The sequence below is a fragment of the Phascolarctos cinereus genome, unplaced genomic scaffold, assembly GCF_003287225.1.
Source record: "Phascolarctos cinereus isolate Bilbo 61053 unplaced genomic scaffold, phaCin_HiC Scaffold_4;HRSCAF=312, whole genome shotgun sequence".
NCBI classification, from domain to species: Eukaryota; Metazoa; Chordata; class Mammalia; order Diprotodontia; family Phascolarctidae; genus Phascolarctos; species Phascolarctos cinereus.
In genome coordinates, this window is record NW_027555847.1 from 4,502,124 (window position 1) to 4,642,550 (window position 140,427).

The 140,427-nt window shown below is 52.2% G+C and overlaps 2 protein-coding genes, 1 long non-coding RNA gene and 1 pseudogene across 6 annotated transcripts in view; 2 read left to right on the top strand and 2 right to left on the bottom strand.

Moving 5' to 3' along the window:
- Positions 1 to 2,783: 2,783 nt before the first annotated feature.
- On the top strand, positions 2,784 to 5,105 carry LOC110192930 (crooked neck-like protein 1; annotated as a pseudogene).
- A 41,814-nt stretch (positions 5,106 to 46,919) lies between these two features.
- LOC110192933 (uncharacterized) lies at positions 46,920 to 49,213 on the bottom strand. The gene is made up of 2 exons (XR_002320312.2): positions 48,873 to 49,213; positions 46,920 to 48,676 (listed from the first exon to the last, which is right to left on the bottom strand). It is a non-coding gene; the product is annotated as an uncharacterized LOC110192933 (long non-coding RNA).
- Positions 49,214 to 49,341: 128 nt separating this feature from the next.
- Positions 49,342 to 116,728, top strand: EEPD1 (endonuclease/exonuclease/phosphatase family domain containing 1). Of its 3 annotated transcripts, none has more exons than XM_020964391.2 (9): positions 49,342 to 49,636; positions 50,486 to 51,593; positions 81,511 to 81,562; positions 107,073 to 107,183; positions 108,493 to 108,627; positions 109,572 to 109,713; positions 111,884 to 111,985; positions 112,713 to 112,907; positions 113,890 to 116,728. In XM_020964391.2, exons 2-9 carry the CDS (start codon positions 50,719 to 50,721, stop codon positions 114,090 to 114,092), a joined length of 1,815 nt encoding a protein of 604 aa, XP_020820050.1. In that variant the 5' UTR covers positions 49,342 to 49,636; positions 50,486 to 50,718; the 3' UTR covers positions 114,093 to 116,728. The 3 variants fall into 3 exon arrangements, with proteins under 3 accessions (XP_020820050.1, XP_020820047.1, XP_020820048.1); XM_020964388.2 differs by lacking the exon at positions 49,342 to 49,636 and adding an exon at positions 49,912 to 50,401; XM_020964389.2 differs by lacking the exons at positions 49,342 to 49,636; positions 111,884 to 111,985 and adding an exon at positions 49,914 to 50,401.
- A 10,053-nt stretch (positions 116,729 to 126,781) lies between these two features.
- MATCAP2 (microtubule associated tyrosine carboxypeptidase 2) overlaps positions 126,782 to 140,427 on the bottom strand; it is a 32,083-nt gene continuing 18,437 nt past the window's right edge. The window contains exons 4-7 of one of the 2 annotated variants that reach the window (XM_020964398.2): positions 139,613 to 139,745; positions 138,872 to 139,177; positions 137,106 to 137,203; positions 126,782 to 130,489 (exon numbers count right to left, since the gene is read on the bottom strand). In XM_020964398.2, coding sequence (XP_020820057.1) covers positions 130,328 to 130,489; positions 137,106 to 137,203; positions 138,872 to 139,177; positions 139,613 to 139,745 — 699 coding nt within the window. In that variant the 3' untranslated portion in view covers positions 126,782 to 130,327. The remainder of the gene's footprint in view (positions 130,490 to 137,105; positions 137,204 to 138,871; positions 139,178 to 139,612; positions 139,746 to 140,427) is intronic. The other variant, XM_020964401.2, reaches the window with a different exon arrangement.

Below are 140,427 nucleotides of genomic sequence, written 5' to 3' on the forward strand. Positions count from 1 at the left end.
CCTTTCTGGGCAGGCATCTCTGAGAACATCTGCTCTCCTATTTCTCCAGTGTGCTTCTCTGTTACCTCACAGCCCTCCATCATCCTTGGGGGACCTCACAAGCCTAATCTTTGGAGACTGTGGTATTCAACAACTCCGCTACACTCTGTCTCCAGAAGAATACTGTCTCTAAAACAATGACCCCTCTCTTCTGAGAGGAGCTTGGAATCACGAAAAAGGTGGCACATTTGGCCATGGGAGCTCCAGTCTGTTCTCTTCCTATTCAGTCCAGGACCCAGCTCATTGTCCATCCACTGTGTCCAGGTCATGAGAACTGGTCACCCGGATCCAAGGGGTTGTCCACTCAGCAGTACATTGTAATCTAGACAATAGACATTCTTCATCCACATGTAGGGATAGCTAGGTCAAATATTTCCAGGTGATCATGGGCTTCATGGGGGGAGGGGAGATGGGTTTGAGCTCTGCAAATATTCCACAGCTTAATGTAATCAGCACAATGTTATCTGTAAGCAGGAGCATTAGGAGGTCGTCCCCATCTCTTGGTCTAGGCTAGACAGACACATATAAGGCAAACCAGCAGCCCATGCTCATTGTTCACCCAAAGGCAGGATGCAGAGGGGGGTGGTTGCGTATGGCAGGGAGAAAATATTCTTATGCTTATCTTGGCATAAGGAGCCAAATTTCAAATGTTGATGGTCAAGTGCTAATGACCAGTTTGAGGATGTCCAGCCTTTGCTTTCTTCCCTTTTTCGATTCACTTTTTGGGATTTCCTGCCCCATCAGGTGTCCCACCCAGATTATGGAGAAAAGAAAGCTATCGTTGCTGCTCCTTGGTAGCTACCACAGGGGAAAGGCTGGTGAGAGGAGATGGAGACCTAAGTGGCCAAAGCAGGCTTACTGTTATTTCTGCGTGTCAGCGCGTCCTGCCTTCTTCCTGCTTGGCATCACATAGTGGCATGGCTGTGATCCAGGGTCCTCGAAGGCCATGGCGGTGAACCTTGGCTCTGGAAGGTTCCACAAGCCAGAAAGACCTCATGGGTGGGTACAGTAAGGGATGCCGTGTCTGTCACCTCTGAGAGCTTCATGATGCATGGCCACTAGGCCACAGCAACTCCTGAGAGTGTGCAAGGCCCGTTAAGTGGCCCAGGGTGCAGACCACCCCTCAGCACCTAAAACTGTAGCAAGCAGAAGTGTCTCAAGCGACCCTGTGATCCAGAATAATGAAGAGGGATAAGGGAGGCTCCTCATATGCCCCCAAAGAAAGAACAGCCAGAAACACCAAAGAAAACAAATGTCCAAAAAAAAAGCACATGAGAAAACGAAAATCAACAGTTTAGACTGAACAAAGCAAAGCAGAGCGGTGATACAATTAGACATTTTGACAGGGAACTGGAGCAGCTAAAGGATTAGAAGGAAGGGAGAAGGAAATACCTCCAAGGGATGCTTAGAGAAACCTGCAAATAGATGGCTCCTTAAAGGACAGCCTGCCCCGCTACAAATAAGGTGGCTCCTGATGGGTAGAGAGACTTCTAAGAGAGAGACTTCAGAGGGGGAGAAATGGGGAGGACGCGAGAAGGCTCTGACTTCTGAAAGCAGCCACTGCACATGTCCCTTGATTTTCTGTGCCCGCAATCCCCAGAGACTAAGGTAGGACTTCTCCAGCAAGATTGTCTTTGCTTTGGTTGAGCTAAGATTTCATCTCCCTCCCAAGATGCAGGACCCCTCCATTTTGGGTATTCTATCACTTAGCTAAATATATGCATTCACTGACCACCCTTTCATTGCTTGTCCATAACTGTATTTGCTTATGTCTGTAATGGTGGGAAGGGAGTTAAGCCATCTGGGATGGGAATGTCTCCCACCTGGAGCTGCAAGGGAAAGTGGCCTTTATTCTGAAACCTCAAAAGAATCTCACCCTCTCCTTCTATACATCTGCTAGGTGATAGATAGTCATAGGCCTAGTCCGCTATCCCTCTTGAAGGAGGTTCACTGAAGCAGCCAAGGCAGTCCGCCTGCTCTCCATGGGAGCTCCGGGGTGGGGCACTCCAGATCATATCTATTTATGCCATGCTGACATGCTGGTTCAACCTGTGATGAAAATGAAAGAAAAATTTGAAGGTAAAGAATTATACAATGAAATTAAATAATTAAGAGAAACAAAAGCAATAAAAGGAACTGATAAAGAAAATGGTCAGTATAGAGAAAACCATGGAAAATAGTAAAAAAAGAAAAAAACACCCCAGATGGAGTGGTTCAAGGGCACAAAGTCTGTGTGCAGAGCTGCAAGTAGGACAGTGCAGCTGGATTGTGAAGCATGCGGAGCTCAGCCCTCTCTGCTGGAAGGAACTTTGGTTACTGTGGAAATGTGTCCCCTCCAACACGTGGTAGCAAAGGGTGAAGGTTCATGTCTTGGTAATGACAGTTCAGGGAGCTTAGAGGGCGGGGCATGGGGGTTGGAGCTGGCTCTGAAGCAATGGGGCTGTCCAAGCAAACATGGTGGCCTCCAAAGTGGCCAAGGTGAGACACAAACCTCCTTCTGGAGGGCAGATTGCAGCAGACCAGCTCGAGCTTCTTCCACCAAGAATGAAGAAGAATTAAATGATTGAAAACCAAGAAAAAGAAAGACTTTTGAGGACAACATGAGGAAGAACAGACCTGTGATCTGGATAGCATATGCACAGTGGGAAGAGAGGCCAAAAGAAATTCAGAAGGCTCCTTCTGCATGGGAGTGCGCCTTAGATGTCAGTCATGGAAATATCACTCTCTGGCTAAAATATGCAGCAATGGAAATGAAGAATCACCAAGTAAATCATGCCAGAAATATCTGGGATCACCCATCACAACTTTTCTCTGGGTCAACCAGTTTTGGCACAAATCCACTTAGATGGAGGAGATGTTGGGAAATATTGCTGGAGGCGGACAAGTATTTGAAGACTGGATGGAATAGCAGTCTGAGGAGCAAGTCTGGAACTGCTGCATCAACTTTGAAACGAGATAGGAAGAGGTGGATTGGGCATGTTGCAATTATGAAAGATTTGTCCTTGTGTTTCCTAATGTTAAGAGCTGGATCAGATATTCTCACTTTGAAGAAAAACATGGCTACTTAGCTCTTACAAGGAAAGCATAGGAAAGCTGTGAAATTCTTTGGAAGTGAGCATATGGATGAACACCTCCATGTGGCCTTTGTAAAGTTTGAAGAAAATCAGAAAGAATTTGAAAGGGTACAAGTGATCTACAAATATGCCCTGGGCAGGGTTTTAAAACAGGAAACCCAAGAATTCTTTAAAAATTACACAATCTTATTTTTTTCCTTTTTTTTTCCACCTTTTAAAAAATTTTTATTAATTTATTTTGATTTATCAACGACCACTTCTATATGCTTTTGAGTTTAAAATTTTTCTCCCCCTTTCTCCCCATCACCCTCCCCAAGACAGCGCACAATCTGATATAGGCTATACATATACATTCCTATTAAACATATTTTTCACATTAGTGGTGTTGTAAGTAAAAATTAAACCATCAGAAAGGAACCATCAGAAAGAGGAAACAAAACTCAACAGAAGAGGAAAAAAAAATAATAGCGATTCAACTTCCATAGTTCTTTCTTTGGATGTGGATAGCATTTTCCATCGCAACGCCTCTGGAGACGTCTTAGATCCTTGTATTGCTGAGAAGGGTTAAGTTTATCACTATTAGTCACGGCACAACGTGGCTGTTATTGTGTACAACATTCTCTTGGTTCTGCTCACTTCACTCAGCATCAGACCATACAAGTCTTTCCAGGTTTTTCTGAAGTTAGCCTGTTCATCGTTTCTTATAGCACAATAGTCTCCCATCACATTCATATACCACAACTTGCTCAGCCATTCCCCAAGGGATGGGCATCCTCTCAATTTCCAGTTCTTTGCCACCACAAAAAGAGCTGCCATGAATAAAAAAATTACACAATCCTAGAAAAAAATTTGGGGATAGGCAAAGTATTGAAGACATCATTGTGAACAAATGGAGATTCCAGTATGAAGAGGACATGGAGACTACTCCATACGCTTATGATGCCTGGTTTGGATTGCTAGGAATTGATACAGGACCAAGCACTGTGTGAAAGGTGTATGAAAGAGACATTGCCAACGTGCCACCGATCCAAGAAAAGAGGCACTGGTAATGGCACATATACCTCTGGATCGGCTATGCCCTTTATAAAGAGTTGGAGGCAGAGGATCCAGGGAGGAACAGACAGGTATAACAAGCTTATTTAAAACCAATTCCTCACAAAACATTTACATTTGCCAAACTATGGCTACCATGTGCCCAGTTTGAAATAAGATAGAAAAATCTATCATTGGCCAGAAGATCTCTGGAAATTCCCATTGGCAAGCATCCCCAAACCAAGTTGTTTCAAGTCTACATTGAACTAGAGTGGCAGCTTTAAGAATTTGACCTATGCCACAAACTTTATGAAAAATTCCTGGAATTTGCACCAGAAAATTGCACATCGTGGATCAAATTTGCCAAGTTAGACACAATTTTTGGAGAGGCTGAAAGAGGCCAGGCAGTATGTGAGTTGGCTATTGGCCAGCCATGCTTAGACATACCAGGGGTGCTTTGGAAATCACACATTGATTCTGAAATTGAACAAAAAGAATCTGAAAAAATGAGAAATTTGTACTAGAGATTCCTGCAGCAAACACAACATGTTAAGGAATGGATCAGTTTTGTCCAATTTGAGCTGTCTGCAGGAAATGAAAAAATGAAGACAATTTTATGAAGAAGCCAACAAAACTGGGAGAAACTTTGAAGAAAAGGAAGAACGACTCATGTTACTAAAATCCTGGTGAAGCTTTGAAGATGAATTTGGAACAGAATCTCATAAGGAAAGAGCGGACAAACTCATGCCAGGGAAAGCTAAGAAGAGAAGAAAAGTCCAGGCAGAAGATGGAGCTGATGCTGGCTGGGAAGAGGACCATGATTACATCTTCCCAGAAGATGCTGCAAACCCGCTGAATCTCAACCTGCTGGCAGTGGCCAAACTTTGGAAGAAGCAGCAGCAGAAAAAGGATGCTGCAGAGCAACACCTGGCCCACGACACGGAGGAGAGGGAATCTTGACTTCTTCCATGTCGTTGCATTTTTGTTAATTTTATAAATTCCTACCCTGCAATTATTGTGACCCAGGAAACTTTTGTGTAGTATTTTTTTTTAATCAGTGGTGAATCTTATATCTTTGCCTTACTTTGCCTTTAAAATACTGCTGACTAAGCATTAAGGAGATTGCAAATAAAGGACATAAAATTTATTTAAAAATAAAAAAAAACCTCAGGTGTATCCAACAGTGGAACTATTAGCCCACAAAATGAAATTGTGGATGATGCAGAGAAGCTGGAAATACAGCCTGTCCATCTCATCACTGCCCTACCTCCAACCCCTACACTTTCCTCCCCTCCCCTGCCAAATCACTTAATTATCAAATCAGGCCCAAGTGACAGAGCTGCAGGATAGCTCAGGGTGCAGTAATCTCAAAATTAATGAAATTCCAGATTAACAAAAGTAGATTGCAGGAAATAGTGTGTGTATGTATGTGTATATATACTTAGTGAGCACACACACACAATGATCCAAGTAGGATCTACAGGACACTAAAACAGAGCAAGAAAACTACAGACCAATTGCCCTAATGAATATTGATGCAAAAAAATTTAAATACAATACTAGCAAGGAGATGACAGCAGTATATCACAAGGTTCGTACACTGCAATCAGGTGGGATTTATACCAGAAATGTCAGTATTAGGAAAATGATTAGGATAATTGATCATATTAATAACAAAACCAACAGAAATCATATAATTATTCAATTATTATTCTATTATTCAATAGATGCAAAAAAAAGCTTTTGTCAAAAATATAGCACCTATTCCTAGTGAAAACACTAGAGAGCATAGGAATAAATGAAGCTTCCCTTAAAACAATAAATAGTTATCTATCTAAAACCATCAGCAAGCGTTATCTGTGATAGGGATAAGCTAGAAACTTTCCCAATAGGGATTAGAAGTGAAGCAAGGATGTCCATTATCACCACTATTATTTAATATTGTACTAGAAATGTTAGCTATAGCAATAAGAGAAGAAAAAGAAATTGAAGGAATCAGAATAGGCAATGAAGAAACAAAATTACCACTCTTTGCAGATGATATGATGATATACTTGGAGAATCTCAGAGAATTAACTAAAAAACTTCTTGAAATATTTAACAACTAAAGCAAAGTCACAGGATATAAAATAGACTCACATAAACCATCAGTGTTTCTATACATAACTAACAGAGCCCAGCAGCAAAAAATAGAAAGGGAAATTCCATTTAAAATAACTGTAGACACTATAAAATACTTGGGAGTCTACCTGTCAAGACAAATCCAGGAACTATATTAACACAATTACAAAACACTTTTCATACAAACAACATCAGACCTAAATAATCAGAAAAATACCATTTATTCATGGATAGGCTGAGCCAATATAATAAAAATGACAATTCTATCTAAATTAATTTACTTATTCAATGCCATACCAATAAAACTACCAAAGAATTGTCGTATAAAGCTAGAAAAATAATAACAAAATTAATCTAGAAGAACAAAAGGTCAAGAATATCAAGGGAATTAATGAAAAAAAATGTGAAGGAAGGTGGTCTGGTCATACCAGATTTTGAACTATATTATGAAGCAGTAACCATCAAAACGATCTGGTACTGGCTAAGAAACAGAGTGGTGGATCAGTGGAACAGGTTAGGCACACAAGACACAGTAGCCAATGACTATAGTAATCTAGTGTTTGATAAACCCAAAGACTCCAGCTTTTGGGATAAGAACTCACTATTTGACAAAAACTGCTGGGAAAACTGGAAAAGAGTCTGGCAGAAACTAGGCATAGACCAACATCTTACCCTGTATACCAAGATGAAGTCAAAATATTTACATGATTTAGACATAAAGGGTGATACCATAAGCAAATTATGAGAGCAAGGAATAGTTTATCTGTCAGATCTATGAAAAAGGGAAGAATTTATGAACAAACAAGAGGTAGAGAGCATTACAACATGTAAAATGGATAATTTTTATTGTATTAGAAAGTTTTTGCACAAACAAAACCAATGTAACCAAAACTAGAAGGAAAGCAAAAAGGTAGGAAACAATTTCTGCAGCAAATGTTTCTAATAAAGGCCTCGTTTCTCAAATACATAGAGAACTGAGTCAAATTTATAAGAATACAAGTCATTCCCAAGTTGATGATTGGTCAAAGGATATGAATAGGCAATTTTCAGATGAAGAAATCAAAGCTATCTATACTCGTATGTGAAAATGCCCTAAATCACTATTGATTAGGCAAATGCAAATTAAAACAACTCTGAGTTACCACCTCACACCTATCAGATTGGCTAAAATGACAGAGAAAGAAAATGACAAATGTTGGATGGGATATGGGAAAATTGGGATACATGGTTCCCAATTGTCCTCCAGAAGGGTTGGATCAGTTCACAGCTCCATTAGGTCCCAATTTTCCCACATCCCTAAGGGCACTCAAACTTGCATACCCTTTGATCCAGCAATACCACTACTAGGTCTGTATTCCAAAGAGATTTAAAAAAAAAAGGAAAAGGACCTATTTGTACAAAATATCTTTTTGTGGTGGCAAAGAATTGAAAATCGAGGGGATGCCCATCAAGGGGAATGGCTGAACAAGTTGTGGCAGATGCATGTCAGAAACGATGAGCAGACAGATTTCAGAAAAACCTGGACTTACATGAACCGATGCAAAGTGAAGTGAACAATAGAACATTGTACACAGTAACAGCAACATTGTGTGATGATCTGCTTTGATAGACTTAGCTCTTCTCAGCAATGCAATGATCCAAGACAATTCCAAAGGATTCATGGTAGCAAAGGACCAAAGACATGATATGAGGCAGCAAGGGACCTGTGTGTTGTACTCCAGTATTGTGAATTATTCAGGGGATGTGAGTCCAGGGGACAAATATATCCATAGACTCTCTTTTCAAGGTCAGTAGAAAAAAGTCTAAAACAGGCCATCCTCCAACAATGAGAGTCAACTAATTCACCTCTAGGGACAACCTACGTTAGGGAATTCTGCTCCCCCAAAGCTGCCTCTGGGTGTATTCATCCCCTCCATGGGGAGACAGCCATTAAAAGTCTCAGACATCCCTCTTCCCCTCCCCTGTAAGCCTATCAAACTATTGTGGGAGCTACCCTGATCATCCCTCACATACATATGTTTCTAGTAGAAACAATAAGAGTAAGGAAGTCTGCATTTCCTGCCAGTAGAATGACTAAAGAAAAATCTAACAATCCTAATGTTAAATGCAAATGGCATGGACTTTCTAACAAAATGCAAAAATAGAACAGAATGATTGAAAAAGCAGGATCCAGGAATTCATGGTTTAAAGAAAAATCATCCAGTAAAATCTGTGTATTTTAAACTAGTTTAAATTTAAAACTTAAATGCAAATTAAATTTGTAACACTAGTCTAGGATTTATAACACTACTGCCAAATCATTAGAATCAGAATTGGCATTACTGATGCCAGACAAAGCTAAATTCAAACCAAAAGGAATTGCAAATGATAAAGGACATTCTATTATGCTAAAAGGTTTCATACATAGTACATGGCACCCAGTAAGCATTTAATAAATGTTTTATCCATCCATCTTTTTGTCTTAATATATATGCATCTAATAATTCTGCAGCAAAATTCTTAAAGGAAATCCTCACTTCTCTGCAAGAAGAAATAGGTTTTTAAAAAAAGAGAAAATAAGAATCATATTCGTAAAGCTAGTAATATACATTCAAACAGAGCAAAGGTCAAAAGACAAGAGCAGATAATTTTTGTAGGGGGAAATACAAACTCTAAACAATTTACTTACAAGGACTCAAACTTGCTAATAATGAGATAAATGAAAATGAAAATGAAAACCAAATATCATCTTCCATCACTGGAATGACAAAGAGTGCCAAAGTCCAATGTTGGCAGAACTGTGGAAAAGCAGGCACTCTAACACAGTGCTGCTGGTACTGCAGGCAATTACGGAGAATACTGTGGCAGCTTACGGTGACACTATGGATCACACCTTTTGATAATGTGATCTCTCTACTAGAGCTCAATTCACAAAACACACACATACACTCACACACACACACACAGTGACAAGATGACAGGAGGGGCAATCTGTTGGAGGGGAGGACGGAATGGGATCACTTGTATAGGTAGGGGGGTTAGCCTTGATCAGGAGTAAGGCCACTTCATCATGGGAGATAGGGATGAAGGAGGAGAGAGGGGCCAAAGGCACCTGAGTGATGGGAGGTGAGGAGAAGATGAGAAGGCGGAGTTCATGGAGAATGGCCTCCATTTTTTTTTCTGTGAAATATGAGGCAAGATTCTCAGCTGAGAGAGTTGGGGGAGGGAGAGACATGGGAGGTTTGAGGAGGGGTGGGAACATTTTCAAGAGCTGCTGTGGAGAGCAGGAGAGTGAGTTGGTAAGGGTTGCTGTGCAGTAGCGAGGGCCCAGCTGAGGTTGTATAGCATAAGTTTGATGTGGACCTCATCAGAGAAGTTATGTGATTTTCTCCACCTTTGTTCACCAGCATATGTGTAGAAGTGATCCAAAGCTGAGGCTTGGCTAGGCATAATCAGTGATACTATAAAGGGGCTAGAGACTCAAGAGAGGAGGACAGTGGAAAATTGAATTGGTTCAATAGTGGTCAAGATGGGGAAAAGAGCGGGGAGTGGCTGATGTGGGGGAGATGGCCTGGGACAGAACTGAAGGGTCTAGGGATTGATGCAGACAAAAATTAGCATCTTGTGAGGGAGAAGTGAAAAGTCAATAGATTATGGTCAGGATCCTTGCTTCGAGGGGAGGAAGAAGGATGAGATATGTGGGGGAGTCAGTGGATGTCACAGACCGAGGGCCAAGGGAAGCCCGCCCTCAGCTGGGAGGGAGCCCCTTGGGGAGGAAGTAGACCCTGGCTCAGCAACCCAAGATGAAGCCTGGCTGCCCCTGCTAGTCACACGGCGAGGGTCTGCCTGTACAACACAGACTGAAGGTCAGAAAGTTAAAGGTGAAAGAGACTTAAGAGTCCATTCTACAGATGAGGACAAAGCCAAGGGTATGACCCTCTCTGGGTGTGGCTGGGGTGGGGTGGAAGGCCAGCTCTAGGAGGTGATTGGGTTGAGGAATTGAATGGTTAGGGTATTTAAGTGAGAATAAATATGTATGAGGTCCCCTAGGATGAGGGCTGGGGAGGGGGGAGGGAGGGTCAGGTACTGATCTCCTTGAAGAAGGAAGTGGAGTGACCTGGGGGTCTGCAGACAACCACTCCCAGGACTGCAATTGGCTGGTAGACATGAATAGCATGAACCTCAGAGGAGGAGGTTACTGAGTGATGGAGGAAGGGGGAGAACCTGGAAGGAGCAGTGGGGAGGGAGCAGGATCATTCCAACTCCCCCTCCTCGTACAGTGGGCTGAGGAGTGAGCGAGGGCACAGCCAGGACTGCGGGGGAAGGGGGGATGGGGGCAGGGAGGCTGTGTCATCAGGGGAGCCAGTAGGTGGAAGGACCAGGAGAGGAGACGATTTAATATTTAAAGGGAAGTTGACAGGCATTCCAGAGGGCACAGGGGAAGGACTGGATGGAGTTGGGATGAACCTTTGGGGTGGGAGGATTGAGGGGGATGGCAGGTATGACCAAGGTGGAGACGTTCATCAGTGAATGGAGGGCACAGCTGCTCTTCCCAGAGGTGTTTGGAGATTGGGCTGGTGTGAGATGGAGGCGCATGGTCAGATGGGACCGTCACTACTCTTTTTCCCTCCAAAGGCTAGAAATGAGACAGGAAAGGGCACAGCTGGAGGTGAATTCCTCATTCCCCGCCTACTCCCCTTCCTCTTCCTCGGGGGTCAAGTTCAGCAGGGGATGGAAGGCCCGGGGTCAGAGATGGGTCTGGCTCCTCTTCTCACCCCATGATGCTGGAGAAGAGGCACAAGCAGGACGTGGTGGATTCTCTGTGCAGGGGAAAGTCGCCCAGCCCGGACCCTTGACCCCTTCCCTCTGGGGACACACCGCACCCAGCAGGAGAGGGAAGTGGAAAGCACCAGGTGTGTGCCCAGGGGAAGGTTTGGCTCCTCTTCTCACCCGAGGAGACTGGAAATGAAAGTTTAAATCTTAGGTCAGACACACACTAGCTGTGCAGTTCTGAGCAGATCACTTCTCTCTGTTTACCTCTGTTTTCTCATCATGAGATAATAATAACACCTTCATCTCAAGGTTATTGTGAGGATCAAGGGAAATAGTTGTGAAGCATTTTGCAAACCTTATAATGCTGTGTCGGTGTCTGTTTTTCTTATTATTGTTATTGTGGTTGTGAATGGAATATTATAGTACCATAAAATGGAAAATATGAAGTATTCAGGAAATAGGGAAAGCTCTACATGAGGAGAGGTGCCATGCAATAAGCAGGAGGAGGAAGAAAGGAAGGAAGATGAGGGAACACGAGGCGCACTTGGAGGAGCACCTAGAAAAAAGCATTTTCTTTGCTCCTTTTTTGCTGATTCATTTGGGTTTGGCTTATTCAAGGCTGAGCTTTGATTTTACCCCCTTGTTTTTTATGTTTATTTTTATTGATAGGTTATGTTTAGATCTTATGAAATATATTTAAATCAACAAGCATTTATTAAGTGCCTACTGTCTCCCAGGCATTGTGCTGGAGATAAAACAAAATTTTTTTTAAAAGGTAAGCCTGCCCTCCAGGAGCTTACATTTTAATAGAAGGATACAACACATCTTGTCGTTCAGTCATTTCTGACTCTTCGTGACCCCTTTCAGGGTTTTCTTGACAAAGATACTAGAGTGGTTTACCATTTCCTTCTCCAGCTCATTTTACAGACGAGGAAACTGAGGCAAACAGGGTGAAGTGACTTGCCCAAGGTCACACAGCTAGTAAGTGTCTGAAACCGGATTTGAACTCAGGTCTTTCTGACTCCAGCTGGGGCACTTTACCCATTGTACCACCTAGCTGCCCTATAATCCATCTAGAGAAGTGGTAACCAGGAAGGGACATTTTGGTTTAGAAAGTTACAAGGATGGTGAGTCAGTCGAAAGTCAATAAACATTCACAAGTGCCTGCTACATACCAGGCATTGTCTTAAACACTGGAGATCCCTGCCCTCAGGAAGCTCACAGTCTAATGGGGGAGACCACAGCAAAGAGTTGCGCACAAACAAGCTCTCTATAGGATAAACTGGAAATCCTCCACTCACTGGGGAGTTTGCATTAGGAGTGGCAGTGTTCATTTGATTGGGGTTCCAGACCTGGAAAAGGAATAGGAGAACGGAGCCCAATGCACATCCATGTCAGCAGATGGCAGGTCAGACGTGAGGGTGGAGTTAAGTGGGGCAGGCTAGCATCTTCCTGGCCTCCCTTAGAGGGCCGCCACACCCAGGGACTCACCCCAAGACCTCAGGGACCCAGTGTGGATCTTCTAGAGCTGAACTGGCTGAAGAATTTGGGGATATTAGACTGGGTAAGAGAAGGCTCGTGGGAGACAAACCTTTCTTCAGGTTCCACAAAGGCTGTTCCATGGGAGAGGGGTTGACCTTCCTCTGCTTGAGCCCAGAGGGCAGAGTCACTGGCGATGGATGCTAGGAGTGGCCTGATGCCATGGGCTGCCTGAGGAGGCTTCCCCAGAGGTCTTTGGGCAGTGGCTGAAGGAGGACATGTTGGCTCTGCTGTCCACGGGAGGTGGGCAAGAGTTGGCCTGGCCGGTACCTTCTGAGTTTCCTTCCAGCTCGGTGGTGCAGTGATCTCACCAGGCCCCCAGCATGGATGCAGACCACAGTAATTGCCCTTTCAATTTTTCATGGACCCTGTTTCTAAAAATGTAAATGACTAATAGACATCATGAAAGATTCATCATCAATATACAGGCGTGGTGCACCACCTGAGTTACTCAGAAGCCACATCTCCAGAGGCTCTTATGTCTAGCAGTGAGCAGACAACAGAATCTGCCCACCTTGAGCAGGGCTGGGCACAGCTGGGGGAGGGGGGCAGAAGCTGGCTCCCAGGACCCTGCACCACCAGCCTCCTGCCTTCTCAGGGAGCCTCGATCCCACTCAGATCAGACTCCTGGTTTCAGATCCTTTGTGAACACAGGGGTGGGACCCCAGAGGTCCCTCTTCAGCAGGAGCCCACTTGCACGGCCCCTGAAGAATGAGGACAATCACAGAGGAAGGTGGCAGGCTGCCCTCAGCAGAGCCCTCCCCTCCTCCTCCAGTCTGGCCCCACCCTGAGGTGGCCTGTGTGCACAGTGATTCATTTCAAGATTCCCAAAGCCCTTTGTTTGCTGTGTCCAGCCTTGCAGGTCCACATGCCTCGAGTGACCTTTTGCTCTTACCCAGGGTGCCCTGGGTCTTGTCAGGGAGGCTCTGTTTGTTTTCCTGTGAGTAACAGCTGACTTCCCAGGTACCATATTGTCTGCCTATCCCAACAGGGTTTAAAGGTGGAGGTCCCCAGGCTTGGGCGTTGGGAGCTTGGGGCATCCAAAACCACTTGGCTGCTCCCTCCAGGGCTTCTCTCATGGAGGGCATAGCGTGGGTGCAGGGTGCTTGAGCTGTCCCCTGCCAGGAGCTAGCTGGGGGCCTCTGTGTCCTCATCTGTAGAATGGACTCAAGTCTCCTTCACCTTTAACTTTCTGGCCTTCAGTCTGTGTTGTACAGGCAGACCCTCGCCGTGTGACTAGCAGGGGCAGCCAGGCTTCATCTTGGGTTGCTGAGCCAGGATCTACTTCCTCCCCGAGGGGCTCCCTCCCAGCTGAGGGTGGGCTTCCCTTGGCCCTCAGTCTGTGACATCCACTGACTCCCCCACATATCTCATCCTTCTTCCTCCCCTCGAAGCAAGGATCCTTGGTGCCCCCTTCTCTCCACCCACCCAGCTGCCACCTGGTCTGCACCCCACTCACCTTGGGCCAAGGATCTTGCAATAGCCTCCGAATTGGTCTCCTTGCCTCAGTCTCTCCCCATTCCAAGCCCCTCCCTTGCTCAGCAAGCCCAGTGGCTCCAGGACCAAACACAAATGAGTCTGCTTGGCATTTCAGGCCCGTCCTGCCCTTCTCCGTCCCTCTGGCTCTCGCACCTTCTTTCTGAGATCACTCTGGGTCTACTCCGCATGTAACCGTTTGCATGGTGTCCCTTCCATTGTACTGTGAGCTCCTGGAAGGCAGGGACTGGGTTTTTCCCTTCTTTGTATCCCCGGCTCTTTGCCCAGGGCCCAGCACATAGTAGGAGAGTCTTCCTGGATCATTCTTCGTCTCCCCCACCCTGAGCACCGGCAGTCTCTCCCAAGGCTCTGTCCCGGGCACTTGTGCACCCTCTTACTTGGTGGCTTCATCGGATCCTCTGGGTCCCCGGGGACTCCCCTTCCAGTCCTCATCTCTGCTCTGAACTTCACTCAGTCAGAGCACACTTATTAAGCATCCCCTTTGTGCCAGGCACTGAGCTAAGCCCTGAGGCCACAAAGGAAGACGCCCCAGAGAGAAGGCATTTCCCAAGCCTGCTGGGAACCTCCCCACTGGGTTCCCCATTGATGTCTCAGACGTGGTCCCCTACATTTGTCCTCAGAGTCCTCCGGGATGCTTCCCTCTCCCTCATTCCCCATGGCAGACCAGTGACCACATTCTGTGGCTTCCTCCTCCACTTTCTCCCATCTGTCCCTTTCTCTCTGTGATGGATGCGGCCACCTCTCTTACCTGTAACTGTCTCTCATTGTTTAATTTACCCTCCACGTTGGTGCCAAAGCAATCTTCCTACTCCAACGTCTGCCCACGTTGGTACTTGGCTTAAGAATCTTCGTGGCTCCCTATTACCTGATGTGTGTGCACAAAGCCATTTGGAAAACTTGGCACCAATCAATGAGCATTTATGAAGCGCCTGCTGTGTGCCCGGCAGTACTTAAGGCATGCAGCTACAAAGACTACCAGTTATCATGGAGGCGAGTGTGCCTAGAGAAGAAGAAAAACACAGGCTGGCCACACACCCACGCTAAGGGAAAACAGGCAGAGGGCCAAAGGGCTCGAGGACACCTGGGGGTTGGAAAGGGAAGTCAGGGAGGCTATGCAGTGCTAGTGTGGACTGGGAGTCAGGGAGACCTGGGTTTGAATTCTGCCACAGACTGTTATTAGCCGTGTGACTCCAGACACGTCACCAACCTCAGCCTCATCTTACTCACCTGTAAAATGGAGGGCTGGACTCAATGCCCTCCAAGGCCCTTCCAACTCTAAATATATGACCCTATGACCCTTTGAAGGCCTCTAGACCGTTGGGCGGATCCTCCGTCGAGAATCCCACAGGACGGGCAGGCCTCCTGGGCCTTCATCTGGACCCCCTTGGTGAGGTCAAGACCCCTTGAAGCACTGAAGGATGACACTCATCTCTGCCTCCATCCAGGCCACATGAGCAGATCCAGGGCATAGGAGTGGACTAGTCTTGATTTCCTCCATGTTCTTTTTTGGGTCTTACCAGGAGCACCGCCCTCTCTGCGGCCTCACCTTCTGCTTGGCCTTGGCAGGTCCACAGCTCTTGTCTTCTGTCACCCTGTGCGTCTCCATGTCCAGCCAGTTGGAGGGCCTTGTGCAACTCTATGGGCTTCTTCCTCCTCTTTGGAAGCCCACATTGTGCTGCACAAAGAAGCGAGGTCCTCCTGAGGGCAGAGATCCCACCCTGAGAAACCAGGGATGCTGCAGCCATGGAGAAAGGGGAGACACAGCGTCTGAGTCCACAGACACAAAAGGTAAGAGGCGTGTTGGAGGGTGGGCCCATCTCACCCCCTCCCACCTGGCAGAGGTCTGCCTGTGATGATGGACAGAGCAGATTTTGTGGTCAGAGAAGCTGAGTAGAAAAGTGTGAGCTCTGGGCCATCTCCCCAGCATGCTGCAGGAGCAGTGGCCCCATGGGCTGGGTGGCACTCTCTACCCCGTTCCAGAAGACCGAGCCAGAAGGGCTGATGAGCCTTTGAATGATGAGCTAGGGGATCCACTCAGCAGCTTGGGAAGGCAAGCTTTCCCCTCCCAAGAGTGGTGAGGCATCAGGGGAACAGGCGTGCCTGTCGGATGTGACTGTTGTCGGTTGGTTCACCGGGGAATTTTTTAATTAGAAGGAAGGGTCAGTGTGGAGTGGGGGTGCACGAAGGGAAATGATTGCCGGCAAAATGTAATGTCAACAAAGCTTTTTTTTTTTCTTTCTTTCTTTCTTTCTTTCTTTCTTTCTTTCTTTCTTTCTTTCTTTCTTTCTTTCTTTCTTTCTTTCTTTCTTTCTTTCTTTCTTTCTTTCTTTCTTTCTTTCTTTCTTTCTTTCTTTCTTTCTTATTTTTTTAAAGAAAGAAATGCAGTGAAGCCTGTTTCTGGCCGATACTAAAGACCCCATGCTGCCAACTCCTCAAGAGGAATGGGCCGGCTGGGCCATGGAAGTGAGAGCCCTGGACTGGGTCTGCACCCTCGTGGCCTGGGCGCTGTGCAAAGATTGTCTAAGCAATCCGGCCCTGCGCTGCCTGGGGCCGCCCTGGGTTTTCCCTTCACTGTCCGTCACTTGGGGAAATGACTTCTCTAGATTGTAAGAGTTGTTGGTGAGTGGTTTCAGTCCCTTCCGACTCTCTGTGACCCCATCTGGGGTTTTCCTGGCAAAGATACTGGAGCGGTTTGCCATTTCCTTCTCCAGCCCATCTTACAGATGAGGAAACTGAGGTGATCCCCATTATGAGCTCCTCCCCATGGCTACTTTCTGGCCATACAACCAGCCAGGTAGGACGTTGATGTTAAAAAGTTGGGCCTTAGTCTCAAGACGTCTGGGGTCACCACAGATCTTCTCAATGCCCCAGAGCCTGACAGAACCTGCCCCATAGCCCAGACCAGCTCCTAACCCTGCCTTGTGACTCGTGGACACAAAGAAAACGTTTAAAGACTTTGGCCTCTGAGGGCAAGGATCTGCTCATTATAGGAAGAATAGCAGGACTAGCCAGGTCAGGATTGCACTCTAATAATCCCACTCTAATAATAATAATTGTTTTGTTGTGTGTGTGTGTGTGTGTGTGTGTGTGTGTGTGTGTGTGTGTGCACACGTGAGCATGGATGTGTGTTTAAGCCAGTGAGGTCTAGGTAATGGGTTTTCCTTTGACCACCTAAGGCCTGTGGAACGTCAGCTGCAGAGGTGAATTTCTGCATTTGGACAAGAAAGGAAAGGAAAGCCAGAGATGGGAGGTCATTAGCCCACGCTTCCCTGGTGGCCAAAGGGAGGGCTGGCTCCTGCCTGCTCGTGGCCTGGTGAAGGAGCTGCCCTCCTCGCACCCACGTCCACCTCAATCTCTGAGCTCCTCTTGATGCTGGTTATGATGCTTTCCAGAGCTCCCTGCCGAGCCCAGCCACATCACAGTGGTAAGGGAGGCTGGTGCCCTGTGACTGTTCAGGTGCCTCCTACGTGCAGAGTTCTGCCAGCCTCGGGCTTAGGGAAGGCTCTGGCCTGCCTCCATGGAGCTCAGCATCCAGGTGGAGGCTAAGGCACAAACCCACATAAGCTGTAACACCCACTAAGCCGTGAGGGCATCTTACAGATTGGGTGGTTGCCAAGGGAGAAAGGTCGTTACCAACTGGGAGCCCGCCCTAGGAGCCTTCAGGAAGGAGATGGTGTTTGAATTGAGATTTAAAAGATGAGCACAAAGTCAGCAAGTGAGGAGGGGGTGGAAGATGCAGCATGAGGGGAGGAAGGCATGGGAAGTGGGCAGGCGTGCCCAGAAGACAGTGGATGGGGGGAGCCCAGCCTGGAAGGTGCCACATGGTGATGCCACGTTGCAGGAAGGCCTTGAACGCCAGACCGAGGAGCGGAAGCTTGATTTGCTGATTCTTTTGCTGATGGTTTGGGGCAGGGGAGGGACCGCGAGGACCAGAAGTCTGTCTCTTCCAGCTCCCTGGCCATGAAGTCCTCTTTAGGAATGAAGGACAATCACCAGGCAATGACATGCATCTCTGGGTCTTTCTTTACCAGCCCTGGCAGGAAGCCAGCAAGGTCCCTTCTTCCGGAGTCCTCTTCAGAGACCCGGGACCTCTCTGGATCCTCATTGGGAAGCAGGGGGAGCAGAAGAATCAGTGCTCGGGGTCTGAGAGCTAGAGCAGGCAGGGATAGAGGAGCATGAAGTGCAATGTCTGGAGGAACCGGTCCAGGGTCACACAGGGAGGCAGTGTCCGAGGTGGGCTCTTTCAAGATGATGGGGAAACTGTGCTGAGCCGCCCTGGAATCCCCCTTCCTGACCACCCTGGCAGAGTGGACTAGACGGCACTGAGCCCGCGAGGCACCTGCCTGACCTGAGAGGGAGCACAAGGACCCGCTTATCCTGGCTTCTCTCCTACTGTCCTCGCTGGGGTTGGGGTCCTGGCCCCGTGCTGAACTCTTGGCTCTTGGAGGGTCGGGGTCCTGCTTTGCTTCTGGGAAGTCCCAGCAGCCACCACAGAGTGTGCGCACAGGAATAGACAGCTAGGGTCAGAGCTGGAAGGGGTCTCTTTTCCCTGGGAGCCTCGGCCAGTCTCCCACCCCCATTGGGTGTATGTGGGAGGAGGAGAAAGGAGCAAGGCAGTGACCGCAGGGGTGGGGTGGGGAGGACAGTGACCGCCAGGGGAAGCAGAGGCAGTGACCAAGGGGGCGGGGGGAAGAGATTGGAGGCAATGACCTCGGGGGTTGGGCGGAGGCAGTAACCACCACGGGGTGGGGTGGGGAAGACAGTGACAGCCAGGGGAGGCAGGCTCACCCCAGAAGCGCCCTCACTCAGGGTTCTGCTTGTCCCAAGTCGCTGCCCCTGCAGTCTGCCCAAGGCGGGAGCTCCTCATTGTCAGAGGTAACTGAGGGCAGGAAGTCACATCCCAGCTGGGTGCCGCGCTCCCGTGCACCCGACGCCAGCTTCCAGTCCTCCCCTTCCCCAGATGCTTGAAGGACAGATGGTCGCCATCCTCTGACTCCTGATTCCTAGTGAAGTATTCAGAAAGCCTGGATTTCTCATTTCCTTATTGGCATTCCGCTTGGGAAGTGTGTCATAGGGATGTGAGCATACCTTCATGGATTCCAATCGTGTGCTTCTCCTCCCTCCCTTCTGGGGAGGCTAGCGTGCTTTCTGGGTTTGGAGTGAGGAAGGTCTGGGTCCCAGCCCTGCCTCTGACACCCGGTCCTTCAGCCTCGGTTTCTTCCCCTCTAAAATGGGGATAATAATACCTACTTTCCAGGCTTACTCTGAGGTCATGGGTGTAGAGTGCTTCCAGACCTATAAGGACCATGGAAATGTCACCTGTTTGATACAATTCATTTCTATAGAAATGAGTCCCTAGGACTCCCAAACGTCAGAATCTGAATCTGGAGCAGGACAATGAAGACAGATGACACTTCTCTGGTGGCCAGTGTCAAAAGTTGAATCATTGACTTTTAGGTCAGGAGGAGATAGGACCTCGGTCTCTTCGGGAATTGACGCTCAGCTCTCCCCAGGGGGCCTAAAATCCCCTGGTCTGAGATGGTCCTGGCGACTTTAGGCCAAATAAAGAGTCCAGCCAATGAGAGTGCTTGTGGGATGTTCTTTGTTCAACTGGATAAAGGCTGGTTATGTGTAGGACAGGTCCAGGGAACTCGTGTCCTGCCACCACTGCTCAACCCCCCGGAGGCATCTCTCCACATACCTTGGGGCTGAGCTCAGCCCTGCCTTCCATCACACCTCAGACTGAGGCGAAGAGGTCATTCTGTGCATTGGGAAATGCCCACTCCGGGAAGCTCCTAGGCCCTGTGGGCAGGTGGGAGCAGATGGCTCTTGGGGGGAATGTAGGACTGTGGGATGGTAGAAGAGGGGGGATTTATCAAAATCTAATCAACAAAAAAAAGAAATTAAAACATATTTGTATTTTTATGTAAATGCTTTTGACCTTGCAGACCCCTTGTATATAAAGAATTGAATCAAATTTTTAAGAATACAAGTGATTCCCCAATTGATAAATGGTCAAAAAATATGAACAAGAAAAGTTTTCGGAGGAAGAAATTAAAGCTATCTATAGTCACATGAAAAATACTCTAAATCACTATTGATTAGAGAAATGCAAATTAAAACAACTCTGAGGTACCACCTCACGCCCATCACATTAGCTAGTATTACAGAAAAGTAAAATGACAAATGTTGGAGAAGATGTGGGAAAATTGGAATACTAACGCATTGTTGGTGGAGTTGTGAACTGATCCAACCATTGTGGAGAGCAATTTGGAACTATGCCCAAAGGGCTATAAAAATGTGCATACCCTTTGATACAGCAATACCACTATTAGGTCTGTATCCCAAAGAGATCATAAAAATGGGGAAAAGGACCCACATGTACAAAATACTTATAGCAGCTCTTTCTGTGGTGGCAAAGAATTGGAAATTGAGGGGATGCCCATCAACTGGGGAATGGCTGAGAAAGTTGTGATATATGAATGTAACGGAAAACCATTATGCTATAAGAAATGATGATCAGGCAGATTTCAGAAAAACCTGGAAAGACTTGTATGGTCTGATGCTCAGTGAATTGAGCAGAACCAGGAGAAGGTTGTACACAGTAACAGCCACGTGTTCGATGAGTAACTTTGATAGACTTAGCTCTTCTCAACAATACAATGATCCAAACAATTCCAAAAGACTTGTGACAGAAAATGCTATGAGGATGAACTGTGGAGTCTGAATGCAGAGTCAAGCATACTATGTTCACTTTTTTTTTTATTGTTTTTTGTTTTTTCTTTCTTGTGGTTTTCCTCTTTTGTTCTGATTCTTCTTTCGCAACATGACTAATGTGGAAATAAGATTAATGTGATCGTACATGTACAACCTATATCAGATTGCTTGCTGTCTTGGGGGGGTGGGAGGGAAGGGAGGGGGGAAATTTGGAACTTTAAATCTTATAAAAAATGTTGAAAACTATCTTTACACATAATTTAAAAAAACCCCCAAAATACTAAGTAAAAAAGGAAGGAAGGAAGGAAGGAAGGAAGGAAGGAAGGAAGGAAGGAAGGAAGGAAGGAAGGAAGGAAGAAGGAAAGAAAGAAAGAAGGAAAGAAAGAAAGAAAGAAAGAAAGGAAGAAAGAAAGAAAGAAAGAAAGAAAGAAAGAAAGACAGACAGACTGAGGCTAGGCTAGGAGCAGCTCTAGACGCTAATGAGTGTGTAATGTCTCTTGGAGGTGATTGGGAGCCTTTGGAGTCCCGGAGTCATGTGGCAAGAGCTATGCTTAAGGTAGGTCCCTTCAGCTCTGTGGAGGATGGGAGGCAGGGAGACCATGGGAGGCTGTAGGAATAATCCAGGTAAGAGGTGATGAGGGAACTATGATTGACTTATCTCTTCTCAGAAGTACAATGATCCAAGACAATTCCAAAAGGCTCATGATGGAAAATGCTATCCACATCCAGAGAACTATGGAGTCTGAATGCAGATTGAAGCATATTATTTTCATATTTTTTTTGTTTTTGTTTTTTCATTTTTTTCCCTTTTGTTCTGTTTCTTCTTTCACAACATGACTAATGTGGAAATATGTTTTATATGATTGCACATGTAGAAGCTGTATCAGATTGCCTACCGTTTTAGGGAGGGGAGGGGAAGGAGAGAGAGAGAAAAATTTGGGACTCAAAATCTTTCAAAAAAAGAATGTTGAAAATTGTCTTTACATGTAATTGGAAAAATAATAAAATACCATTAAATAAAATAAATAGATAAAAGAGATGACGAGGGCCTGAAGGAGGGTGGTGGCCATGGGAGTGGAGAGAGAAGAGTCAGTACTGTGTAAGAGACATTGTGAATGGTGAAATAGCAAAATCTGGCAAATGAATGGCTGTGTGGGGGAAGAGAGAGGGAGAAGCTGAGGAATGTGAGAAAATGAACCTAGGAGACCAGACGATGGTGGTGCCTTCGATAGAAGGAGGGAAGATAGGGGAGAGGTTAGTGCAAAAAGACAACAAGTTCGGCTTTGGGCATGTTGCCAAATTATCTCCGGGACATCCAGCATGGAATGTCCAGTAGGCAAATGGTGATATGGAAAATAGAGGCCATTTGCACAGAGGTGAAAGTCCAACCTGTTGGAGCTGATGAGGCTAAGAGGCAGAAGAGAAGAGAAGTGAGGCCAGGGCAGAGCCTTGGAGGCCACCCCTGATTGGGTGTGGTGTGGCTGAGGAGCCATCAAATGAGATGGAGAAGGAGTCAATGTCCAAGGTGGCTTAAGACTGGTCAAAATGGCGGCTGGGGCTAATTCAGCAGAAGGGAAGATGTGAGGAGGAAGGAATGGGGGGGGCAAAGGGTTGGGATGCAGGCAAATCAGTGCTGAAGAGTCTTCAAGAGAGTGCTGACCTTCACCCTGTGGACACTGGGGAGGAAGGCCCGGTATGGGGAGGGCTCCCGGCCACTGGGACTGTCCAGACAAGCTGGGACTAGCCCAAAAGCTGCAGTTTATTTCAGGAAGGTCATAGATGGTGTCTAACCGCCTCACGATCTAAATCATTATAATCTAAAAAGGACTTTTCTGGTCTGGACTGGGACTTGCCTGGTGACAAGGGAGTTTCCTGAAGTACCTTTTCTGTAACCTTGCCTCAGGGGGTTTTTAGAGCCCCAAGAATGGAAGGAACTTGTCACCTAGACGTTACTGGTCAGAGACAGGACCTGAACTCAGCTCCTCTTCACTGTGAGGCCGGCTCACTGTCTCCCCACCACCTCTCCAGTAGTTCTCAAAGTGTGGTCCCTGAGACAACTTATAAGGGGTCTGCAAGGTCAAAAGTATTCCATAAAAATACAAAGACGTTTTAATTTCAAATATTGTGAATGACAATGAACAGGACTCTATTGGTGAATACAAACAGCTGGTTCTTTTAAAAAGTTGGACACAGGACACACTTTAATTTTCATCTGAATTATTCACATTTTCTCCACCACTTTCCAAGTCAAGACAATCAACACAAACAACAAATGAACCCCTGATTTGTAGCCCTGGCAATTTCTGGGCTAAAAACATTCACATTGAGGTTTTAACCATCGGCTCTGGGAAGCCAGTAGTAGACAGCTGGCTCCAGACCACCCCTGGCTCCAGCCCACCCCTGGCTCCAGCCCATGCAAACTAGAGCTTTTTGTTGGGGGCTGTGGGGGGGGGGCAGCTTGATAATTTTCAAGTGAGGAAGAGGGTCCAGAGATGAAAATGGCCAAGCCCCGCTGCGCCATCGTCTGCTGCTTTATAGCTTACAAAAAGGCTTCACGTGCCCCTGTAGGCGTCCAAAGCCTATTCAGACCTTGCTTTAACTGACCCTGGGCTTCCTCTAAGCCCCACCCACAATACCCCTCTGCAGGAAGCCTCCCCACCCCCTTCATTCCTGGCCTTTCTGCTGAGCCTCCACTTTATGCTCATTTGTTTGTGACGTCTCTCTGAGAGCGCAGGGACTATCTTGGCCTCTTTTTGTGTCCCCAGCACTTAGCACAGGGCCTGGCACAGAGTAGGTGCTTAATAAACATTTATTGAATGAACCTGTCCTCCTCTGATCTCAGACCAGATCTGGGAGCAAGTGGCTAAATTGAGTGATTTGCACTTCCAAAAGAGTCTGAGGGAAAAGGATCAGAGCCCGTGTGCCTGGTTGAGACCCAGCTGACTATTTAGCTCCTGAGCAGCTTTGCCTGGAATGGTTGTTTCTGGCTGAACAAGTCCTGTATTTCACTTTCCATAGTTTTCCAAAGATACTGCCCCCCCCTGCCCCACCCCATGTGAGATCAGGCCCTGGCTTGCTCCTAACTTCCGGGTCATCCATGGAAGGTAGAGGAAGCCGCTGGGCCCAGTGAAGGGGGCTGGGCTGCTAATGCAGGGTCACCCTGGCCATCAGCCTGTACCCCAGTGGTGGCTGGCTGCCCAGACTGAGATGCCTTCCTGTCCACAAGCTCCTGCCCAGCAGGGCTCCCTGCTGTAGCAGCTCTGTCCATCTGGGCCTGGGGTCTCCACCCTCCCCATCTGTTCTGCTCAGGCTCCTATCGGTGAAAGCAGAATTCAGGGGTAACTCCACTACCTATCCTGATCTCATCCACCTCCCTGTTTCCTGATCCTAGGGAAAGAATATTTCTGTTACAAATATATCAATCAACCAGTCAACATTCATTCAATTGCTGCTGTTCAATCACGAGTGAAGTCTTGACTTGCTGGTGATTGGATTTAAGTGAGGCATCGAAGTCCAGTGGCAGGATGAAAGTCAACTCAGCTGGCGATGGCCAGGAAGACAGTGGATGCCCTTGGTGTCTTTGATGTCTGACCAAGCTCCGAGCTTTCCCCAATGCCTGCTTGTAACTTATTGGAACAAACTGTTCTCATCCACTCATTCTGCCAGAGCTAAGTGTTCACATGCCTGGGGCAGACATCCCCTAACCCGTGGAAAGGTTTGAGGCCCATCAGTTACCCCAACATGGTTTAGCCCACCTGCCAAGATGATTTTACCAGGGTGTGGCCACTGCGTGTGCTATGGCTTCTTGGAGCCAAGGGTAAGGGTTGGGTGGTAGCCAGACACCGAAGGTGAACAAGCAGCCCTGAGGAGGGCTCGGCTCAGCCTGGCCACCCTCACCCTAGAGGTGCTGGTCCTCCTGAACACTCAGGATCTGTGAGTGGTGGAAAGACCCCAAAGGGCTTCTGGAATGGCGGGTGCATCATCCACAGAGGACACGGATGGGTGTCATCCAGGATAGGAGGCTCCGGCTGGGCATCAGCCTGAACCCTGGAGAGGGTCCCTGCATGAGGAGAGCTGGGAGGGACCTCAGAAGCCACGAGTCCAACCCTTCTGTTTTACAGAGAAGGAAACTGAGACAAAGTTCCAGAGGCAAAGTGCCTTGCCCAGGGTCTCACAGAGCTGGGATTTGAACCCAGGTCCTCTGACTCCAAATCCAGAACTCTTTTCCCCTTGTAACATTCCTCTCTAATATATTCTTTCTCTCTATAATAGATGTATGTGTTTACACACACACACACGCACACACACACACACACGCACACACACTCACTCAGTGTAGGTTACTTTATGTGTGTGGACCCCAACGTGTGTCTACAGAGCTTCCACACTCAAAGCTGCCAAGGAGGAATTCAGAGAGGCAGGAACATAGGTCCCAGCCACCTGGCCCTCCTCTTCACCAAGGTAGCAGCAACAGCAAGTCCTGTAATCAAAATCCAATAGCCCCTCTCAGGAGGAGATGACGCTGGTATCACTATCCCTGTCTGCCCGATGAGGAAGCTCTGGAACAGGGGTGCAAATGGAGGCTGGACGTCAGCACAGCCCAAACTCCGAGAATTCTCCCGAACGGAATGAGCACCGTCTGGGGGTTCTCCGCCTAGGAGGCCAGCGGAGATGAGGCTGGAGGGATTCTAATTCTTAGCTGGGTGTATCTGAGATTCTGTGATTCTGGATTGATAACAGAGAGGACATAAGGACTCTGGGGGAAGGTGTCTTTCCCCAGATCCTTGGCAAGGAAGGTGGGATTGCAGGTGGACAAAGGAGGGGCATCAGGAAGGGGCTGCTTTAGGATTGGAGGGACCTTCTTGAACTTGCAGGCAGCTGGACAGGAGTCAGTGGAGGAAGAGTGGGACAAAGTTTAGTCCACGAGGGGGTGCTTTGTGGGGTGAGGTCCCCACAGGTGAGGAGCACTGGGGTCTAGGGCACAGGTGAAGCAATGAATCACAGCAAGGATCCCTCACCCCTTAGGTCCAGAAGATAGAGCAGGCGAGGATGCTGACCAGGTCTGAGGCATGATGAAGGGTGAGATGAGGAAGCTGGCTTCATATGGCATAGGTCTCAGCAAGGAGGGAAGAGACAGGGTCATCTCTGCAGGAAAGCGAAGGGTTCTAAGAGAAAGGAGATGTCCTGGAAACACTGTTGTGGACAGGGAACCAGAGGACAGGCAAGGCTAGTGGAGGGTTGGACAGCAGTGAAAGTCTAGCAGAGGTTTCGCAACATAAATTTGTGTCAGAAGAAATTAGCTCCATCTAAAGCAGACCAGCAGAAACTAAGTTCAGCCCAGTATCTCACATCATACACCTAGACCAGATCCTTAGATGCGAAAGGTCATACCATAAATGAGTTGGAAAAACAAGGTAGAAAATACAGAAAACAAGAAAAATGACAAAGTAAGGAAGTTTTGTAAATTATTTCCTGAAAAAGAAAAACAAGCTATGCACAATAAAGTGAGTGAGTCAGGCAATAAACATTTGTTAAGCACCTGCTATGTTCCAGCCGCTGTTCTAAGCACTGAGAATACAAAAAAGCAAAAGAGAGTCCCTGCCCTCAAGGAGTTTACAATCTAATGGAGGAGAAGACAAGCAAACAAATACACAGAAACAAACTACCGAAGGTAGGCAGGGAATAATGAACAGAGGGTAGGCACTGCATTAAGAGAGGTTGGGGAGGCCTCCTGCAGAAGGTAGGATTTTAGTTGGGACTTAAGGGAAGCCTGGGGGGTTATTAGAGAGGAGGGGGAGTGTACCTGGCACGGGGGACAGCTGGAGATGATGCACAGAGCGGAAGATGAAGGGTTTCATTTATGGAACAGCCAGGAAGCCGGTGTCCCTGGATGGAAGAGCATGTGTGAGCAGTCTGGAAATGTAGGAGTGGGCAGGTGACGGAGGGCTTTGGAGGCCAAACAAAGCTTTTTGTATTAGGTCCTGGTGGTGATAGGGAGCCACTAGCGTTTATTGAGCAGAGTGGTGACCCGGTCTGATCTGTGCTTCAGGAAGATCACTTTGATGGCTGAATGCAGGGTGGATTGGAGTGGGGAGACCCTGGAAGCGGGCAGACACCCCCAGCAACTATTGCCATAGTCCACGCCTGAGGTGATGAGGGGCCTGTACCAGGGTGGAGGCAGTGTCAGAGGAGAGAAGGAGGCATATTGGAGGTTCCAGAGGTGAAATCAATAGGCCTTGGCACCATTTTATATATGGGAGTGAAAGATGGTGAGGAGTCCAGGATGGTTTATAGGCTGTGAGCCTGGGGATGTGGGAGGAGGGCGTTGCCCTTCATAGAAATAGAGAAGGTAGGAGTTGGGGAGGGCTTGGGGAAAAGATATGAGTTCTGTTTTGTACATAATGAGTTTATCTATTGGACATCCGGTTTGAGATGTTGGAAAGAGACGTGAGATTGGAGTCAGCAGAGATTGGGTAATGAAAGGTAGATATGAACACCATCAGATAGTCATTAAATCCATGGGAGCTGATGAGATGACCAAGTGAAGTAGGATAGAGGGAGAAGAGAAAAGGGCCCAGGACAGGGCTGATTCGGTCTCCTGGACCATTCTCAGTTACTGGTCTGCTATGCATATGGAAATGTTTGTTTTATGTGTGGTTTAGGTTTAGAATAAGATTAAAAAAAGAAATCAGTTCTATTTTGTATCTTTCTTGAGCAACACTTGGGAACCTAGGAGCCATAGAAGAGAATGGAGGTGGTGGAGTCTGTCCCAAGATGAGGAACAGCTGAAGGTGAATGGGGTTCGAGGCTGGTGGCTGTTAGCTCACTCAAATGGTCTAGACAGTGCATGGAGGGATGTGGAGCCAGAGATGGAGAGACAGATTGAGGCAGGGGAAGAACAGGGGAATGGAGGTCTTGGTGAGGGAGGAGGGAAGGCTCAGGCTAGGGGAGAGGAGAAGAGAGGGCGTTACCGTTGGACAAGGGAACTTATCAGGTCTAGAGCTTGGAGGAGGCATTGTTCTATGGGGATGACAAAACCCAAGAGGTGAAGAGCCAAGATGGAGCAGGTGGTCAGGTTGAAGAGGATGAAGTAGTATGTTATTAAAGTAACTGTGATATGGATATTGAAGAGCCCAAGGAAGGCACCCAACGAGGGATGGGCCAGAGAAAAGCCTGTGAATCATGTGACCAAATCATTCACTCATTCATTCATTCATTCAGTGCTGATCATGTCCCAGGTGTTGTGTTGGGCTCTAGGAGAGCCTGAATTCTATCTACTAAGAGGTGAGGTGGAGCAACACATACAGATATAAATAAGTACAAAATATATAAAAAAGTACTTTGGGCAGGGAAGGGAGGGGCTGGCAATAAGCCTTGCTTGTGTCCTCCTCCCTCATTCTCCTCTCCCCTTGGCAGAGCACCAAATTCCTCCCAATGCCTTCCTTTATAGATGGCAGAAACAAGATGCCCATGGAGAGGCTGGAGTGGTGCCATTCCATGGAGAGGCAGGAGTGGTGCCATTCCATGGAGAGGAAGGAGTGGTGCCAGCCAACACAGAGGCAGGAAGCTGTGTCCTTGCTAAGCATCCTTTCTAGGCCACAGCTGAATCACCCTCCTTTTGTTAACAGTCAGATGATGCACTCCCACCTGGAGCCTGGAATGTTAGAACCAGTAGATCACAGCTGCCCTACAATAGGAAGCCACTGAAGGTGCTTGAGTAAAAGGATGACCCAGCCACATCTGTGTCTGAAGAATGTCCACCTGGATGTTCTTGTCAAGGAGGGATTGGAGAGGGGAGAGATGGAAGTCAGGGAAACCAATCAGGAGGCTCTATTGTATCAGTGCAGGCTAGAGGTGCTGCAGACCTGAACTACGGTTGGGGTGAATGGAGACTGAGAGATGTTATATAAGTGGTGCCTTAAAAATGTAACACTCAGTGATTCCTTTATGAAGTGTGAACAAATCAAGAGGGAGGGAACAATGGGGTTGGCTGAGCAAACATATTAGCCCCTCTCCATAGGGGGCTTCAAGTAGCTGCTCCCAGAATTAATTTTAGCAGTTTTGAGAATGAGAGAAATCTCAAGCTAGGAGCTGCTTGTGTGGAAGACCCCACTCCTGGACCACTCCGGGACTCCTCCTGGACCAAAGGAAAACACTGCATACAGTGGGGAGCAGAAGACACATACTCCAAACAGACAGGGACACACGGAGAGGAAGCAGCAGAGAAGAGAGTCAGACTCTGTAATAGGGCAGACCATGGGAACCCAGCATGGCCCAGCAGAGATGCTATGCCCTGTAAGGAGCAAGCACAGAAAAAACCATCTCTTACAGGATGCCACCCAATGGGAACTTAGTGAAGACCTTACAAAGAAAGGACATTGAAGCTCAGCAGTTCTGGACATATGAAGTGCTGTGGTTATGTGTGTTTCCTGTACGTATGCCTCATTATTCTAAATTTGTACTTTAAGTTTGAGCTTGGCCATCCTAGGGCCACTGACTAGGAAAGTGCGCCCCAGATTTATGTCAGGGGTAATTACTATTCTTGCCATCTGAGTAAAATGCCTTTGCTAAGAGCTAACTGCATCTTATGGCTGATTGTTAATGATAAGCATATCAATGGGGACCCATGAGCTATAGAGTCAAAAGTGAGGCTCTCAGGGATGTCCCTAGAACCAGAGGTAGTGACCATCTTTTGGTAGCACATGAATGGTAGCACAAGTTAGGGACGTAGCCCAGATGAAGCGCTGTAGTATGGACCAGAATGGATCACAAGTGACCGGATATGGAGTTGAGGGAGAAGGTTGAGAACACGACTGACTAAAACTGATCAATTTTCATCTGTTTTGTATTTACTTTGGATATTTAGCTATATGTGTACATATTGTGTCCCCCAGCTAGATGATAAGCTCCTGGAGGGCAGGAACTGTTTCCACTTTTATTTTTCTAGCCCCGGTGCCTAACACAGTGCCTGGAATGTGGCAGGACTTAAGGGTTCTTACTGATTGAGGCTGATGATTGAAAAGAGGACTGTCGGAAAACTGGGACGTTTAGAGGATGGATGGGTTTGGGTGAAATCTGCTGAGTTTGTCTTTGTACATGAAGAGCTCGGGATGCTTGTGGAACATCTAAGTGGAGCTGTCCAGCCAGCAGTGGGTCTGTAAGCACCTACTGTATAAACACTGAGGATGCAAGAAAGGCAAACAAAGGAAAGAATGAACAGAACACACAAACAAACAAACACAAAGCAAACAAGCCGTCCCGGCGGCTAGCGGTCTGGTGGGCGGGACAGCAGGCAAATGACTCTCCACACTCAGGCTCTAATCAGGATCATGGAGCGTCATCAGCGGAGGGAAGGCGCCAGCCTTAAAGCGGACCTGGAAAGGCTCGCGTGGAAGGTGAGATTTTAATGTGAGGGAAGTTAGGGAAGCCAGGAGACAGAGGTGAGGGAGGAAGGTATTTCAGGCAGGGGGGAACAGCTGGTGAAAATGCCTGGAGTCAGGAGATGGAGTACTGTGTGTGAGAAGCAGTCAGGACTCAGGAGATGTGGGCTGGATATTATTCCATTCTTTGTTTTTGTGTCTCCAGGTATAAGCCTGATAACTGCTGATTGACTGATGCTGTATCGTTTTGGAAATTATATGAATAAAGATGGTAACTGAATCCATGAGACCAACCACATATAGAGAGGGAAGAAAAGAAGCCGCAGGATAGAGTTTTGGGGGACGATCAGGAGGGCAGCAGGAGAAACGCTTCTCCCCGCCCCCTGGCTGTGTCCTCCACTCTGCCCCTGCAGGTGCCCCACCCAGGTTAAGCCCATCACCTCCAACCTCCTCCCTGTGCTGGCTGCCAACTCGAGCTTGGACTGACACTACCTTCCGGGAGCTCCTCTTCCCTCTCCTGGGAGGGCGGAGCCCCAAACTCCTCCCAGAGCCTTCCTTTTGAGAGGGAAAAAACTGGACTTTTGGGCTCGCTCCACTCTGCATCTGTTCCCTTGCCTGATTTCAAATCCAGGGGCATCCCCCTGGTCTTTTCTCTCTGGGGGCTCCCTTCCCCCCCGTTTTCCCAAATCCTTTTGTGGGTTGTTTTCCCCCATTAGATTGTAAGGTCCTTGGGTGGGGTGGGAGGAAGGGAGAAAATTTGGAACCCAAAGTTTTATAAAGACATGTTTAAAAAAATGTTTCCACATGGAACTGGGAAATAAGAAATACAGGAAATGAGGTACAGAAATCTATCCTGCCCTACAGGAACATAGAAGGTGAAGGGGGTAAGAGAAGGGGGCGGGGAGAGATAGAAGGGAGGGCAGACTAGGGGAAGGGGTATTCAGAATGCATGCCATCTTGTGGTGGGGGAGGGGCAAGATAGGGTGAAAATTTGGAATTCAAAATCTTGTGGAAGTAAATGTTGAAAACTAAAAATAAATAAATTTATATAACAAAAATAGATTGTAAGATCCTTGAGGGCAAGGACTTTCTTTTAATTAATTGTATTCCCAGCATTAGCAGGTACAAAGGGATGTGGTCTCCTCAAGGGAGAGCTGAAATTCGTGTAAAGAGAGAAGGTGGAAGAAGTAATGGTTGAAAAGTTGAAGGATGTCAGAGTGTTTTTTGAGAAGAGGGATTTCACACTGCCCAGCAGAAAAAGCTAGGGCACAGGGCAGCAGAGCCCTCAAGGTGGTGAGAGTGGATGGTGAGGAGAGGATGCTTGATCCAGGGTGCGGCAGGTCACGGGGTCTTGAAAGAGTTAGCCTCTCCTCCAGGATGGCTCTGTCCCTTGAAGAGTGGCCCTGTGGCCGTGGGAAAAGGGGCTCTCACTTGCCCAGGTGTCTGTCCTTCCTGCCCTGGAACAGCAGCTGAAGGTGCTGCCCCTCCCCATATACAAGGTCACACATAATTTCTAAGCACTAGTGAGTGAATACTCATGTCTTAAGAGGTGAGCGATGAGAATATTTTCCATTTCACTGTTAAGGAACAACTCCTAATGGGAGGGCTTCAGAGTCCAGAAGAGGATGCCTGCTTCCACTCCTAGGCTTGTCTTCCTAACTGGGGGCTATGGTGTGCACAGGGGCCTTGGGAGTTTTCCCCTCTAAATTCACTTCTTCCTCAGCCTGCAGCATCCTCCCTGAGTCTGTCCATCCTCCTGGGTCCTACAACAGGACCACTGCCCAGTGGCCCCTGGGCTTGGCTGAGAAAAGACCTAAGAGTGTGCTTGTATGGGAAAGCCACGTGGTTTGGGGGCTTCTCTGAGATCCAGAAGCATGGCAGCCTGTCTCTGCTCTAGACACAGCAGTTCCCTCTTCTCAGTGCCCCCCTCTGCCCCTTCTCTAGAATCTTCTATGCTGGAAACTTCCAGTTCCTATGGTCCTCAATAGAATCCTGCCAGGCAGTCCCTGTCATCTGCCTGCCTAGCACCTTAGGGATGAGATCCACCCCCAAATGAACCAGACCCCACCTGTGTCTATGAATTCCTGGCCTTTGCCCTTGAGTCATCAAGGAATTGACCTGTTTGGAGGAGTCCCACACGTGGCTAGGGGGGATGTGATGGGAGCCTGGCATGGCCAAGCCCTCATAGCAGCTTCTCAACAGCCCTTTCCTGTTTCCCTGGGCCCAGAGAACATCAAACCTGGGGCAAGGGTGGGGCGGGGGAGAACCTGTCCCCAAGCCCCAGCCCACCCTCACTGCTCCCTCTGGCCCTGCGTTTAGGGGCTAGCCTTGGGCTTTCTCCACCCCATTGCTCAGAGCCTAGAGGGCAGGCTGCCTTTTTCTCTGTGAAGACCAAGTCCCAAATCAGCCAATAGATTCAAGAACCTGAATGCGGAAGGGGAAAGCGCCCCCAGCTTCTCCTTTTTTGCTGCCTGGATTCCCCAAAGGCAGAGACTCTGAAACTGGCTTGGAGTCAGCAGCATCTCTAGGGACTGCCGTGCAGACCCCAAGGCTTGGGGGTCCCTCCCTGAGGCTTCTCGCCATGCCCTGGATTCATCAACATCCTGGCCTTACTGAGGCAGAAAATGGGGAGACTTCCCTCTCTCCCTTCCTAAATTAGAGCTCATCCAGTGACAGCCATTCTGGTCCAGCCTCATTAGGATCGAGGGCCAGGAGATGTGCAGTGATATGTCCAAGGCCATTGAGGCAGGATTTGAACCCAGGGCTTCTGAATCTAGAGCTGCCCCATTCTGCCCCCTCTTCCACGGGGAGTCCTCTCGGGGGCATCTTGTCCATTTGTACTTTCAAGGCCTTTGTGCACGTAGTGGGGCTTCAGGAATCTTTGCAGAATTGAGCTGAATGTTCACTTTAGCCCAATTTCACCTGCAAGCAGCCAGGGGTTGGTGATATTCACTGAACTCACTTGGGCCCCTCCTCCCTCCTAGAAGTCACCAGTTTGTCTGGAGCTCATGGCAAGGCTTGGTGAGGGTGACCAACTTTCCAGGGAGGTTAGCTGGAATATTGGTGACTTGTTTTCTGGCAGGGATCCTCCTAGGTCCTCCTGGGTCCTGCTGGGTCCTTCTGGGTCCTTCTGAGTCCTCCTGGGTCCTTCTGAGTCCTCCTGGATCCTCCTGGGTCCTTCTGAGTCCTCCTGGGTCTTCTTGGGTCCTGCTGGGTCCTCTTGGGTCCTACTGGGTTCTCCTGGGTCCTGCTGAGTTCTTCTGGGTCCTGCTGGGTCCTCCTGGGTCCTCTTCTCCTCTTGTCAGCTTTTCTACTCCAACTGCCATCCCCCTAATTCAGACCCTTGCCACCTCCCGTCTGAGTGATGACATTAGACTCCTAAGCAGGCTCCCTGCCACAAGCTCGGCCTTTCTCAGATACTCTCTGCATTATCTGGAAGTCATCTTTATCCCATATAGGGCCGTCTCTCACTTGCTTGTCCCTTCTCTTGCTCTGCAAATCCTCCCTTTTGTCTCACTAGAAATACTCAGATGGAGCTGGGATCTCCCTGGTGTGGATATCCCTTCTAAGAATGCAGGTTGCCACCCACCCATGCCTGCCCATCCTCTGACTGAGACTCTCGTCCTTGTCCTCCCATAAGCCAGCCACAGAGGGTCCTCCCAGTGTGCTGGAGATCTTCCTCCATTTGTCCAAGACTACAAGGGCCCCAGGGTAACACAGGCTGTGCCCCATTTGTCACTTGCTCTCACCGCAGGAGGAGCCCACATGCTTTTGTACTCAGACATTTCTTTGATGATGTGTCCTGATTCTTCTCTATGATGCCTTATCTGTACATGTCACAGCCCACTTGTACCCACCATGGCGCCTCTTCATTGACTCTTCAGTGTTAATTCTTCAGAATCTGTGATGTTCCATGAGTTATAGCACCAGGAAATGTTGCTGTGAAAAGGATGGGCCTTTGTTTCTGGAGATGTTAAAGGGGATTTGGAATTCCTATCTATCTATCATCTATCTATCCACATATACGTGTAAGTTTGTTTACATATCTATGTATGTATTGATGAGCAATTTGTACAGAGTGCTCAGCTAACTAGAAATCATAATCTGGACAATAGGTGTTCTCATCCACTTAGTCTGTCCTATGTGGATGGTTAGGGCAGAGCATTGTGAGTGGTCCCAGACAGCCTAGAATCTCACATCCCCCAAAACAGAGCAGATTGAGATGAGAGTCTCTCACACTCTGGCTCCAGGATTCTGTGACTCCAGCAAACATGCCTCTAGGCTGGTTAGTCCCATCCCAAAGGGACCGCAGGGACAACAGAAGAGTCGGATCAAAATGGGTAGAGAGGGTCTCTCTTTCTCTCAGCTGAAGCCAGAGCACTGCCTCCCAGGGCAGAACAATGGGTGGAAATTGCAAGAGGCAAATTCTGAGGATGTCAGGAAAGTTTTCTTAGTAATGGGAGCTGTCCCACATTGGAAGGTGTTGAGACGGAGGCTGGATGGCTCTTCCTCGCCGATCAGGGCCAGTTTGGGGGCCATCCTGGAGAATGGGCCTGGGCTCTGGCACCTTGCAAAAGGACACAGAGGACCAGAGGTACCTACTTCACACCCACGGGCCCCCTTGGCTTCAGTTCTGGATCACAGTTTAAGAAGAATAGGGATAAACTGGAAAGTGTCCAGAGGGGCACCCGGGTTGGGGGAAGGACCTTGAGCTCATGCCATCTACTTGAAGGACTTGTATAGTATGTAGAGCCTGGAGAGGGAGGCCTCAGGAAGGGCCCTGACCTATCCAGTTCGGTCAAAGCCAGAGCAATGAAGGGAAGCCACAGGGAGAGCAGATTGAGCCTGAGGTCAGGAAGAGGGTCCTGATCATCTGAGCTGTCCCAGAGTAGAGGGCACTGCCTTGGCAGGGAGTGAGCTCCCCATCCCTGGGGGTCTTCCAGCAGAGGCTGGACTAGGGCTTGCTGGGGTGCGGTTGCGGGGATTCCTGTTCAGGCCTAGCCTGACCCACATGTTCCCAGGGGCCTCTTCTGACTCCAAAATTCTGGGACTCCTACAAAGTGCTTAGCATGCTTCCTTTACCCGAGAGATGCAGTGAGAATCTGGACAAGGTTTCGAGAAGGAAGAAGTCTGTGGCCTCAGAGGGGAGGGAACATGAGACCCGTGGAGATAGCTGGAGAAAAGCAGGGTCTTCCCCCAGGCTGGTCGTGTACCTGAGAGGAGGAAGAGTCACAGGATCTCGGGGCAAAGGGAAATCCCGATGTGGCTCCCTGGCGCGGCACCCGGTCCAGGCCCTGGCCAAGATGGCGGCCCTGGGAAGCCTCCCTCTGGGGAGGGGCAGCCTGACCTTAGACCTGTGGCAGGATGCACTTTGAAGTCTAATTTGCATTATTCATCTTTTCTCCATCATCTAAGTCTAGAACAGTCAAGAACAATAAATGAGGTCCTGATTTCTTAGGGATAAATATGAGCTGAGGGGAGCCAGCCGCAGAGCCTGAGCAGCTGCTATCAGTGTCCCTTGGAGGGTCCCAGGGAAGGTAAATACTAGGTAAATTCCAGGAAAAGCCTGACGTGGAGGCTTCCTCTAACAGGAACTGACACAGTTCCCAGGCCCATCCTCTCCTTGGTGCCAGGTGCAGGCAAGCATCACCTCTGTTCACAGCCAAGCGCGGAGAGTTGTGGGATTCAGAGGCTCTTGGGGGTACACCCAGGGTGCTCGGGTGCTGTTCAGCCCTTGTTTCCAATACAGACATACTTGGGGGGGTGCCTACCATGCCGAGAAGGGGCACATACCAACCATTTCCTGCCTGATAGGGCTCAGTTTCGTACAGCCACGTTCCTGCCCTATTTCCTTGTGCCATAGGCCTTCCCCAGCCACAGCAGCTCTCTGGACTCTCTTCCTGTGAAGATCTCCAAAATCTGGCCTTGGGTTGATGTCTGGCCCACAGGCCACACCAACATGCTCCAACCCTGGGCAGGGAGAATTGGAGTGTCCAACAGACCACTCAGGGCAGCTCTCTGTGCCCAAGCCAGACTTGTTCTTCTATCCAGAAGAAGGCGAGGGTCACAAGTGAATTCTCCAGCATAGACCCAACCCCTCTGAAAGTCATCAAGGATGAGCGCATTCTCCGCGGTTCCCCAGCCTACACCTGCCCTCAAGAACAGAAAAGGAAACATGCCAGTGACCTTCAGACCAGGCACAAGCTGGCCGGCGGCTTTCCAAAGGGCAAGAGGTGTTGGGGCCTTTATCTGAGAGCTGCCCTAGGCAGGAGGGCATTAACCCATCACTCTACGCAAGCATTGATAAAGCTCCCGTTCAGCACCAGGCAGTGGGGACACAAGGTGTGAGTCACCCCTACCCTCAGGAAGCTTACATTCTAACATGACGAACGCTAAAGAATGTCAGGTGGTGGAGGGAGAGCCAGCAGCTGGGGGTCGTCCCCAGCAAGGACAGCCTCGTGAAGAGGGAGCCCTAGAGCTCAGTGCTGCAGTAAGCAGGAAGTCGGGGGCTATGGAGAAGAGGGGGAAGCCGTTCCAGGCACAGCTGGGATGTTTATCCCAACGTGGCAAGGCTGATGAGGCTGAAGGGCCTGGAAGGCAGGAGGGGCCAGGATGGCGAAGGGCTTGGAAGGCATGCTGGCAGTACCAGGGCCCCAGAAACGCCCTCCTGACCAGCTTGGGGAGCACTGCCAACACTTCCTGTTCTCTTCAGGTTCTGACTCAGGTTGAGTGGGGGAGGCTCTCAGACCTCTGCCCAAAGGGAGCTTTTCAGAAGGGAACACTTCCTTTCACGCTGGCAGGGGGGATTCCCAGGATCACAGATGCCAAGCTGAACTCAAGCCCCTCACTTTACAGGGGAGGAAACTGAGGCCCAGAGAAATGGGGCCATTGTCCCAAGGCCCCAAACCAATGGCAGAGGCATCACTCAGCTGTGGGTCACTGCTCTTCATAAGTCCCTCTTGCCCAAGGCCAGATAGCACTTGGTAGCAGAATTTGAATCCACATCCTCTGCCTCACCCCCTTAGGATGAAGGTGTACCCTGCCCTGAGGCTGGATGGAAGATGGCTCAGTACTGACCAATGCCCTGCTGATGAAGGTGGAAGGAGAGCAGGGCTACCCAGGCCAGGTGCCCCCAACTGACAGTGCGTGAACCCTGGAGCCTGGCTTGTTCCTGGCCCAAGGAGGTGAGCAGGGCTCCCATCCGTCCACCTTTGGCTCTGTTATCCATGGCTTGGTGTTTGTCAAAGGCCCCGAGTCAGACGACTAAGTCCCAAGCCTTATTTGCACTGTACCAGGCTCTGCAGAGGCATCAGTCAGAGCTGCGTGAGGTGGGGTGCCTCCTGACTCCAAGCGAGAAAAGACACAGAGTCCTCAGCCTGCGGGCACATTCCCCTAGCTGGCACTAAGCAAAAGGGTGACTGAGCCGGGTACCATCCTCTGGGCAGGGCCGGTGGGGGGTGTTGTCAGGCAGGGGCTGGCTCCTTGTCTGGGCCATGTGCAGGGGGCAGGAGTGGCCAGCAGCTTGCATGCCTTCCTCCACATGCCTGTGGGGCTGCAGCAGGGTGGGGGATGGGGCCACCAGGAGAAGCAGGGGCAGGGGACAGAAGGAGCCAATTCCTCGTCTGGCTCTGCCTCTGACTAGCCAGGTTGCCTTGGACAGGTCACTTCTCCGGCCTAGCTTTCCACATCTGTAAGATGAGGGTGTCAGGGCTCCTTTTAGTCCCATATCTACCCTCCAAAAGGATGGAGTTTGGGGGTCCTGGCCTGCCCAAACCAGTTCCTGATGGGCATCTCCTGCCCACCTCCCAACAAAGAGAGTGCTCTTCAGGCTGCCCCAGTAGCCTTGCTCAGTTGTTCCTAAAGAGAGGAATGGATGGATGCTGATGGCATAGTGGGCCCGGCTCTAGCTCTGAGCAGAGTCTGGGTGGCCACCCTGCTCTCGGGCCCTGCCCCAGGGCCCTGAATGGAGGAGAGAGAATAGCCCTTGGGATGGGGAGCTCTTCTGATCCCCAACCCCTTCCCTGCTCTCCCTATCCTTTCTGCTCCACTCTGAAAGCTGAGGAAGGGGCCCCCAAAGCCCTCAGGTGGCCAGGAGCCCTGGGCTGGGCACCGGGGAGATGGTGGGGCCAAGAATAAAAAAGCCTCCATGGCCCATCCAAGGCACAGATAGAAAGACCCAGCATCGAGGCACAAGCTTCGGGGGGACCAGGAAAGGCCTGGCCTGCAAACAAGGGCCTGACATATAGGAAGTATTTTTATTCTCAATGAGAAATGAAGGTTAAAATAGGGAATTCTTTGTGCAGCTCAGGCAGTTAGAAACCCTAGCAGGTCACACTGGTCAGCAGTGCTACTATGTGCCACGGCTCACCTGATGGCGCCAGCCTTTGGTGGCAGACCAGGCAGCACCCTGACATGCTCCCTCCCTGTGGCCAGGTGCTCTGAGATGCTTCTCTGTCTCCCTTCCCAGGTTCCCTCTTCATTTCCCACTCCCTGGAATCCGAGCCACAGAACTTTCTGATGGAGAAAACTCCAATAGTGCTAATTCACGCTAAAGGATGATTCGCATTGCCAGAGAGTTCATCTCTGCTCCCTAATAGTCCCCTGAGAACTTCCACAGAGACTGTTTGGAGTGGGGGGCCATTTCACCAGGCTGGCCCAGAGCTGGAGTCCTCAATTTAGGAAGGCCCACAGGAAGTGAGGAAGGTACCTCTAAAGTGGGGGGTGGGGTCTGGCCTCACCCCATTAGTTTTCAGTTTAGTTAGGCTTGGGGCCTGTGGGTTAGGCTCATTCCCATTCCCAAAGGCTCATTTGCCTTTGCTGAGCTCAAGGGGAGATGCTGAGGGGGGTAACAGAGAGTAGGGGTACTATTGTGCTATAAGAAATGACGATGAGGCGGACTTCAGAAAAACCTGGAAAGACGTGTATGGACTGATGCTGAGTGAAGTGAGCAGAACCAGGAGAACACTGTACACAGCAACAGCCACGTTGTGCGATGACTAACGCTGATAGACTTAGCCCTTCCCAGCAATGCAAGGATCTAAGACATCTCCAAAGGCCTCCTGATGGAAAATGTGATCTACATCCAGAGAAAGAACTATGGAGTCTGAATGCAGATCGAAGCAGACTATTTGCTCTTTTTTCCTTCTGTTTTGTTTTGTTTCCTCTTTCTGGTGGTTCCTCCTATTGGGCCTAATTCTTCCCTACAACATGACAAATGTGAAAATATGTTTAGTAGGAATGTATACATAGAGCCGATATCAGGTTGTGCCCCATCCTGGGGAGGGAGGGGGAGAAAAATGTCAAACTCCAAAGCTTATGGAAGTGATTGTTGCTAAATCAAAATAAATTAATTAAATTGAACATTAAACTAAGAAGAGAAATAAAACAAACCTTTAGGTGGCCCAGGTAATGCTCTAAAATGATAAACTATAGAATAGTTACTCTTCTGTATTAAAAGGAGCTTCCTCAGATTTCCCAAACCAATAAAATCACAAGTCCAAACAAAAAAAAAAATACTGTTATATTATATTAGAAAAAAAACAACAGAGGGTGGGGGCAAGGCCGCTAATACATTTGGGAAGAAAGCAGCTGTCTGAGCTGTTGAGAAGCCAGAATTCCTCAGCTCCACCTTCGAGGGGCCTCGGAGGAAGTGACCGACAACGAAGCTTTGTTACAGAAACATATGGCGCCGACACACACATTCCCACCGAGGCCATGCCCCCAAATGTGTGTCTCATTCTGGCCCGAGTCGGTCAGCATCTTCCAGGAGGTGGGCAGCATCCCTTTCATGAGTCTTGGAATCCATGGATTCCATGGAATCCTGGCAGGTCATTGCTTTGATCAGATTCTGAAGTTGAGACAGTATCTTGACCCACCATCATCTGGGTACTGGTGGAGTATCCATCTGGTCCTGGGGGCCATGTTTTTTTTTTCTAATTAAATTTTTTTTTTCACTTTTCATTTTTCATTTATTTATTTTAAATATAAATTTATTTATTTTTAGTTTTCAACATTTACTTCCACAAGATTTTGGGTTCCAAATTTTCTCCCCATCTCATTCCTCCCCCCACCTCAAGATGGCATTCATTCTGAATACCCCCTCCCCTAGTCTGCCCTCTCTTCTATCTCTCCCCACTTCTTTTATCCCCTTCCCCTTGTTTTCCTGTAGGGCGGGATAGACTTCTGTACCCCATTTCCTGTATTTCTTATTTCCCAGTTGCATGTGGAAGCACTTTTTTTTAAACATGTGTTTTTAAAACTTTGGGTTCCAAATTTTCTCCCTTCTTCCCTCCACACCCCACCTCATTGAAAAGGCAAGAGTAGACATGTTGTGACAAACTAACTCTATTTCCCTTCATCCTATCCTGCCCCCCCCATTTATTCTATTCTTTCTTTTGACCCTGTCCCTCCTCAGAAGTACCTGGGGGCCGTGTTTTAGAAGGGACCCCGGGAAGCAGGGATGGCTCCAAGGAGGGCAGAGGCCGGCCTCCCAGTGTGAGCAGGGCTCAGGCAGGAGGGATTTGACCACCAGGCCAGAGACTCCACTGACCCGGCAGGGCCTCACAGAGCCTGGAGGCAGCCGTCAGAGAAGGGTGAAGTCTGGGGGAGAGCCTCTCGCCAGACAGCTCCCCCCAGCGTATGGCCTCCTGATTCAGGACAGGCACCCAGCCTCTCTTGGGCCTGTCCTGTCCTCCCCCTTTCACTGATCTCTATAGCCACCCTTCTGGGGTCAGTACGGAGGCTCCAGGAATATGTGATGGTGCCTTGGCTGGGCCAGCAAACTCCAGTTACTGCTTCCAGGAACAGCAGAAGGCTCAGAAACTGGAAGCTGTCTTTTCCTGGAAAAGCCAGGCCCAGGGAGCTGAGCGTGACTTCCTCCCAGCCCCTCACCCCACCCACTCGGTGACTGGCTTGATGGTATCGGCAGCTGCCTCTGCCCCAGCCCTGTTTTCTATAAGGAAGGACAGGCACTGGTCAGGTCCACCTGGCAGGGAGGGCTCCCCCTTCCCTGGAGGAAAAAAGGCCCCAGTCAGCCCTTAGTATCCCCAAAGGGTCGTAAGACAAATGGAGAGGAGGAGGTGACAAAAAAAAGATTGTTGGAGAAAGCTGTTTCTGTGGAAAGAAAGGACAGAGCTGCCATCTCAACAGTGACCACGCCGTGACCAGAGCTCTCTGGAGTTTGCTTAATGCCTCTGATCTAGAGGACTCGAGGTGGTGCAATGGATGGAGCCAGTCAGGAGGACCTGAGTTCAAATCCCTGGTGTATGACCCTGGGCAAGTCACTTTACTCCATCTGCCTCAGTTTCCTTATCTGTAAAATGGGGATAAGAACAGCACCTACCTCCCAGGGTCGTTGGAACGTCAAATGAGTAACAGGCAGTAAAGCATGTCAAGCCTCGAGTTGCCAGGGGGTATTTATGACTGATCCTGGGCAAATCACTGAAATTGCTCTCCTTCAGTTTCTTCAATAAACATTTACTAAGAGGGGCAGCTAGGTGGAGTAGTAGACAGAGCTCCAGCCTTGGAATCAGGGGGACCTGAGTTCAAATCCAGACTCAGACACTTACCAGCTATATGACCCTGGGCAAGTCACTTAACCCCTCACCAAAAAAAAAAAGAAAGCAAACAAAAGTTTGATAGAACATTTACTAAGTGCCTACTATGTGCTAAGTGCTGGGGATAAAGAAAGACAGTCCCTGCCCTCCAGGAGCTTATACTTCCTCTAGGGGCCAGAAGCTGGGAGGGGTGGGACCATGAACCTTCTAGAGAAGGCATTCTTAATCTCAGGTCCCCCAGTGGGTCAGTGGATAAATTTCAGGGATTCCATGGACTTGGATGGGAGAAAAATTGCATTTCTAATGAATTTAGCATTTCCTTTAATCATTTAAAAACTTTATTTTGAGAAGGGGGTCATGGGCTTCACCAAAGAGGCTTCCATGAGGTCTGGGACATGAAGTCAGGAACCATTGGCTGGGGGGCCGTGAGTCCATAAGCTGTTTGGTGCTGCATTCAGTGCTGATTGGGGAGTTGCAGAGATCTGGTGTGGACATCTGCCTCTGCTATGTGCTGGCTGGGCTAGCCTGGGCGGTCTCAGTGCAAAATAAGGACCAGCTAGGACCTAGTTCAGGAGGTGTGTGTGTGTGTGTGTGTGTGTGTGTGTGTGGTGTGTGGTGTGTGTGTGTGTGTGTGTGTGTGTGGGTATCAGACAAGCTCCATGAAGTGCTTTGCTAACCTCGGAGCCCTATGACAGTTCCTGTGAGCACTTCATTAGAAGGAAGATTCCTGGTTTGATGGAGCCCACTGGCCCAGAAGACCCTGAAGAACTGAGAGAGGGGGAGGCCTGTGACCCAGAGCTAGCCCTGAAGGGCCATGATTCTCCTTAAGTCACTTACAGCTTCAGTGCCAGACTATGCGATCACCATGGGGCTGCCTCCCAGAGACAGGCTCAGTTATGACGCAAGTCATCAAGGGGAACAAATGGTCACGAATCTCAGGGGACATAAAGACCAGAGGGGGGAGGAAGGCAGGTGACCAGGGGCTGACCAGGGGCTGACCTGGACCAGACTGCTAACTCTGCCACAAAGCAAAATCATGTGGTGCTGGGGAAACAAAGTTCATGAGAAGAACAGATTGCATACACCTGACCCAGAAGCAACTGGGCACGGGAGCGCAGTGCTCTGTGAGGACACAAACCACTCACTATGAGACAAAAAGTGCTGGGAAATCAGAAAGCAGTCTGCAAGAAACTGGGTTTAGATCAACATTTAACACCATGTACTAAGACAAGCTCATGACCTAGGGAAAAAAGGCAGCTGTCTAAGTGGCACAGTGGACAGAGTGCTGGACCTGGTATTGGGAAGACCCAAGTTCAAACGCAGCCTCAGATACTCCCCATCTGTGTGACCCTGGACGAGTCACATAACTGCTTTCTGCCTCAGTTTCCTCAACTGTAAAGTGGGGATAAGAACAGCACCTCCCTCCCAGGGTTGTTATGAGGATAAAATAGGATAACATTGGTAAAGCGCTTTGCACAGCATAAAGCAATATGTAAATGTCACCATCATCATTATTGTGGCACGTGCTACTGGGATGAGGCAGAGAAGGGATGGAGTGAAGGGGCAGAATTCAAAACGCATTTTCAGACAGGGTCAGTACAACACCAATTGGCCTTGCCTGACTATGTTTGTTACAAGAGAGATTTGTATTTGGGAGGACGGTTTTGTGGGAAGCAGTAGTGGAGGGAGTGAGAATGAAGCAGAAAAGGGAAGAAAAAAGAGAGTCAATGAACCATTTAAAAACACCCAGAAGAAGCAGCCGATGTTCAGGAGGGGACCCAGATGAGCAGAAGCATGGCCGCGTGCAGTTTGATGTACGCTAGAAAACCTTAAGCAGTCCTTGCGTGATGTTTGGTTTCCTGAGCAATCCTGTTTCTGTCCTCCTTATGAGGAAATGTTCATGTTTCTTGATGACTGTCAAGGTTATAAAAACTTTTTTTTTCCCCTGAGGAAAGAGCCCTGGTTCTGTAGTAGTAGGCCTGAGTGCATTTACTGTGTCCTGTTGGGCAAATCTCTTCTCCTCCCTGGCCTCAGTTTCCTCTTCTGTAAAATGAGGCTTCAGAGGTTGCTGTCAGCCCTCGGTCCAGAAACCGGTGCCAGTATTCTGTCTCTGCATTTAAATTCCTCCTGCCTTTCCCCTTCTCCCCTGCTGTGACATTGCTCAAAAGGAGCCCCAGAACTGCCAAAGATAGATGCTAACAGCAAGATAACAGGAGTGGAAAGGGAGGGGAACCAGTCAGGTAGTGAGGGCAAAGGAAGCTCCAGAGACAGCCTGGGCATCTCACTGGGCTCCAGGCTATGTCCAGAAAACCAAAGACAGCTGCCCCACTCACCCTGAGGTGTGTTGGGCAGATCTCCCCTGATGTCTGAGGTGGGATGTGAACATCAGTGTCCAGGCTGGGCAGGTGTGGAGGGCTGCTATGTGTACCAGTGGAGCGAAGGTCCCTCCTCCAGGAGGTGACGTCTCTGCTGACCTGAGAGGAGTGGGCACATTCCCCAGCTGGAACTCCACCTCCCACCCCAGGGCAAACACCTGTCCTTCATTCAGTCACAAGCCCTGGGAATGGGGGGCCTTGTAACCAGCACACACTGCAGGAGACACTTGGGAGGGATAGAGGACAAAGGAGGCCCAAGCAGGGCCAGGACAGCAGGCCCTAAGCTGAGGTTCGGGAAACACAGTCACTACTCCAGCCCCATGGGACAGCTGTCTGAAGCCTCCAGCTGGGGAGGTAGCATTGACATTGGCCTAGCATGGGTGGAGGGAGAAGGTGGAATCTGGTGCGAGCTGTCTATCCTCCATCACTCACATGATGTAACACATTGCAAGGCTGCGGAGTCAAGACTGAGGAATGGGGAATTCCTGCTTAGGCAAGGCTGGGGACTGCAAGGTCCCTGGCTTGGAATGGCCAGCACAGGCCCTCCAGGAATGCCTCGGGCACGCCATGGGCGCGACCAGTCTGGCCACCCCCAGAGCCTGCTCCATCGAGGTGCACTGGGGCACCAGGCCTGGCACGGTGCTCAGGCAGAAGGGCTCCCTTTCCAGTGTTCATCCTGTGTGGCTATCCTGACCTTTCAGACATAGAATTTGGAAGCTGTGTGAACTTTTGGGTCAGGGTCAAGGCGAGAGGAGGAGCTCAGCATGGGAGTGCTGAGCAGTGTGAGTGGGGAGCTTGCCCTTCCTCCCCCTCCTCCTCCTCCCCTTCTCCCCCTCCTTCCCCTCCCCCTCCTCCTCCCCACTTTCCTCCTTGCCTCACTCCCTCCCCTCCCCTGTTTGCACTTGGATTTGCAACCGAGGTCAGTGGCATCAATGGACCTTGGGGCGCCCTGACCAAGGGGCCAGTTCTTCAGGCTGAGCCATGGCAGAGGTAGTCACTGTCACACTGGGCCGTATCGTGAAGCCACCGCCCAAGGCCACTTCTTCCTGAGTCCTCAGACCTGCAGAGATGGCAAACACCTCCTCTGAACAGCTTCATTTTCCCCTGTGTTCCCCTCTTAGTCTGGTCATTCTGGGCCTCCCTCCTCTTCCCAACAAAGCTCTGCTTTTATGGCTTCGATGGTAAGCTCCCTGAGGGCAGGGAAGGTTTTCTTGAGCACCTAGCACACCTCAGGTGCCTGTTGCCACACTAGATGAGGTGTGTTTGACTTTTGGGAACACAAAGGAAGGTATAGAGCCTTCCCTCAAAGAGAATGCCATCTTATCGGCAAGAATTTGTGCTGCTAGCTCCAAGGTGAGGCCTCCAGGAATCTGAGAAAGGAGGGCAGGCACAGCTGCACTGGGAAGGCTGCCTGGAGGCAGGGCCCCCTGAGCTGGGTACCAAAGGAAGGCATGGAGGGAATTCAGTCTGGTTTAACTCAATTCAACAGATGTATTAAGGTCTCTGTCCCAGGCCCTTGGAATACAGATGCAAAAGAAACCGAATGGGGTCTTTGGGGGCTGGCTACATCTTAGCTACATTTTGAAGGGAACAAGGAATTCCAAAAGGCAGAGGTGAGGCGGGTGGGCATTCTAGAAACAGGACGGTTTGAGCAAAGGTGTGGAGAGAGGAGATAGTGAATTATGTGGGAGGAACAGCAAGGTGGGTTGGGCCAGGTTGTAACTAGTTCTAAATGCCAAACAAGGTCCCTGGGGAGCCAGTGGCCCAAGCTATTCTGGAGGAAAATCACTTTGGCGGCTGTGGGGAGGCCAGACTGGAGAGGGCAGTCATTGGAGGTGAGGAGGCCAGTTAGGAGGCTATTGCCCAGAGAAGTGACCACAAGGCAATTTGAGGAGGGAGATGGATACCTCTAGACTTGCTTGGAGATCTCCGAAGATGAAGATAGTGAGCTAGGGGCAGGTGGTTGGTGCAGTGGATAGAGCACCGGCCCTGGAGTCAGGAGGACCTGAGTTCAAATCGACCTCAGACACATAACACTCACTAGCTGTGTGACTCTGAACAAGTCATTTAACCCCCAACTGCCTCGCAAAAAAAAAAAAAAGATGGTGAGCCAATCAGAAACACTACAGTTGGGCACTGCACACAGCTTTCCAAAGAAACCAGCCACCAGGAATTGAAGAAAGGAAAGCCTTCTGATTACAAGACAAGACTTCTATTCTCCAAGCAATCCTCAAGTGGACTGGGCTATCTCTGGAAGGGAGAGGTGGCTCCATCTCAGCTTCCTGGTACCTTGGGTTAGAAGGCCACCTCTTCCAATCCGGAGGTCTTGATTCTGCCTTGTGGACAGCCCCAACTCACTGCTTTTGTTCACTTTTCTTTCTGCACCAGCCCCACCCCCCAGCCTCTGCCCTTTTAGCAGGGAATAGGGCTGTTCTATACTCCAGGAAGAAGTGACTTTGACATTTGTAATAATTACACAAATCACTTAAAGTTCTGGCAAGTGCTATACCTAGATCATCCCATTTGATGTGCATGTCGAACATCCAGCCTCTTCTGTCCATGATTTGGAAAGAGACACGAGGGAGGCCCGCCCCGAGGGCCTTCCTTCCCTGAAGCCTGGCTTAGGGTTCAGGACTCCTGTCTGGGTTCTGACATCATCACCGGAAGTCCCTGCCAACAGGTACATAGCTGTGACGTCGGTGGCGCTATGAACCGGCCTGACTGTTTGGGAAAGCAGTGGGGAGCCGTGCCCCAAATGTCATTAAACTGTGCGTGTCCTTTGACCCAGCCACATGGCTCCCAAGTCTATATTCCAAAGAGACCAAAGATCTCTTGTCCTCGTCTGTACATAAATATTTATTGTGTGCTATTTTCAATAGAAAAACCTGGAAACTGGATAGCATCTGTAGGGAAATGGCTGGGTGATAGTCAATGAATGGGGTGGGGTGGAATGTTATTGCACTCTGAAAAATGAGGAAATGGCGTTTCCAAAGAGACAGGGAAGGGCCTGCATGAACTGATGCGGAGGGGAGGGAGCAGAACCAGGGAATCAGTCACCGGCAATAACAATGTTGCAAACAACTTGGGAAGACCAGAGAACTCTGAGCCACACAATACCCCGGCCCCCACACGCAATTCCAGAGGCGGTGGGATGACCCATGCCGCCCGACTCCTCAGGGCACATCAGGAGATCTCTCCTGGACATGGCCAATGCAGGAACTGGTCCTGCTTGCCTGTGCTTATCTGGTACAAGGGCTTTGTCTGGCTTTCTTTTTCCTTTGGGTGGGGGGAGGGGAGTGGAAAGTGGCTTTTCATTAATTGAAAAAAAAATTTAAAAAAAAGTAACAAGGCTAGGAGGGGAAGCCCCTGCTACCATATGCATTTGTTGCTAGGTGGTGCCATACTTAGTGCTGTACTTGGGAGCGCAAGGGAGACCCGAGTTCAAATCCTACCTCAGACACTAGCGAGCTGGATGGCCCTGAACCAGCCACTTCATCTTTCTCCTCCTCAGTTTCCTCATCTGTAAAACAGGATAAGAATAGCATCTCCCTAACAGGGTTGTAGTGAGGATTAGATGAGATAATGTATATGGAGCACTTTGCAAGCCTATCAATAAATGCTCATTATTACTGTTGATATTATCTCGATATTATTCTCACCTACATGTGTTACCAGTCTGTTATCTCTAGTCACTCAATAAACGTTTATTAAGCCCCTACCATGGTCCAGGCACGGTACAGCATGGCTCCCTAGCCTCATCCAGGGTCCTAAAGGGACAGGACGGGCTCAGGAGGTGTCTCTGAAGGGTGGGATCACCTCAGGGCGGGGAGATGGGCATCAGCGGTACTTCCCCCTGCCCCCCAAGGACAGTAACCATCCATCCTAGGCTGGGCCCATTCCACTAGACTCCCAGGTTGGACTTGGGGGCAGGGGTTGACTCTATGATTCAGAAGCAAGTGAGCACAGGGTCTTGGCCTCACCCACACAAATACCCCTGCTGGGTGGAGTCTGGCACTCTGCATACCTTCTGGGGGACCAGGCCTCCTTCCCCCAGGGGGTGCCTCCACCCAGCCCCAAGTCTCCCCAGGCACTGGAAGGACACCTTGGACTTTCATTTATTCAGTCAACAAGCATTGTCAGAATGTCTACTACAAGTCAGATGCTATGCTAGGCCTGGATGCTATGAGGCCAAAAAGGAGGCTGGCCCTGCCCTCTTGGAGCTTATCTGCTCCTAGGTTGTTGAGTCATAAAGATTAGATACAAAATAATTTCCTGGCTTGAGGAGAAACAACCTTTGAAAACAGCCAAGGAAATTGAAGTGGAGGTGAAGACGCCTAGGGAGCAGCCCGTGCAAAGGCCCGGAGATGGGAGATGACGTGGGAGATGCAGCTGTTGAGTCTGGGGAACAGGCCCCGATGGCCTGAAAGTAGAACTCGTTTTCCGGAAATGTGCAACTCAAGTCTGTCTTGCTCTGATGTCTCAAGCAGAGGTGGCAGAGTCAGGAAGACTTGGGTTCAGATCCTGCGGGGGACACTGGAGAGTTGTGTGATTTCGCGAGGATGTCGCTGAATGCTGCCAGGCTTCATTTTTCTCCTCTGTAAAATAAGGGGTTCAGACTGGATAGCCTCTGAGGAAGGGGAGGAGGAGGAAGAGGGAGGAGGATGGAGGAAGGGGGAAGAGAGGAGGAGAAGGGGAGGAGACAAAGGGAGGAGGGAAGAGGGGGAAGGACAAGAGAGGGGAGGGGGAGAGAGGGGGAGGGAGGAGGGGGCAGCGGCAAGAGACCCCTCCCACCTCGGGATGTCTCTACTCTGCTGGGTCCGGCCAAGTTGGAAAGGCATGGCTGAGGTCCAGGTGGGGAGGGTGGGATGTCAGAGCGAGGGGTTTGAACACACAACTGGGGGGCGGGGGAGGCTGTGAATGGCTCGTAGGTGCGTTCTATGCCCAGTCCTGGGCCCCTCCTCGCCCCCCGCCCCTCGTCCGGCCCCGGAGCCCGGAACCGAGTGCTCCGGGAGGGAGGGGGACTCGGCAGCTCGCGGGTCTCTCCTGCTCTGCTCCTGGGGGTCCCTCGGCCAGGCGTGGGCGGCCGGGCACGCGCCGCCCGCTCGGGACGTGACCGTGACTGTGACCGTGACCGTGACCCCGCCCTCTGGAGCCCGGAGCCGCGGCGGGGGCGGGGCTGCGGGGCTGGGGGCGGGCCCGGGGGGCGGGGCAGGGGCCGGCTGCAGGGGCCGGGACTGGGCCGGGCTGTGACGCAGGCGGGAGAAGGGCTGGCCGCGGGCTCCCGGCGCCGGACGCCTCTGCGGGGGCTCCGGGGACTCCGGGCTCCCGAGCTAGGAGGAGGAGAAGGAGGAGAAGGAGGAGGGAGAGCAGGGGGAGGAGGGAGAGGCAGGAGCCGGAGGAGGGAGAGGCAGGAGCCCCACCAGCCGCCGGACTTTGCTGCCGCTGCTGCTGGGAGTGGGGCAGGCTCGGCGGCGGGCACGGGGGCACAGAGAGGTGGTTGTACTCGAGCTGCCGGAGTCCGAGCCCAGCGGGGTCAGCCTCGCGGGGCCGGAGCGGTGGGTGTCCGGGGGACACGGGGGTGGGGGGAGGGGGAAGGGGGCGGGGCGGGGCGGCTCGGCTGCTGAGTCCGGCCAGCCCGGCTGGGGGCCCCGGGCGTGGAGGAGGGGAAAGGGGGCCGGCCCAGGACCAAGAATGGAGGCGGGGAGGGGGTGGTGGTGGAAGAGGGCGTGGGGGTGGGGGTATGGACGGGGCGGAGTGAATGCCTGGAAGTGCTGGGGGAGCGGGGAGCTCCGCGTGTCTGTTTGTGAGTGTGTCTATGTGTCTGTGAGGGTTTCTGTGTGTCTCTTAAGAGTGACAGTGTGTGTTTGTGGGTCTGTGCCTGTGTGTTACCGCGTGTGAGTGTGTGTCCTGTGCGTTTGTTTCCATGCGGCAGCGTGTGCTTGTTTGGCTCTGTGTGTGTTTGCATGTTGTCTGCATGCACTGCCCATGTGCACGTCTGCCTGTGTGTGTCCTGGGCATTTGTGGGTCACTCCTGGGGTTTTATATCTTTGTGTGTTGGCACGGAGTGCCTGCGCCTCGGCGTGTATGTGTGTATGTGTGTGCATGTGGGGTGCACGTGTCCCATCCCCTCTCCCTGCAGCAGCTGGGACTGTTGCCGGGGTTGTTGGCCCCCCCCCCTCAGCTGACCCTTCTCTCCCTGTCCTGCTGGGGGACCCCATGGAGGAGAGTGGGGGGGGGCCGGCCAGGGAGAGTGCCTCCCTGGGTCTGCCGCTGCCTCTGCCGGCGGGTGGCCATGAACGGAGCTCAGATTTCTGGCCCAGGTCTGGGAAGTTAGAGGGCCTGGGTGCGATGGGTTGGCAGCCCCTGCCAGGCTCCTAATAAGGGTTTGTTTACTGACTTTTCAGGCAGCCAAGGGCCTGAAGGGAAGCCTCTCCTTACCACCCCAAGGCTGGATGATGGGCACCTGCTCCTTCCCACAGACAGCACTTTCAGCCCTGCCCGGCTTTTTAGTTCCGGAGTCCTTGCTCCTGCCTCAGTGTTTCATTCTGCCCTTCCTAGGGTGTGTGTTCTAGCGTCTGCCCGCCGCACTGGAAGGGATCCTCCTTGGCAGTTCTTGATTCACTTGCCGGGGCCCACCATGGGAGGTAACCTGGGCTGCCACCGCTCCATCCCTAAGGACCCCTCGGACCTTTCTCACAGCCGCAAGTTCAGTGCCGCCTGCAACTTCAGCAACATCCTGGTGAACCAGGAACGGCTCAACATTAACACGGCCACCGAGGAGGAGCTGATGACGCTGCCTGGGGTCACCCGGCCAGTGGCCCACAGCATTGTGGAGTACCGGGAGTACATCGGCGGCTTCAAGAAGGTGGAGGACCTGGCGCTGGTGAGCGGTGTGGGGGCCACCAAGCTGGAGCAGGTCAAGTTCGAGATCTGCGTGAGCAGCAAGGGCAGCTCGGCCCAGCATTCTCCGAGCTCCCTGCGGCGTGACCCGTACTCAGAACCCCAGCAGTACCACTTGGCGACAGCGCCCCCCACTGCAAAGGTTAACATCAACACAGCCACCCCAGCCCAGCTCATGAGCTTGCGAGGGGTGTCAGAGAAGATGGCCCTGAGCCTTGTGGACTACCGCCAGGAGCACGGGCCCTTCAAGAGCATCGAGGACCTCATCAGGTTGGAGGGCATCAGCTCCACTGTCCTGGACAAGATCCGGCCCCAGGTGTTCGCTGAGAGGTCCCGGCCCCCCTCCACACACACCAATGGCGGCTTGAATTTCACTGCCAAGCCCCACCCTAGCCCCACGTCCCTGAGCCTCCAAAGTGAGGACCTTGACTTCCCCCCTGGGGGCCCGACCCAGCTCATCTCCACCCGTCCGTCCATTGAGGCTTTTGGTGGAACCCGAGACGGCTGGCCAGTGTGGAGGCTGGCCACCTGGAACCTGCAGGGCTGTTCCATTGAAAAGGCCAATAACCCAGGTGTGAGGGAAGTGGTATGCATGACCCTGCTGGAGAACAGGTGAGCAGTCGCGGGGGTGGGGGGGGAGGGGGGAAGGTGATGGCTCCTCTGAGGAGGGGGAGGGTTCCTGGGTGCTCAGCCTGACTCCAGGCGTGGCCATCGTCAGATGCAGGGCTCAGGCCTGAGACAGGCTGCAGCCGATGACCTGAGCCCCTGAGAGGGTCAGTGAACTGGCCCCCACCCTCCGGGGCCTTACCATCCCCGAGCACAGGGCCAGGGTGTCAGGGAAAGCACGAGGCGGGTTTTTCCCTTGTTTTACTTTTTTAAAGTCTAACTGCCCGATGTGCTGATGCACCCATGTGTCCACATGTGTTGGGGGAGCTGAAGGGGGGTTTATCTGGCTGGGATGGGGTTGGGGGATGGGCACTGTCTTTAAGTAAGTGAGGGACTCTGTGGGGGGGAGCCTGGGCATCCTCACTCTCTTTGGCCCCAGAGAGAGGGCAGGCCCTGGGGGTGGGGAGGACGGGTGCTGAGGCCGTTGTCACCTGCATGCTGTCCCAGAGTGCAGTGGGCTGCCCAGGAGGGGCTCCCAACAGAGGCTGGTGCCCACCTGTTGAGATGGAACAGTAGGGATGTCTTTGGCCCAGAGGCAGCCGAGGTCCCTCCCCACTTTCAGATTCTGAGCGATCTGGAGAGAGTGACTCATTCCTCTCCTTTATTTAACCTAAAATTGGTTTCCCGCCGCCCACCAGAACCTAGCCAGCAGTGTGGGGAGTCTCTCTGTGTCCCCACAGTCAAACAGGCTGGACTGGCCTGCTTGCAGGTTGAGGTTAGGCCCAAATGGCCCAGACCCCAGGGGCTGAGGGAGGGAGAAGATGCTGCCCACCCTGCTGCCTCTTCCGGTGTTCAGGGGCAGGAAAGTGGGCAGGAGGGGAGACTTTCACTGTTTCCCAGGCCTGGCTGAGCGCCCTCCCCTCTACAGGTCAGTTACTGACTAAAAACCTGCAGACTCCCCTGGGGGCTGCTGTCAAACCACTCTTGGTCAGTCAGTCTTGGGTGCATTTTATCTTGTAGCCAACAAGCCCATGGGGGTGGAAGAAAACCTCTTTGTAAAGACTGCTCCCTGCTGCTGTTCTGTGATTCCAGGCCTGAGAGAGATGAGTCAGGTGCTGGCAGGTCACGGGCCTCAGATGATAAAGTGTCACCCTGAGGGGGCATTGAGCCGGGCCGTGGCCCTGCTCTGGGTGTCCTGCTCTGGGAGCAGAGCCAACTCCCGCCCAGCAAGGACGGCGCAGGTGCAGTGGTCTTCCAGCTGAATGTAGAGGCCGGGCCTAAGCCACAGAGGCTGTGGATGCCTGCCTCGGGCGATGCTTCCGGTCTGTGGGACCTGAGCCTCTGGGCCTCCTCCTTGGGGGGCCTCCTCCTTGTGCGTGCTGTGTGCTGGGCACTATGCTAAACACTGGGCACACGAGGAAAAGCAAGAGCAGGCCCCAGCCTCAAGGAACTTGTTACTCAAAACAGCTAGCATGTGTGTGGTGGCAAAGCCCTTCGCAGACACGATCTCATGCACCAGGCATGGGTGACTTGCCCAGGGTCACATGGCTAGTTCAGTGTCTGAGGCAGGCTTTGAACTCAGGTCTTCCTCATTCCACTTCTAGGGCCCTGTCCATTGGCCATGCTGCCCGGGTTCCTCCTTGTCCATGACCTCTCCCTAATCCCCTTGTGTTGTTGGCTGCCTGGGTCTTTGGTTGATTTTGTTTGGCTGGGGAGCCTGAGAGGGAGGGGGAGGGGGGAGTTCTAATTCTTCTTTTCTCTTCTTTTCTGATGGTCAGGGTGGGCCTTTATCCTTGGGTGATGGGGGAGCTTCTGAGCTGGGGAGGGGCATGGGGGGGCTAATCTCCCAGGCCCAGACTTAGGGTAATGTTAGAAGCTGAGAACGTGAGGAAGGGATGGAGGGATGGATGGAGGGATAGATGGATGAATGGATGGATGGATGGGAAGGAAAGATGGAGGGAGAGAGGGAGGGATAGATGGATGGATAGGATAGATGGGAAGGATGGATGGAGGGATAGATGGATGAAGGGATAGATGGATGGGTGGATGGATGGATGGATGGATGGGAAGGATGGATGGGAAGGACGGATGGAGGGATGGATGGATGGAAGGATGGATGGATGGAGGGATAGATGGATGGTTGGATGGAATGATGGATGGATAGATGGATGGATGAATGGGAAGGATGGATGGATGGATGGATGGATGGATGGATGGATGGATGGATGGATGGATGGATGGATGGATGGGAGGGATCCACCCGTTTGCCAGGAGGCATCTCTGCTCTATAACTGAAGGAAGTGTGGGAGCCCTTGGGAAATCCATTCTAGAAGACTTTCCTGAATGTTCCAGCCTAGATCTGTTGGAAGGAGATCTGATTAGCCTTGGGGAAGGAGAATTAACAGAGAAAGTTTAACTCTGTTTCTCCAGGACAACTTGAACCCCAAATGCTCAGGGCAAGGCTTGACTCAGAATCTCCTGGTGCCTATGAGATAGAAGCAGGTGGAGGCTGCTTGAGGCTCACATGGCCTGGCCCCCCGAAAGTCTCTGGACTGCATATCCCTCCTGCTCCCCTATGGCATGGATGTTCTGGATAACCCCAACACATCACTGGCCCATAAATGGTAAATTTGGCTTAAGGTCTAATGCCTTCAAAGTCTGGATGGTGCTTCTGGCCCTGTGAGTGTCTGAGAGCACTAGAAGAGGCTGGCTACTAAACATGCCCTATACAGCACAGGTGCAAAGTTGTAGCTAGGACAGGCAGATGAGACTTTGGCCCAGACTTTGAATTTAGATGCAGACTGTTAGAGTGTCATTTACCATGAGCCATACAGAGAGTGGGGAAGGTACCATGGCAGCCCTTTACTGCTACCTTTGTTCTCAGGCTGAGAGAAACTCCATCCAGAGGAGTTATCAAGGTAGAGGAAAAACTTAACACTTAACCTTTAATTGGGATTGGAGATATTCTGGTGCTGGAGGGTTTCCCAGGTGGCTCATCTGTATGACTGGACAACTGCATAGCATAACCTCCAATGCAATCTAATAAGCATGAATTAAGCACCTACTGTGTAGAGAGACAAAAATGAAACAGCCCCTGCCCTCAAGGAGCTTATGGTCTGTGGGTGGGGGCAGGAAAGGGGTGGCCTTGGAAGTAAGGAAGTAAAAAGAAAGGAATGCAAAGTAATTTTCCAGGTTCTGGGGGAGGTGCTGAGGATACCAGGCAAAGCATGGAACAATCCCTCCCCTCACAGAGTTTACTCTCTAAGGGGGGAGACAACAGCTAATGTAGGTTCAGTGAAAGATGCCTGGGGAGGGAGGGCAGAAAGGGCTTGGCATAGAACAGAAGGGAGAGGGGGATTCTCTGAGGCACACATGAGGAGGGAATGCAGTCCAGGCACGGGGGCAGCCTGGGCAAAGGCATGGGGACTGGAGGTGGCCAGATTGAAGGGCGAGGTCACTGAGGCTGGAAGGCTAGGCCAGGGCTAGGCTAGGTTTGGGGTTCAGCTTAGACTATCGGCCCCCAAGAGGCCACGCTCCTGGCCATGGTCTGTCCGCCCTCTTTCCTCGGCATCGATCCCCTGCATGGCGTCTTTTGTAAGTACTTAAAGAATAGTTTTATTAGTGCCTTTTGTTTTCACCTCACATTCTTTCCCAAACATATGACCTGCCTCTGAATTTCGTTGTCTGGACAACAGACCTTCTCTGTGTTCTGTGACCGAGAGGCTCTTGCCGTCTCCTGGTGCTCAAAGGGCCACCACGTACAAGAAGGATCCTCTTTTTTTTTTTCCTTTTAGGCAATTGGGGTTAAGTGACTTGCCCAGGGTCACACAGCTAGTAAGTGTCAAGTGTTTGGTCTCAGACTGGATTTGAACTCAGGTCCTCCTGACTTCAGGGTCGGTGCTCTATCCACAAGTATCTGCTTGCTTGGTCCGCTTGGCCCCAGAGAACAGAACCAGGAGCTACAGAGAGGGCGATCTGGGCCTGATCTGAGGAATCACTTCCAGACATTGGAGTTTTCCCGCAGTTTGCTCGAGATCCTAGTCCAGGTTCAGGTGAGACTTTGAGGTCTCTTCCTACTCAGAGACCACGTGCTTCCTTGTTGCCCTTGCCCTTTCCTGGAGGAGCACTCGGGGGCTGCATTATTGGAGCCCAGAAGTGGCGTTTGGTTCTAGAAGCTCGGACAGCTCTGCTGGTCTGTCCTGTCTGTGGTTCTTCTTCTGCTTCGTCCGTAACTGTTCTTGTCGTTCTCTGGCCATCACTGGGCCTCACGTCAACCCTTCTGCGGGCCACTGTTGGCTGGCTTGTGAGGGGGAAGCTCGTTGTAACTTTTCATCTCTTCTATATTATCAGTAGCTTTATGTTCTACCCTGTCCTGCCCTTGGCTACCGTACTCCTCTACTTGGCAAGGAGACACACTGTTTGCCAACTGAGCTCTCTTGTCGTCCCCATCGGGGTGATTATAAATGGCTGTTAAGTTCCTGTAAGCGTTAGCCATAGTCCGTGTGCATGTCTTTTCCTGTGTCCCTTTCCCTTTTTCTGCAGCGGGAAGTTTCTTTGAGCAGGTCGGGTTGGAGCTGTTGTGTCCACCTGGGATCCTCTCTGTTTTATCCTGGCTTCTGCCTTGGTGTTGAGTTTGACCTTTCCTCCTACTAGGCTGTGATGGATGGTAGCTGATTGTGAAATGACTTCCTCATCAATAACCAGTCATTTCCTGTTGGATAATAGTCCGATTCACAAGGCACCTGCCTTGACTTCCTGCCTTTCCAGCCTCATGATGCGTCTCCTGCCTTCTTTTCACCCTCCTGCCTCGTTCCCTTCTTTGTGTGATCCTCCTGAGTATTGAGGTAGACACTGGCTCGACCGGGGGGGGGGGGGGGGGGGGGGGGGGGGGGCTGGGAGCCTTGGGTGGTTCTCCTGATAATGTCTTCACCACTTCATCCTTGACACCAGAGGTCTGTCTACACTAGAGGCTGCTGTGGCCATCACTGTGGTCTTTGAGCCCAGCAGAACAAGGTGACCGAAGTTCCTAAGACTTGATGTTTCTTGTTGCCTTCGGGCACACGTTGAAACCCCTCTGTAAGAACCTGGGAGGCATTCCTCCCTAGAGTGGTTACTCCCTCATGTCATCCTGTTTCACATTGCCCACCTGGTGATAATTCAGCTCCTCCAGTGGGAGGCTTTTAGTGGGAGGTGATTAGTGCCTGGGGCCTGCGTTGGGCAGGACTGACAACTAAGCCAAGGGCCTGGTGGTCTCAAAGCTGTGCTTCTTAGCCCCCTACTTCCCTTTCTCCCACTCCATTACGATCATGGCGGGAGGGGAAAGATGCACACATATGTGTGCCAACCGTGTGCTGCACACGCATGTAACAAAAGAAATCCTCCTGTCTTCACCTTTCCCCACTCATCCTGATGAGGAAAAGAATGGTCTGGGGAGAGAAACCAGACAAAGCCGGCCTGTGCCATCCCACCAGTGGGGTTTCCACTCCCGTTCTTGGTGATTTGTGGAAAGTGTGGCTACATCACATGTTCCCAAAGCCATGTCCGTGTTAAGTGAACTCTGGGAAGCCTTTGTCTGTGGTCTCTGCAGGGAATCCTTCTAGGCTGAGACCGTGGGGGGAGGGCAGAGACCATGTGTTTCCCTTCCTCTCTATCCCCAGTGCCTGGCACACAGTAGGTGCTTAATCAGTGCATGTTGTTAACCCTGCTGTACCTCTGGGGTACAGCTCCGCCTAATGAGCTCAACACTTTCCTCGTGACATCACAATGTTACCCCTCTCTGTTGGCTCAACCCTCACTAGGGAGACAGAGAAAAATGGAAAACCTGTAGGGATGGGGAGCTCACTACCATCTGAATCAGCGTGTCTGGTTTGAGGACAACGAGAGGGTCACTTTCATGGACCCAGCTAGAACATGTTCCAAGCGAGTGCTCATGAAGCTTCTTGGTCATTTCCTTTGATGCCCTGGTGGTGTTTGGGGGGAGGGGCTTCCTGAAAGGTCAGAGGGAGCCTTGCATTGCATCACCCCCTGGGGGAGGCAGTGTGCTGGAAAGCCTTTGAGATTTCTGGAGGACGGGGCTGGCAGCAGGTCCTGGCTGGGGCAGTGAGCCCTGCCCTCTGGGGGCACAGCCACGTATTCATGCGTGGGGGGGACGTTGGAGGAGTCGCATGCGGGGTTCTTGGAGGGCCGCACATACCCGGCACTCACTTCGGCCCTCTCAGCCTTTCCTGCCTGGTGTAGCACTGGACCAGATGAAGGGAAACTTAAGAGGACAGAACAATACGTCCTCAGTGTCGGCCCGATTGCGATGTTCTCTGTATCATGGGGTTAAGGTGCTGGGGCAGTTACCTGATCCAAGAGAGGTGATCCCAGTGGCTGGAGGGCATGACCACAGTCAGTAAACATTGATTAAGCACCTACTGTGTGCCAGGCACATGCTAAGTGCTGAGGATACAGAGAAAAGCAAAAACTTGGTCCCTGCCCCCAGGGGCTCACAGTCTAATGGGGGGAGAGGGCCTGGTAGCCAATGAATGGCTGATACAAGATGCCGATTGGATAGAAGGAAATCTTAGATGGGGATGGCTTCTCTCTGAAGGAAGGATCTGATCTGGGAAGGGCTCAGAGCTGGGCCCAAGCTGGGCAATGATGACCACTGTAGACCCCCTCTGGAAAGATTCAGGCTGGGACCTGGGCTCTCTTGTCAGATGAGTGTGAAGGGTCAAGAGCTTTGGGCAGAGCCCAGTGTGGTCCCTGGGCCCTGGCCTGTTGGTTGGCGTGCTTCCAAGAACCACCCCTGCCACTTATGGGGCTGCCTGCATGACTAACATGCCCTGGGCAGTCAATAAATGTTTAATGATGAGAAAGGAAGGAACCCTGGGCCGGAAGCCAGCAGTCTGGCTTCTCTGCTTCTGCTGGAGGGCCTTGAATGAGGCATTCCATTTCTGAGCCTCAGTAGTGTCATCTGTGGAATAGGGATGCTGATGTGAAGGCATTTCACCAACCAGGAAGCTGGCAGTGTGGCATGGTGGGCAGAGCCCTCGGCTTGGGAGTGAGGGCCACTGACACAAGCGGAGCAGTCCTGGGCCTCAGTTTCCTCTTCTGTAAAATGAATGTGTCAGACTTGATGACCTCTGAGGTTCCTTCTGGCTTTAGATGTGTGGTCCTGTTTGGAGGCTTGGGCTGCTGGTGGGCAGCTTCCCTCCCTTTCCCCCTCCCGTCCCCCTCTCCCTCCTTCCCCTCCCCTTCCCCCCTTCCCCCTCCTTCCTCCCCTTCCCCCTCCTCCCCTTCCCCTCCCCTCCCCTTCTCCCTCCCCTTCCCCTCCCCTCCCCCTCTCCCTCCTCCCCTTCCCCTCCTCCTCCCCTCCTTCCCCATCCCTGTCCCATCCCCCCATCATCTTCCTTCCCTCTCCTCTTCCCCCATCCTCCTTTCCTTCCCTGCCCTCCCCCACTTCCTGATCCCTCCTCCTCCCCTCCCTGCCATGGCTCTTCTGGGGCTTCTTCAGGCTGTCCTTGGGTCCATCTGGGACAAGGTTTCTGATTCCTGAGCCAAGTCTGGGAGCGACACTTCCTGCTTTGTTTTCTGTTGACAAAGACCTTTGAGCTGATGGTACAGCCTCATTTTTCCTGAAGTAGATGCGGCAGATATTAGGAGTCTAGCGGCTCATGCGAGCCGGCTTCAGGAAGTGTCCTTTGTCAGCCTCTCCTCCCCCAGTCCTGCTGGGCCCGCACCCACCTCACCTGCCCTGGCTCTGCTTCTCAGTTTCTCTGTCTGCGGCTCTGGCACGGTGATTTCAGTAGTTGTCCGTCTCACAGGGTCAGGTGAGCCAATGGATGTCAGGGCTTCACCAACCTTACTTAAGAGCTAAGAATTGTGGGTGGCACAAAGACGTGACCTCTGGCGGCTCTGGGGTGCCGGTGAGTGCCTGCTTTCATTTGGTGCTTTGGAGAAAAGAAAAGGAGGTCACTGCATGGGGTCACCTTTACTCCTGGGGGGAGGGGAGCTGCTCCTGCTTCTTTTTTTTTCCCTCTTTTTGGTGAGGCAGTTGGGGTTAAGTGACTTGCCCAGGGTCACACAGCTTGTAAGTGTCAAGCGTCTGAGGTCAGATTTGAACTCGGGTCCTCCTGACTCCAAGGCCGGAGCTCTATCCACCACACACCTAGCTGCCCCGCTTGCTTTTAAAACTGCTGCTGCTCTGGGTAGGTGGCTCAGTCTGTCATGTGCCTACGGTCTGCTTCTCTCTCCAGTCCTGAAGCCCCACATTTGTCGAGGGGTGCAGAGAGCTAGCTGCTGGGGCCCCATTCTTGTGGGCGAGGCTCCCCATCAGGACCGGCCGATTCTCCCCTTGCCCGCCATACCTTTGACATGCTTCTGTCCTTCCGTTCGACTCCCAGCCCTTTTGGCCCAAGGCTGTGACCCCGCTAGAACAGGCTGGGGAAGGGATTCCCTGTCATGGGAGCTTTTTGAGCAAAGAGCAGATGGCTGGGCTTGTCCGAAATGCTGTGCCAGATGGCCAGCCAGGCCCCTCGGCTCTGAAATCTGTGATTCTTCAGTCCCCAGAGGAGCCTTGAGGACTGAAGCCCCCAGAAATGGCCATCTGCAGGACCACACCCAAAGGAGCCTGAGAGATGCTTCTCCTCCCTTGGGCTTGTGATGGTGGCCTGGAGCTTAGGGAGACGGAGCATTGCTGAGGCCCAGGAAGCAGAGACCGGCATAGGCTCTGGCACGAGCCCACCAGGTGACCCAGAGCCGGGGCCAGGCGAACCTTTGTCAGGCACCAGGAGTTGATTAAGCACCTACTGCGTGTCAGGGGCCGCACTAAGCAAACAAGGCAGTTTCTGCCCTCAGGGAGCTCGAAGTCTGTGGGGGAGACAACATGCAGACGACTCTGGCCTCAGTTTCCTTTTCTGCCAAATGCCAGCTTGATCCAGACGGCCTGAAGGCCCTCCCAGTGCCCAGTTTGGGGCCCCTTGGCTGCCCAAGGGCAGTGTGTGGGGGAGGGCTAACGCGTATAAAATTAATTTCCAGTGCACAGACAGCATCTGTCGGTGGCGTGGTGGGAGTTAAGGTTGGGCGGCTTGGAGATGGACGCCTGGGGTTGTGTCTCATGTTCTGAAAATCCTGTGCTGGGTCTTGTTGTCTCACTCTGTTCTCTCCTAAATATGTGACTGTATGTGTGGCCGGGGAACAGGGGGAGACAGCTGGGTACATGCTGACACCCCCCATGACACCTGCATGCATGCATGGAGCACCACGTGTCTGCTGATTCCTCCACTTCCTGGGAGAGCCAAATGGCAAAGGGGGCGGGCGGCCATAGCCTGCTCTTCCTTGGGATACCTACTGAAGACCCCTATGCCCACCACAGTGGAACTGACACATATCTGGAAGTACTTACTTAGAGTGCTGGCTCCTTCAACCGCCCACCCCCAACCCCAACCCCCCTGCCTTTGGAGGGGGGGCCTGGACCTCTCTGCTCTCACCTCTAACTGCCCCCCACCCCCTTTTAGAGGGAGAGCCTGGACCTCCCAGTCTTACCTGTAACTGCCCCTCCCCCACCCCCTTTTAGAGGTGGGGCCTGGACCTCCCAGTCCAACCTGTAACTGCCCCTGCCCCTTTTTAGAGGTGGGGCCTGGACCTCCCAGTCTTACCTCTAACTGTCCCTGCCCCTTTTTAGAGGTGGGGCCTGGACCTCCCAGTCTTACCTGTAACTGCCCCTCCCCCACCCCCTTTTAGAGGGGGGCCTGGACCTCCCTAGTCTCACCTCTAACTGCCCCTCTATGCTCCATACTTCCCCCAACCCCGATGGCTCGGATACTCATGAGCCAGGTTCCGGTCAGTCATTCCGCCAGTACTGAGCACCAGCTGTGTGCCAGGGACTGTCCTTGAGGCTGTGATACAGAGTCAATGAAGACTCCTCACTGGCCAGCCAGGAGCATAGACCATAGTGAGGAAGCCCCTGAGGAGGGTCCCCCAGGCCCATTTCTCCTTGACCCTCAAGTTGCAGAGAAGACGCTGACTGTCTGGGTGGTGATGGGCGTTTTCTCATTGGAAAGCCCCAGCACCAAAGCCACCACAGACTGGACTGCTCCCTAAACCCGAGCTCCTCTACATTGGCTTCCATTTTAGGGTTGTCTAACCTGTTCCTGGGACGTTGGGTTCTTAATTCAGAGCTGGAAGGGATCCCAGAGCCCATCAAGTCTCACTGGCCCATTTTACAGAGAAGGAACGTTGGGTCCAGAGATGGGAAGGGAGCCGCCCCAGGGCGTGTAGGTGGTAAATAACAGAGAGGGCTTGAACCCAGGACTCGGGCTTCCCTAACCGGGCCGAGCTCCACCTTGCTTGGTTTCTTTGTCAGAGCTAAGGTCTTCCTGCCTGTCTGTGGCTTCGGGGGAAGGTGGTCAGGACCTTCTGATTCTTTCTCTTGTTCTTGTCAGGTTTATGAAGGGGAGGGGATGAGGGACAGACAGAACACCAGATGGCACAGCACGTAGAGCGACGGCCTTGGAGTCAGGAAGATCCAAGCTCAAATCTGCTCTGGGGCTCTGTGTGAACCCAGGCAAGTCCCAACCTCTCTGCTCCTCAGGTCTCTCAGATGAGAACAGCAACAATGCCTACCTTCTAGGGGTGTTGTGAAGATAAAGGGAGAATGTTTTTGGCCTGGCTTGTGATTTCGGCCGAGTGGGAACTCCCAGTGTGGAGGCTGTTCACTAGAGCAGATCTGCAGAAGTGTGTAGGATTGGCCAGCTCCCCAGAGGTGAGAGGTAGTGCCCTGGGGGCATGGGGTAGTATGCCAGTGACATTAAGAGGGAGAACCAGTCCTGGGAAGGGTTCTGGATGTGAAGCTACAAGACCTGGGCTGGAATCTCCCAGCTAGCCTTGTTGCTACTGTGTGACCTTGGACTTGTCTCCCCATCTCCTCCTATGTGAATGAGGGTGTTGGAGTCAGTCACTTCCAAAGGTCCCACCACTCCTCTCTCTGTGTGACCCTATAAAGGCGGTGACAGCCGTGTAAAATCCCCCCCCACATCCCACACTTCAACCAGGGCCCCTGACCTGGAGGGTAGAGGGCTGAGAAAGCTTCAGGGACTTCCTGGCTGGGAGGCTGACCTTGGGCCAGTCACTCAGGGTCCTGGGCCACTCTAGCATTGAAGACTGAGTCTTGGGGGAGCAGATCTGCCCCTACCCCCCATCCTGTCCCAAAGCCAGCAATGCTGAGGAAGTGTTTGTATCGGGAGGCTAGATCAGCTGTTAGTTACATTCACAAAAGTTAAAGCCCATGAAAATTTACAGTAAGTGCCATTTGGATTCCAAAGGCCCTGCCCACTTCCCAGATCTCACCTCCCTCTGGAGAGCTTTTAAAACAGCTCACCCTCCTCCCCCCACCCCCCACCCCCCAGCTCTCTTTGTCTGCAGTTTGTAGATCCACTGGCCCGTGGATAATGTGCCCGCCAGCTTTGCCCGGGGCCACCTGCCTGCATCTGCTCGGGGCCTGAGGGCAATGCCAGTGGAAGAGGTGGGGGGCCAGGCATTAGGGGAGGTGGTCAGAGAGACCCCAGGGAAGGGACCCTGCGCCTGATTCCTGTCCAGTGGTGACCTGGAGGTGCCCACCAGCCTGACCCACATCTGTGCTGGCCTGGCCAAACACTCATTTCACATGGCTCTGGACCCAGATTGGGGGAACTCATATAGCTTTTTGTTGTAATTCAGTCATCTCAGTTGTGTCTGGGTCTTCATGACCCCATTTGGGGTTTTCTTGGCAGAGCAATTGGAGGGGTTTGCTTTTTCCTTCTCCAGCTCATTTGACAGATGAGGAAACTGAGGCAAACAGGGTAAAGTGACCTGCCCAGGGCCACAAAATTAGTAAGTGTCTAAGGCCAGACTTGAGCTCAGGAAGATGAGTCTGCCTGACTCTGGGCCTGGCATTCTATTCATTGTGCCACTCAGCTGCCCTGACCTAGCTTAGCCACAAGCAGAGGTATAACCAGGCCAGGGCAACTGGGCCTGTATCCCAGGGCACTGACATCTGGGGGAGTGGGGAAGGGCTGTGCTTTTTCTAGTAGCAGTCTGGAAAGATGGGACCATACTGGGGAGAACCTTGGTAGCAGGCAGTGGGGAGCCACAGACACACCTCTACCATGTGTACATGTCAAGACGCACACAGTGGTGCACTGAAAGGATGGACAATTGGGGCCAGAGAAGGAAGGCCTGGGAGGAGCTGCTGAACTGGCCCCGGGGGTGGGGGATGGGAAGAAGCCAGGGGAGGGGGCGGGTGCTGCAGGAAATGGGGATCTTCAGTCTTCCAGGTTGTTTCTGCTTAATATTACCGTGTGCCTGTCTCTGCATCGGTTCAGATAAGTCTTCCCAGGCTTCTCTGAAATCGTCCGTCGTCCCACCTCCGCCGTCTGTTTGTATCCGATCATGTTCATCTGGCCATTCCCCACCTCGTGGGCACTCTCTCGGATTCCCGTTGTTTACCATCACAGAAAGAGCTGCCGTAAGGATTTCTGTGCATCCGGGCTTTCCCCCCTTTCTTTGATCTCTTTGGGGAAGATCCAGCCTCGGTCGTGGCACTGCTGAGTCAGAGGGGATGCACAGTTGAGTAACTCTCGGGGCAGAATCCCAGACCGCTTTCCAGATGGACAGGCCTCTCCCACTGGTCATTGCCCATTTTTGGGTAAGTCTTGCCGATCAGAGGGCTGGGAGCAGAACCTCTCCCTTTCCATGGAGCAGCTTCTCAGTGACTTGGGGGCATTCTTTTTTTCATGCGGATATTGATTGCTTGGGTTTGGGCCCTGTAGCTCTGGGAGAATGCCGTGTTGAATGCCAAGAAGTTGGGCTGTTGAGGAGGAGAGCCAAGGGTGGGCTTTTCTGGGGCTGGAAGGAAGGAAGCAGTGGAGAGGGAGAGGCCACAGATGGGTGACAGAAAGACAGAGAGGGTGTGGCTCCTGGGCTAAGATGGGTGAGCCAGGAGGGAGGAGTGGGAGCAAGGCCCAGGTGGGGGACAGAGTGGGAGCCCCTCTGGGACTAGAAGAGGGGAGAGTGGAACGCACCCATGGGATGGGTGGGGGTGGGGAGAGCGTTGGACACAAGGAAGGAAGGACCGAATCCTAGATAAAGGATCGCCAGGAGTTTTCAGTCAGAGAGAGGGGGCAGGAGAAGGTCCGAGAGCCCCCTCCACCACGTGGCCTCTGAGCGGGGCTTTGAAGGGGCCGGGGACTTTGAGGCTGATGCGAAGAGGGGGAGTGTGTCTGGAGCAGGCACAGGGTCAAACCTTCCTCTGTCTTGCTAGTTTTTGAACTTGGTTAACAAGAAACTTCTGTTGGCCACGGGGCATTGTTGCTCAGTCATTCAGTGTGTCTGACTCTTTATGACCCCACTTGGGGTTTTCTTGGCAAAGAGACTTGGAGTCGTTTGCCATGTCCTTCTCTGGCTCATTTTACAGATGAGGAAACTGAGGAAAACAGGGTTGAGGGACTTGCCCAGGGTCACAGATAGGAAGTGTCTGAAGCCAGTTTTGAACTCAGGCCTTCCTGCCTCCAGGGCCAATGCTGCGTCCACTGCACCACCTTTGTCTTTGGTTGCTGAGATGGCCGGGAACTGGAGGTGTAGCTCCTATGCCGTCCCAGAAACCACCTGCTTCTCTAAGCTCTGCCATCCTCTGCTTCATGAGAGGATCGTGGCTCCCCCTGAGAATTCTCTCCACAGAGGTGACCGGGCAGCCCTGAGGTTAGTGAGGGTCTCCAAGCTTGGGCAAGATCAGGCTGGAGGCTCTGGGAGCAAGGTGGTATTATCTGTCTGCCTTTTGGCTGGGGTTTGTGGGGTTTGCAGAGGTAGGGATCTCGGCTTCTGTCTCCAGGCTGTAAAGCCGCCTTGTGTCTGGCATAAATCAAGCTCTGCTTTAGGAGCTGATTCCCAGCTCCTCCACCTCCTTTGGCATTGGGCAGAGTAAACAAGAGAAAAGCTTCTAGTGCGCGGAGCCTTCCGCGCTCTGGGCTTGGGTTTCTTGGAGAATGAAGAAGTGTCCCAGCACCCGTAGGCTGATGTGCTAAGCAGGACATGACCTTGGGCCCTCCTCCCCCATCTCTGCTGGCCTGAGCCCCCAGGACCCTTGTTGGACAGCTGTGGGTGGCGTGTGAGGCGGACCGGGCAGGGACCTCATGCCCAGCAGGGCCGCTCTTCCCACAGAGTGGGCCTCCAGACCAGGGACCCTTCCCTTTCTCCTCCCTTGTCAGAGCTTGCCTCCCCTGCAGCCCACTGCCCAGGCCTGGAATCCTGCTGAATCCTCTTAGGAGTGAATCTGGACTGAAGTGTTAATGGAGGCCTTGCGATGCTGCTCTGATTCTCCCCTAGTCCTCCCAAGGCACTCATTTTAACAAGGGCCTTGACCCTTAATGCCTTCGCCAGAAGAAGGGGTCTAATGGTGAAGACCAGGCTGGGGGAGGTGTTTGGGGTACTCAGAGCACTCCCCAAGTACTAAAAATTCTCAGATCTCTGGTACATAAGCACTTTCATCTGAGCAGCATTTTCAACATGAAAGCAGAATGGAGGAGGAATACTTTTGTCTGCCTGAACCCCGGGCCTCCCCAGGACTCTGCCCAAGGGAATCCAAGGAATTCTGCCAGAAATCAGTAAGGAAAAAGGGCATAGTTAGCCACATTTAGTAGAATGGGGGAAAGTTCAGCACCTGCCAAGTGGCCAGCGGCCAAGTCTTTCCTCCTACCTGCCTTCCTTGCCTTCCCTCCTTCCCCCAGTCTGCACTCCTTCTTCTCAGGCAAACTCAAGCTGTTTCATGGGTCTGAGGAAAAGACGGTAGGCATGAAGGCCCCGAACTTCTCTTGATTCAAACTGGCCGCACAGCCAGGATAGCGCAGGCTCGCTGCTCTGGGAGGGGCTGTTCTACCTAGCGTTGGGAGCGGAGTCCATGCGTGCCCCGGAGCAGGTTGGCCACCACATTAAGGAGTCAGATTCTTCGGGCGGTGCCCCTACAGCAGAGGGGTTCCTTGTTTGGTGGGGTAGGAAGCCGGGGTAGGGATCGGCAGAAATGTGGGGGCTTCCTGAAGCAGTGACTTCAGTGCCCACCCTGAAGTGAATGCCCACCCTCGTGCTCCCTGATCGTCGTGGCAGGTTGATGCTGTGTGTGTGGTTTTCCACCAGCATGCCTGCCCTGAGCGCCTCTGTCCTCCAGGGTTGGGGGCTCTGAAGCCTGGGGGTTCGTGAGACAGTATGAGTGGAGGGGCAGGGGAGAGCTTTGGTCTGGAGGGAGAAGGCCTGGCTTCCCAGTCTGCCTCTGGCTGGGTAATCTTGGGCTTGTCCCACCCTTCTGGATCTGTTTCTTTGTCTGTAAAAATAAGGACATTGGGCTAGATGACCTCTGACCTCTGTCCCTTTGAGTTCTGAATCTTGAGACCCAGCCTGGAGGGCTTGTGACCTTGGTGGGAACCTTCTTGCCTCCAGGGCGGGGCCAGGAGCAGGTCAGTGCAGTCAAGGTGGGAGGAGGCCCACCTCACAGGGGGACCTCTCTAGCCAAGGGTCAAAGCGTGTTGGGTTTGGAGAAAGGAGTTTTGGAGGGGAGGTTTAAGGGATGGCAGAGAGAAAGAGGAAGCTGACTTTTTCTGTATGGCCCCAGAGGGCAGTGGGTGTTTCACAGGTGTTGATGTGGGAAGAACTCCACGGTCAGAGCTGGTGAGTTCCCCCTCAGCCAAGGTCTCCAGTCAGCGGAAGGATGGCCGGTTGTTTGTCAGGGATGCTGCTGGGGGGATCCCTTTGTAGGTCTGGGCTGGGCAGGTAGGCTCTCATCCTGAGAGGCTGTGACCTGGGGGCCTCCGTGTCCTCACCTGTCAAGGTGATCTCAAGGTCTGATCATGCCTCTCTCCTCAGTAAGCTTCATTGGCTTCCTTTCCAAGATCAGATATACAGTCCTCTGGCTTCTAAAAGCCTCTGGGGTCCCGTGACCCCGGCCTCCATATCCCAACTGTGCATTTTTCCTCTGGTGGGATGCTTTTCCTCCTCATCTCTGCCTCCTGGCTTCCTTTGAACCCCAGCTGGAGCCCCAGCTGAAATCTTGCCTTCTCCAGGAAGCCTTTCCCAACCCTGCTCAATGCCAGGGCCTTCCCTCTGGGGATTAATCCCTGTTGATCTGTCTAGAGCTGGTTTGTACAAAGTTGCCTGTCGTCCCCCCCCCCCCCCCGTTAGCCGATGAGCTCCTTGAGGCAGGGCCTGTCTTTTGCCTTTCTTTGCATCTGCCTGGCACCTAGTAGGTGGTTAATTAATGACGGATATAGAGCGTGACACCTGATTTCTCTGTGCCTCCGTTCCCCCATTTGTGTGATGAGGGATTGCCAGAGATTTCTAAGGTCTTTTCATCTTGTCTCTCACCCCTCCCCATAGTGGGGATTGCTTGGGAGGTATTTAACCTGTGAACCACCTGTGCCTCAGACTGCTGGGGGGGATTCCAGCCCCTGTGAGTCTGCTTGGGTGGACTGGTTTGGAGCCTGAGGCAGAGATGGAGGGGGATGGGCGCAGAAGGGGCCATGGTGCCTGCCACATCTGTCTCCCTGCCCAAGTTTTTGCATCTTCCTGAGGGCCCCAGCTGAGCTCTTGGGGGGGTGGGTGGGCAGTGTCTACACTTGTATTCCATGGTGGGAGGGGCATCTGGGCACTATCCCTTGATTGTCCAAGAGCCCAGGAGCAGTTGGTACAGGGATCTGGGGCACGGGGAGTCATCGAGAGAGCTTGACTTTCACGCCCTCCCCACCCCCCTAGCACAAGCATTCCCATCACCTGGGCACCAGCTGGGCAGGATGCCAGGCCCTGGCACCGAGGAATGCAGAGGGAGGATTCACCACACTTCTAGGGTCCTGAGCAGGAGCAGGTGGCCAGTGCTGGCCCTGGACAAAGCCGGCTTATAAAAGAGCATTATTTCAGCAGAATCTTTGTGTGCTCTCATTCATCTTTGCTCCAGAGCACCGGGGGTGGAGGACGGGTCCTCAGCAATTCAGACCTTTCCTCACCCAGTGCCATCAGTTCTCCCAAGGGGCTGTGCTCTCACTGAAGTGGACACTCTCTCCAGGGGTTCAGCCTGCCACTCCTGTGCCCTCCCACCCTCCTCACGCTGCTCTGACATCTCTTGCCCCCGGCATGCGGCTGCCCATCTTCTCTTCCTGTCCGACGTTTCCCTGACTTCCTCCTCATCCTTCTGGATTTCTCTGTCGCATGGGACACTGGATGATGCTTTCCTTATCCCTTGGTCAGTCAGTCAGCATTTATGAAACACCCACTGTGTGCTGGGTACTGTGCAGACAGCCGGGATCTCCCCGGTACTTGGCCCTTCCTGACTGCTCGTCAGCCTTTGTAGCTGTTTCCTGGGCCTTCTCCTGCTCTGAATGATTAGGAGGCTCCCAGCTCCCGGCCTTCCCTGACTTATCGCCCAGGGGCGGTGCTTGTTTGTGCCTCCTGCCCTGACGCTGGCCCTGGGCAGGTCCCTAGGCATGTAGCCCGCGGAAGGCCCCATCTAGTAAGTGGTCAGCAAGGCTTTGTGAGAGCCTGACTGCAGCCAAAGGGACCCCTCCACTGGGGCCTTCAGGCCCAGTCCCCACCTGCTGCAGAGGCAGGTGCCCTAGGACCAGGGCACTCCCTACGCTGCCTCCTCTTCCAGAGATGGAATCAGGGGGTGGAAATGGCATTCAAGTGCCTCCTCTGGGCACGCATTGGGAATGCCGGTAGAAGAGCTGGGTGATCCCTGCCCTCTAGGAGCTCACACTCTAATGGGGAGATGCCTTAGGGATGGATGGGGAGCTGAGGTCTAGTGAGGAAGTGACTCACTCAGGGAGACACAGCTGTCCCAGCAGCTTGGTGGCAATGCTGAGTCAGGAGCTGGGTTTCCTGATGCCCAGGGTTCTCCTCACGTGTCTGGAAGGGGGCATGGAGCAGTAGGGTCATGAGAGCAAGTGAGGTGAAGGCGAAGGCTTCTCTGACCCTGACAGCATCGTGGCATAAGTCAGGAGTGGCCACCAGCTCCTCCAGCTGAAGCGTGAAGGACAGCAGTTTGGAAGGAAGCCTCTTGGCAGCCCTGGCATTGGGGGCCCGGCCATGGCCGTGCAATGTTTCATCACTGAGTGAGTCATAAGAAAACATCTGCCAGGCAGGGCTGTGAGGGACCCAAAGTGGGGCCACATCTGCAGTGAGCTGAGAGAAAGTCTGATGTTGAGCATTTGAGAAGCAACACAGGAGGGTGTCCTCACTCTGTGTGTGTGTGGCAGGGGTCAGACATCTCTGCTTCTTCCCGAATAAAATAGGAGACTGTTTCTTTTCCAGAACTTGGAAAGTGTTCTCTGAGCTTTGGATCAAGGGACCAAGGCTTTGGGTTTCTGATGAAGCAGTTGGTCTTTGGGTTAGTTTTAAGCATGGTCATGTCTTGGTGGCTCAGTGGATAGAATGCTAGACGTGGAGTCAAGAAGACCCGAGCTCTGATCCTGCTTCAGATTCGTGCTAGATGTATGACCCTGGACAGGTCACCTTCCATCTCTCAGAAGTCTCAGTTTCCTCATCTGTAAGATGAGGGGATTGGACATGATGCCTCCGAGGTCCTCTGCAGCTCTGGGAGCTTCCATGATGGGCTTCTCCTGACTGCCAATCCAGTGGTTGTAATGCATGTTGTGCCCTGGATGCCATCTTGTCAGCTGACTGTGGCTTCTTGGGTTCGGGGCTCACTGAGCAAGGCAATGCCTCTGTGGGCATGGCAGCCCAGGCTCTGGGTGCTGAAAAGGGAAGTGGGTGGAGATCCTCTTACTTTGAGGGAAGTGCAGCTAGTGAGGCAGCAGCACAACCTCAGGCTCCTATTCCCATTGTCTCACTTAAAGGACCCGAGAGGCTCTTGTGGGGTGTTCAGTGACTCAGCAGTCAGTGCTAAGATTGCACATGTGCTCATGATGTAACATCCTCCCGTGGCATTGTTTCATCAGAAAGGCAAGTTCTTCTTCCTGATCAAAGTCAGTGGCCCCATTGCCCCTTTTGCCACAGGAGAAAAGGTCTCTAGGGATGGCAGAGCCATGGTCCAATTCAGCAAACATCTAGTAAGTCCCTACTGGGAGCTGCAGAGTTCAGGGAAGAACAGCTCCCAGCCCTCATCAGGTTGAGTCCTTCAGGGGCACAGGCACAAGCCTGCTGTCATAAGCTGTCCCACAAGAGACCCCCCCCCCCCATACAGCACCAAGGAGGCACAGACACTGTGGCTCTATGAGACCCAGGTGGGGAAAGCTCATCATTGGCTGCCGGGTCCAAAGATGGCTCATGTCCAGCAGATGTCTTAAACTCGGCATGTCCAAAGCAGAACTCATTATCTTCCCCTCCTCCTACCTTCCCTATGACTGTAAATCACACCACCATTCTCCCAAGCAAGCAATGGGATATCAATTATACATGTGAAATCATGAAAAACATCTTTCCATTAGCCTTGCTGCAAAAAAAAAAAAAATAACCAAGAAAAATAAAAATGTGAAGCAATTATACTTCAGTCTGCACCCAAAGTCCATCAGTTCTCTCTGAAAGTCAGTAGCATTTGTCTTCATGGATTCTTTGGAATTGTCACAGGTCATTGTCTTGATCAGAGTAGTTCATACAAGTCTTCCCAGTTTTCTTTGAAACTGTCTCCTTCATTTTTTTAATTAATTTTATTTTCAGTTTTCAACATTCACTTATATAAGCTTTTGAGTTTTAAATTTTTCTCCCCTTCCCTCCTTCCCTAAAACAGCATGTAATCTGATATAGGCTATACATACATATTCCTATTAAACATATTTTCACATTAGTCATGTTGTAAAGAAGAATTAGAACCAATAGGAGGAACCACAAGAAAGAAGAAACAAAACAAAACAGAACAAAAAAAATGTGTCGATCTGCATTCAAACTCCACAGTTCTTTCTCTGGATGCGGATAGCATTTTCCATCATGAGACTTTTGGAGATATCTAAGATCCTTGCATTGCAGAGAAGGGCTAAGTCTATCAGCATTAGTCATTGCACAACGTGGCTGTTTCTGTGTACAATATTCTCCTGGTTCTGCTCACTTCACTCAGCATCAGACCATATAAGTCTTTCCAGGTTTTTCTGAAGTCTGCCTGCTCATCATTTCTTATAGCACAATAGTATTCCATTACATTCACATACCACAACTTGTTCAGCCATTCCCCCATTGATGGGCATCCTCTCAATTTCCAATTCTTCGCCTCCACAAAAAGAGCTACTATAAATATTTGTGTACATATGTACCCTTTTTCTTTTCTTTGATCTCTTTAGGATACAGATCTCAGTAGTATTGCTGGGTCAAAGGGTATGCACAGTTTTACAGCCTTTTGGACCTAGTTCCAAATTGTTCTCCAGAATGGTTGGACCAGTTCACAACTCCACCGACAGTGTACATACAGTGCATTCTTCGAGGGTGGCACCAGATTATAGAAGACTTTGAATAGCAGACAGAGGAGTTGAGTCTGTTCTAGTGGGGATTCCTTTCACTGTGGGTTGTGCTAGCTAACTGCTGAGGACCGTTCTAACCCTGAGGTTCTCAGATCCTCAGAACTCAACCAGCTAGGCTGAGGGGAGTCACAGAGGAATGACATGGCCAGAGCTGGTAGGAATGAGATGAATCATACTCCTTCCTACCTTCCTACTGGTGAGGTGGTAATGAGGCTCGTCTTGGGTGGGGACCTTGAGAAGAGGAAGAGTGATTTGGATGACAAAGGTATGGAGTGAACGAGGTGTTGGGAGTGAAGGAGACAGAAAGAGCGATGATAATAACCCTGAGGCTTTAGATGTGGAAGATGGGGGAGATGATGTTGATGTCACAGAGTGGTCAGCAGGAAGGGCGGGCCAGCAGGAGAGAGGACGAGCTCGGTTCTGGGCAGGCTGTGTTTGAGGTGCTGGGGGCATCACAGTGCAGGGCACTAGGCAGCCAGGCATCCCGGGCTCCTCAGGATTGGGCCACGTGCACAGCTGACTTGCTCTGTGTCTGATTTTGAGCAGTTGTCTTTATTTTGTGGAGAAGTCCAACCTGGCCCCTGTTGACCTCAGTTCTCAGGAGAATAACATGTTTAGTAAGTCTGTTCCTACACTCTCTCCCAGGACGGGGCCTGCCGTGTCTCTCTCCTCAGGGTCTGTGTTACCCTGAAGGGCTCTTTTCTCTGCAGCCATCAGTTTGAGCCCCCACCAGTGGTGCCAGTCACTTTTAGTCACAAGACTGTGAGGTGATGAGGGGCTCTGCCTCAGAGGAGAGAGGGGGGCCTGGGAAGATGGGGCAGAGGTAGAAACAACAGGTCTTGGCTCCTGATGGGGGATTGGGGACAGGTAAAGTGGGGATAATAATAGTAATAGCAAGGGCACCTACCTCACTGGGTTATTGTGAAGGCTCTGGGGAGATAATGTGTATCACGTTCCAGGGCAGTGCAATGGAGAGGCCTGTCCTAGCTCTCAGTCACTGAATGACTGATACCGTGACTGTTTAGGGAGCTGTGATTTGGGGGGCGGCACCCCCAGGTGGCCCCAGGTTTGCAGGGCTGCTCCCCTCTGCTACCTGGCCTCTCCCGATGGGCTTGTCTAGGCTTGGTGTCTGCCCCTTGCAGTTCTGTCACCTCCCTGCCCACCACTTTCCCTGGTGCTGCTGGGGGATCTCCCGCCTGTTCCCCTGTTTCTGACTGGCTGCCCAGCTTATCAGAAGAGGGTGTAAAGTGGAGGTGGGGTCTGGGTCTGGGGGGCTGCTGCCAAGGAGCTGAGCCCTCAGTAACAGCTGACTGTTTCTCTGTCAGAGATGACTTTTGCTGTTTCCCAATTGCGGCGGTCCGAGGTCAGTGACTCTTCAGGCTTGGTACTTCCTCCCCGTCAGCCTCTGACCCGGGCAGGCCCGGCCTCTGGCTCTCCTGTCCACCCCTCTTTGCTCTCATCTTTAGCCTACTCAGACCTTGCGCCTGGCTTCCTGGTGCCTCCAGGATAAATAGTGTGGCTCCACAGCATGGCTCCAGGTCCCCTCCCTCTCTTTCCCTTTATTCTCCATCACACACTCTGCCTGCACACCTTTCTGGACTAATTGCTGTTCCCAAACTCAGCTTTCCCATCTCTCATCTCTGCACCTTTGCCCAAGCTGTGCCCGGAATGCACTCCCTTGTCACGTCTGCTTCTTGGAGTCCCCTTCCTTCGAGGCCCAGCATCAGGGCCACCTCTGACACAGCTTTTCTGGTCCCCTCAGTTCTTGGTGCTTCTCCTCCTCAAAGTAGCTTCCATTTACTTTTCTGTTTCTGTGTTGTCCCTGTCAAGTAGAATAGAACCTCCCTGAGGGCAGGGGCTGTTTCCTATTTTTGTCTTTCTTTCCTTATTTCCTATCAGCTGAAGATAAGTAGGTCCATCATAAATACTCTTTGAGTTGAGTTGTTGGTATTTATTTATTCAAAAAGTTTTGATTCAATGCCTGGAATGTGCCAAGTGCTGTGCTGGTGTAAACCCTAGCTGGGTGTCCAGATGTGTGTGTCCAAACCTAATTAGGGGTCAAAGACACCTGGCCGTGCGGCATCTGAAACAGATTCGGGGTGCCTGGGGTGGGACACTACCTTGTGTGCCTTCATGTGTGTGTCATGCTCAGGGACAGCTCACACCTTGGCCTCCTCAGCCACCAAGGGTTCATGGCCACCTGGACCCAGCCAGAACTGGCCGGCAGACAAGTCCAGGGTCTTCCAGGCGAGAGAAGGGAGTGTCATGGGATGGTTGGGCCTGTCGGTCCCTTTCCACTGTCCTGGGTCCCAAATCACTGGTGGAGCAGCCAGCAGAATGGCCTTAGGCCCTGACCCCAGTGCTGCCTGGGACTTTTCCAGAGTGGACGCTTTTTTCTTAGGACAGTAAAGCCAACTTTCAGAGACCAAGCGTTCTATTTCCAAATTGGGAGTGGCTTTTCCTCTGTAAGGCAGTATGTGAAGACAGAGCGATAGTGATTTTAGGGGGTCCGTGTCTTGAAGGCCTTGACGTCCTCTCAGAAGAGCCACTGAGGCTGGAGGAGATTGGGGAAGACAGGCCAGTACGCCGAGCTCCTCGGTCTCTGGGGTGCTGGGACCTCTGCCCTACATGAGGCCAGGAATCCCTGAGCACAATGAGTGGGGGCTGCCAGCAGAGGCTGAATTCAGGCCCTGTCCCTCCCATTCGGCTGCCCTGACTGCACCTCTGTTCCGTGCTGGCCAGACTTCCTGGGCCTGTTCCCCACCCACCCCCATGACCCCCGTGGCAGCAGGGCCGTGGCAGCCTCTTGGATGGCTGCCGGCTTATGTTTCAGGACCGGCAGGGAGAAGTCTCTGAGCACCAGGAGAGGCTTGGGCCTGGCTTTGGCCTGGGATTTCCATCCCCAGGGAATGAGTGAAACTCCCTTGGCCCAGGGGCTGTGGGTGAGTGTGGAGGCAGTGAGTCTGGGTGAAGATTTGGAAAGCTGCATCAGTTGGCGCCCTCCTTCCCCCACATCCCAGCAGACAGAGGGCTGAAAGCCCAGCTGGACAAGATCTGGGCCGGGATGGGAGGCACCACATTGGCATGGGCCCTCCCGAGGCCTCCTGTGGAGACATGGAGTGTCTACAGTGGCAGCTTCGGCCGTCTGTGGGACAGCAACAAATGGCCCCAGGCCTCGGTCTTGGCTGTGGACCTGAGACCCAGGAGGGCCCTGGGTGCCCAGGTGGGATGTCTGGGCCTCAGAGCAGTGGGTTTCCTTCACGTGTCCTTTCTAGGAGATATCAGAGCACCTGCAAGCCCTCTTCTTCCAGGGGAGGCCTTGGAAGTCCAGGTCCTGACCCACGTCCAACCACCAGGCCCAGATAAGTCTGGGGGAGAGAGGGGGGCTGGTGACTTTGCACAGCCCTGCCTCACTGAAATCCAAGTCACTTGCAGATCAAGACCTCACCTTCCACAACAACAGCATTGGGGGAGGGGGTCCGAGCTTCTCTGATTCAAGAACCAAGGCGGGCACCCGCCAAGCGGCACAAATGGAGAAACGCGCTGAGCATCACTTCCGCAGAGCGCTCCTTCTTGGTTTTTCCCTCAAACCATGTTTTCTTTCTCTGCTGTTTGTGTGCCTCCTGCATTTCTACCCATTTCTCTCCTGCTCCTCCTCCCAGAGAGCCATGCCTTGTCACCCTCATTCATGGAGGATGGAATCTTTTGGGGGGAATGGTCTGAAGGTTCACCTCCCCTCAACCACATCCTTTGGCTCAGTTCCATCATTTGGAATACGTCCCAAGAGGGTGACCCACAAACTTTGTTCTGAGGGTTGTTTTTGGGAGGGCCCTCTGGTCAAACAATAGGGAATGAGGTCTGTAATGGACAAGTATGGGTGACGGGACCAGGCAGGGGGACGTGATGCGAGGGGCAGGAGGCAGAGCCAGGGAGTGAGAGCAGTGGGACCGCAGGAGGAAAGTCACTGCTTGTGAAGGGACTCAGCCCCCAATGGAGCCTCAGGTGGAGGAACTGGAAAGTGATGGGGGCGTTTTCTAAGCTGCGTTTGTGGAATGTCAATGGGTGCACCCAGGCCTAACTGCTGCATTGAGGTTTGACGTTTGGTTCACAACAGAATATTTAACTTAAGGAGCCTGTAGAAATGACCCAAAGGAGGGTCGGTTCCAGGAAAGTGACCCCCGTAAGAAGCCATCTCCTCTGCTGGGGGGCTGGGATAAAGCCGACCAGCCACCGTGTGAGGACACAGAACTGGGCAGTGGCTGATGGTGTGACCAACAGAGACAGTGTCACTGCCCCACCCAGTGGGCGGGACCCTGGGACAGATCTGAGTGGGGGTCTCTGAGAGGGGCCAGGTGATAGGGCCCCTCAGTGCCAGCAGACTCTGGTGCCTTGTCTTTGGCTGAGTGGGATAGGATTGTCCTTGTTCTTCTGAGCCCTCTGGGGCTGCTGCCTGCCTTACCCCAGCCCCATCCTGCCTGGCTCTCTGGGGGCTTCACGGGGCCATTTTAAAACCAAGGCAGTGGTGCTGAGGAGGTCACTCTGCTCCTGTCTAGGCCCCTCTCCCACTCCTCCTGCCCAGCGTACACAGTGACCTGGAGTAACCCGGCCTCCAGTGCCCTCTGCCAGGAACCCGAGCAGACATCTCCCCCATTACTAGGATTCACACTTTCGAAAGAGGAACGTGTCTGGTCTGATGAAAATAAAACTGCTGAGTGCACAGGGTGTCGCAGCTTCTGGGAGAAACCCACAGATGGAGGGGGAGCAGCTCCCACAAGCCACCGGGGCACTGGTCATTGACCTCCCTCGGGTTAGATGTGGCCATGCCCCCAGATCATGGAGGAGACGCGGCTGGGCTTCCCCTTCGGCATCTTTGACAGACTCAGGCAACGCCTGCTGAGGGCAGAAGGCCGGGACCTCAGCCATGTTCTGTGGCTACATTCTGTGGCCACGTGCTGGCCCAGGGCTAAGTGTTCAGCTGGGCTTGTGCCAGGCTCCCACCTGGGGTGGCTGTGATCTGCCACGAGAAGGGACGTCACTGGCCAACCCAAAGTCAGCCTGCCATAGTGGGCCCACAGATAAGACAGCCCAGCGACCTGCTGGCCCCGGGTGTCCGTGTGTCCGTCCCGACACTGGGTCGCCTTGTCAGGCAGCGGCTTGACGCGTCCCGTGTAGGCTTTCCCAGGAACTGCTGCAGAGCTGGCGGCTGTGCCAACAGAAGGGTCCACACTGCAGGCTGTGCTGGAACACCACCGCCGTAGGGGGCCAGTTTGGGCTGAGTCTGGGCCTCCCACTTCTCTGAGGCTAAATCTTGGAAAGTGCTGTCTGCCAGCTTCCCTTTCCCCGAAGGCGTTCCTGGCACATCCCAGCCCCCTGCCCACGTCTGCCACAGGACCCCCAGGGGATGAGCCCTTGTCTCTGTTGATCACACTCCCTGCCATGAGGCCTGGAGGCCACACTCCCTGCCTCTGGGCCCTTCCACGAGCTGCTCTGCCTTGTCCGATGCTGGCCCTTCAGAGCAACTGAGTTCTGGAACCTTGTCATTGGCTTCCATCCCTGGGCACCCCTGTACCTGCCATCAGAGGGATTGAAGCCAGGCCATTGGGGCCTCCCGGAGTGCCTTGTCTCCGTCTCTATCTCCCCTGGCAACTGTGCCTGTGCCACCGAGAGCCAGGCAGGGAAAGCTGATTAATTCTTGGTGCCAGGCGGGCTGGTGAGACAGCCGCAGCCACGCCCCCCAGGGGCTGATGGCTCTGGGGACTTGTCAGACTGGTTAGGCACTCAGGGCTGATCAGCTAGGAAGGCCTGGCTCCCTCAGGTATGCAGAGACAGTCATTCCTGTCCTAAACAGACAGGTACTGATGAATATCATGACTGCTGGTGCTCCCAGGTGGGTGGGCAGCATGAGTTAGCTGGGGGATTCCCCTGTGGTCATCCACACCTTCTGAGGCATGGAGGAATGACCTTTGCTATGCCTGTTTCTCGGGAGGAAGACGTTCAGGTGCTGAATTTTGAACTCCTCAGGATGGGTTTTCTCTTCGAGCCAGGGACTCCTGGTCTCCTAGGCGACCTGTCTCAAGGGCAGAGGGCTCATGGGTGTCAGCTGCCCTCTCCCCACCCCACCTGGAGCCAGCCCTGCTGGTGGAGGCCCTGGGCCCACTGACGGGCCTTGGGAGACAGAGAAGGCCTGACTGTCAGAACCCACCAAGTATGCAGTGAGCACTGTGAGCACCCAGATTTCTGGGGAAATTTCTCGTTTGATACACAAATGCAAACCCATAGAAGTAGTTTTCATAAATTGAAGACTTCTTCACAGGAACATGGAAACCCAAGCCTTTGGATAAATAGGCTGGAAGCTGATTGGCTCTCCTGGACCCAGATGGTCCAGCCTTGGGCACAGACTGAGCCAGACACATGCAGACACACGCAGACACACGGACATACACACAGACAGATAGACGCAAACAGAAACTCCCCCATTCCCCGACCCCGGCCCTTCCTGGGGGCTGGCACAAGAACCAGGCCCTGGCCGCTTCTTGCAGCTCCTGCCAGGGAAGCCAGGGGAAGGAGAGCCTGGGAGGCCCGGGAGCATCTCCGCCCTCCTCACAGGGCAGTGGCAGGCCGGGTCACCTGCCAGGCACCCTAGGAGTTTGTCCCCCATTCCCCTCAGGGGGCAGGAGCCCCAGGGCCTGTGGATTTTGGAGCTCCTTGCCAGATCAGAAGGAAGGAGGGGACTTTGCCCCTTGATGAGGAGAAGCACATTTTGAGTCATGTCGAGCCTTGTCAAACAGCAGGAAGCAGCTAGGGCAGTCCAGTAGTGGCACAGTCCATTCATGTGATTTGTTGCCACCCACCGTCCTGGACCTCTGGTTCTGGCTGGAGCTGGGTGGGGGAGGGCCAGGTTCCTGGGCCCCCACACCCCAGCCCTAGCAGCTGGAAGGTGATAATTAGGTGTTTGCTGAGGATGATGGCACAGCTGGAGCAACAAAGGAGATGACAGAAATCCTGGATTCGTCTGTGCCCATGTTGTCAGGTGGAAATTGAGAGGGATGCTCTGAGCCACATGCTTAGAGTTAATTATCATTATTAATCGTAATTATTCTTGACAAAAACACAGCAGAAAGACAAAGCCCCAAAGACAGGGCTCAGGCACATTCGAGATGAAATTGCATTCCCACGCTTCCTGGGCTGCTCCAGGGGACTAAGGCAGAGGCTTCATCCCTGCCCCTGCCCCCTTTCTCTTCGGGGGCCCCTCCGGCTTCTTTTCTCAGACCTTAGTGCTCTGGATTCCCTCGGCTTATGAAATAGGGGCCTGATCTCCTGGACCTAACCGCTTCCTTCTCTTGGGCCCCAAACGGCCCCATTAGGGAGATCATTTGGGAAAGCCAAGCCGAGGGTTCTCCCAGAAGAGCCTCTGGGCTCTCCTCCTTCAGCTGTGGTCACCACACCAGCGTGGTCCTTCCAGACTCAGCTCTTCTCCCTTTTGGGTGGAAGTCCTCAACCGATGGATCAGGGGAGTGCTGGGACAAAATCTCTCGGGTTGTCTCCCCTTGTGAGCAAGGATGGAGGTGTGGGGGCCGGTACAGATGCTAGATTGGAATGGAAGTCTCTAGTAGAGGGCCTTAGGGATCTGTCCCAGCCCTGCCCTGGCCAAATCCTTAGCAATTGCCCAGTTGAAATCATTGCTTTAGAAGATGGGCTGGTCACACGGTGAGATTAGGGAGTCACTAATCAGCAGTCCGTGTGTTCTGTTGGGGGTGCTTGTGATGTCAAGAGAAACTGAGGAAGGCCTTGAAGCATGCCGGTGGGCCCCCATAGATCATTTATGGGAAGCCAAGGACATCAGTCGCACCAGACGGTGGATGGTGGACTGAGTCACTGGCAGGGGTGGGGCGGGGATTCCTACACTGATGTGGCACATCCATTGGAATGGTGGAGGACGTGGACAAAGGCATGAGAAACCTCCCAAAGTTTAAAGGAATAGCAGACCCTACAGGCAATGGCAGAAACAGGATTTCAGAAGCCTCCACCAGGCTAGAAAAACGGCCTCTCTGGGACTAGATGGGGTTCTTTATGGGCAGCAGGGTCCTCCGAATGCTTCTGCCCACTGACAGTGTTGTGTTGAGTGGTCCAAGCTCCATTGTGTTACAGAGTGAGGCCTGTGAGTCCTCAAGAGAGGTTGGGCTAACAATCCATACAGGAGACACTAAGTGGATGAAAAGTGCCTGGTGTCCAGACTAGAGCCCGCAGAGGAGGAGGGCAGGCCAAGTCCCCTTAGTGAGTGTATCAGCACATATGAATGGGGCATGCTCTGGAATTGGAGAATTCTCCATTCTGAATTGAGGAGAGGAAAGGAAGAGCCTGGCTTGCATTTGGAATAGTGTGCGGTGTTTTCAGCAAACCTGAGCAGCTCTTTGGTGCAAACATCCGATCGAACGTCAGCTCATTGAAGCCAAGACTTTTGTTTTTGTCTCCATAGTTGCCCCAGTCCTTAGCACTGGGCCTGGCCCACAGTAGGTGCTTAATATTTGTTGAATCATAAGAATATTCAATAAAAATGTTTTCCTGGGTCAGCCTGGGTCCAGAAGGCATCCCAGTTTAGCACCTCTCTGAGCAGTGTGAGCCTTGTCTATGGTGTCACTGATGGCATTCTTCGCCTGGGTTTCCTATGACGCAGTTAGGGGAAGCAGCAGGAAAAGCCCTGTTCTTAGACTCAGAGGACCTGGGTTCAAATCCTGACTCAGATGTCGACCCACTGGGAGAACTTGGGCAGATCCATTTGTCTTTCTTGACCTCAGTTTCCTAAAGGGGCTGCGTTAGAAGGCTTCTAAATCTGAGCTCCTGTGGTCGTCCGCTATGTGCTATTGGACGCAGCCCTGCGTTAATCAGAATCTCACTAGCTCCGAGATGTACAATCCCTGCTCTGTCCCTGTACTGCCCACCATGGTCTCCCAGGACTGTGGCCCTGTTTCTGCCAGGCTACACTCATGATGAGGTTGGGTGGGGGACCTTTGTGGGCACAGATCCTAGTCACTGCCTTGAAACAGAAAGTGTCTTTAGGGAAGAATAGTGAGCAGAGCTTTAACTAGGAATTTGGGGTCTGGGGCAAGCCTACAAGCCAACCTCGGGATAAGCAGAACAAAAAATTCCTTCAACTGAAGGGGGGAAGCAGAGCCCCTTGGACGGTGGCACAAGGCCACCGGTGGGGGATGCCACTGTGGGTAGGTGGGACCAGCAGAGAATTGAGGGAGACTTTTATCTCCCTTACAAAGGATGCCAAGTCCTATCTGAAGCCTCTAAACTTGGTGCCCTGGGGGGCAGTGCCCTGCTCACCCAGCCCTAGTTACAGCTCTGAGAGTACCTTGGGTTTGGCCACAGGAGCAGGAACTCAAGAGAAAAAGAATGGAGCCTGACTTAGCTATTGCTTCATGACCCAAACTGATTGAATTTTGTTGATCTTACAGCATCAAGCTCTTAGCTGTGCAAGATCTGATCGACAAGGAAGCCCTGGAGAAGGTAAGTTTTCTGATGCTGTGCCTGTCAGGGCAGACCTCCTGCAGCAGCCCCAGGGCTTGCTGGAGTCCCTCTGGAGAGCACTCCCGCTCCCACTGCAGCCTGCCGGTGATCACGGCAGTGAATCCTCTGAACATGCACCCTAATCCCCCAGGCCAGAGGGGCCTTCCAGGGACTTCCTGGTCTCAGGGTCTGCCCAGGGTTGCCGGCATCCTCGGGGGCCAGATACTCCATCCTGGCTGTACAACACAGCCTGCTTCCTCCCTTCTTCATGAGAGGCGGTTTGGTGTGAGGGTTGGAGAGCCAGCCTCGGGTTCAGGAAGACCCCTGACCTCTGACCCATCCTGGCTGGGTGCCCTTGGCCCAGTTACTCACCTTTGCCCTGGGCATATCTCTGAGCCCAAAACTTTCTGGACAGAGAGGAGGCACTGACCTGCACTGGCAGAGGGGTTTTGGGAGATCCCAAGACAAGGATGTCAAAGGTATGGCTCCAAGCAAGTAGCGCCCCTTATAGGGACGCTGTGAGGCTTGAGTGTGTGTGGGGGTGTGAAGCATTATGGGAGCTTCATAGGAGGGCTCTGGAAATGCTCGTCATTGTTCCTGCTTTGAAAGTGTGCGGGCCCTTCTCCATAGATCTGAAAGGTAAACTATTCTTTGCTCTCCTAGTTTGCTTATCGTATCAGTCTTTGTATCTAAATCCTGTACCCATTTTAACTTTATCTTGGTTTAGGGTGTAAGATGTTGGTCTATGCCTAGTTTCTGCCATAGTGTTCTCCAGTTTTCTCAGAAATTTTTGTGAAATAATGATTTTTTATCTCAGAAGCTGGAGTCTTTGGGTTTATCAAAAAGCAGATGACTAGTCATTGACCACTGTGTCTTGTGTGCCTAACCTATTCCACTGACCCACCACTCTATTTCTCAGCCAGTACCAAGCAGTTTTGATGATTGCTGCTTTATGATACAGTTTAAGATCTGATTTGGCTAGGCCACCTTCCCCTGCATTTCTTTTCATTAGTTCCCTTGATATTCTGGACCTTTTGTTCTCCAGGATGAATTTTGTTATTGTTCTTTTCTAGCTCTATAAAATAAGTTTTTGGTAGTTTGATGGTTATGGTACCTAAATTAATTTAGGTAGAATTTTCATTTTTATTATGTTAGCTCGACCTACCCATGAGCAACTGATATTTTTCCAGTTGTTTAGATCTGACTTTATTTGTGTGAAAAATGTTTTGTAATTATGTTCATATAGTTCCTGGTTTGTTTTGGTAGGTAGACTTCCAAATATTTTATAATGTCTACAGTAACTTTAAATGGAATTTCTCTTTCTATCTCTTGCTGTTTGGCTTTGTTGCTAATATATAGAAATGCCAGTGATTTGAGTGGGTTTATTTTATATCTTGCAACTTAGCTAAATTTGTTTATTATTTCAGGTAGGTTTTTACTTGATTCTCTAGGATTCTCTGAGTATGCCATCATATCATCTGCAAAGAGTGAAAGCTTTGTTTCTTCTTTGCCTGTTCTAATTCCTTCAGTTTCTTTTTCTTCTCTGATTGCTACAGCTAACATTTCTAGTACAATATGAATACCGGTGGTGATAATGGACATCCTTGTTTTATCTTATTGGGAATGCTTCTGGCTTGTCCCCATTACATATAATGTTTGCTGATGGTTTTAGATAGATGCTACCTATCATTTTAAGGAAGACTCCATTTATTCTTTATGTTCTCCAGTGTTTTTAATAGGAATGGGTGTTATATTTTGTCAAATGCTTTTTTTCTGCATCTATTGAGATAATCATGTGATTTGTTAGTTGTGTTGTTGATATGCTCAATGATGCTGATAGTTTTCCTAATATTGAACCAGCCTTGCATTCCTGGTATAAATGCGACCTGATCACAGTCTATTATCCTCAAGATAAATTGCTGTAATCTCTTCATTGATATTTTATTTAAAATTTTTGCATCCATGTTCATTAGGGAAATTGGTCCATAATTTTCTTTCTCTGTTTTGACTCTTCCCAGTTTAGGTATCAGCACCATATTTGTGTCATAAAAAGAATTTGGTAGGATACCTTCTTCACCTATTTTCCCAAATAGTTTATATAGGATTGGAATTAGTTGTTTTTTAAATATGAAAATATTTTTTTAAAAAGAATGTCACAGGCCCCAGTTAAGGACCTTCTGGGTCTCTGGGGCTCCCCTGAGGCTTCAAGTGTTTATGCAGGTCTGTTGGGCTTTGTGGGAGTAATACAAAGACATCACTTAGAAAATCCCCAGTGACTGTCATCTGTCACCCCCAGCCTCAAGCCAGGAGATGAGAAAATGGATGGAGAGTGCGGATGTGTGTGTGGGTGGGTGTGGGATGTCACTGTCTTTGGGAGCTTAAAGGACCGCCGTGCAAGTGGTGGGCAGAATTAGGAGTGAGGGGCGCAAGGTGTACAGGGGATCTTTCCCCCCGATCTGTCCTGAGTCTTTCTGACACTCAGAGCTGTCTCCAGGTGGGCTCAGCCACTTCCAGAAGGGACGGCTCAGAGCTGTCCCCAGGTGGGCCCAGCCACTTCCAGAAGGGACGGCTCAGAGCTGTCCCCAGGTGGGCCTGGCCGCCTCCAGAAGGGACTGCTCAGAGTTATTCTCAGGTGGGCCTGGCCCATCTAGAGGGGATGGGGCACCCTTTTCCATAGGTCCTCAGTCAGGAGCTGGAGGCCTGCTTGTCAGGTGGGCTCTGGAGGGCTTGCGTGTTCAGGAAGTCCCAGATGGACTTTGGGTCCACAGCTGCTAATATAAGGACATCCTGGTGGCAGGTCTGCCTCTTGACTGTCTCCAGAATCACAAACTGGCGATAGGAAGGCCTCAGGAGGCAAGAGGAGAGGAGGGAGGCCTCCGTCCTCCATCAGTCCAGTTGGTGGTTGCTGCTCTGACCCCAACCCTCGATGGGGTTGGGCCTCCTGGCAGGGGCCCACCCGGCCAGCTAGGTCCTCAGAAGGCCCAGCCCTCACAGTCTGAGCTTGGCTAGGACTGGGCCGCTGTCCGCCCTTCCTCCTCACCTCTGCCCCAGAAGGCCGAGCTCTGTGGCAGGAGATTGGGGCCAAGTCCTAGCTAGCCAGGTCCTCCTCCCCATGCAGGAAGCTGTCCGCCGGGCCCCGCCCCAGAAAACAAGCTCTGGGAAGATTTTTATACCCTTCCCCACGAGTTCAGCATTAAGAGCCTGGGGGGCCGTTCTTCCTGCCCCCAAAGTACAAATGTGTGGAATGCGGGCTGTGCTGGGTGCTAAGGGCTGTCCTTCCCCAGCTGTTCTCAGAAAGCCCAGCATCCCCTGGCCTCATCCCGGCACATGGCTCCTCGCTCACTCTGGGTGAGCCTCGGTGGCTTGGAAGGGAGGTTGGAGGCCAGAGGCCAGCCCCCTTCCCTTATTAGAGATGAGGAAGGTGACCTGCTGGGCTCCCACAGGCAGTCAGTGACGAGGACACGCTTCAGAGGCGGCTCCTCACTTCTCAGGGCTGAGGGTTTTCTGTTTAATTCAGTTCATCACGGAATTATTCTGTGCCTAGTACATGGCAGGCCCGGTGTTAGGAGACGGCAAGGACATATTCCCTGCCCTGCAGGAGCTTCCATTCTGTGGAAGGAAGTAGTACCCAGAGGAGTGTGATAGTGGAAGGAATTGGATGTGGAAGTCAGAGGGCCTGGGTTTGAATCCTGTCTCTGATGCTTCCTGCCTGTGTGACCCTGGGAAGGTGACCTCACCTTCCTGGGCCTCGGCCCTTCCAGCTGCATGACCCCAAGTCAATACAAAGTCTGTGCAGAATAATGTGATGGGAGAGGAAACCCTGACAAACAAGGGGATCTGGAGAGAGGCAGTGTGTATGTGTGTGTGCGTGTGTGTGTGTGTGTGTGTGTGTGTATGTGTGTTGTGTGTGTGTGTTTCAGCTCTGTGATCCCATGTCAATACAAAGTCTGTGCAGAATAATGTGATTTGAGAGGAAACCCTGACAAACGGGGGAATCAGGAGAGGGGCAGTGTGTATGTGTATGTGTACGTGTATGTGTGTGTATGTATGTGTGTGTGTGTGTGTTTTAGCTCTGTGATCCCATGTCAATACAAAGTCTGTGCAGAATAATGTGATGGGAGAGGAGACCCTGAGAAACAAGGGGATCCGGAGAGAGGCAGTGTGTATGTGTGTGTGTGTGTATATGTGTGTGTGCGTTTCAGCTCTGTGATCCCATGTCAATACAAAGTCTGTGCAGAATAATGTGATGGGAGAGGAAACCCTGACAAATGGGGGAATCAGGAGAGAGGCAGTGTGTGTGTGTGTGTGTGTGTGTGTGTGTGTGTTGTGCGTGTGTGTGTACATGTTTCAGCTCTGTGATCCTATGTCAATACAAAGTCTGTGCAGAATAATGTGATGGGAGAGGAGACCCTGACAAATGAGGGGATCTGGAGAGAGGCAGTGTGTATGTGTGTGTGTGTGTGTGTGTGTGTGTATGCGTGTATGTGTGTGTGTGCGCATGTGTATGTTTGTATGAGTGTGTGTGCATGTGTGTGTGTGTGTGTGTGTGTGTGTGTGTGTGTTTCAGCTCTGTGATCCCATGTCAATACAAAGTCTGTGCAGAATAATGTGATGGGAGAGGAGACCCTGAGAAACAAGGGGATCCAGAGAGAGGCAGTGTGTATGTGTGTGTGTGTGTATGTGTGTGTGCGTTTCAGCTCTGTGATCCCATGTCAATACAAAGTCTGTGCAGAATAATGTGATGGGAGAGGAAACCCTGACAAACGGGGGAATCAGGAGAGAGGCAGTGTATATGTGTGTGTGTGTGTGTGTGTGTATGTGTGTGTATGTATGTATGTGTGTGTGTGCGTGTGCGTGTTTGAGCTCTGTGATCCCATGTCAGTACGAAGTCTGTGCAGAATAATGTGATGGGAGAGGAAACCCTGACAAACGAGGGGATCCGGAGAGAGGCAGTGTGTATATGTGTGTGTGTGGGGGGGGACAAAATTGTGAGATGCTTTAAATACCAGAGGAACTTGTCTCCCATCCCAACTGAAGCTTCTGAGTGAGGGACAGCCGGCAGGGCCAAGGGCTCGAGGGTCAGTCTTTGGTCAGCTGTGCAAAGGTTGCATTGAAGAGGGGCCGCGCTGCCCTTTCTAGTCAAGGCGTTTCGGAGCTGGGAGGACGTCACTACAGGCTTGGCTGTGCCGGGGAGGCAGACTCTTTTTAAGGTGGGACCTGCTTGAGAGCTTCTGGTCTCCCCCAGCAGGGCTCTCTGACCTGGGAGCGTGACTTGAGGAAGATCAGGGCAGGCCCCGAGATAGGTCGGGGGGGGGGGGAGACGTCTCGGGGGGTGCCTCTAAGGCTGCCGAGGTGAAGGAGGGTCTGAGACTAGCAGCTGAGGCCCGGTGGGGAACCGTGCTGGCCGAGGGAGCCAGGGGGCTGCTAGAGGGCAGTGCCAAGTGACCGGGCCGGGGCTTAGCCTCTGCCCCTGTCCTCGGCTCCTGACGTTCTGTGTGCCGTTAGAAATGGCTCTGGGTCTTTGGGCATTTTTCCTCCCACGCTGGGCTCTGGGGTTCCGTGGGTGATGGGCCCTGAGCCAGATCAGTGAAGTCCCCTCGCATCACTGTCTCAGCAGGGCAGGGGCTGGTTTGCCGTGAATGGCTGGGCCAGGACAAATAGGGGCTTCAGTGTAGTCCACAAAGCCCCATTGAGGAGGAGGCATCAGGTGGCAGGATGGATGGAGCCCAGGACTCTCAAAGGCCATTTGCCAGGGCACAGACCCTGCCAGGTCCAGCCCAGCTCAAGGAGAGCCCCTGCCCTGGACAATGGAGTCCAAGGATCAGGCAGGCTAAGTCTGCAGGAGATTAGCGCCAGTCTGGCTGCAGGGAGCTGGCTTCCTTTGGATTCTTGTCACAGTAACTCTCCAAGACTGTCCAGTGGGCTATAAGGGGGTGCAGCGTGTGCTGCTGGAGAGGGTACAAAGACCAACGTCACTGGTCTCTGAAGTACTAAAGTATTGTGGCGGCCTCTTGTGCTAGGCATGATGGAGCCCATGAAGATGAATCAATTGTGGTCCTTGCCTCCAGGGGCTTAGGATCTCCTGTGCCAGCGTGAAACAAGCATTTATTAGGCACCTGGGGTATGCCCAGGTAATGACAATACAAAGCAGATTATGCCGTGCACACGGGAGGTATAGCAGGCTTCCTAAGGAGAGAGAACCTTCACAGCTACTTAGAGGAATCTGATAGCACTCTTGAAGAAGGTTGCATTGGAACTGGGTCTTGAAGGATAGCTAAGATTGTTTTTTCCTTTTTTATTTAGTATTTTATTTTCCCCACTTACACATAAAAACAATTTGAACATTTGTTTTTAAAACTTTGAGTTCCAAATTCTCTCCCTTCTTCTCCCTGCTCCCCCCCCATTGAGAAGGCAAGCAGTTCAATATAGGTTATACGTGTATAGTCATGCAAAACACTTCCATAATAGTCATATTCAGACACCATTGGTTCTTTCTCTGGGAGTGGATAGCATTTTTCATCATAAGTCCTTTACAGTTGTCTTGGATCATTGGGTTGCTGAGAATAGCCAAGTCACCCTCAGCTAATCATCTTACAATATTACTGATACTTTGTACGTGGTACTTTGCATCAGTTCGTGTAAGTCTTTCCAGGTTTTTCTGAGAGCATTCTGCTCATCATTTTCTATAGTACAATAGCATTTCATCACAAGCACATGCCATCCTATTCGGCCATTCTCCAATTGATGAACATCCCTTCCATTTCTGATTCTTTGCCCCCAGAAAAGAGCTGCTATAACTGTTTTTGTACATATAAGTCCTTTTCCTTTTTTATATCTTTTATATCTGGTAGTAATATTGCTGGGTCAAAGGGTATGCATGGTTTTATAGCCCTTTGGGCATAGTTCCAGAATGCTCTACAGAATAGTTGGATCATTTCACAACTTCACCAACAGTGCATTAATGTCTCATTTTTCCCACATCCCCTCCTACATTTATCATTTACCTTCTCTGTCCTATTAGCCAATCTAATAGGTATGAGGTAGTACCTCAGAATTATTTTAATTTACTAATAATGAGCTAAGTCACTTTTCGTATGGCTATAGGTAGCTTTGATTACTTCATCTGAAAACTGATCATATCTTTTGATCATTTATCAATTGGAGAATGGCTTTTATTTTTATAAATTTGACTCAGTTCTCTATATGTTTGAGAAATGAGGCTTTTATCAGAGAAGCTTGCTTCAAATTTTTTTTTCGCAGTTACTTTTGTTAACTGAATTTCTCTTATCCCCTTCCCCTCCTACTTTCTTGTAGTAAGATGGATTTCTATACTCAAATGAGTGTATGTGTTATTCCCTTTTTGAGCCAATTCTGATGAGAGTAAGGTTCACTCAGTTCCCCTCATCTCCCCGCCCCACAGTGTAAAAGCTTTTTCTTGCCTCTTTTATTTGAGATAATTTACCCCATTCCACTCTCCCTTTCCCTTTCTCCCAGTACATTCCTCTTTCTCACCCCTTAGTTTTATTTTTTAGATGTCATCCCTTCATATTCAACTCACACCTGTGCCCACTGTCTAAATATGCTCCTTCTAACTACCCTAATAATGAGAAAGGTCTTCTGAGTTACAAGCACTATCTTCCCATGTAGGAATGTCAGCAGTTTAACCTTATGAATTGCTTTATGATTCCCTCTTCCTGTTTACCTTTTAATGCTTCTCATGAGTCTTGTATTTGAAAGTCGATAGCTAAGATTTTGACAGCTATGGGGGAAGGGCATTCTAGGCAGAGGGAATGGTGTGCGTAAAGGTAAGGAGGTGGGACAATATACAGCATGAGCAGATGACATGGGGAAGTTCAATTTGACTGAGCGTAGCGTATAGGTAGGGGAGAGATATTAATGCTGAAAAAAAGGCCACACATAATGGATGGAGGGTAGACAGAATCAGAAATCCCAAGATGAAAATGCTGCCTCACACAGCTGGAAAGCCTAAGCCTTGAGGATATAAAAAGTGGCAAAAGAGTGCCTGCCCTCAAGGAGCTTATAGTCTAATGGGGGAGACAACATGCACACAAATCTATACAAAGCAAGCTAAATACAGGATGAATAGAAGATAGTGAACAGAGGGGAGGCTCTGGAATGAAGAGGGGATGGGGAAGGCTTCCTGGAGAAGGAAGAGTTTTGGGGGGGACTTGAAGAAGGCCAGGGAGGTCAGCGGGCAGAGTGGAGGAGTTCCAGGCATGAGGAACAGCCAGAGGGAATGCCCAGAACCAGGCTATGGGGAGTCTTGTTCATGGAACACCGGGGAGTCCGTTCTTCCTCTATCAAAGAGTACTGAGTGGGAACTAAGGTGGAAGAAGACTGGAAAGGTCAGGGGGGGCCACGGTAGGAGGGGCTTTGAAGGCCAAGCAGAGCATTGGGTATTTGCTCCTGGAGGTGGGGGTGGGTGATCTGGTCAGACGCGTCCTTTAGGAAAATCCCTTTGGCTGCTGAATGGGGGATGGACTGGTGCGTGGGGAGACTGAGGCTGGCGGACCTCAGCAGGCCCGTGAGATTAGGGTCATGGTGCTCTTGATTTCAGAAATATCCATTGGTTCCCAGCTGTGTCCCGGGTGAAGCCCATGCCCCTTTGCCAGGTATTCAGGACTCTCTGAGGCTTGGGTGCTGGGGTCCCTTCCCAGCCCTATCTTTCTCCGGTCACTGGCCCTTTCCCACCTCCGGGCCATGGCTTGTACCATTCCCTGTGCCTGGAATACTGTCCCACCAGCTCTTTCCTGTTGAATTCTTGCGCATTCTTCAAAGGCCTCCACAGATGCCTCCATTGGCCACAACCCTAATTCGCTTGGGGTGTTTGGGCCCCTCTGCTGCTGTGTCTGTGCTGATGCTCCTTGCTCACCCTTGACTCAGCCCTAAGAGGGCAGGGCCAGGCGTTTCCTGGGGAAGAAAAGCCCAGGGCTGTGTCCACAGTTGTCACTTACATGGCGTTGACCAAGTTGACCAGAACAAACCAGGCTTCGCCCCTCATAAATGTCCTCACCTCTCTCTGGCCTTCACCCAGGGTGCTCTGCCTGGAGAGAAGTCAGGAATAGGACTCATTTCTCCATCAGAAAGGAGAGAATGGTGAATCATCATGGCTATAAAAATAGCACTGGAGAGGGAAACCATTTCCAAGAATAGCCCAAAGTGTGGACTTGGACCCCCAGACCTGCTGCTGGGCACTTACTATTGTGGGAGGCTCTGGTCTAGGGTTCAGGGTGAGCTGCCCCAGCCCCAGCCCCTCCCCAGGTGATCTCAAGCTGCTTGGCCCAGTGGAGTGTCCAGTTTGGTGGTGATCTTGGCTCCGTGCTTCCCCTTTCTCTCCAGTGTTTTCAGCCTCCCCCCACCCTGACTCTGGCCATGCTCATGCTTTCTTGGAGGCTTCTGAGGGTAACTTTGAAGCCCACTGGCCCTGGGGGCCCAAGGTGCTCTGCCTATCCCCACCCCCAGTCAGGGGCATAGAACTGGCATGTTTCCAGTGCAGTGAAACCTTTAGTGAACCAGAGCAGGGCAGGGGGGGACCCAGGTGGGCATCCTTCCGCCACAAGCCCAGCCACTCTGGGGCTGCACTGGAATACTTTCACTCTCTGGCACCATCTGCTTGACTCCTAGGAACAAGGCTCCTCGGAGCTGTGGGATTTGGGTGAATTTTGACTGGAAATGATCTAAAATGTAGATTTGAACACAAGCCTGTCACTCCCTACCTGCACAAAAGTCTCCCATGGCTCCCTGTGGTCTCTAAGGTAGGTGCAGGGGCCTCCACTGGGCACTCAAGGCTCTCCATTGTCAGGTTCCCTTTTTAGGTCTTGGATGTCCATGGGAAGATGGAGTTCCAAGGAGAGAGACAGCCCCCTCTGAAATCCCACAGGGAAAGTGGGGTGCAGCCAGGCCTGAGGAATATGGGCCACCTTCCTGGAAGTGGTGGCCAAAGGAGGGGCAGAGGAGGCAGAAGGAAGGTGTTCTGGGGGAAGGGAACAGTTTTGTTTGTAATTGGCAACTGAACAAATCAAATGAGAAAATATTTATAAAGTGCTTAGCATGGAGCAGGGGCTTCATGCACATTTATTTATTCATTCATTTAGCCATCCATCTGTCTGTTTTTTCCCTCCCTCCCTCCCTCCTTCCTTCTGTCCTTCCTCCCTCCCTTCCCTTCCTTCCTTCCCTTCCTCCCTCCCTCCCTCCTTCCTTTTGTCCTTCCTCCCTCCCTCCCTTCCCTTCCCTTTCCTTCCTTCCTTCCTTCCTTCCTTCCTTCCTTCCTTCCTTCCTTCCTTCCTTCCTTCCTTCCTTCCTTCCTTCCTTCCTTCCTTCCTTTCTTCCTCCCTCCCTCCCTCCCTCCCTCCCTCCCTTCCTCCCTTCCTCCCTTCCTTCTTTCCCTCTCTTCCCTCCCCTCCCCTCCCCTCCCCTCTCTTCCTTCCTTCCTTCTCTTCCCCCATGGACATCCATTGCCAGCTGGGATAGGATAAGGACTGATGTGGACTTCTTAATAAAAGTGTAGCAGATGACAGCCCGCTGTCCCCCAACTCCAGCGACTGCTGATCTGCCAGATCTGGCTCCTGGTCCCAATGGGGCTGAGAGGGGGCCCAGGATAGGGGCCTGGTCCCCCCAGATCTCAGTCTCTCTCCATAGGCCCCTCCCCTCCAGGGTCAGGGCTCCACCCATCCTCCCTCCAACAAGTCCCTTGGCTTCTGCCTGTGATCTAGCAGGAGCGTGTCCCACTAGCCCCCAGGTGCCAGCTGTGCCCACCAGGGCAGGAGGGCTGCAGGGGCTCTATCCCTCAGACCTCTCCCCTCATCTGTTTGAAAGTAACTCATTTCCTGCTTTCTCATCTGTCTGAAAGGCTTGTTCTTCAATACTGGGCTGTTCATCGTCCCGGCACTTTAATGTTCCCAGATGGAATCTCCTCTCCTCCTCCTCCTCCTCTCCTCCTCCTCCTCCTCCTCCTCCTCCTCCTCCTCCTCCTCCTCCTCCTTCTCCTCCTCCTCCTTCCCCTCTTCCCCCTCTTCCCTCTTCTCTCTCTCCTCCTGCCCTCCCCCAGGCAGGATTAATTCAATCCTTTCATCTCCAATAACTGGGCCACCTCACTTGTAGATAATCCGATGTGTAAAAAATAGACCTGGGATATTTATAAACGAGGATGATGATGGACAGCATCTGTTAGAGCCTCCTCTGTGTGGGAGTGCTGCTGATAAGAAGGAGCCTGGTGGTTTGGGCTCAGTTTTTTTTTAAACACATTTATTTATACATCAACCATGGGGGCAAGACTAGAGATGATTCAACAAAAACAACAACAAAAAAAGCGTGAGGACAAATGGAAAATGGCATGCGACAGAGAAGGCTGTCCGGGAAAGGAAGAAGACAGGCCCCCAAGGTGATGGGGAAGGGCCTGAGTGCAGCCTGTCAGGCTCCCTGCGGATGCTTTCCAGTGGAGACCCCCATGCCAATAGCCCCTTGCTACTGAGCTGTGGACCCAGGGCCGTTGACATTGGGTTTTCCTGCAGGCTTCAGATGGACTGCAAGGTGGTCCTGATGAGAGGTGACTGTCGGTGGTGCATCTGGGGTTCTGGGGGCTTTCCTGGATCTTTCACAGCTGTGTGGGCACCACTGGAGCCCACAGACTGAGAGTTAGTCACCCCTCAGTCTTGCTCCCCCATCCCTGCAGTCATCCTTTCCGGTGGCCCTGTCCCTGCCTTCTTGTACCTTACCTTCGGTCTTATTCTTCTGAGGCTGAGGCATCCCAGCGCCCATGGCGGGGCAGATGCCCAGAAGCGTAGGGGTGCTGATAAGGAGGCTCTTTGTTTCTTGGCCTCTTCTTCCCTTCCTGTTCAGCGGGGGCGGGTCCAGCTCCACAGCCACACGCAGCGTCTATGCAGGCCTAGTGCACCGAGGGACAGAATTATTACTAAGATGGGGGAAGGACTCATGTCGTCTCCCGGGGTGGAGTGTGAGCCCTTGAGAGCAGGGGTCCTTCTCTGTGCTTGTGCGTGGGATCGTAGCTTAAGACCCAGAAGTCCAAGTCATTCATTCATAAATGAGGAAGCTGGGAAGGGAATAAGCATTGAGAAAGCCCCTATTATGTGCTGGGCACGGCGCTAGGTGCTCTACAGATGTTGTCTCATTTCATAAATCTTAGGGCGCATCTGACTGTGACAAAGTGTCTGAGCTGGGATATGAACCCAGTCCTTCACAAGGGCTCCTTCACAAGGCTTCGCAGGTTCTGAGGCTCCTGGAGGGGCTCGCCAGCTCTCATGTGCGCCCTGCACCAGATGGTCTCCTGGGCAGCGGCAGACACCCTGATGCGTCTTCATGGACGACAGTGAATAGACAGGTCCTCTCAGCCGTTCTGGGAGGAGCTCTGGTGGGATTTTGACTGATCCATGGGGATGCCATATTGGAGGAGAGCCTCACAGGCAGTATTGGCCAGGTTGAGTGCTTTCTTGATAGCCAGAAAACAGTAAATCCAGAGGGCTCCTGACTTCTATTCTCAGAGAGATTTTGTAGAGGTGGGTCAGTAATTAGCGGCATTCTTTTGGTTGTCTTTGCTCAGGACTTACAAATAAAGTCAGCTCTTGGGATCACATTCAAGGAAAAATGTCAAATGGTTGTTCCAGGTCGGGGAGGGGGGCAGAGGGAAAGCTTGGTGTATCCCCTTCCTACCCCACTCTTGAATAAAATGGCTCCCTGAAAGCTTCTGCCCCCAGAGGCTGTGACCCTTCCCTGCAAACCTGGATCTAAGCTCATTGAAAAAGAAAGTCAAAGGTCATCATGGTAGATACTTAAGTAGTAGGAGCTAGGTAGAGGATTTATTAAGTGCTTACTGTATGCCACGCACTGTTCTGGTGGGCATAAGTGCCTTTATGAGAAGTGATATCAGAAGGTGTCCCTGGTCCCCCTGTGGGATGCAGCCTTAGCAGCTGCCTTGGATCCATTTACCTGGAGTAGGAGTACCTTTCCATAGAAAGCTGTAGGAGAGCTGACCGATGAGATGGAAAACCAGCCATTTCTGCGATCTCCCTGAGCTCCCAGACATCTCCTAAGCAGAAATCGTGTGCCAAAGACGAAAGCAACTTGAGATGTCTCCATGGGCTAGGACACCCAGAACCCACAAGAAGGTTAAAGAAAGCAAACATGAATTGATGTTTCACCCTGAGCTCACTCAGCACCTGTCCCCCACCACCCAAGGCTGCATCAGCCCACCCAAGGACCTGCCTTTGGGCTTGCGACCCAACCCAATCCCAGATAGCACAGTCTCCCCAGGGGAGATCCCAGCTGTAGGCCATGGAACTTTACTTGCTCTGACAAGTTCTACACCCCAAAAGATCTCTGCAGGAAAGAGGGGCAGCAGAGAGAAGGGCTTTGAAATAGAACTCAACCTCACCTCCCTCCTCCTGGAACTTGGAGGCCCAAACTCTGAATGATAGAAATTACCCCTGGCTATTGTGGCATCCCTGAGGCATCACTCTGAACTGCCAGGCCAGAGGACTGAGGAATAGAAGAGAGGGAACAGGACACCATGCATGAGTGGAAGAAAGAGCCCAGCATCCAGTGGTGGCCAGTTCTCTGCCCCTCCAAATTCAGATGGGGCAGAGAGCTAGGCTGGTGAAATGTAATTACCTGGCATGGGAGGAGGCTGAGAATCTTTGAGATCAAGTCCCCAGGGAAACCATCATCAGAGGGAAGGGAGTCAGAAAGTGAGCAATAGGGGAAAATAAGGGGGAGGGGGAAAATACTGAAATTGTCAACGATCTTAGAAAGAAGAAAACTCAAAGACTTTGAACATAAGCAAATAAATCAACAGTGAAAACAGTAACAACAGATGGAAATATGGCACAAAAGGGCACAAAAAAGGAAAATTAAATAAAACAAAAACAAAAAATCAAGGAACAGGACTAGTTGAGGGATAGAAGAAGGGGGAAATCTACTTGATTAACTGGGAGGAAAAGAAGAAAAAATTAAATTATCAGATAAAAGCAGGAAAGAAAAAGAAACTAATAAACAGAATTCCAAAGGGAAAGGGTAACAAATGGACTAGAGTCGCAGGGAGATCAAAGGTGAGGAGGGAGGAGGGCCAGCGGGAATAGGGCCATCTAAAGCCAGAGCAACTGAAGAGACACAGTACAGTGTTTACAATGAAGGGGGGCAAACCAACATTAGAGACAAATTGAGGAAACTAGAAACCTACCTCTTAACTTTAAATGTGAAGGGATGAAACAGTAACATGAAAAAGGCGACAGATCAGACAAAAAAAGTATCATCTGTTGCTTACAAGAAAGACATTTAAAAAACAAAGATGTGCAAAATAAAACTAAGGGGATAGAAACAAATTTACTGTGTTAAGTAAATCCAAAAAAACAGGAGTTGTAAACATGCTGTTTGACAAAGCAAAAAGAGACATTCAGAAAATAAAGAGGGAGAAACGAGGAAATCATGTTCTGCCCAAAGGACTCAGAGACACCAGGCCAACATCAGTAACAAACTGAGCCCCAAGTGCCCTGGCCTCCACACGTATCAAGGAAACGTTATCTGAGTCGCGAGCAGACAGAGATGGTGACATGAGAGTAACCAAAGACTTCCACGGCCCTGGCTCCATTTTGGATGAGTCAGAAAGACAAAAGGGGAAACATGGAAGCCACTGGAGGAGTGACAGCTCAGCGGCTTCGGGGGTTTTCTAAATGGGACTGCAAAAGTGTGTGTTGTGTGTGTGTGTGTGTGTGTATATGTGTATGTATATGTGTATGTGTGTATGTATATGTATATATGTGTATATACATGTGTATGTGTGTATATGTGCATATGTATGTGTGTGTATATGTGTGTATATGTGTGCGTATGTGTGTATGTAAATGTGTATGTATGTATATGTGTGTTTATATATACACGCATACATATATCTATACTTTATATATATATAATGTACACACACACACATATTTATTTCTTAGCACCAGATGGAACTTTTTGCAAAAACTGACCATGTTTTAGGGCACAGAGATATTGCAAACTAATGCAAAAAGGCAGAAATTATAAATACATCCTTTACAGAGCATAATGCAATAAAAACATTCATTGGTTCAGGGACCACAAACAAAGGACAGAAGATCCAGAAGGGGGTAGAAGAATGATGTCCTAAATAATGAGCAGGTCAAAGAACGAATCATAGGAACAGGTGATAATTATTATGTGGAAAAAAATAGTAACCGATGAAACAACATACCAGAATTTCTGGGTTGCAGCTAAAGCAGCCTTCAGGGGAAAAATCATATTCCCACCATCATACAGGAACACAGTAGAGAAGAAGAGGATTAATGAATTGAATGTTTAAAAATGAGAAAGCCAACAAAGAAACTGAAAATAAGCACAAAAGAGGAGGTGCTAAATGTCAGCCAGGAAGCAGATAAATTAGAAACAAAAACCATAGAAATGATCAATAAAACTTGAACAGACTAATAAAATTAATAAACCTTAGGCTCATCTGATTAAAAAGGAGAGGGCAGAAATCAAAGCAATAAAATGGCCAATGAGCAAGGTGAAATCGCAGTACGACCAGAAAGCGCTGAGATGCTGCTTTAGAAACAAGGCACTGAAATCCCGGCACTGCCCTTAAAGCCTGTGGCACCTTCTGCAAACCCTTCTCTTGCCTTCAGCCTCCTTGTGGGTCCCTATCAGCTCTGACTCTGGCTCTATGCCCACTGACAGGGCCAGCAGGCTTTGCTAAGAGGTGTGCTGTCCACCAGGCAGTGACATTTGGGATGTCCTGGGGCCCAGGGTCGGGGGCATCTCACAGGGCTCTGCATTCCAGCTCTCCATTGCCTGCATGAATGCCCGTCTGCCACCTTGGCCTTGTGACAGAGGCCTCCGTCCCTGTGGCTTCAGGGCCTGGCGCTGCCCCTGAGGGGAGCGGAACACTGGGCAGCAGACATTTCCTGCCCGGCCTGGTCCCTCCTCCTGATAACCATCATGGGGGCAGAGGGAGCAGGCTGGGCCTCCCTCTTGGGAAGGTGCATTCATTCTTTCACTCAGTGAGGCGTGGCTACCTAGTGGTTATGGGGAGGAAAGGGCAGGGGATGTCACTTTCCGGATGTTTCTAGCCCCCTGTCCTGAGAACCTAGTCATGCTCAGTCTGTCGTTAAGGTGGACTTTGCCAGGAGAGTTTGGAAAATTCTAACCTGTCCATTTGGAATAGATATTTCCCAATGCTGCTGATAATGTTCATTGTTATGGGGCATTTCAGAGGCTTCACATAGCACACTGGTCACTCTGTCCCTGGGCCTCCGTGTTGGGTTGGACTAGGGGACTTCTGAGGAACGCTAGAAAGCATTCCAGGGAGGAATGTTTGAAGAAAGTTTGAGACCTTCCTGCAAAGCCTTCCGAACTTGGCCCGGGCAGCTCCATGCCAGACTCGCTTTTTGTTTGCCCTGGGTCACAGCCTAGGGGTCCTGGGGTCACCACTGGGGCCATCTTTATATGACTGCAAGGAAACAGATGTCCTAGGGAGCCTAGCTCCAGAGCGGGACGTGACCTCAGAGTGCCCTTGTTTTACAGAAGGAGAAACCGAGGCCCAGTGAGGGGAACAGATTTGCCCAGCACCACCCAGATGGTGGCATCCCAGGCACTGTGCTGAGCGCTGTGGCAGAAGACCGTTCCTGCCCTCAAGGAGCTCACAATGTAATTCTCTCATCCATTCCTTAGAAGTCGTTTAAAGGAAATGTTTAATCACTCTTGTGTAGACAAGTAGCAGTGTGGATGGACCCCCCCCCCCATAGAAGAGAATTTTAAAACTAGGCATTTCTTTTTGTTTTGTTTTGGTTTTTGCTGGGCAATGGGGATAAGTGGCTTGCCTGGGGTCACACAGGAGTGTCAAGTGTCTGGGGTGGGATTTGAACTCAGGTCTTCCTGACTGCAGGGCCAGTGTGCCACCTAGCGGCCCCAAGCTAGGTATTTCTTGAGAATCATAATGCTTATCAGAAGAGCTGGCATTCACATAACACTTGAAGGCTTAGTACACATGCTGTCTCTTTGATCCGTACAACACACCTGGGAAGTAGATGCCATTATTGTCCCCACTTTACGGGTGAGGAGACTGAGGCAGGGCAGAAGCTAAAGGAGTTTCTCAGGATCGAGCTGGTGTCTATCAGAGGCTGGATTTGAACTCAGATTTTCCTGACTCTGCAATCCAGCGCTGTCTCCGTTGTGCTACCTAGTAAACACTGCATGAAGCTCTTGGTTTCCTTCCTTAGCTGTTTTTGCCTTTTAAAATTAGCTCACATCTCCCTGCGGAACGTTGTGGAGGTGGGGTGAGAGTGCCTTCATGTCTTCCGCAGCTCTCAAAGTCCCCTGGCTCAGAAAGACACAAACATCCGATGCTAGGGCGCGTTCGGAAGTAGGCAGCAGGGACTTGGCCGGATGACCTGGGGGGGGTGACTGGAGCCTGGGGCGCTGAGCTCTGTGGACCCCAGCAGCCCTGGCTGTGTTTTTGCTTGTTTGTAACAGGCAAAAAAACCAGAGGCAGAAGAAGCAGGAAGCTGGGCCTGTGGGCTTAAGGGAGGCCGGCCTCTGCCTGACCCGGGGAGTCTCTTGGCACCCCTTGACTTCATAGGCTTCCTGACTTGACCCAATTCTCTATAATGGACTTTGCTCCCAAACAGCCTGCTGGAGAGCCAGGTCCTGGAGTCCTGGAGGTCCTGGGGGGTTGTGCCCCATGCTAGAGGACCATGGCTGTAGCGAAGGGCCCTGAAGGAAGGGAAGGAGGATTTTGGTTCTTGGCGCACGAGGCAGCTGGCATCTCATTCATGCCTGCAGTTGGGATGAAAGGGACCCAGGTCAGGGGCTGTGTCAAAGCCGTCAGTCAGGCCATTCTAGTCAGGTGAATTTCCAGGGAGCATAAGCTCCGATGATGTCCCTTTAAGTAGGAGAAGCTTTGTTAAGCCTTGCTACAATCCAGTGATGTGAATTTCACAGCACTCTCTTGAACTTCCAGGCCGGTAGCCCTGTCAAAAAAGGCAACAAGGTTCGTGTGGCACAGTGCTGTCGATGAACCCATGCTGGCTTCTGGTGTTTGCTGCTGCCTGCTCTGAAGGGACCATTCCTTTAACCGTCCCTTTAATATTGTCTCTCAAATGTTGCAGGAACTTGAGCCAGGCTTCTTGGACAGGACTGAAGACTTCACCTACTTCTTCCCCTGCTCCTTTATAAAAAAAATACCAGGAGGTTTGCTCAGCTTGTCCTCTGTCCCTTTCCTCTGCTTCGAGATGTTTTGTTTGTTCCTGAAATGTCTCCATGCTTCAAACAGGTTCCCCTTTCTCCTGACCCCACTCAGATGCCACCTCCTCCACGCTGTCTTCATTGATTTCTTCTCCTGCACCTCGCTAGAGTGGTCCCACCGTCCTCAAATCTCCCCCAGCCACTCCGTGGAGCTTCTCCTACATATATAACTCTCTTGTAATTTCTTAGAGTTTTGTGTCTGTGTCTTATCCTTCTGTAGATTGTAAGCTCCCTGTGGGCAGGCAAAGAGTCACGTTTCATGGTGCCCTTTCAGTGTCCAGTCAGCCTTTGGCCATCTTCCTCTCTCCAGCCATGGAGAGGGCCGGGATGAAGTGGAAGTGACCTCAGCCAACTTGTCTACCCCTGACCACGTCAGCTACCAACAATCTTGGGAAGGAGACTCGGCCCATGTCAGAAGGGGCTCTCACCTCTCCCCATGGGTAGAGAGTGTTGTAAGGCTTGCCATGAACATTCTCTTTTGTGGACTGTCTCACCAGGTTTGTGGGGCAGGAGAAAGGTGGGAGGGAGCAGTTGCCAGGCCCTTCTACCTTGGATGCCCAGGCACAAAGAACAATCTGATCTCTGTGGTTTGCCCTGAAAGAAAAAGGAAATAGCATAGGCCAGAGGTGGAGACTGGGCTTTGTGAGTCCCTGCTGGGGCAGAAGTGGGGAGTAAAGGGGAGGGTCTCTCTGCCATGCAAGCCATCCTGCCTTGGGGCTGCAGCGGGGAAAGTAGCCCTCCCTTCTTTTCCATATCTACCCTCCTAGATCAGCTGAAGTGGGTGGGGAGGTAATAAAAAGTTCCCCCAATCCCAGGACCTCCCCAGGACTCCCCCCCCTCCAGCCATGGCCCCTGGTTACATGATGGCTGCCTGCCTGCCTCTGCCTCAGCTGTCAGAGAAGGGCCGAGGAGCCGTAGCTCCCACTCCCCACCTGGGAGATGGATCTTTGTGGCTTTCTGAAGAGTGTAGGAGGATGGGGTGGGGGTGGGGGGAGCCAGCTGCAGGGGTGGTTTTTTGGATTCCATTCAGAATCTAATTTCTTTTGCATTTGAAACACACCAAGCCTTCATTTCCTTCTCTCATTTCCCGGCACGACCTTGACTCCCCCATGCCAAGACGGTGCCTGCATCCTCAACACTGGTCCTTGATCAGTCGCAGGCCACATGTGTGGAGGAGGCCGGGGGTTGCCCATCCAGAGACACAGGAGGCTAGAGAAATGGGGAGCACAGGACAGAGACTTTCTGAAAATGAAGGGGGGCAATCCTTGGGAAGAGGGTGGGGGGCCTCTGACTGCGTTTTATCTGTATGATGAGGGGGTCGGACCAGATGGCTTTGAAGGCCCCTTCCAGCCTCCACTCCCTGGCAGGATCCACTGTGGGCCAGGTCTGGGGGGCCCCGACCCAAAGGAGGCCGCCCCCCTTTGTCCCTGAGCCTGGACGTCCAGCCCTGGTCCCATCCACCCCCAAGGAGGCTCAGGAATGGTGAGGTCCTTGGCTTTGCCAGGGGAGGGGCCTCTCCAAGCCTTGCTCGCTGTGGCTTCTGCCCTTACGCATCCTTTTCATGATGCTTGGAGGGAGTTGTTTTCATCACCTGCTTGTATCTTTACCTGTTTTGGAAACGTGCCCCTGAGAAGCTCTTGCCAGAAAGTGGTGCCCAGTGTGCGCCAGCCTACAGAGTGCATTGTGTGGTGTTCAGGACTTGGCTCCTTGGGAACTGCAGCTATTAATTAACTTGCATGGGGGCTAAAGGCTGAAGGCCAGGCGCTTGTTTGCTGGGTCCGCTTGGTTTGATAGGAGTGTTTAAACAGGGATGGCCCCAAGACCCTCTCTGATCCCCATGGGTAGGACTCATGGCTGTTCCCTAGCCCAGGAGCGCAGTGACTGGAGGGAGGCCGAGAGGGGTGATGGGGAGTCTGCAGAAAGGCTGAGGAAGCATTCCTTCCTTCCTTCCCTCCTTCCTTCCCTCTTTCCTGCCTTCTTTCCTTCCCTTTTCCTTCCCCCCTTCCTCCCTTCCTTCCTCCCTTCTTTCCTCCCTCCCTTCCTTCCTTCCTCCCTCCCTCTCTTCCTTCCTCCCTTCCCTCCCTCCTTCCTCCCTCCCTCTCTTCCTTCCCTCCTTCCCTCCTTCCTTCCTCCCTTCCTCCCTCCCTCCTTCCTTCCTTCATTCATAGTATTTATGAAGGCGGGGAAAGGGAAGGGAACAACCATTCATTAAACTTCTACTATGTGATGGCTTTGGGGGCAGCTAGGTGGCGCCATAATGTGGAAGACCTGAGTTCAGATCCCACCCAGACACTGTGTATGACCTTGGGCAAGTCTTTAACCCTGTTTGCCTCAATTTCTTTATCTGTAAAATGAGCTGGAGAAGGAAATGGCAAATCACTCCGGTATCTTTGCCAAGAAAACCCCAAATGGGGTCACGGAAGAATGGGACAAGACTGACAACCGGCTGATGTGATAGCTTTAGTCCTAGTGATAAAAAAACCTCTATTGGGGGTGGGGGTGGGGTGGGAGAGGCACACAGATACATCCATGCAAAATATAGACATAGGAAACACAAAGGACCTCCTGGGGGGGGCAGAGCCCCAGCATGTGGTGGGGGGCGTGCTGAGGGGAGGGCTTAGGTAGGATGTGGAGCAGAGTCCTGAAGGAAAGTAGGAATTTACAGTGGGCAGGTGCAGAGAGGGCATTCCAGGCGTGGGGGACAGCCAGGGCAAAGGTGTGGCTATCAGAGATGGAACACGGGGACCACTTGGGTCGTCATATAGACGGCAGGAAGGAGGGCCACGTGGAGTGAGCCTGGGCGTCAAGTCGAGGCTCCTACGGTGAGAGGTGAGAGGGCCTGAGCTAGGCTGGTGCTTGAGGAGGGCAGAGAACTAGGGAGGAACCGTGGTCCACTCCAGGGTGAGACTCTTGGTGACTGGGAGTGTGCAGAGGATGAGTTGGTTTAGGGAGAAAGAGGGCGACTCCGTCTTGGAAGTGACGAGTTTGAGATGCCGATAGGATGCTGAATGAGTGAATGAATGAATGAGCATTTGTGAAGTGCTGGGCACTCTGACTGGTGCTGGGCATACAAAGGAAATAGCGGCTGCTCTGGAGGAGCTCTGGCTCTCGTTGGAAGGATTCTGCTGCAGGCAGATAAGGCCCGAAGGTCCTGCGTGTGGGTCTCTGTATAGCAGGGTGGACAGCAAGACCCCAGAGGCCTTAGGATGCATGGAGTGTCTGCAGGGCAGGGAAGGTGGAGGGGAGCCGCATTGCTCCCTCGGGGGCACACGGGGCACTAGAACCGGAGCCCTAATCAGGGCTGGCCACTCAGAATGGGGAGTCAAGAGCTTGGAGACGGTCAATGAGCTCGAGGCATCTGATGGGGTCACCAAGGGAGGGAGCGTGGAGAGAAGAGCAGAGGCCCAGGGCTCACACACACACACACACACACACACACACACACACACACATATGCATGTATGCGTGCATATTCGCACGCATACACGCATGCACGCGCACACACTCAGGCAGTGGCAGATGAACAGCAAAGGCCTGGAAAGGAACAGCCAGGCAGATGGGAGAAGAGGGGGGAAACTGAGTTACGGGAGCGATGGGGGAGAGAGCAGAAGGGAGGAGGGGGCCATCGGCCCTGCTGGCCACCGCAGAGACGAGGGCAAGAAGAGGACTGTGAGGAGGCCACTGCATCTGTAGGTGAGGGAGCTGGTCGCCTTGGAGGGAGGTTCAGGAGTGTGGGGGGGCAGTGCGGGGAAGCCCCCTGGCAAGCAGTTGGGAAGTGAGTGGGGGTGAGGCGGTTCAGTTAGTCATCTGTTGTCTGTTGGGCTCATGGTGACCAGAGTTCCCCCACCCCATTTTACAGAGGAGGAAACTGAGGTCAGAGACATGAAGTGACACCGGAGATCACCAGCTCCTCTGACTCCAAATCTAGCCCTCCATTACAGGGAGAGGTGGGGTGGTGATCGGGGGAAGCTAGTCTGCATTTCCTGTATGCCCCATCCCATGTGTGTTGGGTGATGCTGACCCCTTTATTGCCAGGATCAAAGGTGAGCAGTGGGAGGTCCCCCCCCCATGCCTCTTACTTGGCCTTCACTACCGAGGCCAGCAGCCTCCCTGGGAGGAAGGAGCTTTGGGAATGCTGATGCTGGCTCTGGAAGGGCTGGTTTTAGTACAAAAGCCTTCAGGAACTTAAGCCGGCGCTGGTGCCGGTGCCTGGCGAAATGGGTGGCGAGGTTCACGCGAAGATTACGGCAGGATGAGAGCAGGGGGAAGAGAGGTTCCTCTGTGCCCTCCCTGCCTCCTCCCCATCCGACCTGCTGCCTCTCTTCTGTCCCCTTTTCTTCTCCTCCGTCTCCCCACACTTCCCCATTCCTGGCCTGGGTTTGGCCTGGGGGCCCAGGGCAGCCAAAGGTCTCTCCCTCAGGCCCCCCACCTCCCATGTGGCCTCTACCCAAGCCCATGTTGCCCCATGGAAACCGCCCATGGTGAGGAGCAGAGACGGAGGCATGATCTGTCCCGATGGGTCACTTCAGACTGGGAGCTCGCTGAGGGCAGGGACTGACTTTTGCCTTTCTTGTCCTTAGCACTTAGCTGGGTGCCTTGGCCCATAGGGCGCTTGACCAAGGCTTGATGACTGACTTTATCACCCTGAGGAGGGACAGCCGGTGGTGATGGCTGTTGGGCTGGGTGTTGGCAGAGGCCTGGGTTCAAATCCTGATGCCTTGGTCCAGTCACATGACGTCTCTCCGCCTTGGCTTACTCGCTGTACAATGGGGATCATAATGCCCAGGTTCCACTTGTCAGGGCGCTCCTGAGGCAGGTACTTTGCAAACATTCAAACTCCATTGAAATGTGAGCTCGGGCTCCCCTGCACCTGGGCTGCTGCTTTTCGGAAGGCAGGTGCCAGCCTGTACCTGGAGCCATGCTGAGTTTCATCTTCTCAGAGTCGGGCCTCAGATTTCTTCAGCGACAGATTCAGCCCGGGCCCTTGGGCAGGCTCCCAGTGCTTTCCCTCCTTTTGATAGATGGGGGAGGGAGCCAGAGACCGCGGCCAGGAGTGTGACCTACACTTTTCCCCCTGCTTTGTGGGGATTGTTAGGTTGAACAATCCAGTACATTTACACGCTTGGACCTTTTGTTTTTTCCTTAAAAACTGGAAAAAATAGAAAATAGTCAGGCCTGTAACTTTGGCTGGGAATATTGGGGCTTGGAAAGGTACTCAGTTCTTTTATTCTTATCTTCTCCTAAGCCCCCCACTCTCAGATGATTGAGACTCGATTTTCCCAGTCCCACCTACCTGGAAACCCAGACATTTTGCAGGCCAGGGAGGCCAGCTGTGTGAGGTAACACTGAAGGGTCATCCTTCAATGACACAATTTTGTACTCGGCGTCCAAGACTCAGCCTTTAGGTTTCTCTGTGACCTTAGTCCCTATAGACTTAGGAGAGCCCCGGTTTTGCCCGTGAGGCCCAGAGATGAGGCCTTTCAGACCCATGAGTGTGAGCAGCAATTGGAGGGCAGAATTCGGGGTTCCAGAAATGCCCCTCCTCCTTTATCATTGGGGTGGAAATGAGTCATCAGAGGAAGCTTGGCCCTTTGGGGAGGGACAACGTCTGTGTACAACCATAACATCCCAGGAAATAGCACCTAGTTCTGGAGTGCTAAATGCCTTCACCGAGGCTCCCAGTGTCTGCTCCCAAGGTTCCTTAGTGTACCAAGAGGTGCTGGAGACATGAGGCCGTCCATGTGAGCCCCTCTCCATTGTGCTGTCACCCATAACGTTGTCCTGGGGCCCTGAAAACCGGGATTGCCCAACCAGCTTTGGGGAAAGGATGTTGCCCTGGTAAAAGCCAGATAGTTGAGGGTGTGTCTTCCTACTGAGCATGGCACAGAGCTAGGTCCTTACCTAGGTGTTCAGAAGGCAAGTACCTTCCCACTGGAGCCCTGGCTCATCTTGGTGTTGGTATTTCCATAGCTGCCAGAGCAGAGAGTATTCCCAGGGCTAGGCCAGTGACCCCCCAAATTCAGCATGCCAGAACCCTTGGGTAGTACTGGAGACATTAGTCTCCACTTGGGTGGGCTTGCCTTTCTGGATTCTCTCTGTCTCTCTGGGGAAGGCAGTGGGGACCAGCTCAGTGATGCCCCTCCCCTCATGATGACAGGTGATAGCAATGACTGCTAGCAGTCCAGCCCACGGAGGGTTCTCCATCTGAGTGGCCAAAGACAGTCTCCTTCACACAGCTGGACTTAGCTATGAAGTCACAGACTGACTGGAAGCTAGGTGCCCGCTGGAGGGACTCTTGTGCCTCTGTGTATCAGAGAGGAATGCCAGCAGGGTAGGGAATATGCAAAGGGAGGCTGTGGGGAAGTGATGTCCACCCCTAGGCCCTCACCATGAGCGCTCATGGTACGTGCTCCTTTCCATCTTATGGAGACCGGCACTCTCTGGGTTTTAGGAGAGGAAAACCAAAGCAGGCAGGCCGGCCCACATCATCCCCTACTCAGTAAGCAAGGGTGGCTCCCAAGTGCCTCCAGGATCAGTGATAAAAATCAATCAGAGCCCTCCACCTTCTCGCCCCCTCGCATCCTCTTCGGTCCAGGGCCACGGCCTCCCGGCTGTCCCACCTTCCATCTCTCCGCTCTGGGCCTTCTCTCTGGCGGTTCTCCCCGCCTGCCCCGCTCTGACCGCTGACTCCCTGGCTTCCTCTAAGTCCCCCCTAAAGCCCCATCTCCTCCAGGCAGCCTTCCCAGCCCCTCTTCACTCCGGTGCCTTCCCTCGGTTCATTCTGCCATCCCCCCTGCCCGAAGCTTTGCTAGGTATGTTTGTTCGCTCGTGGGCATCCTCCTGTGAGCTCTGTGCAGGCAGGCGCTGCCTTGGTAGCCCGGGACTCAGCGCCTGGCACACAGTAGGCGCTCCACAGCCGTCTGTGGGCCGACGTGGCGGCAGAGGCCCTGCACTCGGATCCCTTGGGCTGGCGGGTGCAGTTGATTCTCGCGTGGATGATGCCGGTCTGGCCCTGGAGCCGGACACCGAGGTCGCTGCCTGCCGCGGAGCTGGGTGTGCTTGGGCAAGCGCCGCCTCTCCGGGGTCCCGCCTGCCCGCCAGCTCCCAGCCAGTGCGCTCCTTGGCGCCCCCTGGTGGCCGCACTTGTGGCTCGCAGTCTGCTCGGTTCTCTCCTGTGTCCCATCAGACCCCTGACCACAATTGTGACCTGTCTTTGCAGTTCTGCACGGAGCTTAACCAGCCCACCCTGCCCAGCGTCCGGAAGTGGAAGGGCCCCCGGGGCTCGTGGAGGAGCGTCGTCTGTGCGAAACCCTCCAGCCAGCTCTCTCAGGTGCGTCCTTTAGGGAGATGCCTTGCCTTGTGAGAGCGTCCGGGGGTCCTTGCTGTCCCCAGAGGCATTTTGAATGTGAGGCAGCGTAGAGATCGTTGGGAGTAGAGTCAGGAAGACCTGAGTTCAAATCCAGCCTCAGACACTTACTAGCCGTATGACTCTGGGCAAGTCACTAAAACTTCTGTTTGCCTCAGTTTCGGCATCCGTAAAATGGGGATCATAATAGCCCCTAGTGATATAGCGTTTGTAAAGCTCTTAGCCTGGTGCTGGGTACAAGCTAAGTGCTACATAAGTGTTAGCTAATAATTATTATTCTAAATCGTATATAAATGTTAGCTATAATAGTAATTATTATAAACACTATATAAATCTTGGCTCTAATAATTATTATTACAAGTGCTACATAAGTGTGAGCTAAAATAACAATAATTATTCTTCGGGGCAGCTGGGTGGCGCAGTGGGTAGAGCACCGGCCCTGGAGTCAGGAGGACCTGAGTTCAAATGTGGCCTCAGACACCTAACACTCACTAGCTGTGTGACCCTGGCCAAGTCACTTAACGCTAATTGCCTCACCAACAAAACAACACGAAACAAAAAACGGAGAACCAATAATCATTCTTGTCAGTGCTACGTCGGTGTTAGTAGTAGCGGCAATAATGATAATGATTATATAGCGCTTACTTTGTGCTAAAGTGCTTTGCAAATAGTGTAGCATTGATCTTTCCAACAGCCCTGCGAGGCAGGCACTATTATGATCCCCATTTTATGGATGGAGAAACTGAGTCTCAGAGAAGTGGAATGACTAGGCCATGGTCATACAGTGAAGGAGAGTTGTAAGAGGGATTTGAGATTTTCCTGCCTCCAGGAGGGTCCCTGTCCACCAGCTCTTCCCACCCACGGGTGCCCTGAGACTCTGCTCTTCGTTGGTGGGTGAAGGGGACTGATGCACCCGAGTAGCCACGAAGTGATGCTGAGGAGGATCTCGGCTGCAGGGGCGCCGGCCTGCGGGCTCCGGGCGTCCGTACAGACAGAAGAAAGGGCCTCCTTGGATGTCTTCTTCAGGGGCTTCCCAGCCCTTAGCCCTCAGCCTCCCAATGACCCAAGAGGGTGGTGCTGCAGGTGCTCGTGATGACCTCTGCAGACGGGGGAGACACTGAGGCTCGGAGCTCGTGACTGACTCAGGTCATCGGGCTATGAAGTGGCTGAGGCAGGATTGGAGCTCAGGTCTCTTGCTTCCCACCTTTGCCAGGCCCTCCCACCAGCTCAGGAGAGGAGGGCTGCCTCCCACCTGTTTGCTCTTTCCCAACAGGGCGGGACTTACCTGGGATTCCTCTGGGATGCTGCTGCAGGGATAGAGCTCAAGGACGCAGGCTTCCAGGAGGGCCCTCAGGCCAACAGCAATGGGAAACAGTCAAACCCCAACCCCTATCTTGCGCACTTTAAGGTACCCTTCGGGCATGTTTTCACATGTGAGTGTGTGTGCGTGCACATGTGGGTCGTACATAAGCGTGGATCTGTCTGGAGCAGTGTGGTGCAGTGGAGACTGCTGTTCTTGGGGGATCTGGGCTCTAATTCTGCTTCTATCCAGAACCTTCCCTGTCTGGGCCTCAGTTTCCTCTCTGGTAAAATGGGGGCTGGGCTAGATGGTTTCTGAGACCATCCCTTCTAGTGCCAGGTTAGGCCTCCCCCGGCCCCTTTGGCAACAATCGAGGAAGCCTCTGGACCCGTGCTCAGAAGTATGTTTTTACATGTGTAAAATCCAGCACATGGGATCACAGAGGAAGCCGACTAGATGGAAAAGCTGTTATCGAGGCATTTTTGAAAAATAAGTCTGCAGACCCACGTCAGGACCCCCTGCCCCAGATCTGTGATTCTTAGGAATGGAATTTCATAAGACTGAGCTCTGATGCTTAATGAGTTTGGGTAGCTGCTTGGGACTGTGGAAAACATGCTGGATTTGGGACAGAAGGATGTGGGTTCAAATCCCAGCTCCTGCTGACTGCTTGAATGCCCACTGAGTGCCTCCATGCTGGGCGACCCTGGGCAGCGGCTCTCTTAGCCTCCAAGTTGGGGAACAGGTGCCCTCATCTTCAGAGGGGGAGTTTCTAACTGGAAGACTCTAGCCCCAGAGGAGTCCCAGGTCCAAACCAGAACAAAAAAAACACATTGACACCAGGGCAGTTTTCCTGGTTGAGGCATTCCCCTGTGGCCCTGGGCCCCGAGAAGCACCTCCCCTGGTGGGGCTCCCCAGCATCCAGGGCTCCCCACCACGTGAAGGGTCTGCTGGCTCTTAATCCTGCCCCTCACACCTCCAAGAGGAGGCAGGCCAGCCCTTCCAACAGTGGTGTCTTCACCAGTCTCTTTTTTCTGTTGTTTCCTCCTGTCCAGATTGGGGCAAATGACCTCATGTTGGTGAACCTGTGTCTGCCAGCCCCAGCCTGCCCCCTGGGGGGAGAGAATCCTGGCAAGACCCCTAGCAACAGCCGCAGAGTATCACCCTTTGCTCAGACCCTGCAGGACATGTTAAAAGGTAGGTGCAGGGGCCAGAAGGGGGGTGTTCATCGCCACCCAGGAGCGGGAGGCTGGCAGGGCCGGCCATCGGGACGCGGGCCTCCACCCTAAATCCTCGCCCCCCGTGTGCTGTGCTGGCTGGGACCATTCCTGGGCTTCGTGTCTCACTCATCCCAGAAGCATCTCTATGTGCCTGAGGGAATCGTCCTCAATGGAGAGGTAGGATGGCAGCTGTCATTAATGACTACTCACAAAGCCCCTTGGATGTCCAGCCCTGGGAGACAGGAATGTCAGCTCCCTTAGGGCAGGAGCCCTCAAACAGGATTGCCCCTGAAAGCTCCCTGGCTGGGTCCTGGCTTCCTGCGAGGGGGACCCTTTCCCACTGGATCACAGCCCAGCGGCCTGTGAAAAAGAAAAGGGTGGCCATTTCACTGTGATTGGGCCTTTGTAATCATGGGTATTTAGTTTATACACATAAAACCCCGAGTCTGAGGAGGGGTCCTAGGCTTCACCCAGCTACTTGACCGACTGCCTGCCTGCCTGCCAGGGCTGCACATCACAGACTTGTGCCCCAGAGGCCAATGGCCTTCATGTCTGTGCGGGCCCAGGCCAGGCTTGGGCGCCTTCTCCTCCTCTTCTCTCCAGCCCTGGGATGGTGAGGCCTTGATGTGCTGCTGGCCCACCTTCCCGAGCTAGCTCTCCCACCCCAGGCTGGTCAAGGCACAAGCTCTGTGGGCTTCCAGGGGCAGAGATAAGTAGTGACCAGGAGGAAGGCTTCTGGGGCCCCACCCAAGCTCTGAGCTTCAAAAGACACAAAGCAGCTTAGGCACCCTGGAAGGGCCTGGGCCCAGGACCCTGGGGGTTGAGTACTGGGCCTGGGCCTGAGCAGTACTGGGACACCCCCCCCCACTGGGGATTGAATGCTGGGCCCCCAGGGACTGAGTGCTGGGCCTGGGCCTGAGCAGTACTGGCACCCCCTCCCCCGGGGGTTGAGTGCTAGGGCTGGGCTCGAGGGGCCACCTCACCCAGCAAACCCTGAGTCCTGGGGGCCACTTTACCGGGTGCTAGCCCCCTCCCCCAAGTGCAGGAAGGGTCAGGGGTGATGCCTGGAAAGTGTTTTGAAAACTTTTAAAGCACCATAGAAATGGTACCTGACACTGTAGTAAAATATTTCAGAGAAAGTGTTTGCTGTGCACTGTGCTGGGCACATTTTGGAGGAATCATCTCTGCAGAAAGCCGGTGTGTTGTATAGAGTTGTCATGGGCAGGGGAGGGGTGGGGATGGGGTATGGCTTTGGAGGGGGAAGAACACGGAGGAGATTGGTCTGGGGTGGGAGGAGCTGCAGTAGGGCCACAATCTGCCTGGGGAGCAGGGAGCATGCTACCCACCTCCCAGGAGATCCACGACAGGTCCCACGTGGACCGATCTCAACCTCTGTCCACCTTGCGTGAACCAGCCCTTGGGCAGGCACTTAGAAGTCATTCCCACACACACAAGCACACACCTGCATACAATCAGTGAAGATCCATGCAGCAAGGGGGGTCAGACCCCTTCCTTCCAAGCACATGCTACTGATTCAAAGTGTTCACACATGTGTTTGTGGGGTGGGAGTGAGACCGAGTCTGAATAAGGGAGACCAGGCCCCTCCCAGCTGTGGGACTCTGGTCAGGTCGCCAAACCCCAGAGCCTCAGTTTTCTCATCTGTATAGTGGGCACCTTTGTCAGAGCTGTGGTGAGGCTCAGAGGACATCACACCCCAAAGCACTGGCGATTATTGTGATCACAGTTATGATTATTATTATCACTGTACAGCTTGGGAAGAGCCCCCCCATTCACTGAGGTTGGACCTGCCTCCTCTGGGCCATCGGGGCCTGTAACTCTGAGCTTCCCTCAGTGAATGCTAGAGCCGGCATTTGTCTCCCAACACTGCCCCCCACCTCTAGCCCAGGCTGGGCCTGTGGGGCCGCCCCTTCCCAAGTGCTCTGGCCCAGGCCAAGCCCTGAGAACTTCAGAAGGGACGAGGCCAGACCTCGGAGCCCCGGCGTGCTGGGTGGCCTCCTCCCTGCCCCCTCACCCCGAGGGGCGGCAGATCCATCCCCGGGAAGGTATTGGGGAGCATTCTGCAGGTATTACAGGCTTCTGGAAGCAGGGATCCTAAGAGGCCACCCCGCCACTCCCTCATTTTACAGACGAGAAGCTGAGGCCCAGAGGGTCAGTGTTCCAGGGTAGCCCAGGTAGCCAAGCCAGGCGTGGTCCAGGGCCTCGGGCTCCAGCAGTCAAGGCCTCATTGAGTGAGTGACTCCCAGCCACTGTAACCGCCCGCTGGGCTTTTCCCTCATACAGTCTCGACTGTATTACAGTGTCTCACTGATGTGTGGGGTGGAGAATATTCTGGTGACTGTCATTCTGGTCTTATCACCTCATCTTCCCCCCACATTAAAGCCCTCACCCCTTCTTACTGGGATGACCAGGCTCTGTGGGCTCCTCCCTGGCTCCCTGCCTCCCCTCTCTAAGCCTTCCTGCCCACTGCCTATGCTTGAGGTGCCCACCCTAGGCCTCTGTGGGTGGACAGAAGGCTGCTCTGAGCTTGGCAATGCCCCCAGCAGCACCTGCAGGCTCTGGAGGAGAGTGATGGGTGGCGGGAGGGAGGGGGTGATTTCCCCGGTCCGCAGGCCTGGCTGTGTCTGTCCTCCAGTGACAGCAGCCCTGGACCGGGCACTCCTGCCCTGTCCCCGGCCCTCCTGAGCTCAGCAGCTGACGGACCCTAGGAAGGTCTTGGGGGCCTTTTGGAGCCCACTTTTCTCACCTGCTGGAGAGAAATAGAGATGGCACCTCCCTCCCAGGGCTGTTCTCAGGCTCAAGTGAGATCATATTTAGAAATGCCTGCTTTTCATGAACCTTCCTGCTTCTCCCCCGCCCTTTCCTCCTTCCCTCTCTCTCCCTCCCTCTCCTTCTCCCTTCCCCTCCCTTGCCCATCTCCCCCCCTCCTCCTTCTTTCTCTCCCTACCACCCTTCTAGGAGAAAAAGACTTTGTTATTCTGGGAGATTTTGGCCAAGCTCCAGAGAGCAGCAGCTGTGACATCTTGAGGAAAGAGAAGTTCCAGCCCCTGGTCCCCGGCAACACCTTCACTGACATCAGCACCAAGAATCCTCAGGGCATGAAGTCACTGGACAACATTTGGATCAGTAAAAGCCTAAAGAAAGTTTTCACAGGTAAAAAACCACCCTCCCCCTTTCGTGAGGCAGTCCCGGGGCAGCTGTGGCCACACCGAACACTGGGCTGATTTCTAAAAAAGGCCTGGGTTAACCTCGCGCTTGGCTTTGCCGCCCTCCTCAGACACTGGGGACTTTGGCTCCTGGGACAGGGATCACAAACTGCTCCTGGGGCTCGTGGCCTCCCAGTCGCCCACAGAGAGACCCTGACGGGGTGCTCCCCTAGCCCCCACCCGGGAACGTCTGTGGCTTTAACCAGGGGCAGAGTTCCACTGGAGCTGCTGCTGGCCATGGCGTCAAGGCGGGCAGCCCCCTCCCAGTCTGGCAGCCTGAGGCAGGGCTCCAGTTATACCTCAGACCTCCTGTGGGCCCACAGGACACAGTAACTCGCTGTGGGGATGAGGCTGAGCATTTGTGGTTGGCAGAAGCTGTGTTTCTATAGACAGAGTGAGGAGGTCAGCTGATGGAACCTGGACCAGGGGGGTCTTCTCTTTCTGGGGCCTCGGGCGGTCCCTCTGGTGAAGCCTGGGCCCTCTTCTCAGAGTTGTGTTTAATGCAGGCCGCCAAGTGCAGGGATTACAAAGGACACCAGTTTGATTGAAGTGGTCGGTGAAATGTTTAAAGAAGCCAAGCCAAACTTCACAGACCCCAGGCTAAAACCCCCTGCATTGCCTTTGGCAGCGTCACTGTGTAAATGGTTTGATCTCAGTTAACCACTGACTCTAGTGACCAGAATCACACGAGGAGTTTCCCCTCCCAGGAGCCTCAGTCTGGAGCTCAGAGGCCGCCAATTCTACAGATGAAAAGCTGAGGCCAAAGGAGGGCTCGTCCCAGGTTCCCCAGGCAGGAGGGTGGGATTTGAACCCACAGCTCCTGACCCTAGAGCCGGTGTGCTGTGCCAGGCTCTCCGAAGCTGCTCTCACCCTTACCAGGAGCTTCCTCGCTCTTCCCCTGATGTCTCGCTTTTACTCCCTCCCTCCAGGCCACTGGGCAGTGGTGAGAGAAGGCCTCACAAACCCCTGGATCCCAGACAACTGGTCCTGGGGGGGTGTGGCATCCAGCCACTGCCCCGTGCTGGCTGAATTCTATGCCGACAAGGACTGTAACAAGAAGGAGGGCGTCCCCCGCGGTGGCAGCGGCGTGTCCTTGGAGCAGAGCGAGGTCCACAGCAAACATGAGCGATGACAGCGCCAGGACAGCGGGGGCCGAGGAGAGGCTGAGCTCTCGGACTGCAGCCTCGTCTGCGAACCGCCCCCCCTTCCTCCCTCCTCCTCTGAGGCCTCCGGGAATGTTCCGGAGTCTCATCCCTGCACGTGAAGCTGTGATTCTTTATGGGCAACAGAACGGGCACGCATTTATCTGACCGGACGTTCCTGTCCAAATGCAGATGGAGAAGGGAATCCCCTCAGCAGCCCACCGAAGCTGTTGTCCTGAGCCAGAGGTCTTGGGGGGCCCAGACAAGGGGCTCTGCCCAACGATGCACTGGAACGGTCAAAGTGCTGCCTGCCGTGGGCAGGCTCTTCTCTGTGTTTCTCTCAGTTCATCCTCCCTGCTCGGGCCTCCCTTTGCGATCTCCCCTGCTTGGTCCTGGCTGAGACCGGGTTAACGAGGCGCTGTTCTCTACCCTTGAGCTCTGTTTCTGACCTTCACCGTTCATCCTCCACTAATCTTCAGCCTCTCTGCTCCTGAGAGCTAAACGAGCAGGACAGAGCTGGACATCTCACTGACTGTGCCTGGCCCACATTTGTGTTGCCACGTGGGGTGCCAGTGGTCTGACACCTGCCCTGGGGCTTTTGGCCTCCAGCCTCTGGGTGCTCTCAGCACACAGCTGACCTTGCCTTCTCCTCTGAGGAGAGAATGGAGGTCCTGGGCACCGTCCTCCCTCGTTCTCTGCTCCCAGACACCCCGTCTCTCCTGCTCCTCCCTTTGCCTGGTCAGGAAGAGAGAGGCAACCCTTCTCCTTGCCAGGGCTGACCCCTTTACTGGCCGACCCCTGGGATGCAGGACCTTCCTTTACCGGGCCCCAGGCCCTGGCCTCCCATACCCAGCCCGGTCCTTCTCATCCTCAAGCTCCTTCTATCATTCCCCAGTTCACTTTCCTGTGTATCCTGTTTGTCCTTACCTGCTGGCTCCGTGCCTGACCCTCCCCTCAAGCTACCTCCCCATATCTCTTCTCCCTTTCAGAGAGAGAGAGAGACAGAGACAGAGACAGAGAGACAGAGAGAGACAGACAGGGGGAGAGAGAGAGAGAGAGAGAGAGAGAGAGAGAGAGAGACAGAGACAGAGAGACAGAGAGACAGAGAGACACAGAAAGACAGAGACAGAGAGACAGACAGAGGGAGATAGATAGAGGAAGGAGGGACAGAGAGGAGAGGAGAGAGGGAGAGAAAGGGGGGAAGAGAGAAGGAGGGAGGGAAGGAGAGAGAGAGAAGAGAGGGAGGGAGGGAGAGGGGGGTAGCAGGGCAAAGAGAAAAGAAAGGGGGGGGGATGAGGCAGAGGGGAGGGAGAGGCTTTCAGACTACCTCCTTAATCTCTTAAAGTCTGACTTCTGACCCCAGGCCGGCCACCACCCTCCTGAAGCTTGTCTCCCAGTGGTCACCACAGTCTTTTAACTGCTAAATTCTCAGTCTTTACTACCTGCAATACCAACCACCACCTCTCTTCTCCCCTGCCCTCCCTCCCTCCCTCCCATTCTTTTTTTTTTTTCTGGTGAGACAATTGTGGGTAAATGACTTGCCGTGAGTCACACAGCTAATGAGTGTTATGTGTCTGAGGCAGGATTTGAACTCAGGTCTCTCCTGACTCCAGGGCCAGTGCTCTATCCACTGTGCCACCTAACTGCCCCCATCCCTCCCTTTCTGACCCCCTTCCTAGTCCCTTCCCCCACGCTGCCCTGTCACTTTTAGCCCAGCTGTGCCCCCAGCTCTGTCCAGGCTCTCCTGTCTCCTCATGTACCATCTCTCTCTCCTGTGGATCTCATCCACTCCCCCGGATTAAGTCTAGATGCAGGTAGTTCCAGCCCTGACCTCTCTCAAGCGTCAGCAACAGCCCCAGTCACCAGCGGGGCACATTCTAGGGGTCCCATAGTTGTTTCGCCTCTTCCTCAGAAGCCTGTCTTCAAATTTCTGTATTTTGGTGGTGGCCCCCTCTGTCCTCCCCGGCCCCCAGGTTCTACCTTGGAGGTCTTCCTCTTCCTCACCCCGATGTCCAGCCAGCTGCCATGTCCCGTCCATCCTCCCTTCACACTGCTCACATTTGTTCCCTCCCCTTGGCCCGGATGGCCCCACCCTAGTTCAAGGCCCTCCCACCTCTCCTTTGGTCTCCCTGCCTCTGATTTCTACTTTCTCCAAAGCTTCCCCCAACCAGCTGCCATCTTCCTTAGGGCATGGCTTCCTGGTGCCCCTGAGACAAAATTCCAGTCTCCTTAGCTTATACTTACAGACAGCCCAATCTCTTTCCAGACTTGATTCTTTTTCTCTGAGCATTCTATGTCCGGCTGCACTGGCTGCTGATGGTCCAACTGGACATTCCATCTTTGCATCTGTTGCTGTCCCCCGAAGCGGCCCCCTCCTCAGCTTCATGTCGTCCTTCAAGGCTCTGCCCATCTGCCTCCTGATCTGGGAAGCCTTCCTTTCCACCCCCAGTCCTCCCTCTCCCCCACTTCGGGTCATCTGAAAACAGAGCGGTCCCTGTTGTACCCCCCTAGAGTGGAAGCTCCCTGAGGGCAGGTGCCGTTTCCTCTTCGGTTCTGTGTCCCTCCTGTCCAGCCCCGCATTTTGCAGACGGTGGGCACTGAATAAACGCTTATTGGATTGACTTGACTTGACTTGAAATAAGCGTCAGCAGAACCGGCTGCTTGGCTCCGTTGATGGCGTTTTTGTCTTCAGTCAGTTGTCCAGACAGTCTCAGAGGAGGGTCCTCGAACTGTCTCTGCCCAGAGGTGCTGGGCTCCCCCAGGAGACGCCTCTCTCGCTTAGCCCCTGACCTCACACCTGTGTTTGCACCCCGCCTCGTTTGTGAATGAGTCCCCCTCCCCGGCCCTCCCAATTACACACCCCCCCACACCCACACACACACACACACACCCACACCCACACACACACACACACCCACACCCACACACACACCCCCACACCCACACCCACACCCACCCCTCCCCCCAGCTCAGCCGGGCTCTCGCCATCACAGCCGCAGAGCCGGGACGTGATGTTTTACCGGGCAGTAAAGGATGGCCTTACACAAGTGAACACAAGCTGATTAAGAGAGAGAATTGGGCCTCGACGGAGTAAGGAGACGAGGAGGGATTATGTAGGCCTGCCACTGGGAAAGGGGAAGGCAAAGGTGGAATTCGGTAGAGCAGCTGACCCCGAAGGCCGAGGGTGTCGAGCCCGCCCCCCCCCCCCCCGTATTCTAGACAGCTGTGCTGATTCTTGCGGGGCTCGGTGGTGCGCTGGCACGTGGAGTCAGAAGACCCAAGTTCGAATGCTTCCTAGCTGCGTGACCTTGGGGAAGTCAGTCTCTGCCTCAGTTTCTTCGTGTGTAAAATGGGTGTACTGAGATCACCCACTGCCCAGAGTGGTGGTAGATTCCAATGCGGAGCTGCGCCCACGGCCTTGCGCCCCGGGAGGGTGCTGCTGCTGAGTGCCCTGGACAGCCCTAGTCCCTCAGCGCATCTCTCCTTCCACTCCAGGCGCTCTGCCTCCAGAGATGACTCTCCTTCTTCGGCTTGTTTTGCAAACTTTGAGAGGTGTTGAGCAGGGAGCTGCGATCGCTTCTCCTTCCCGCTCAGTAAGACATGGCTTTGATGTTGCTAATTGGAATTCTAAAAATAAATAAATCTGGTCTCCACGTGTGAGCTGTGTGTGGGTGGCAGAGAACACAATTTGGCCGATGAAGGCTGACTCATCCTCGCTCGGGCTCGGAGCAGCCCTGGGGGAGGCCGTGAAGGGACGCGCACAGCTCCGGCCCAGGGCAGCGCCGAGGCGCTTCCAAGCAGTCCTGGGCCGCAGGCTGCCCAATCCAAGAGAGGCCCATTCCAAGATAATCAAAGTTCATTAAACGCCTCCTGTAGCCAGGCACTGTATCAAGCGAGTCTCTGCCCTCGAGGAGCTTACAGTCGGAAAGCGGAGAATGGTGGGGAGGGGCGGCGACACCCGCGGGGACGGCCTGGGGGCCTCGTCTTCCAGCAGGTTCAGAGCGAAGGGATCTGAGAGCCGGCCTCTGCCTTCCACAAGAAAGACATCGGGAGGAGTTCTATGCGCCATCCTGCAGAGGAGAGTGGAGTCCGCCCGTGGAGGCTGCAGTTAGCAGCTTGGGGATGAGCAGGCGGAGGGGGTCTCTCCAAGGGAGAAAGGTGCTTCTGGTGGCAGGGGGAAGAAAAGGCAGGCTTGGGAGGGAGGTGCCTTTTCCGACTCCAGGCTAGTGTCCTGACCTTCACTCAGGGGTGGCCGGTTAGCCGGATTCCCAGGGAGCCTTCAGGGGCAGTCCTCGGGCTTTGGCCAGAGCTGCTGGGTGATGGAGAGACCTTGGAGACGGAGGCACCGAGGGGACCTTCGGGGGGTGCAAACAGGTCCCTCCCAGCGTAGTGCAGGAGAGAGGCCTGCCTCAGAGTCTGAAGGCCTGGCCCCACTGCCCACTCTAGAACCCTGCTAAGAGAATCAATCTCTCTGAGCCTCCGTTTTCACATCTGTGAAATGGGATCACTGACAGGTGCAATGACTCTGTGAGAGGGAAAGCACTTTTGTGAAGAAACACGTAAAGGCTGCAGAGCTGCGTTATGATTGGTTACTGTGGTTCAGTCGTGGACATCGTCCCTGGAGTTTTCTTGGCAAAGATACTGGAATAATTTGCCATTTCCTTCTCTGGTGTGCCCTCATTTGACAGCTCAGGAAACTGAGGCAAATAGGGTTAAGTGACTTGCCCAGGGTCACACAGCTAGTAGTGATTGAGGCTGGATTTGAACTCGTTTCTTCCTGACTGCAGGTCGGGGGCTCTATGCACTATGGCGCCACCTACTGGCCCCTGTTAGTCGTAGTAGTACATACATATGAGGGATTTATCGTTACCCCCAGGTGTGATAAAAGAGGAACGTGGGCGCTGCTTAGCGCTCCTGGAGGAGGACCCGGGAATCCTAAGAGCCGGCACTTGGGGCCGGAAGACATTTCTCCAAAGGACGGACCAACATTGACATTATTAAACACTGTTTAGGCAAATCAGAAACCGAAACCTAAACTTTGCATTTTTGCTGCGGAATTTCGTGTTTTGTTTCGTGATGACCGTTAACTGTTGACTATGGATGGGTCAGAGAGAATTGTCGTTAAGGGGAATCCCGCTAACTACTCTTTGGACCTCTCTTTAAGTAGAAATAATAGTCTATGTTTGGAAGCTAGGGGGCGCCATAGTGCCGAGAGCGCAGGGCCTGGGGTCTGGAAGACTTATCTTCCTGAGTTCAGATATGGCCTCAGACACTTCCTCTCTGTGTGACCCTGGCCAAGTCACTTCGCCCCGTTTGCCTCAGTTTCCTCATCTGTAAAATGAGCTGGAGAAGTAAATGGCAAACCACTCTGGTATCTCTGCCAAGAAAACCTCACATGGAGTCACAAAGAGTGGGACATGACGAATTGACTAAAAAAACCCAACCATATTCATATACAACTTGTCTCTGACAGCGTGCGCAACGCCCCCTCTCTAAGGGAGGAGATGGAGATGAAGACAGACAGACAGACAGACAGACTAATGGGAAAAGGACCTGGGCTTAGCCACAAACCATCGTTTCTTTGCTTTGGTTTCCCAGGAATGGCTGTCCCCTGCTATTCAGACCTAGTCTACCTCCCTTGTTTTACAGAAAAGGAAACTGAGGCCTGGGGAGATGAAGTGACCCACCCAAGGCCATACAGATAGTCAGTGGTGAAGCCAGGATTTGAACCCAGGCCTTCCGTCTCTAGGGCGAGGCTTGGTGTTCTTCTGTTTGTGAGTGCAGTGGTGGGTCCTGGCTGCCCCTGAGAAGCAACCCCTCAGATCCCCTGGATTTGTGTTCTGGGCAGGGGGAGCAGAGGGAGTGAGGTCTTTGGCGCAGGGATTTGTTTTTCAGTGGAGCAGTGGGATTAAGGGAAAGGCTCGGTTTTATCCCCCAGCACAAGCCCCCCAGGGCTGCAGCCCCCTCCGCCCCTTCCAGCAGCCCACCCATCCCAGATGGCAGCTGGCAGCCCGGCGGGGTGCTGGGGAGGGGGGGGGAAGCTCTCCTTGTTGCATCCTAACTGTCCACGGTAGAGGCTTTAGGGGTTTTGTTTCATTTTAGAGGTGAGGAAACAGGACGAGAAAAGAGAAAGGCCGCTGGCCCACCGGGCTGGAGTGAGGCAGCTTGGGAGGGAACAGGGATGCACCTATTAGCTGTGAGACCCAGGTCCTGTGCCTCCAGCCCTCCACGTCTTGGGCAGGGAGCCTTTAGGGGAGGGCGTTTCTTCACTGGACACACGATCACAAAGGGATGATGTACAATGCAGGACGGCCTTGAGCCACTCTTGAGAGATGATCTACACACCCCAGGGGAAACTGGAAAAAGGACCTCACTCTGTGAGGAAGCCGGCTCCAAATCCATGGCCATGGGAGACCCCTGACAACAGCGGAGAGTCTGAGGCTGCTCCAGGGAGGAGACCCCGGACTCCTCTAGACCTTGTATCTTGCCCCACCCCACCCAGTGCTCTGCACGCAGTAGGCACTCTGTACATGTTGACGGCGTCCAGCACTCTGCACGCAGTAGGCACTCTGTACATGTTGGGAGAGTTGAAGGACAAATCTGAGACCAAGAATTTGTGCAGTGAAAGTGTGAGCGGCGGAGTGTGAGGATCTGAGTCCAAACCCTACCTCAGCCACTCACGTGGACTTAGTGCAGGTCATGCACTGCCCCTCTTGGGTCTCAGTGTTCCCGTCTACGAAATGAGGGATTTGGGCTCCACGATCGATCGCTCTAGAGGTCTGACGCATGGTGATTCTGGGCTGCCAGGAAACCTTAAGGTGGGTCAGGGAGTGGGGGGCCCCCAGACTGATCTGGGCCTTGGGGCAGAAGCCAGTGGACCCAGCCCCCACGTGCACACTGTGGCTCCAGGAGGTGGGAGGATGGGCAGGCTGATTCTAGCCTCCCAGGCGCACCCTAGGTAGACCCCAGCAAGTGGTCTCTGACATGGATGCATACGGCCACCATCCTGGGCCAGTGTGGTCTGGACTGGCTGACCACCAGTGGGGTGGGGGGGAGGGACTCCCCTTCCGGAGGTCTTATGCAGAGGACAGAGGCCCGCCGGCCGGCTGGGAAGGATGTGCTGGCGCTGGCTCAGGGCTCCCTCTGCAGGCCCTTCTGACTCGGAGATTGCAGGGCCCAGCTCCCTGGACCCCCGAGTCAGCCCCAGCACTTGTATTGAAGGCATCCAAGCAGGGGCTGGAGGGGGCTGGAGGCTCCATTGTCCAAAGGGCCAAGGCTTCAAAACAAGTGATGCTGGACCCCTGACCCCTAAAGATCCTTGGGCTCCATTTACATCTGTGACTTTCAATGCAGAGAAGCCTCATGGGGTCAAGGCTGGGATGTCTCGGAGGGGCGGGGTTCAGGGTGCAAGGCGCTGGAGAGACCTCAGAGGTGTTTGTTTGCCTCCCCCCCCCCGGGAGCTGTGACAGACTGGCCCAGAAAGTGGCGCGGGTTATGGAACCCACTCCTGGTCCAGCATTCTTTCTGTCCAAGTCCCCTCTTGCCCAACGGGGACTGGACAGGCAAGAAGTGAGCTGAGAAGGGTCTGCTTTGGGAGGGACTGGGAAGTTCCATGCCCAGCCTCCTGCCTCCCTTCTGGTTTCAGACAGGTGACCCTGAAATGGGGTTGCTGGGGGGGGGGAAGATTGACTTTAACATCCTTTTCTTTCAGAATTTTTGAGTTCCAGATTCTTTCCCTCCTGCCTGCCCCTTCCCCACCCACTGAGAAGGAAAACAGTGCATCAATTATTCATGTGAAATCATGCAAAACATTTCCATTCTAGCCATATCATAAAAAAATAAAGACCATTTTTAAGCAAGAAAATGATGCTTCAGTTTGCACTTGGAGCTCATCAGTTCTCTCTCTGGAGGTGGAAAGCAGCTTTTTTCATCGTGAGTCCTTTGGAATTGTCTTGGATAATCGTAGTGATCAGCGTAGCCAAGTCTTCCACAGTTGAACACCATTGCAACATTACTGTTCCAGTGCACTATGATCCCCTGGTTCAAGAAATAATCAAAGTCAAGAGAATGAAAAAATAGAAAACTATGTGAAATACCTCCTTGGAAAAACAACTGACTTGGAAAATAGATCGAGGGGAGATAATTTAAGAATTACTGGACTACCAGAAAGCCATGATAAAAAAAAAAGAGCCTAGACATCATACTACAAGAAATTTACTAGCTGTGTGACTTTGGGCAAGTCACTTAATCCTATTGCCTCACCAAAAAAATAAAAAATAAATTATCAAAGAAAACTGCCCTGATATCCTAGAACCAGAGGGCAAAATAGAAATTCAAAGAATCCACCAATCACCTCCTGAAAGAGATTCCAAAAGGAAAACACCTAGGAATATTATAACCAAATTCCAGAGTTCCCGGGTCAAGGAGAAAATACTGCAAGAAGCCACAAAGAAACAATTCAAATATTGTGGAGCCACATTCAGGATGACATAAGATTTAGCAGCTTCTTCATTAAAGGAGTGAAAGGCTTGGACTACGATATTCTGGAAGGCAAAAGAGCTAGGATTACAACCAAGAATCATCTATCCAACAAAATGGAATATAATTCTTCAGGGGCAAAAGGATATTCAATGAAATAGGGGATTTTCAAGCATTCCTGATGAAAAGACCAGAGCTGAACAGAAAATCTGACTTTCAAATACAAGACTCAAGAGAAGCATAAAAAGGTAAGCATGAAAGAGAAGTCATAAGGGACTCAGTGGAGTTAAACTGTTTATATTCCTATGTGAGAAGACGAAACTTTCATGTAATTCCTAAGACCTGTATTATTATTAGGGCAGTTAGAAGGAGTCTAACAGAAAAAAAAATTAAGAGGTGAGAAAGAAGGATGAATGGGGAAAAAGAAAAAGGAAGAGGTAAAATGGGGGAAATTTTCTTTCATAATAGAGGCTTGCAAAGAAGAGCTTTCATAGTGGAGGGGAAGGAAAATGGTGGGGTGGGTTTGGCAGGCCACGCTTGCACATTATTCTCATCAGAATTGGTTCAAAAGGGAAGAATATATAAACACTCAATTGCAGATAGAAATCCATCTTACCCAATAGGGAGACAGGAAGGGAATAGGATAAGAGATATTGGGAAGGGGGTGACAAGGAGGAGGACCAATGGGGGGAGGCAGCAGTCAGAAGTAAGACAGACTTTTGAGGAAGGACTGCATAAGAAGAGAAAGATAAACAGATAAAAATGAGATGTAGGGAAATGCACAATTAGTGATCATAACTGTGAATGTGAATGGCGTGAGCTCACCCATGAAATGAAAACAGATAGCAGGATGGATTAGAAGCCAGAATTCAACAGTATGTTGTATAAAAGGGACCCCTGGGACAGGGTTACAATAAAGGGCTGGAGCAGAGGCCATCATACTTCAGTTGAAATGAAGAGGGCAGGGGTGGCGATCATGATCTCAGCCAAAGCCAAAACAAAACTAGACCTAACTGAAAGAGATAATCAGGGAAATGACATTTTGCTAAAAAGTAACATAGACAATGAAGTAATGGCAAAAAAAAAAATGATGGCAAGTTTCTCTGATAAAGACTTCATTTCTCAAATGTAAAGGGGAGATTGACTTCAAAAACCCCAAATAAGAAGTGATTTGTAGTGCTCACTCAAGCTGCTTTTCATCCCTCAAAGGATCCCATAGTTTTATTGATCTGTGGAAACAGAATTCAGACCAGACTCACTGAAGAACTTGGGAGCCCGGAAGAGATTCTGTAGGGACAGAAGGAGAAGGAGGAGAGGACAGCCCTGTCCTGGGATGCCTTGAAGGGGAGACCCAGAGGACAGGTGAGCTGGAAGGGGCTCAGGCCTTGGGCTGCCTTGGAAAGAGGCAGAGCCAGAAGAGAGGGGAAGGGAGACAAAGGCCTCCCTGGGGCCCCCTGGGCAGAGACCTTATGAGCTGGGCTGGCTGGCTCACATTCAGTTGCTGGACAGAAATCGGGCATCACCACTCAGGGCCTTCCCAGATCCCAAGGCTGCTTCCTCCCCATTTGGACCCTGGACTTTCCGGAAGATGTCTTGCCTGGAAAGGTGCCCTTGGAGGCTGCTGTTAGCCAGGCTGGGTCTCAGGAGGGCAGCTGCACCCTACTGTAGAAACATCAACCGTGACTTCTAAAGAAAAACCCAGATGTAGTCAAGGGCTAGAATAAGATTGGAGGTTGGAGCTGGAAAGAAGCAAAGAAGCAATGGAAGCCACCCTCTCATTTTACGGAGGAGGAAACTGCGGCACGAGGAGGTCAAGAAACATGGCCACGGTCACAGAGTCTTTCCGTGAAGCGCTCCCTCTCTCTGTGACCCCCACGTGGCCTCCGTACGTGTAGGGAAGCCTAGCTCTGGCTAGTGGGCGGCAGTGACTAAGGGTCCTGGTGTCACATAGACAGAGCTGACATCAAACCTGGCAGGCGGCCAGGTTCCCCTCCCCGCCATGCCAGCTGAGGACCTTTTCATCCCCCAGACCTTCAGAACCAAAATCCTCCACTGGAACCACATCTCTGTCCTGAGCATCTGTCTTGGCCTCGGGTTTATTCAGATCAGTCAGCCTGTGGTGCCGAAGATCATAACAGCAGAATCTGGTGCCAAGGGCACCAAGCCTCGATTCCACCCCATCTTCATCCTCACTGTGCACATGAGGGTCAGTGACTTGCTGGGACTCACACAGGTGGCTAGTGACAAGAGCCAGACCCAGAACTCAGGCATCCTCACTCCCAGCCCTAGACATCTGAGTACCTTCCACTGGGCCACACTGCCCCCTTGCAGGCCAGCAGCCTCCTGGATGAGGTGAAGCCTTTTTGTTCAGCACACACATAGATTTGGGGGGTAGAAGTCATTCTGATCAGACAGGCCACACACTCTTTCACCCACTTTGGCTCCTGCAGCATCTTTGGTGGGGGCGATAGGAGGCCTCCCTCCGCCTGCTCCTGTCAGCCTTTTTGAGGCTTATTTGGTGGTCCCCTCCCCACGGGGGGTCCCTGAGAACCACGGACTTGAGCTTGTCTGCTGACATCCGGGAAGCCAGTCCTGCTGGGCGCTCCTCCCAGAGCCACCTCCCCCCCCCCCCCCCCCCCGCAGCGGTCCTCAGCCCAGCCATGAGGATCAAAGAAGTGAGAAGTGCTTAGCGCAGCGCCCGGCGCATAGGGAGGTTAGCTATTATCTCCTTCAGATGAAGTGTTCTGGGAAGGGGTCCACAGATTTCACCCAACACGTAAAGGGTTAAGAATTGCCTCCAAGCCAGACCCACATCTCCCCCCCCCCCCCCGCTTGCTCCCGATGTCCGCCCGTTCCCCTCTCCCCCCAGCTTCCCAGCCCCGCCAGACTTCGGGCTCCCCAAGACCAGGGTCTGTCTTATTTAGGCTTTACTCTTCTTATCTAGCCAGGGGCTAGTGAATACTTGATCGAAGTTTCTTGGCTCATCTCTCTTCCTCTCTCCAAACCACAGTGACTGGTTTCTCCTCCTCACCTCTAGCTTGGGAGTTTATTGGCTAGGATTTTTAGCCAAGGACTAAGAGATCAGAGCCAGTGAACTTTGCCACCCCCAGGGGCAGGTTAGACTGCCCCCAAGGCCCCCCCCCCAGCTCTCAGCTTCGACAATGGCAGGAGAGCGCCCCAAAGGTGAAGAAAGGGAGGGGGGAGCGGGTTCGGGAAGGGTTCCAGATACACGGCCTGGGGGCCTTCTCTGAGAACCCTAGGACAAGAGAAGTGAGATCATCACGGTCACGAAAGGCACTTCAGCAGCCCTTGGAAACCTGGTGTCACCGACCACTCAAGTACCTGTTCTCTCTGACGTCACCAACGACCTGGACTGCTACATCGAAGCCCTTCTGCCTCCTCCCGGCCTCTCTCCTTCCTGGGCTTCCACGGCTCTCTGGTTCCCTCCTTGTTGGACCCCTCCTCTGTCTCCTTTACTGTCATTCTCTGCTCTGCCCACCCCCCCATCTCCCGTGATCTCATCAGGTCCCATGGGGTCAATCAAGACCTCTCTGCAGACAATTCAGGCCCACCCTACCCACTGTCTTCTGGACGTCTTGCAGGCTCTCAAACTCAATTTGTTATCCTCCCCCTTCCCCACCCATCCTCCCCACCGTCCTTCCGGTTGGCCACCCTTCGAGTGGCCCCTCTCCCACTTCGGTAGCCTCCAAATTGATCTCTCTGCCTCCATTCTCTCCCCCTCTCCAACGCCTCCTCCACAAATATGCCAAAGTCATATTTTTAAGCCACAGCTCTGACCATGTAACTGGTCTACTCAAGAACCTTTCATGGTGCCATACTGCTCCCAGGACACCCCTCCCCCGCCCCTCAGCTCATTCTCCTGGGCTGTTGCCAGGCTGAGCTCTGCAGTCTGACTTCACAGCACTGCCCTTCTGGGGTCTGTTCCCCACACACAACATCCCGGCTCTGACCTCCACACCTCTGGCCCGACATGCCCCTTTCCTGGAGTGCTCTCCCAGTTCCTGTCAAACCTCAGACCCAATGTCGGGTTCCTTCTGCCTCGCCCCCCATCACTGCCAAAGTAGTTGGTACATATACTGTATTTACTTCTCTGCCTGGACATTGTTTCTCTTCAGGGGGAGCCTTAACAACTGGGCTGGGGGTTCAGGGGAGTTGAAGTCAGAATTAGGCTTAGAAGAAATAGCATCCAGGAACTTTATTTCAGAACGTCAAGATTACTTCTAATAACAGCTAGTCACGACTTCAAATCTCAACAGTTTACAAAACAAACATCACATGATTTCAACATTTTAACGAAGATGTAGAAGGAAACAACAGATGATTGTGTTCAAGCTGGCACAGAGTAGATGCTAAATCAAAGCTCACTGAGGCTTGTTTGACTTCACCGTGTTTACGGTGTTTGTACGTAAATTCTACTTCGAATCCTGTCAGGTGTTGCAGCCTGGCAGCTGGCGGTCCTAGTATTTCGCATGGTAGAATTCTGCTTAAATGAACAAATTTTTAGATACTTCAAAAGCACAATCCGTTGAGAGAGAGACTTCAGGAAACACTGGCATATGCGATAGGAAAGACTGAATCCCAAAATGACAATAAACTGGGCCAAAGGGTCGCAATCAGCACACGAAAGCTTCTCCTTGAAAGGGCTCTGCTCTTGAATCTTTCCCCTCTGCACCGCGGCTGGAATTCTGTACTTCTAGGAGACCAGACACTTCTTTTGAAGGGATGAGACAGTGGGAGGCCCTTTTAGGAACAGGAATCAAAAGTGTACAGCCTGTCACGACAAGGAGCTCATGGTCTGTTCAAAGGATCTGATGTGCAGCACAAGGTTCCCACATGGAAAAGTATTTCAAAATATTTATTGTATGGCCCCCCTGATGTGACAACATTCATCTGCACTTGGAACTGTTTGTGAATGCATTTTAACATGGTGAGCATGATCCCAAAGTAAGTTTCTCCTCATAATGGATCTCGATTTTACTTTTAAAACCATTAAGGCAGAAGGAGAGAATGCCTGTTTAAAACTGCAGAGGCTAAAGGGTTTCATTCTATTTAATCTTAGAGCTAGAAAATTAAGGCTGCTGTGATTTTTCTTTACTCTGTAAAACGCTGAGATTAGCAATGGTATTGCTCGGGAATGCTAAACACATGAGTGTTTCCACCGATCCTGGATCATCAGCATCTGCCTTTCGGCCCACATTTCAATCTGTTCTTTCAAGTGGGAAGTGCCTCATGTCAGTTTTAAATGAGGTCTGAGGTAACTCAGAGCGTCTGAAGCTGGTAGAATAGTTGACTCTCGCCCAGGAAGACTCTGCTTGGTGGAGCCTTTTTGAAGCGTCACTTCCTACCACAATGTCCTTTGGGAATCTATCCAGGTGTGCCCATTTACACACATGGAGGTGCGTGGGCCCATTAAACCACAAACAACATGCATGGGCATTCCAGTCTCCTGGCTCCAAAGGTCCTGTCTATGCCTGCCAAGGTTCACTTCAGAGGTCTTCACGCGTGCACAGTTAGACCTTTCAAGAAGCCCAGCTGACTGACGTCAATGCCAGTATGTCTCCAGTGGCCCAGCTCTCCAGCACGGGAGGTCTCCCACCTCCAGCTCAGGCCCTTTGTCTGTGTCAGAGAGGAGGCCCACTCCATTTTTGGAGAGCTCTATTACAAGCGTTTCCTTACAATGAGCTAAGTCCTCTTCCAAACACTTGAAGATGGCTAAGCCAATGTCTTTCGACTGATCTTCTTTGGACATGATCTAGACACCTTCCTGGTCTTGGCTGGCTTCTGGTGGATGTTCAATGCCACTTCTAAAAGGCCATGCTCAGGATGGAAGACAATACTCCAGTATGGCCTGACCAGGCTGGAGCACAGTGGGACCATCACTCCCCTCCCCATATTCTGTACACACACAATGCTTCTCAGTGGAGACAAACATTGCATTAGCCTTTTGACCACCATTACACTTTGGCACATAGTGAACTTGCTGTCCATTAAACCTTGGTTATCTTTTCCAAACAAACTCTCCCTCCATATTTCTCCCATCTCATATTTGGGAAGCCAGCTGTCTCTTCCTTAGACCCAGGCCAAAGCTGCAGCTGGGTGAGCTCTCTTGGCATCTTCCCAGAGTGGAGTCCCTTATGGGATGGTAAATGGCCCGGGGCCAATGACCGGGCCTCGAGGCCCTCCATGAGAGATGCCATTAATGTCAATTCTGTGGGCGCAGTCCTTTACCCAATTCCATATGCATCTGATGACCGAGCCAATGATTTGTTGAAATCTAAACTCATCGTCCCCCCAAACATTCTCCAGGATAGTTACAGTTCATTTTTTTTTTCTGAATGTGCCCAGTATCTTGGAATAAGAATGTGCCCTCTCGATTTTGGTAGCAAAGCACGCTAAGGGCTGTGGAGAAAGAAAGGAGACACAGGTGAGCCCGGCTTGTGGGCATCCGTCACAATAGTGATTGTGTTGACCGAAAAAATAAAGGCTTTTGTTGTCAAAGGGATTGATCCTACATATCAAGTACACTGTCTTCATCTGGCAGGGCAGGGCAGGGCAGGGTCAAGCGTTACTCTGGCTTTCTTCCCTGTGCACAGTCTTATAGAAGCCCTCTTATCAGAAGACAGGCTTTCTTCTTCCCAAAGCTCATGCATCCTGGTAACAAATTAACGTTTGTTTGCGGCTGGGGAAGAGGCCCTGCATGCTCATACTGTGGCCACTGTGGGCACTTGAAGGGATTGGTCCAAGGACTGGGGCAGGGAGGAAAGACACACTTCAATCACCTTCCCAAGCTGAACATGACATCAACTGTAGCTGGGAGAGCTACCTCCAGTTTCTGAAAACAAGACCGTTTCTCAAACCAAGGCCAGCAGCCCTAGCCGGTTTGCGGCCATTTCTTCAGTCAAGTGTGAATCACCCCAAATGCCTGTACTAGGAAAACGGGCACTTCTCCCACAATCCCACAGTTGGACAGTTGGGGTCAGGACAGGGCGACAGCTGGCTCTGCCACTGCGGTCCATCTCGAGATTACACGGCTGCATGAAACCAGACTGAATACCCCATACGAAAAGCAGTTTCTGTTTTTCCCCATACCAAGTAGAAATTCCTTTTAATAAAAAGCTCCCTCCCCCCCATTTCTGATATCGATGCAACTAGTCAGCATTTATGAGCTTGCACTTAGGACAACCCCTCTCCCTCTCCTATAGCCCTCCCCCAACCAAGACCCTAAGTATTGCTTAAGAAAGAGAAGAGGCAGCTTTGCTCAGGGTGCTGGGAAGGGAAACACTTGCTTAGTTGAGACAATGGGGTGAGATGGAGGCAAAACTCATTCCTTTGACTTCCCAGGAGGTAAAAGTGAGGTGACCTGGCCCCAGCCCTCCACCACAACACAGAAGCGGTTCTGGAGCAGATAGAGCCAAAGTCTCTAGACAACAGAAATCAGCATTTGAACACTAGCCCCAGCTGGGCCTGGGTTCTCAGCAGAGCCGGATATTGGAATGGGGGAAGGCGGACTGTTTCACCCAGAAGGGAAGCAGAGAGTGAACTTTTCCCCCCTTAAAGAAACATTTCGGGGAAACTGTTTCAGGTTTATATTTTAACACACTTAAAAAACATTGCTGAATACTGCAGATCATCCTCACTGAAAACCCAGAATAAATCGCTGTTTACTTTATACAGTGTCTGACCCCAGCCCCGGCACGGCCGTGGCGCCCTAGAGGCGCGGCAGCTGCTAGTAGATGAGATCTTGGAGCTCCTTGTCCGTTAGCTCATTCACATCCATGATTTTCTGTAACTGTTCCATGTACCGTTCGTTGTCTTGCAGGAAATGCGGGACCCTCAGGTTTTCCGTGACGGCCAGCGTCTTCAAGCGCTCCACGTCCTCAAAGGAAACCTGGGGGAGGAAGATGGGAGTGAGTGCTACACTGCGGGACAACACGGGGCCCTGGCTCAGCGGGAGCCTCTTCCCCAGGTGGGACCCCGTTCACACAGACTTTTTAGGAGACTCTTCTCTGGATCTCAGGAGGTCAATTTTTATATGTCCTTCTGTTAACAGACACTACGGAATCTCAAGAGAAGACTTACTCATCTGAGCACTTTAACACTGAAAACCAGAAATTGTCTGCTGTGTTCCACTGGCCTAGTACATGAACTGCTATCAACTTCTTTTGCCACGATCACCTCATCTCGATGTCTATCGATAGAGTGTGCTCTCTCTTTCTCCCTCCTTTCTCTCTCTCTCTCTTCCCTCCTTCTATTCTCTTTCTCCCTCTCCATTCTTTCTTTCTCTCTCCCTCCCCTTCTCTTCATCCTTCTCTCTTTTTTTGTCTCTCTCCTCTCTCTTTCTCCCTCCCTCCCTCTCTTCCCCCTTTTCTGTCTCTCTCTTCTCTTTCTCTCTTTCCCTCCTTCTGTCTCACTCTTTCTTTCTTTCTCCTCCCTCTCTCTCTCTCTCTCTCCTCCCCCTTCTCTTTGTCTGTCTCTGAGATGTGGCAAGATTCAACGTAACCTTGTTTGGAAGTTGTTCATAGAATAATGGGCCTAGGGCTGACAGGGATCCCAGGGGGTGCAGAGACAGACAGGCAAGGCTATGCCCCAACTCACCACGCCAATAAAGTCAGAGCTGGGATCTGAACTCTGCTCTCCTGACTATCAATATGGCATTCTTCCTGCTGCAGGCCCTTGTCTGGGGGTTAGCCAAACCCACAGGAAAGTTGCTGCCCGCAGCCCTGAGTGGACGACACCCTCTGTGGCTGGCTGGTACTTTCTTCAGGGCCTTGGGAAGTGCTGGTTTGGATTTTTCCCAGGTCAAGTTATGGGCCTTTCTCTCTGCATAATAAAGACCCACCTAGAGGCTGCAGTGGGGGCTGGATGCTGGCCTGGCCTGGGACAGCCGGTGGCTACAGCAGCCAGGGAAGAGAGAGAATTTCAGCAGTTGTCGGGGTGGCTGGGCCTTGTCCTTGTCCCCGGCCGCATTCCCCGCCTTCCCTGGTTCTAGGGGCACTGAGGGTCCTTGGGCTGGATCAGATTCTCTTCTTTTCTTGAGATTCCCCTTGTCCCAGTGCTTACAGTTAAGTAGATACTCATGAATTAAGGAGGGTAAATTTGTCAAAAATACTATTACATTTACAAAATCCTTCGTGTCCCTTTGTCACACAATGTAAACACAATGACATTCCCTGTAACAGCCCAATGTGGTTGGTAGTACCAGTGAGAAAGTCTGGCGCCAGGGATCGGTCCCTGTACCCCAGCCTCCAGTTTTCTGCATCACTGCGCCAGCCTGGATCTCCTCCTAGAGAAAAACCTGGCCGCTCCGCTCCCCTGCCTGCCATGGGTGACTAACCCCAGAGCCGGCCGCAGGGTGGACAGCTCTGCTTCCTCCTGTCCTAGGGAGCCATCCTGCAGAGTGGAGCACTGTTTCATTTCTAAACAGACTCAGATATTCCAGGCACCAGCCTGATGGACCAGAAATGGGAGAAAAAGTAAACTTCCTCGACCTTGGCAGCAGGTGAGAACCGCCTTGATGTCCTGTTACAGAGAGGAACGGAGCCCTTTTGGGTCAATGCATCCGCTCCAGAAGCTCCAATTCAGCAGTGAAGCAGAGCACACTCCTCGGCTCCCGTTAAATGCTCAGCGGAGATGAGGAGATGAGCAGGCTGGGCTAAGGGGCAGGGGGCGGGGAAGGTGGGGTCCAGCGGCTCCCCATGGGGAGGCTCTCTGGGCCCTCCTGCCTCCCCAGGCGCCCACACCCCGCTGGGACGGTCTTAACCACTGACCTCGAGCCTGAATTTTCTGGGAAGCTCTCCCTCACTGCTCCTGGCTCTGTCTTCTGGGCTCAGGAGGACGGGTCTGATGCTGCTTCCACAGGCTAGGCTGTCACAGCCTTGAAAAGGGCCTCATCAGCCCTGACTCCTCTCTTCTAAGGTAACTGCTCTGCTCCCTGCAGCATGAGCCTGAGTTCCTCGGAGCCTCCATCACCTCCACTGGCCACATTCAATCAGCTGCTGACCTTCAGCCCCGGGGCCCTCAGCCCCTCTCACATGGCTGCCCTTCCCCCATCTCCTTCGTTGCCTCTAGGAGAAAATACGTGGTTTGTTCCATTCGGCTCATACTCTGCATGAGCTGCTCTTGCCCCGTGCCCCCTCCTCTCCTACCTCCTCCTACCTCTGGTGCCTGGGCACGGCCTCTCAGTCACCTTTTGGAAATCCAAGCTTCCTGCAAAGCTCAGCTCAGGGGCAGCTCCAAAATGCCCCCTTTTCTGAGGCATCCCCTCCTAATCACTTTGTATGTTGATACAAAGTATCTAACAGCAGCTGGGGGGTGGGCGGAGTGGGGGTGGGGGGTGAGCCATAGAGCCCAGGGCGCTGGGCCTCCAGTTAGGAAGATCTGAGTTCAAATTTGACTTCATACAGTTGCCAGCTAGGACCCTGGGAAAGTCACGCTGCCTGCCCCAGTTTCCTCATCTGTAAAATGGGGATCACAGTAGGTTTTGCCAGGCCCTGATGAAATCCCCTGTGGACAGCCCTGCCTGCTCTTACGCTGATCGTATGCCCTGGGAGAGGTGGGTGTCCGTTCCCCACCAGCAGGCAAGCTCCTTGAGTGAGGGGCTGTGCCCCAGAGCCTGACACGGGCGGGGACCGAATCGGGGAGCAAAGTCCCTTTGCCAATGCCAGTTAGCATGGACTCTGCAACCAGAGATGCCTGGGGCACAGGAAGGTTCACGTAAGACTTGTCCTGGGTCCATCACAGGCAGCACTTGAACCCCGGTCTTCCTGGCTGAGCGGCAATACTACCCCATGTGCCAGTGCCTGGCACACAGCAGCTCCTCAGGCATGCTTGTCTGGCGATGGACACTTTTCAAGTGATCTTTCTTTCCCCTCTAAACCAGGGGGCAGTGCTCCTGGAGTGGTGCGACGGAGGGAGAGGACACAGAAGCCTTGTCTCCCAAGTCCTGCAGCCACGCCCTCTGCTGACTCCTGAGGGGCTCCATCTCATTCAGATCAACCTGGCTTGCCCTCTGCCTCCCCTCTCCCCTTGCCCCTGTAAATACAGGACGAGCTGATTTATGAAGGCCAGGGTGTCCCTAGTGAGAGGGGCCCCTGCGTTCTAGCTCCCTGAGATCCTCTGGGATCCCGCCTGCCAGTGGCTGTCAGCCCTCTGGCCAGCTCTGCCTGTATCCAAGTTATTGAGAGACAACATTAAGCCACATGGGGCCAAGCACATGTCCTTGGGGAACCCTACAGGAGCCTCCCGCCAGGCTGACTTGAACCCACTGATGACAACTTTCAGGGGCTGGTAATTTAACTGGTTCCAAATCTACCCAACAAGACCATTGGCTCACCCACAACAACAGAATGAAAACCTTGGGAAACACGTGGCTAAAATCTAAGTAAACCGTATCTACAACCACCACCAAGGCCAGCTGCTGACCCCACTGTCCCTGACGATGCAAGATGGCCTGCCAAAGGGAAGTCACCAGGGACCTCGAAGGAGAGACAGAAGCTGGCGTGTGCTGGCCAGGTCAAGCCACGCTCCCTCTGCCCTCATCTATCACGTCCCGCAGCCCAGCGGTCACATGGGCAGGAGGCGACCATGGCCACTGTTCCCGATGACCCAGGGAAGAAAGCCATCACCATCCAAGTCCAGTGGTCCCACATCTGAAGCTCACATGACATGAGAAACAGGTGCGTTCCTGCGACTTTGCAGCTGTCTCTAGGAGACCCCGGGGCCCTTCCATCTGTCTTGTGGCTGAAGCCTTCCCTGTCCACGTCTCCTCCTCCGACAGACAGACAACGGGTTGTTGTCCTCCCTTCCTGGTGGCCCCAGAGCCTTGCTCAGCACTCCGACCCTAGCGCTCAGTAGAGAGCTTTTCACTCATTGCTTAAGCTCCTAGTCCAGCAACCCTGCCAAGAGAAAAGTTAGGCCTGTTCACCCTTTCAAGTCAATCCGATTCCAAATCCCTTTCTCCAGTCCTCTCAACAAGCCATCCCGTGATCTGTCTCACCATCCCACCATCCCACAGCACCGCTGCCTTCTGCAGCTGACCTCTCCGGGCAGGCCATCTATGCCCGTGTGGTTTCTGACCTCGTCGTTCTTCGACCTCTCTGGGCTGCCCAATCCCACGGCCTTTTCTTGCTCCCTGACCTGCTGGTAGCCTTTGACCCTGCCCATCCCTCTCCTCCTTGGCCCTCTGTCTGTTCCTCAGTCTCCTTGGCTGGGTCCTCCTCCCGGGCACGCCAGCTCGCCCTCCGTGCCCCCCAGGGCTCCGGCCTGGCCCCTCTTCTCACGCTGACCCCCTCCAGATCCGCTTGTCCAGGGCTCAGCTTTCTCCTGGCCTCTAGCCTGGCCTTCTCAACAGTCTGTTATAGGTTACTCTGATCTGGATGTCTCATAGACACTTTCAGCTCAGCAGGACCAAGCCAGAACTCGTCGTCTTCCCCGCTTGCTCACTGCTGCTGAGACCAGGCCCGTCCTCCTCCTCAGCCACGCCTGCGGCTGCCATCCCTGACTCGCCCTTGGTAGCCGCTAAGTGGCCAAGTCACCGTTCCCACCTTCTTAGATCCCCCTGCCCCTCGCCTGCTGGTTCCCCTCCCCAAGGCTCTCCCTGCTCAGCCATCACAAGGATCTGCCCAAAGCCTAGGTCGACTGCGTCCCTGGGGCCTCCACGACGGGCTTTGAAAGACCTTGCTCAGCTGGCCCCTTCCGACCTGTGCTGTCTTCTTCCGCCCTCATGATGCCGTGGCACCGCCTCCTCCAGGACCCGCTGCCGTGACCGCCTCATCTGCGTGCCGTGGATTCCTCCCAGTCTCCCCTAAGGTCCTACCTTCTCCAAGAAGCCTTCCCTCCTGAACTTTGCTGTCCCGTCTGCTTCTCAACTCTCTGTAGGCCTTTGCCTGTTGTCTCCTTTCGTTCTGGCCTGACTTTGTCTCCTCAGTGCTCAGCCGGTGCCTGGCACACAGTAGGGCCGGATCAGCGCGTGCTGACTTGACTTGTCTCAGGCACTGGCCACGTACCAGGTTGGGTGCTGGGCACACAGAGGCAAACAACAAGACAATCCTCCCTTCGAGGGACTCCTCCAGCTCACTGGGGATAACACTTCATGAAAAACAAATAGCAGCCGGTGCCTTGAAAGTGCTTTAAAGATTGCAAAGCACTTCATAAATATCTCATTGTGTCCTCACCACTACCCCGGCAGCTTGGCACTTTTATTATTTCCATTCTAGATGAAGAAATTGAGGCAGAGAAAGACTGAGAGGTTGGCCTGGGGTCAAAGAGCTGCCAGGGGTCTGAGGATTTAAGCCCGTGTGCCATGAAAGAGAAACGCAGAGCACCAGTGACTCCTGACGGCCCCTTCTCGCTCTGCGGATTTCCTCCTCTGGACTCACCAGGTGGTGGTTTGCCAAATTATTCACCACAGAAGTCACCAAGCAAAGAACAGAACTACGCCTGGCCTTTGTCTACAAAGAGATGGGACCGATGCTTCCTCTGCACTGCCTTTCCCACGCTGCATCAATGGAGTTCTTGGCTGCATCTTCCGCGTCTTCAGCGACCAGAGCACCGAGCATGTACGATGCCCCCTCCTCAAAGGTCTGAGCTCCCACCCTGCACGCAGAGGTGGACGATCCTGGGGCGCATGCCAGCTCAGAGCTCCTTGTGACAAGTCCGAAGGCTCACGGTGCCAGTTTGGATTCGAAGACTGCGTGACTCCATGGTGGGTTGGTGGTGCTATCCCCAAGGCCTCGCACATGCTCTCTCACATAGAGAGAGTGTTTAACAAACATTTATTTTCAGACTGAGCCACATTTTCCATCCTGCAAACCCTCTGTCTCGCCACTTCCCCCATGGAAGCCTGGATAAGCTGCCTCCCCATTTCCTGGTCTCTCCATCTGGGTCTCCAGATCCATTCTCCAGATCTGTGCCCTCCCCAGACTTCTCTGCAGACCCTCCCCATTCACCTCCTTGCGGTAACACAATCCTGCCTTTGCACTCCGGATGCCTCCCCTCTGCACTGCCAAGGCCAGGGAAGGGGCACACTGCTGTATCTGACCTCCCCCCACCTTTGCTCCTGCTCCTTAATCAACGCACAGCTCAGGCACCGACACCCTCCTCTCTCTCCATCGTCGCTGCTGCCACCTGCAGGCAGACAGGGCACTCAGGGACACCTGCACCTGGCTCTGCTCGGGCTCCCTGGCACAGCCCCAAAGCAGCACCTGGGCGGAAGAGGCTTGAATCAGACTACAACATAACCTAGTTGTGAATCAAATTCAGGAGAACTGACTCTTTTTATAATTAAATTTTATTGATGTTTTGGGTTAGGAAAATTGACTTTTATGTCTTCTGTTTCCTCTTCACCTATCACTTAGCAAGCCTCAGGTAGGTTCCTACAATGAACTCACATTTTTCCCTTGTGTTATTGTGCAAAAATGCAATTTAACAGAACTGTCGAGGTCTGAGCACATGAAGATGGCCCCCGGTCAGCCTGGGGACGGTGCTACCTAGCTGAGGATCCTTACCTTGCCCAGTGTAGTCAGCAAGTGAAAGTCAATGGAGTCTCTGTATCTCAAGATTTGGAGAATGCCATCCAGGTAGACTTGGTCTTTATTGAAACAACCTGATGGAGTCAAAGGGATACGTGGCTTTTTCACTATGGGAAATAACCTCACAGACAAACTCTTCTTCCGTGTTTGTGGACAGGGGGAACATCTCATAGACCAGAATCTAAGTATAGGCATCACAAGAAATGTGGAGTCTTGCCAATGAACAGGACAACTTTTAGCAATCCCGAAGTGGATCATCGCTCCATACGGACATCCCCTACTGTAACTTACCTAGATTCCCAACGTGCCCCCCAACCCCCCCAAGAAGCCACCCCTCCACGGCTCCTTCCCTGCAGCCCTGGGCTTGGGGCCATGGGATCTATCTAGAAAACAAACAGTGTTTAAGTAAGAGAAGCTGAGGAAGGAAGATGCTAAGCCGCAGGAAACAGTGTGGAGAGTCCTCAGCTGGCCACAGCAGGCAGCCTGGTTCCCCCCAAAGGGGGCCCCCTCCCGCTGCCTGCCGCTCTCCTCCACAGAGCAATTCATCTGGGTTAGAGACATGTCCTTTCTTCAAACTGCTTGTTTTTGGCAAACAAACCTTGACCTTCTCTCCCTCTCACTGAACAACTCTGCCCAGTCAAGTAGACCAAGCTCGTCCACCGGCCACGCCCCGAGTGGTGCCGCTGTCAGGAGGGTAGGCAGCAGTGGGCCACACGTGGGGCCCTTGGGGACCAGGCCGACCTTTGATGCCTCCTTGGCCCAGGCTGGTGCTGTTTTGTTCGGCACCAGGTCAGACGAAGGCTCCTCCCCCACCTTCCGTGTCTGCATAGACTTGTGTGTGTGTCCCGTGATTAGGAGAGAAAACAAGCCCCCTTCTTCTTTGAGTCAGGTAGTTACTAAGCAATGATGAAGCACATCCTCTGTGCCAGGCCCTGTGCTAAGTGCTGGGGGTACAAAAAGGGGCAAAAGACAGCATCTGATCTCGAGGAGCTCAGTCTAATGGGGGAACAGGAACAGCCAGGTACAGACGAACATCGCCACAGGGGAGGCCGTAGAATTAAGGGGGACCAGGGAAGCCGCCCCGTGGATGGTGGGACCTGAAGGATGCTGGGGGAGGGGAGCATTCTAGGCCTCACGGGCAGAGCCTTGTCTAAGGGACAGTGCCACTGACTGGGGAGCATATGAGGGGCCGGAGAGGGGTGTGTGGGTGTGGGGGGAGCGCTTGGAACATCCCAAGGGACTTTATGTGGGAGCCGGAGTCGCTGGGGCAACACGCAGGCTGCTACGAGCTGCGGCTGTGGGCCCTGTCACCAGATCATCCCCCCAGGGCCCGCCACCTACCTTGGCCCTTCGCCAGCCCAGGCTGACGCGGTATTCCTCAAGGGAGGCTCGAGCCATGCTGCCCCCACCCCACTGCCCAACAGCCACCTACACAAGCTCTGGTTTCTGGCTTCCACCCTCCAGCCAAAGCCAGCTTGGGGTGAGTGCGCCCTCTCCTCAGGCAGACCCAGATTCAGGCTGCAGCTGGGGGTCTGTAACCCTGCTTGTATCATGAGCCCCTCTGGCATTCTGAGATTTGGAAAGGCAGACGAGCCCAATCCCAGTGAAATACAATGATCAAATATGGGGTCACAGACTCCTGCACTGCCCCCCCCACCCTAGGAGAAGTGAGGTCGTGACAGCAGTTAGCAGAGGGCTGTTCAATGTTCACAGAACAGAAAAACCTCAGGAACGGCCCTTACCGGGTTGTGAAGTGTCAGTCCAGCCTCTTTTGGCTCGTACGCAGTAATCCCACCGTGTGTTGGGGTCCTTGACAAATTTTCCGACGTCCTGGAAGAGCTGGCTGAAGGACATCTGGCTGGCCTGGTAGACAGTGTAGTACAGGAGAGCAGCCCTCCACAGGAGTGGGTCCTTTCGGAAGAGCACGCTGTGGATGCTGGCCAGCCCCTCCTCCGTGGGGTTATTGGGCCGCAGGCCATATTTTTTACGGCCCGTCCAATTGCTCCACGGCTGCTGAAGATTGTTGATCCCACGAAAGTAGTGTGTGCCTACAAAAAAGCCAGGAGAATCGGGTCCTAAGGCAAAGGAACCTCTTCTTTTCCACCGTTCAGCAGAACAGAGATGTGGAGTGGATTCAAGACCTAAGGCCCTGACTGTGCCCTGGTCTCTTTTGGTTACAGGCAGACCTGACTAAAAAGATCACATGCTGCATGTTGGATGGCGCGCCTGCATGTCCGGTCCGTTTGCAAAAGGAAGAACTGCAGATCTTGGCGCTGATCTAGCCTGGCTGCCTCGTTTTCCCTTGTTTGAGGGGGCCTGCCTAGTCAGTAGCCTGACTCGGATTCCTCTGAAATGTGTTTAAATAGCTTGACTTCAAAGCCGTGGGATGGTGCCGGGAAGAGGCAGCAGCTATAAAAGGTCAGTGACAAAGAGAAGCCCTTCTCCAAGATGACGCCCAACCCAAAGGGGAAGGCTGTGTTTACCTATTTCGTGCCTCAGCATCCCCTCCAGCCAGTGCTCACGGGCAGTGGACACGTTGATGGTCAGGGTTGGACAACCGTTGACCACCGTCATTGATGCTCGGGACAGCAGATCTTCAGTGAGATGAACCACAATCTAATGAACAAGGGGGACAGAGAAGATGGCTGGGTCCTTTCCCAGAAAGCCCTCCCTGCCAGGGCCACTCTAACCAGTACTGTTTCCTCCTCACCTTGAAGGTCCGAGAAGCCAGAAAACAGGGCACGAGAGCTGAGGAAGTGACACCCTTTGGGCAGTGGGGGAAAGCAGAGCTCCCTGGGGTGTTGGGGACCCCTTGGCCTCTACCAGGAGCATGGTGCCTGGGGTGGGGGGGAGGGCCCACATTCCTGGCTTCACCTCGAGTGCCCGAAAGGTTTTTACAAGTGGTAGCCAGCATCTGTAGGGCTGCCCCTAGTGACGGCCAAAGCAAACACCTCCCCAAGCCAAGGGGCATCACAGCAGGAAGCTACCAGCATAGAGGATCGCTGGTAATGTCTGTAAGAGAACTGGCTTTTGTTGCACACATTTCACAACCCTGAATCTGTTCAATTCCCCATTCAAACTGGTGCCCATCTGGTTAGTGAATTGGCCAGAGGATGAAGAAAAAGGCAGAGGGGGAATTAGGTCAAGAAAACAGTGCACACACACACACAGCACATGCCTCTCCTCAACCTGGGTTGGTCCAAGGACAGTTGAGGGCAACTTGGTGACCTGGTGAGGATTAGGAAGGTGCAACTTCTATGATGTACTCTTTTTTTTCCTCCAAATTCATTATTATTTT

Excerpts from the sequence above, each read along its gene's own strand:
- EEPD1 (XM_020964388.2), top strand. The coding sequence starts at position 50,005 with ATGCGGCAGCGTGTGCTTGTTTGGCTCTGTGTGTGTTTGCATGTTGTC. Across the intron at positions 107,184-108,492 it reads CCTCCAGCCAGCTCTCTCAG|GGCGGGACTTACCTGGGATT; the intron begins GTGCGTCCTTTA and ends CTTTCCCAACAG. Across the intron at positions 111,986-112,712 it reads AGCAGTCAAGGCCTCATTGA|GAGAAAAAGACTTTGTTATT; the intron begins GTGAGTGACTCC and ends CCACCCTTCTAG.